We start from the raw sequence: 136902 nt of genomic DNA, 5'->3' as shown, positions 1-136902 counted from the left end.
CTTTTCTTCTTCATCCTGTTTTTCTTCTTTTTCTCTTTCTCCTCTTCTCCATTTTGTATCTATGTTCACAAACAAAACTGCTTTATGATTTTCCTTTCTCTCAAAAGCCTGTTTTTTGCACCAAGGTTACATTAATTTGACGAAACACGTTGAGAAACTTTTCCTGTTTTCTGATCTCTAGAATAATTTTCATATGATAAAAACTGTTTTGAAGGTTTCATAGCTATCTGGACCTGGTGACTTTTTTGGTGGTTAAAGTTTTGTTTTCTTGGCCGCCGCAGTGGCTCACGCCTATAATCCCCGCACTTTGGGAGGCTGAGGCAGGCGGGTCAAAAGGTCAGGAGATCGAGACCATCCTGGCTAACACGGTGAAACCCCGTCTGTACTAAAAATACAAAAAATTAGTGGGCATGCTGGCACATGCCTGTAGTCCTAGCTACTTGGGAGGCTGAGGCAGGAGAATCACTTGAACCCCAGAGGCGGAGGTTGCAGTTAGCTGAGATTGTGCCACTGCAGTCCAGCTTGGGCAACAGAGCAAGACTCTGCCAAAAAAAAAAAAAAAAAAAAGCAAACAAACAAAAAAAACAGGAGTGCGTGGTTCAATGCCTGTAATTCCAGCACTTTAGGAGGCTGAGGCAGGCGGATCACGAGGTCAGGAGATCAAGATCATCCTGGTTAATACGGTGAAACCCCATCTCTACTAAAAAATACAAAAAATTAGCTGGGTGTGGTGGTGGGCCCCTGTAGTCCCAGCTATTTGGGAGGCTGAGGCAGGAGAATGGCATGAACTCGGGAGGCGGAGCTTGCAGTGAGCCGAGATCACACATATTTGCTTTCCTTCTCTCTCTCTCTCTCTCTCTCTCTCTCTCTCTCTCTCTCTCTCTCTCTCCCCTTACTTCTTTTGTTTTTTTTTTTTTTTGAGACAGTGTCTCCCTCTGTTGTCCGAGCTGGGGTGCAGTAGTGCGAACATGGCTCATTGCAGCCTCGACCTCCTAGGCTCAAGTGATCCTCCCACCCCAGCTTCCTACGTAGCTGAGACTACAGATGTGTGCCACACAGGCTAATTTTATTTTATTTTATTTTATTTTTTGTAGAGATGAGGTTTTGCCATGTTTCCCAAGCTGGTTTCAAACTCCTGGGCTCAAGTGATTCTCTTGCCTCAACCTCCCAATGTGCTGGCATTACAGGTGTGAGCCACTGAGCCCAGCTGGTCATATAGTTTTCTAGAAAATTATTCATCTTAGCTGGGTGTGGTGGCCATGCCTGTAGTCCCAGTCCCAACTATTTGGGAGGCTGAGGTGGGAGGATCACTTAAGGCTAAGAGTTTGAGTCCAGCCTGGACAACATAGTGAGACCCTGTCTCTAAAAAAACAAAAACAAAAACAAAAAAAAACAGAAAAGAAAATTATTCATCTTATCAAACTTTGCAATGTAAATATCCACTACATCTGGGATTATATTTCCATTAAATTACTCATTTTGTGTGTGCGCCCTCTCTCACCTTTTTCTGCTTAAGCAGTTTAGTCAGAGGCTTATTAATATTAGTAGTCTCTCTAAATATATATTTTCTGGACTATTGTTCCTTTGTTTTCTGTTTCATTAATTTTTGAAATTATCTTTGTTATGTTCTTTCTTAATTTTGGGGGTACTTCTATTCCTTCCTTCCCTTCCTTCCCTTCCTTCCCTTCCTTCCCTTCCTCCCTCCCTCCCTCCCTTCCTCCCTCCCTTCCTCCCTCCCTTCCTCCCTCTCCTTCCTCCCTCTCCTTCCTTCCCCCTTCCTTCCCCCTTCCCTTCCCTTCCCTCCCCTCCCCTCCCCTCCCCTCCCCTCCCCTTCCCTCCCCTTCCCTTCCCTTCCCTTCCCTTCCCTTCCCTTCCCTTCCCTTCCCTTCTTTCCTTTCCTTTCCCCAGCTGATTGGGCTGAATCTTTTTCTCATTTCTTGACATGTTTGTTCAACTCACTGATTTTTAAACTTTTGTAATATGCATATATTTTTCCTTCTATAAATATTTGCTATTTTAAAAACCTGAGGCTGGGCGTGGTGGCTCATGCCTGTAATCCCAGCACTTCGGGAGGCCAAGGCTGGCGGATCACTTGAGGTTGGCAGTTCAAGACCAGCCTGGCTAACACGGAGAAATCCCGTCTCTACAAAAAATACAAAATTAGTTGAGTGTGGTGGCGCATGCCTGTAATCCCAGCTACTTGGGAGGCTGAGGGAGGAGAATCGCTTGAACCTGGGAGGTGGAGGTTACGGTGAGCCAAGATCATGCCATTGTACTCGAGCCTGGGCAACAAGAGAGAAACTCAGTCTCAAAAAAAAAAAAAAAATCTGAATGGCTATTTATCATAAACAACTTTTATGAAATTATTATTATTAATATTTAACTAAAGAGACTGTGTCTCAGTGGCTCACGCCTGTAATCCCAGCACTTTGGGAGGCTGAGGTGGGTGGATCACAAGGTCAGGAGTTCGAGACCAGCCTGACCAACATGGTGAAACCCTGTGTATACCAAAATACAAAAATTAGGTGTGGTGGTACACGCCTGTAATGCCAGCTACTCAGGAGGCTGAGGCAGGAGAATCTCTTGAACCAAGGAGGCAGAGGTTGCAGTGAGCCGAGATTGCACCATTGCACTCCCACCTGGGCAACAGAGCAAGACTCCGTCTCAAAGCAGAAAAAAAAAAAAAAAAAGAGGGTCTCGAGGGTCTCACTCTGTAGCCCAGGCTGGAGTGCAGTGGTGCAATCACTCCTGAGTGTTAGCTATGCTCGCAGTTTCATAGACATAGTTTTCACTCTTCGTCAGTGAAAAATATTTTATTCTTTTTTTTTTTTTTTTTTTTTTTTTGAGACGGAGTCTCATTCTGTCGCCCAGGCTGGAGAGCAGTGGCGTGATCTTGGCTCACTGCAAGCTCCGCCTTCCGGGTTCATGCCATTCTCCTGCCTCAGCCTCCCAAGTAGCCGGGACTACAGGCGCCCACCACCACGCCTGGCTAATTTTTTTATTTTTAGTATAGACGGTGTTTCACCGTATGGTCTCAATCTTCTGACCTCATGATCTGCCCGTCCTGGCCTCCCAAAGTGCTGGGATTACAGGCGTGAGCCACCACGCCTGGCCTATTCTATTTTTTTGAGACAGAGTCTTGCTCTGTTGCCCAGCTTGGAGTGCAGCAGCATGATATCCCCTTACTGCAACCTCCGCCTCCAGGGTTCAAGCAATTCTCCTGTCTCAGCCTCCCTAGTAGCTGGGATTACAGGCACCTGCCACCACACCCAGCTAATTTTTGTATTTTTAGTAGAGACGAGGTTTCAGCATGTTGGCCAGGCTGGTCTTGAAATTCTGATCACCCACCTCGGCTTCCTAAAGTGCTGGGATTATAGGCTTGACTTACCGCACCCGGTGTCTTTAATAATTTTTTTTGCCTGCTTAATATATAGTTTCTGAGAGATGTGAGTCTTCCTCTAATATTGTACGTTACTTTTCTGTCGCTGCTGCACAAACTTTATTTTCATTTTTATTGTTATTATTATTTTGTGAGATAGAGTCTTACTCTGTCGCCCAGACTAGAGTGCAGTGGCGTGATTTCGGCCCACTGCAACTTCCGCCTCCCAGGTTCAAGCGATTCTCCTCCTGAGTAGCTGGGATTACAGGTGCACGCCATCATGCCTGGCTAATTTTTGTATTTTTAATAATATTTATATTTTAGTATATTTAGTAATTTTGTATTTTCACCATGTTGGTCAGGCTGATCTCGAACTCCTGACCTCATGATCCACCCTCCTCGGCCTCCTAAAGTGTTGGGATTACAGGTGGTAGCCATTGTGCCCGGCCTAAACTTCTTCTTCTTTTTTTTTTCTTTTTAAGCATCCTTGTGCAGAGACTCCAAGGGCAAACAAGAGTAGTGCCAACCAGCCTGGCAGAGCTAAGGCAGGCCTCAACTGTGGCCCCTGGAGGGAAGAGGTGACTAGTCACTAGCCTTCCTTCATTCTCTCACCCAGAGAGAAATGGGGAAGGAAGAGAAATGGAGTAAAGGAATGAGGTATGCTGATGGGGAGGGATGGGAAGGGAAAACATGGAGACTGATGGGGAGGCAGAAAGCGAGGCAAAGAGAGATGGAGGAAGAGAGAGAGAGAGAGAGAGAGAGAAACGGAGAGGCAGACCAGACACGGCAACTCACACCTGTAATCCCAGCACTTTGGGAGGCTGAGGCAGGTGGATCACTTGAGGCCAGGAGTTCAAGACCAGCCTGGCCAACATGGCGAAACCCTATCTCTACTAAAAATACAAAAATTAGCCAGCTGTGGTGGCATATGCCTGTAATCCCAGCTACTTGGGAGACTGAGGCACGAGAATCACTTGAACCTGGGAGGTGGAGGTTACAGTGAGCTGAGAGCACAAAAAAAAAGAGAGAGAGAGACAGAATGTCTCATGTGGAAGGTGCTCGCTGAATATTTGTTGAGTGAGTGAATAAGCAGATGTGTGTGTGCGTGTGACAGAGACAGAGGGGTTGGGGTGTGTAGAGATGTGGCATGCGAGTGGACATGGGGGAAGAAACAAGTAATGTGAATAACATGGTGAGACAGAAAGAGTTGTGGATAGAGATGTGGGAAATGTGAGAGATAAGGAGAGAGATACTGAAAAGAGCGATTAAGAGAGATGAAGATAGGGTGTCTGGCCCATGGAAGGCACTCATGAAGAGCGATGCTGAATAGATGAATGAACCTCAGTGCCCAGCAGTGGTGGCATGAACGGGATGCTGTGCAGAAACCACACTATCCATTACAGAAGCAACTGTGCTTGTTTCCCCTTGAGTTGATGAGGGATTTAACGAGCAGTGGAATGAAGAGCAGGGGAAAGACACTTGTGATCTTTCAGAAGCAGAATGGACAGGGCCTGGAGATCTTTTGGATGGGGGAACTGAGGGAGAAGGCAGAATAGGATGAATCCCAGGTGTTTGCCTTAAGTGACTGGAGCTTTGTGTTTCCATTCACTGGGACAGGGATGACAGGAGGCTGACCCAGTCTGAGTGGACACTGATGACTTTGAAATGCCCGTGGAGTATTCAGGGTAAGCCGCCTAGAGAGCAATTAGATAGTGTGGACTTAGGTTTCCAGAAAGACACCTGAGGGGGAGATGTAGATTGGGGACTTGACAGAGAATAAGCAGTAGTAACAACTGTGGCTATGACAGGATGGCCTAGGATAGCCATGGTAGATGCACAAAATTTATTGAATGAAAGTGGGAAGCCAGGCACTTGCCTGTAATCCCAGCTATGTGAAAGCCTGGAGTCAGGAGTTTGGGACTAGCCTGGGCAACATAGTGAGCTCTCATCTCAAAAATATATATAATACAAAATATATAATAACACTTTTTAAAAAGAAAGGGTGCCGGGGGCAGTGACTCATGCCTGTAATCCCAGCACTTTGGGAGGCTGAGGCAGGCAGATCACTTGAGGTCAGGAGTTCGAGACTAGCCTGATAGACATGGCAAAACCCCATTTCTACTAAAAATACAAAAGTAGCCGGGTGTGGTAGCATGTGCCTGTAATCCCAGCTACTTGGGGGGCTAAGGCAGAAGAATCGCTTGAACTCGGGAGGCGGAGGTTGCAATGAGCCGAGATCATGCCATTGCACTCCAGCCTGGGCAACAAGAGCAAAATTCCGTCTCAAAAAGAAAAAAAAAAAAAAGTGGGAGAAACAACCCAAAAATCTTCCAACAGGACAGTGGTATAAAAGCACACGTTTAGGGTACAGGAGTCTGGGGGACTCAGGTTGGATGGTTTTTATGTCCTTGGGAAAGAGGAGGTGAGATTTCAAAGTGAAACAGCTTCCATGGTGATAGGATCTGAGATGTAGGTCATGGAGAGTCAAGGTGATGATTGGAGTGGACAAGGTGAAATAACTGTGAAGTTGCACACTTAGGATATTGAAAAGGCATTTGCGAGATGGGTAGAAGAAGGTTCATAGCGGATTGAGTCATAATAACAAAAACAAAAAATAGAAACAACCCAATTGTACATCATCAGGTGAATGGATCAACAAGCTGTGGTACGTCATATAAAGGATTAGCACTCAGCAAAAAAAGGAATGAAACACTGATACATACAACAGTGTGGGCGAATCTCACAGACATTAAGCAGAATGCAAGGAGCCAGATACAAGAGTATGTACTCCATTAATATGATGTTCAAGAACAGATAGAGGCCGAGCGCAGTGGCTCATGCCTGTAATCCCAACTCTTAGAGAGTTCAAGGCAGGAGGATCACTTGAGCCCAGGAGTTAGAATCCAGTCTGGGCAGCATAGAATGACCTCGTCTCTACACCTTTTTTTTTTTTTTCCCCCAAGATGGAGTCTTGCTCTGTCGCCTAGGCTGGAGTGCAATGACGCGATCTTGGCTCACTGTGACCTCTGCCTCCCAGGTTCAAGCGATTCTCCTGCCTCAGCCTCCCGAGTAACTGAGACAATAGGCACGTGCCACCATGCCTGGCTAATTTTTTTTTTCTTTTTTTTTTTTTTAGTAGAGACAGGGTTTCACTAAGTTAGTCAGGATGGTCTTGAGCTCCTGACCTTATGATCCCCCTGCCTCAGCCTCTCAAAGTGCTAGGATTACAGATGTGAGCCACTGCACCCGGCCTACAAAAAAAGTTTTAAAAAATTAGCTGGGTGCGGTGGCATATGCCTGTAGTCCTAGCTACTTAGGAGACTGAGGTGGGAGGATGGCTTGAGCCCAGGAGGTCAAGGCAGCAGTGAGCTATAATTGCACTACTGCACTCCAACCTGGGCAACAGAGCAAGACTCTGTCTCAAGAAAAAAGTGTACAGAGGTAAAAATCAATGGTTGCATCTAGGAGGGGAAAGGGATTTACAAAAAGGGGCTTGGCGGAATTTTCCAGGATAATGGGAATTATCTATAGCTCAATTGCAGTGTGGTTGCATGGCTGTACATATTGGCCAAAGATCATCAAACTGTACATTAAGATCTGTGCATTTTACTGTATGAAATTATATCTCAATGTTTAAAAATGTCATTTATGGCCGGGCACTGTGGCTCACGCCTGTAATCCCAGCACTTTGGGAGGCCGAGGCAGGCAGATCACAAGGTCAGGAGATCAAGACCATCCTGGCTAACATGGTGAAACCCCGTCTCTACTAAAAAATACAAAAAAATTTAGCTGGGCATGGTGGCAGGCGCCTGTAGTCTCAGCTACTCGGGAGGCTGAGGCAGGAGAATGGTGTGAACCCGGGAGGTGGAGCTTGCAGGGAGCTGAGATCTCGCCACTGCACTCCAGCCTGGGTGACAGAGCGAGACTCCGTCTCGGGAAAAAAAAAAAGTTAATGTGGACATTAAGTCCATTAAGGAGTTGGCAAAGGTTGAAATAGAGAGGGGGGCTGGGCGTGATGGCTCACGCCTATAATCCCAGCACTTTGGGAGGCCGAGGTGGGCGGATCACAAGGTCTGGAGTTCGAGACCAGCCTGGCCAAAATGGTGAAACCTCGTCTCTACTAATATACAAAAATTAGCCTGGCATGGTGGTAGGCACCTGTAATCCCAGCTACTCTGGAGGCTGGGGCAGGAGAATCGCTTGAACCTGGGAGGCAGAGGTTGCAGTGAGCCAAGATCACACCATTGCACTCCAGCAACAAGAGCAAAACTCCGTCTCAAAAAAATAAAAAAAAAAAAGAAAGAACAAATAGAGAAGAGGCTGGAGAGTCAGGGATGGGCTCTTGATGAATGTGAGGGCGAGTGGACAACAACACCAAGGAGAGATTGAAGGTCGTGGGGTCAGATGCTGTGAGCCTCAGAGGAGAAGCTGTTCTCAGAAGCTGAAAGTATCATCACCTGGGAGTATTCATTAATTGAAAACTATCGATAAGACTTGGCCAGAGAAGTCACCCAATCTTACCCCTGCCAACACGTAGAGGAGGAACCCTGGTGGGGGTGGGGGTGAGGGTGGGGGAAGGATGAGATCACCTGTGCTGGATTGTGGAATTTTGTGTTTTCACTTATTTTCATGGTCTGAGTTGGGAGTTTATTGGCCTCAACCAGCCAGCCTACAGCTTGTTGTTAAAGAAGTCAGACCAGAGACTGGGCACAGTGGCTCACACCTGTAATCCTAGCACTTTGGGAGGCTGAAGCAGGCGGATCACTCGAGGTCAGGAGTTTGAAACCAGCCTGGCCAACATGGTGAAACTCTGTCTCTACTAAAAATACAAAAGAGTTAACCAGGCGTGATAGCAGGCGCCTGTAGTCCCAGCTACTCGGGAGGCTGAGGCAGGAGAATCGCTTGAACCTGGGAGGCAGAGGTTGCAGTGAGCAGAGATCACGCCACTGCACTCCAGCCTAGGTGACAGAGTGAGACTCTCTCTCAAAAGAACAAAAAAACAAACAAACAAACAAAAGAGACCAGTGCACATCCACTTCAACACTGTTTTATTTGTTGCCTTTCCTCTTGAGTGCCTAGAAATAGTTTCTTTAGAAAAGTTCCATCCTTGGCCAGGTGCAGTGGCTCATGCCTGTAATCCCAGCACTTTGGGAGGCCAATGTGGGTGGATCACGAGGTCAGGAGTTCAAGACCAGCCTGGCCAAGATGGTGAAACCCCATCTCTACTAAAAATACAAAAATTATCTGGGCATGGTAGTGGGCACCTGTAATCCCAGCTACTCAGGAGGCTGAGGCAGGAGAATCTCTTGAACCCGAGAGGCGGAGGTTGCAGTGAGCTGAGATCATACCACCGCACTCCAGCCTGGGCAACAGAACAAGACTCCGTCTCAAAAAAAAAGAAAAAAAAAAGTTCCATCCTTGTGCCCACTGTGCTGATTAGCGCAGTTCCTGTCTTGCAGGTTAGCCTTCCCTAGAGGTTCTCAGAGTTTCTGAAAGGGGCCCCTTGAATGCACACACACACCAGGATTTATTCTAGATGGACTGAAAACAAACAAACAAACAAAACCACGTACTGTCTTTGGAATCCGGAACATTTTTAGCTATGACAAATGTTTAAAAGCCTTAGATGTAGAAAAGAGCTGGGAGAGCAGGATGCCCTTGAGTCCAGGTGTAGCAATGGCACTGTCACCCTTGCACAGGACTAGGGAAGCACTGGAGAAGAACCACACATTGAACACCTAGGGTAATGGAGTTTGAAAGTTTACAGGTGGTACCCCCAGTTTACAGTAGTGGCACCAGGACTCCAACCTGGGCTGGATTTGTCTTCTAAGCCACATTGCCCTGGGACATGGAGTAGAACCATGTGATTGAGTGTACACTGTGGAAGAGTGGAGTTTGTTTTTCCGAGACGGAGTTTTGCTCATTGCCCAGGCTGGAGTGCAGTGGCACAGTGTTGGCTCACTGCAACCTCCACCTCCTGGGTTCAAGTGATTCTTGTGCCTCAGCCACCCGAGTAGCTGGGATTACAGGCACGCACCACCATGTCTGGCTAAGTTTTGCATTTTTAGTAGAGATGGGGATTCACCATGCTGGCCAGACTGGTCTTGAACTGCTGACCTCAGGTGATCTGCCCACCTCGGCCACTCAAAGTGCTGGGAAAACAGGTGTGGGCCACTGCTCCCGGCCAAAAGAATGGAGTTTTATCCTCAGGCCAGTTACCTATTCCACGTCCCCACTGGTGGTGACCTCTTCTCCCTCCCCAAACCGTGGGCTTCTCACAGCTGAGATAGTAGAGACAATTTTTCCCATATTGATGCTTTGTGGTGTGAATGGGGTGTTGACAGAAGGAGGCAAGCAAGGTAGGGGATCCGGCAGAAGCTGGAATCAAGGCCCGGTTGAGAAAAGCCACCATTGGTAGCTCGGGCCTCCCATGCTCTGTGACCACCAGGGGGCAGCCCTGGCCTTGCCATGATGCCTCCGTCCCACATCCTCTAGTTAGATATCCCTGGGGCGGTGGCCACATCACTGCTGGAGAAGGCTGAGTTGGTCCTTCCCAGGTTGTGTGGCATGTGTGGTTGTTCCGGTAGCTTAGGGAGGTCAAATAATTTGTTCAAGATTAGACTGGGCACAGTGGCTCACACCGGTAATCCCAGCACTTTGGGAGGCCGAAGTGGGAGGACTGCTTTAGGCCAAGAGTTTTAGATCAGCCTGGGCAACACAGTGAGACCCTGTCTGTACAAAAAATAAAAGTAAGTGAGCCAAACGTGATGATGTGTGTCTGTAGTCCCAGATACTCTGGAGGCTGACGTGGGAGGATCACTTGAGTTCAGGAGTTCAAAGTTCAAGGCTACAGGGAGCTATGATCACACCACTGCACTCCAGACTGGTTGACAGAGTAAGACCCTGTCTCAAAAAAAAAAAAAAAAAAAAAAAAAAAGATTGTATAACGTAATTGTGGGGATTGCAGGGGAACTGGCATTTGAACCCAGGCTCATTCCAAACCAGCATTCTTAACCATGAGATGACTGCTTCTCCAAAAGAAAGCTCTGAATTACTTCAGTGATGGGTGGGAACTGGACAATCTACAAAAGGACTGTGACACAGAGCTAGAAACACAGACACAAAGAGAAAAAACATGTATTAGGTCGGGCACGGTGGCTCACACCTGTAATCCCAGCACTTTGGGAGGCCAAGGGGGGTGGATCACTTAAGGCCAGGTGTTTGAGACCAGTCTGGCCAACATGGCAAAACTCCATCAGTACTAAAAACACAAAAGTTAGCTGAGTGTGGTGGCACACGCCTGTGAACCCAGATATTCGGGAGGCTGAGGCATGTGAATTGCTTGAGCCTGGGAGGCGGGGGTTGCAATGAGCCAAGATTGTGCCACTGCACTCCAGCCTGGGCGACTGAACGAGACTCTGTCTCGCAACAACAGCAGCAGCAACAACAACATGTATTAACATAAAATGAGCCAGAGTGGGCGTGGTGGCTCACGCCTGTAATTCCAGCACTTTGGGAGGCCAAGGCGGGCGGATCATGAGGTCAGGAGTCCAAGACTAGCCTGGCCAACACGGTGAAACTCAGTCTCTACTAAAAATACAAAAATTAGCTGGGTGTGGTGGCGCACGTCTGTAATCCTAGCTACTCGGGAGGCTGAGGCAGGAGAATCGTTTCAACCCGGGAGGCGGAGGTTACAGTGAGCTGAGATTGTGCCATTGCACTCCAGCCTGGGCAACAAGAGCAAGACTCCATCTCAAAATAAATAAATAAATAAATAAAATAAATAAAAGGAGCCAGACCAGGAGTTCGAGACCCGGACAACATAGCAGGATGCTGTCTTTCAAAAATAAATAAAAGTAAAAAGTCAGGTGTGATGGTACATACCAGTATTCCAAGCTACTTGGGAGGCCGAGGCAGGAGGATTGCTTGAGTCCAGAAGGTCGAGGCTGCTGTGAGCAATGATCACACCACTGTATTGCTGCTTGAGTGACAGAGTGAGACCCCTTGTCTCTGAAAAATATAATAGTAAAAGGAGCCAGAAGGGGGCATGTGGTAAGGGGTGGGCACGTGGCGTATCACATGTCATCCTTCCCTTCTGTGTGCTGTATTATCTCCTATAGCTGTGTGATACACATACAAGAGTGTCTGGCATACTCTTGTACTAATCCCTGTGGAGGTATTACCTTGTTTTATTGTGTTCCACAGATGTGCATTTTTTTTTTTTTTTTTGAGACGGAATCTCCCTCTGTTGCCCAGGCTGGAGTGTAGTGGCCGGATCTCGGCTCACTGCAAGCTCCACCTCCTGGGTTTATGCCATTTTTCTGCCTCAACCTCCCGAGTAGCTGGGACTACAGGTGCCCGCCACCTCGCCCGGCTAGTTTTTTGTATTTTTTAGTAGAGACGGAGTTTCACCGTGTTAGCCAGGATGGTCTCGATCTCCTGACCTCGTGATCCGCCCATCTCGGCCTCCCAAAGTGCTGGGATTACAGGCTTGAGCCACCGCACCCAGCCACATTTTTCTATATATTGAAGTTTGTGACAACCCTGTGTTGAGCAAGTCTACAGGTGCCACTTTTCCAATAGCCTGTGGTCACTTTGTGTCTCTGTGGCACATTTTGGTAATTCTTGCAGTATTTCAAACTTTTCATGATTATTTTATCTGTTATGATCTGTGATTAGTGATTTTTTTTTTTTTTTTTTTTTTTTTTTTTGAGACAGAGTCTCACTCTGTCATTAAGGCTGGAGTGCAGTGGCAAGATCATAGCTCACTGCAGCCTCGAACTCCTGGGTTCAAGTGATCCTCCTGCTTCAGCCTCCCAAGTAGCTAAGACTACTGGAACACACCAGCACACCTGTCTTATTTTATTTATTTATTTATTTATTTATTTTGAGATGGAGTTTCGCTCTTGTTGCCCAGGCTGGAGTGCAATGGCGTGATCTCGGCTCACTGCAACCTCCGCCTCCCAGGTTCAAGCGATTCTCCTGCCTCACCCCCCTGAGTAGCTGGGATTACAGGCATGGGCCACCACGCCCAGCTAATTTTGTATTTTTAGTAGAGAGACAGCATTTCTCCATGTTGGTCAGGCTGGTCTCAAACTCCCAACCTCAGGTGATCCACCCGCCTAGGCCTCCCAAAGTACTAGAATTATAGGAGTGAGCCACCACACCTGGCCTATTTATTTATTTATTGAGGCAGAGTTTTGTTCTTGTTGCCTAGGCTGGAGTATAATGGCACAATCCCAGCTCACCACAACCTCCGCCTCCCAGTGACTCTCCTGCCTCAGCCTCCCAAGTAGCTGGGATTACAGGCGTGCACCACCATGCCCGGCTAATTTTGTATTTTTAGTAGAGATGGGATTTCTCCATGTTGGTCAGGTTGGTCTCGAACTACCAACCTCAGGTGATCCACCCGCCTCGGCCTCCCAAAGTGCTGGGATTACAGGAGTGAGCCACTGTGCCTGGACTTTTTTTTTTTTTTCCTTTTTTGTAGAGCTGAGGTTGGACAAGTGCAGTGGTTCATGCCTGTAATCCCAGTACTTTGAGAGGTTGAGTGGGCAAATCACTTGAGCCCATGAGTTTGAGACCAGCTTGGACAACATGGTGAGACCCTGTCTCTACGAAAAATACAAAAATTATCTAGGCATGGTGGTGTGTGGCAGCTACTCAGGAGGCTGAGGTGGGAAGATGGTTTGAGCCCAGGAGGTTGAGGCTGCAGTGAGCCATGATTGTGCCACTGCACTCTAGCCTAGCCAACAGAGTGAGACCTTGTCTCAGAGAGAGAGAGAGAGAGAGAGAGAGAGAGAGAGAGAGACAGGGTCTTGCTCTGTTGCCCAGACTGGAGTGCCATGGAGCCATGGCTTTCACAAGCAAAATCATAGCATACTGCAGCCTTGAACTTCTATCCTCAAGTGATCCTCCTACCTCAGCCTTCTGAGTAGCAGAGACATAGGCACATACCACTGCACTCAGCAAGAATTAGCTAAATTTACTCTGCCATGCTCTATAAATGGAACAATAAAGCCTAGATGGCTGGACGGGGTGGCTCAGGCCTATAATCCCAGCACTTTGGGAGGCTGAGGCGGGTGGATCACCTGAGGTCAGGAGTTCAAGATCAGCCTGGCCAAGATGGTGAAACCCTGTCTCTACTATAAAATACAAAAATTAGCTGGGCCTGGTGGCAGGTACCTGTAATCCCAGATACTGGGAGGCTGAGGCAGAAGAATCACTTGAACCCAGGTGGCAGAGGTTGCAGTGAGCTGAGTTGCCACCACTGCACTCCAGCCTGGGTGACAGAGCAAGACTCCATCTCAAAAAAAAAAAAAAAAAAAAAAAAAGTCTAGATGATAGTACATCTGTTACAACGTGGTTTACTGACTTAAAAATTTTTCTTTTTTTTTTGTTTGTTTTTGAGACACGGTCTCAATCTGTTGCCCAGGCTGTAGTACAGCAGCATGATCTCAACTCATCGCAACCTCTGCCTTCCAGGGTCAAGTGATCCTCCTACCTCAGCCTCCTGAGTAGTTGGGACCACAGACATAAGCCACTATGCTCAGCTAATTTTTGCATTTTTTTGTAGAGATAGGGTTTGGTCATGTTGTCCAGGCTGATCTCTAACTTTTTTTTTTTTTTTGAGACGGAATCTTTCTCTGTCACCCAGGCTGGAGTTCAGTGGCACAATCTCAGCTAACTGCAACCTCTGCCTTGTGGGTTCAAGTGATTCTCCTGCCTCAGCCTCCCTAGTAGCTGGGACTACAGGCAGGTACCACCACGCCCAACTAATTTTTTGTATTTTTAGTAGAGATGGGGTTTCACCGTGTTTGCCAGGATGGTCTCAATTTCCTGAACTCGTGATTGGCCGGCCTCAGCCTCCCAAAGTGCTGGGATTACAGGCATGAGCCACTGTGCCTGGCCTGGCCTCCAACACTTTAGCTCAAGTGATCTGTCCACCTGGGCTTCCCAAAGTACTGGGATTACAGGTGTGACCCACCATACCTAGTCACATTTTTTTTTCTTTTAAATTCCGTTTACTACTCTTCCCAATTTAAACTGTATTTTATTTAGAGACAAGTTCTCACTCCGTTGCTCAGGCTGGAATGCAGTGGCAAAATCATAGCTCACTGCATCCTTGTAACTCCTGGGCTCAAGGAATCCTCCTGCCTCAACTTCCTGAGTAACTGGTACTGTAGGCGTGTGCCACCATGTCCAGCTAATTTTTAATTTTTTTGTAGAGACAGAGTCTTGCCATGTTGCCCAGGCTGGTCTCAAACCCTGACCTCAAGCCATCCTCTCACCTTGGCCTCCCAAAGTGCTGGGATTACAAATGTGAGCCACTGTGCCCAGCTGGTTTACTGAGTATTTTAAGGCTACTAGGTCTACTGCTCTGAAATACAATATTTCTTTAAAATGATTACTGCTCATTGAAAATGTACACAGTTAACAAAGAGCTCTGATGGAGATGTCCAAAGAGATGAACGTTGTTTTCTTCTTTTTTTTTGAGACGGAGTTTCGCTCTTGTTGCCCAGGCTGGAGTGCAATGGTGCAATCTCGGCTTACCACAACTTCCGCCTCCTGGGTTCAAGTGATTCTCCTGCCTCAGCCTCCCGAGTAGCTGGGACTACAGGCACGCCCCACCACACCCAGCTAATTTTGTATTTTTAGTAGAGACGGGATTTCGCCATGTTGGCCTGGCTGGTCTCGAACTCCTGACCTCAGGTTATCCATCCACTTCAGCCTCCCAAAGTGCTGGGATTACAGGCATGAGCCACTGCACCTGGCTGAACATTGTTTTCATGCCTGCTATCATAACATCCATCCTGTAGTCCATGGTTTAAGGAGTAATTTTGACTTCCAAATCTCGTTGTTTAAGAAATACGTTTTGCCAGGCATGGTGGCTCATGAACTTTGGGAGGCCTAGGTGGGTGGATTGTTTGAGCCCAGGAGTCGGATACTGGCCTGGGCAACACAAGGAGACCCCATCTCTACAAAAACTACAAAAATTAGCCTGGTGTGGTGGTGTGCGCCTGTAGTCCCAGCTACTCAAGAGACTGAAGTGGGAGGATTGATTGAGTCGAGGAGGTCGAGGCTACAGTGAGCTGTAATGGCGCCACTGAACCCAGCCGGGATGAGACACAGCCAGACCCTGTCTCAAAAAACTAAAACAGGAATGCCAGCACTTTGGGAGGACGAGGTTGGCGGATCACTTGAGACAGGAGTTTGAGACCAGCCTGGCCAACATGGTAAAACCCCTTCTCTACAAAAAATACAAAATTTAGCCGGGCTTGGTGGTGTGCGCCTGTAATCCCAGCTACTGGGGAGGCTGAGGCCAGAGAATTGCTTGAACCCGGGAGGTGGAAGTTGCAGTGAGCCGAGATTGTGCCACTGCATTCCAGCCTGGGTGACAGAGTGAGACTCCATCTCAAAAAAAAAACCAAAAAAAAAACCCCAACCAAACACACACACACACACACCCAGGGTGATTGCTATGCAAATTAAATATAGCTTCACCAATCAGCTTGCTTCTCCTAATCCCTCATAGAAATCTTGGAGCAGCCCTGGGGTGCAGTGAGGCCAGATTCCAGGAAGGGAATGGATGGGATGGGTCTGGGTACCGGTGAGCAGTGGGGAGGGGAAGTAGGTTAGCTTCTGGGCCAGGGAGGGCTCCTGGAGGCTTGTTCTGGGTAAAAGCTGGTCTTCTTGAACCTCAGAAGTTAGGGGAACCCACATCCTGGTCTCACCCGCCCAACCGCCCACTCACCCTTGGGTTAGCAGCCATCTAAGCCCCACCCTCCCCCTCACATGCTTAGCTAGTCTGCCACAAGCTGGCCCCTTGGCCTCCTAGAGACCCAGACATCTCCATCAGCAGCATCCATCCTCTCTCCTCAGGGAGGCATGCATTTGATGCTCGAGGTCCCTGGCAGTTGTGATCCTTAGCAAGTGATATCTGAGTCCCGTGTGTCATAGGAAGCTCCCCATCCCCATCTGGTGACCAAAGGCCTGGCTACAAGTAGTGAGTCCTCCCTCCTCCACCCAGACCTCACTGCTCAGATCCCCTTCGCCAACTGGGACATCTTCCGACATGGCCTGGATGCTGTTGCTCATCTTGATCATGGTCTATCCAGGTGACAAGGCGTGTGCTCAGGACCCCAAGGAGTGTGGGTGGGAGGAGGGAGATCCAGGAGGCTGGACTAGATGCTATAGGGAACAGGCTTGGTGGGGGCTGAAACACCCGGCTCTGAGGGAGGAGTGGGACCGCTCCAAAGGTGACACTCAGTGGACTCCCCCAATTCACAGTCTCTCTGTGTCATTCACTGTGAAGCTTTTTAGCTAGGGTCTAGACATATAATTAGGAGTTTGAGAGATCCAAGGAAATCTGTGATAAATTTCTTGGTGAAACTGTTTTTGGTTTTGTTTTGTTTTGTTTTTTGAGACTGAGTCTCGCTCTGTCGCCAGGCTAGAGTGCAGTTGTGCGATCTTGGCTCACTGCAACCTCTGCCTCCCGTGTTCAGGCGAATTGCCTCAACCTCCCCGAGTAGCTGGGACTACACGCATGCACCACCACACCCGGCTAATTTTTTTTTTTTTTTGAGACAGAGTCTTGCTCTGTCACTTTGACTGAAGTGCAGTGGCACAATCTTGGCTCAGTGCAACCTTCACCTCCTAGGTTCAAGCAATTCTCCTGCCTCAGCCTCCCGGGTAGCTGGGATTACAGGCGTGCACCACCACACCCAGCTAATTTTTGTATTTTTAGTAGAGACAGGATTTTACCATGTTGGCTGGGTTGGTCTCAAACTCCTGACCTCGGGTGATCTGCCCACCTTGGCCTCCTAAAGTGTGGGGATTACAGGCCTGAGCCACTGCTCCCAGCCATTTTTGTATTTTTAGTAGAGATGGGGTTTTGCTATGTTGACCAGTCTGGTCTCAAACTCCTGATCGCAAGTGATCTGCCTGCCTTGGTCTCCCAAATTACTGGAATTACAGGCATGAGCCACTGCGCCCGCCCAGTGGTGAAACTTTTTTTTTGTTTGAGACAGTTTCATTCTATTGTCCAGGCTAGAGTGCAGGGGCAGTATCTCAACTCACTGTAGCCTCCACCTCCCGGGTACAAGTTCTCCTCTCTCAGCCTCCCAAGTAGGTGGGATTACAGGTGCATGCCATTGCCACCGGCTAACTTTCGTATTTTTAGTAGAGATGAGGTTTCACCATGTTGGCCAGGCTGGTCTCGAACTCCTGACCTCAGGTGATCCACTTGCCTTGGCCTCCCAAAGTGTTGGGATTACAGGCGTGAGCCGCTGCTCCAGGCTGAAACTGTTTTTAATGAACTGAGAGACCTTAATTATCAAGCATATTATTAACTAAATGCAGGAGTTCTCAAAATGTGGATTTCTGGGAACCTAGAACAAATTCTTAGGCCCCACTCCAGACCTACTGAATAAAAAACTCTGGGGTGGCCCCAGGAATCTGTTTTAGCAGATGCTCCGGGTAATTTCCATACACACTGAAGTTTAAGAACCACTGAAACAGAATGACTTATAAATTTCCCTCAGTAGATAATTTAATCAGGGATTTTAATATTTGGTTTAATACATCAACATGGATGGGTTAAATAGGAGTCTCAACCAATTAAGGCCATGTCTTCACCTGGAGATTTAATCAGTTAATGTTGTTTAACGAAAAACAAAGAGTGTCCAGGTGCACTTTGGGAGGCTGAGGCAGATGGATCACTTGAGATCAGGAGTTTGAGACCAGCCTGGTCCGAGGCGGGTGGATCACTTGAGGTCAGGAGTTTGAGACGAGGTAGTGAAACCCCGTTTCTACTAAAAATACAAAAATTAGTCAGGCATGGTGGTGGGCGCCTGTAGTCCCAGCTACTTGGGAGGCTGAGGCACCAGGATCGCTTGAACGCAGGGGGCGGAGTTTGCAGTGAGCCAAGATCGTACCACTGCACTCCAGCCTGGGCAACAGAGCAAGACTTCCTCTCAAAAAAAAAAAGAAAAGAAAAGAAAAAAGAAAAAGAGAAAGAGGAAGGATGGCTTACTGCACAATGCCATTTGTACTAAAATAATACCTGGAATAATATAATGAGTGATATTCGTTAACTAGGCAGCCGCATTCATTAATGAGCTTAATTTCACCATGATGGTTTACATTTCAGCCAGACAAGTTACTACTGAACTGGCTGGAGAATGATGGCAGAGGGTGAGAGTGAGAGTTGGTATAGGAAGAATTTGAAAAATGATTTTTATTTTTTATTTTTTGAGACGGAGTCTTGCTTTGTTGCCTAGGCTGAAGTGCAATGGCGCAATCTCGGCTCACTGCAACCTCTGCCTCCCAGGTTCAAGCAATTCTCCTGCCTCAGCCTCCCGAGTAGCTGGCATTACAGGTGCGCACCACCATGCCTGGCTAATTTTTGTATTTTTTTAGTAGAGATGGGGTTTCACCATGTTGGCCAGGATGGTCTCGAACTCCGGACCTAGTGATCCACCCACCTCAGCCTCCCAAAGTGCTGGGATTACAGGCATGAGCCACCACACTCAGCCGAAAAATGATTTAAAAAGCAATGTTAAGAAATCAGATTGGTTAAGAGGAAAGGGTTCAATGAGGTGCCCAAAGTATCTATTCCATGCACCCTATGCCCAGAGACAGCTGGGATGTTCTACTCCAAGCTCTGTTGTCTTTTCTCTTTGGAGTAACTGGGGAGGTGTTTTCTCTGGGTCTTCCTTCTGCCTCCAGGATCCTGTGCTCCCTGGGTGTCCCAGCCCCCTGAGATTCGTACCCTGGAAGGATCCTCTGCCTTCCTGCCCTGCTCCTTCAATGCCAGCCAAGGGAGACTGGCCATTGGCTCCGTCACATGGTTCCGAGATGAGGTGGCTCCAGGGAAGGAGGTGAGGAATGGAACCCCAGAGTTCAGGGGCCGCCTGGCCCCACTTTCTTCTTCCCGTTTCCTCCGTGACCACCAGGCTGAGCTGCATATCTGGGACGTGCGAGGCCATGACGCCGGCATCTACGTGTGCAGGGTGGAGGTGCTGGGCCTGGGTGTCGGGACAGGGAATGGGACTCGGCTGGTGGTGGAGAAAGGTGAGATGCTGGGAGGTGGTGTCTCCTCCTGGCTGGAGACCCCAAGAGGCAATGTCCTTGGGAGTCAGGGATGCTCCTCTGAGGCCCCTACCCTCCCTGAGCCTGTGTGCACTTCTTCCCCAACCCCCTTCTCCATTGCCCCATGCAGAACATCCTCAGCTAGGGGCTGGTACAGTCCTCCTCCTTCGGGCTGGATTCTATGCTGTCAGCTTTCTCTCTGTGGCCGTGGGCAGCACCCTCTATTACCAGGGAAAATGTGAGTAATGGAGCCAGGGGCAATAGTGGATGGGATGGGAGGGGCAGTAAGAGAGTGGGAGGAGGGAGGCCAGAGACGAGGAAGAGGAGAGCCTTGGGACCGCGACACTGAGCGGCTCCTGTCCTCTCTCTGACCAGGTCACTGTCACATGGGAACACACTGCCACTCCTGAGATGGCCCCTGAGGAGTGATTCCAGAGCCCAGAGGTCCCTAGTCCTCTTCAAAAGACCCCAATAAATCACTGTCTGCCCCACCACTAACTCCTCCTTATGAGTCTCAAGTGTTTTCTTCTCCATTCTCCAGATGCCAAATCTACTCTCTCCGGATTCCCCCCAGCTCTGAACTCTCCCTTCCACCAGGTCTGACCTGGAAAGGTCCAAGAAGGCAGTTTCCGGCTGTGGTCCCAGGGCCCCTCCCACCACCATGTGGGAGCTCAGCACACCTGCTTCCCCCAGTCCCAGGAGGCTGAGCCTGATTGTCTTGAGAAATGGGAAGGATCAGATATGACTCCTCCTTGGCAACTGCCCTTTCCTGCCAGGCCCACACATACCCTCCTCTGGCTGTCAGGGGAGCTTGGGTCCATGAACACTCTCTCTCACCCAGTAAATTACTACTTGACCCCAGAGTGGGTGGAGGGGTGGGCCACGTGTTTTTTTAATTTTAATTTTAAAAAAATAAATTCCTATTCAAAGGTCAAAAAGCCACATAAGTTTTGATGATGATCATTTTGAATGGAGGCTCGAGATGGATTGAGAGGACTGAGACACAGAAGTGGGGGGACCATGGTCTTTACCACAGGGGGACCCTGTCCTCTCGCCTGGGTTGAGGAAGGTGTCTGGGGTGCTCAGGTGGGTTTGTTCTCAGCAATGCAGGCATAGTCAGCTCTGGGATCCTCCTTGGTGCCTCTCTTGTCTCTGTCCCTGAGGTCAGGTCCTTCACTGCTGGACACTGGCAGCCTCTGCAGAGATGCATAGTGGATCTCCTGCTCTGAGGACCCTTGGACCTGGGGCCAGGACAGAAAGTGCTGATGGGAGGCGATGCCTTCAGACCCTTCCCTGTGAGTTCTTCTCCCACCTCCAGCCTTTCTTACTTCCCTCTCTTCTCTCTGTCTTCTCTCTCTCTCTCTCCCCCACCCGCCCCCGCCATCTTTGGAGACAGAGTTCCACTATGTTGTCTAGGATGGTCTTCAACCCCTGAGCTCAAGCTAGCTTCCTGCCTCAGCCTCACAATAGCTGGAATGACAGGTGTGAGCCACTGTGCCTGGTTCTGGAGCCTCTCTCTCTCTTTCTCTCTCTCTCTCTCTTTCCCTCTCTCTCTCTTTTTTTTATCTCTCTCTCTTTCATTGTTCTTTCTCTTTGTGTCTCTCTCACTCTCATTTTCTCCCTATCTCTCACTCCTATCCTCCCTCTCACTTTTTCTTTTGGTTTCTGTCTCATTTTCTCTTTCTCTCGCCTTGATTGTCTCTGCCTCTCTCATGCTCCTACTTTCTCTCTCCTTGTCTCCCACTCCCAACCCTCCTCTCAGCACTCAGCCATGCTTCTCCCCACTCACCCACTCAGGATCTCTCTTACCCTCCCCACTCCCTGTCCCCGGACTCACCCAGCTCCTCTCCAGCCTCTTCACTGGAAGAAAAAAAGAAGCTCAGCACAGCCCACCCTTTGTGCTTCTCCCGGGTCCTCCCCAGCTCCCCACCCCAGCAGGCGTGGACTCCCTTGTTGGCTTCCCAGTGGCTCCAGGGCCAGGCAGTGTTCTGGGAAAGCAGCGGGAAAGGGTGTGGGTGGGGCCACAGGTGGCACTGCTGCGGGTGGGAGGGAGGGAGTGCAGTGCTCACCTCTTCGATGCAGCCGACACAGGCAGGCGGACAGAAGGACCACAGCCAGAAGCAGGAGCCCGCCCAGCCCCAGGCCCCCGTAGATGTATATACATATATCTACAGGGAAGAGGGCTCAAGGTTAGAAAGCCCATTCCATTTCCAGCGCACCCCAGCCTCCTGGTTGGTTGTGGCTTTCTCAGATTTCCTCTCCAACAGTTTCAGAGGCAGAAAAATATACCCTCAGAGCTTCCTCATCCCAAACCTTAATACCTCACCTCCTACCAGGGTACATGCCCTACCTTGCCCCATAGCTGAGATGGCTCACCCCTCAGAGGCTTCTCACCAAAATCCCTGCTGTTTCTGGGCCTCCCGTGAGGTCCCTTTCCCTCCTGCACCAGCTGCCCCAGAGGCCTCTCCACCTAGTCATGAGCTACATACGTCACTGTCCTCCATCACTTCCTAAGCTCCCAGGACCCTCCCTATCCAGATGTGAGAGGCCCTTTACTTACTCATTTTATTTTCACTGCAAACACACATTAGGTCAGGGATCAGGGACTGGCCTGGAGGTCAGGAACTCTCGTCCTTGCTCTTTTAGGTGAAATGATCAGGGGCTAGTGATGCGCCCCAAGTTCCTCATCTGTGAAGTGAGGGGCCTCTGTTATCATCGTTCCCAGGCTGGGGAGCCTCACTTATGTGCCAACCCTGAGCTGGGCACTTTCCATTCCTCACTGCTAATCCCCAGAACATAGGGTATCATGGTCCCCATTGCCCAAGTAAAGACCCAAGATTCCAGCCTGGACTTTACTAGGTCATCCATCCCAGAAGGGTGGAGCTGGGGTTTAAGGCCAGCTCTGTCCAGCTCCAGAGCCCAGCCCTCCCCTCTGCCCTGGGCTGACCAGGTGGTTTGGAGGGGACTTTCCAGCCCTGGATGGCTCTAGGTGCTGGTAAGGGGCTCATGGAAGGGAAGGATCCTGGGCCTGGATGGGTGAGGGCACTGGCGGGAAGTAGGGAGGGTGATGTCAGCACACCCAGCAGGTGGGCTGCTCCCTGAGCCCCAGAGCAGTGCGGGAGTGTGGGGGCCCCTTTGGCTGGTGTGGAGAGCTGCTTCCCACAGGCAGATGCTGCTGGGGCTGAAGTGGGGCATGGAGGAGTATCTGGGGCCCCATAACTTCCCCTCAGGCACTTCCTCCTCTCCAACCACTGCTTCCTGTTTGAGGGCAAAGAGGGGGCCGCTGTCTTCACCCCAGAGCCAGGTATACTGACTAGGGTCTGGAAACTAGGACCCTTCTGGGTTAGGAGGAATTCTTGGGGGTGGGGAGCAGAAGCCCAGATGGAGGCCATAAGGGCCGTGGGCACAGAAAGGAATTGTCTTTAATTTTTTTGGGGAGCAGAGACTCAAAGGATTCCTCGACGGCCCAGGGAAACTCAAACCCATACTCTCCCTCCCCTCATCTTAGCTTCACCCCACTTTGGGGTGTGACCATCCTTCCACTAAGGTCCCTGCCCATTCCCAGCTTACCCAGAGCTTGTGGCCTGCAGGATGGACAGACTTCAAACTGGCCAGTGCTGTCTGGCTGGAGAGAAGTGTTGCCACCTCAGACATTCCTGCACCTCTTCTGGCTTTAACTTCTCCTCCAGCCTGGGTTCCTCCCCAGCATTGTTAGGAAAGGAAGCTGGGCTTGAGGGTCAGGGTTACAACATCTTTCTTTTTTTTTTTTTTTTTTTTTTTGAGACTTAGTCTCGCTCTGTTGCCCAGGCTGGAGTGCAGTGGCCGGATCTCGGCTCACTGCAAGCTCCGCCTCCCGGGTTTACGCCATTCTCCTGCCTCAGCCTCCGGAGTAGCTGGGACTACAGGCACCCGTCACCTCGCCAGGCTAGTTTTTTTGTATTTTTTAGTAGAGACGGGGTTTCACCGTGTTAGCCAGGATGGTCTCGATCTCCTGACCTCATGATCCACCCATCTTGGCCTCCCAAAGCACTGGGATTACAGGCTTGAGCCACTGCGCCCGGCCACAACATCTTTCTTAACAAACTCCAGGGTCTGTAGCTAGGGCTGTAATCTGCCTCAGTTCCAATCATTTCACTGATCCTGCCACTAGTCAGTGAACACCCACCTCCTTCATGTGTCTTCCTTGATTAATTTTTTCTCTATTACCTTGTTACACTTCATTTGTTGAGACCTCTTGATCTTGGTGTATGTCTGTGGACACACATATGCCACTCCAGTTCAGACCGGGAGCTCTAGCACATTTGGTGTTCTGGTGACCCACTTGGTGTTCTGCAGCTCTATGCAACAGGCTGCTTGGCTGTCTGATTAACAAACACGAGAATTAAAGGCAGCCATACTAGATCTACATGAGCCCTGTGGATAGATCAAGGACAGAAAGTTGCTGACAAGTTGGTGGCAGGAAAGGAGGTGTGGCAATCCAGGTAGACTTTCTGTAGGACGCAGTATTCTGGCATTGAACACAGAACTAAGTAAAGGCAGCAGCCTGAGGCCCTCTGGAGAGACCTGGGTGAAGGCTTCTTAGTGGCACTGTGATGGAGAAGGAGATGGGTGCTGGAAGATTGCACACCCACTCCTTGAGGAGGGTGAAGATGGGGGAGCTCATTTAAGGCAAGGGGTGAGGAGGAGATTTGGTGCCTGGGTGGGTCCATATTCATTTGTGTTTCCCCTTTCAAATTCAAGAACCTTCTACTTCCTCCCCGACCCTTCTCCATGTTCCCTATGCTGAATAATATTCAGGTTTTTGTTTTTTTTTTTTAACATTTTATTATTAAAAAGTACAAACAAAAAGTTAAATGAGACGAATTGTATGGTGAACATATTCTTACCACCTAGATGCTACTATTAACATTTTGTTTGTTTGTTTGTTTGTTTTTCAGATGGGGTCTCTATCACCCAGCCTGAAGTGCAGTGGTGAAATCATAGCTCACTGCAGCCTTGAATTCCTGGGCTCAGAGATCCTCCCATCTGAGCCTCCTGCGTAGCCAGGACTACAGACACCAGCTACCACATGAGGCTTTGTAGAGATGGGATCTTACTGTGTTGCCCAGGCTGGTCTTGAACTCCTGGTCTCAAGTAATCTTTCCACCTTAGCCTCCCAAAGTGCTGGCATTACAGGAGTGGACACCGCACCTGGCTCTATTCACATTTTCTGTTTACTTTGTCACATATGTATCCCTCCATCTCACTTCTAAATATCTTTTAAAATTGCAAATATCAGTAAATTTTACATCTAAACCCTTCAGAAGCTTAACATTGACATTGACAGGAGTTCAGTATTTATTTCCCCATTTCTTTTCTGGCCTGAGGAAGGCAAATTTTACATACAAATCACAAGTCAGTACTTTTTTTTTTTTTTTTTTAGAGACGGAGTCTTGCTCTGTCGCCCAGGCTGGAGTGCAGTGTTGTGATCTTGGCTCACTGCAATCTCTGCCTTCCAGGTACAAGCGATTCTCCTGCCTCAGTCTCCCAAGTAGCTGGGACTACAGGTTTGTGCCACCATGCCCAGCTAATTTTTGTATTTTTAATGGAGACAGGGTTTCACCACGTTGGCCAGGCTGGTCTCGAACTCTTGACCTCAAGTGATCCACCTGCCTTGACTCCCTAAAGTGCTGGCATTATAGGCGTGAGCCACCTCACCTGGTCTAGTACTGGTTTTTGTTTGTTTGTTTGTTTTTTAAGACAGAGTCTTGTTCTTGTCACCCAGGCTGGAGTGCAATGGCATGATTTTGGCTCACTGCAACCTCTGCCTCCTGGGTTCAAGCGACTCTCCTGCCTCAGCCTCCCAAGTAGCTGGAATTAAAGGCACCTGCCACCATGCCCAGCTAATTTTTATATTTTTAGTAGAGATGGGGTTTCACTATGTTGGCCAGGCTGATCTAAATCGAAATCCTGACCTCAGGTGATCCATCTTCCTCGGCCTTCCCAAGTGCTGGTATTACAGGCATGAGCCACTGCGCCCGGCCGCAGTACTCGGTTTTTAAACTGCCTTTTCATCAAGGCTCTTGAGTCAGATGCCTGGGTTCAAATCCTGGTTCTGCCACTGGCTCTGTGAGCTCCATAAGTTTCTTAACCTCTCTGTGCCTCAGTTTCCTCTTAGGGTTTTCGTCAGGATTATAATTATTGTCTGGGTATGACGGCTCACGCTTGTAATCCCAGCACTTTAGGAGGCCAACACGGGCAGATCATGCGAGTCCAGGAGTTTGAGCCCAACCTGGGCAATATGGCAAAAATCCATCTATACAAAAAGTACAAAAATTAGCTGGGCATGGTGGCATGTGCCTATAGTCCCAGCTATTCAGGAGGCTGAGGTGGGTGAATCCATAGAGCCTGGGAGGTCAAGGCTGCAGTGAGCCATGATCCTGCCATTGCACTCCAGTCTGGATGACATAGCGAGACCCTGCCTCAAACAAACAAACAAACAAATAAACAAACAAATTATTAAAGTGTGTAAATCAGTGGCATACACATGCTAAGTGAATTTTGTGGGTCAGCTATATTATTAGTAGTAGTATTATGGAAACACATAGAGATGTTACCAAGAAGGGGAGATAATTGGAGCCACTTCCAGCTTCCTTGGACCTGGTCTTTCTTCCTTTGACTCTTTTTTTTTTTTTTTTTTTCCAGACAGAATCTCAAACTGTCGCCCAGGCTGGAATGCAATGGTGCGATCTTGGCTCACCGCAACCTCTGCCTCCTGGGTTTAAGTGATTCTCCTGCCTCAGCCTCCTGTGTAGCTGGAATTACAGGTGCGTGCCACCACACCCAGCTAATTTTTTGTATCTTTAGTGGAGACGGGGTTTTACCATGTTGGCCAGGCTGGCCTCGAACTCCTGACCTCAAGTGATCCACCTGCCTCAGCCTCCCAAAGTGCTGGGATTACAGGTGTGAGCCACCGCCCCGGCTCCTCCCTTAACTCTTAACCACTCATGCTGCCTACGTCTACCATTCATGTGGTCCTTACTGCTTTGTTTTGGTTATTCCTGCATTTATTTGTCCTTTTATTCATTTATATATAAACATTTAGTAAGCACCTACTAATGGATAGGGCTCATTGTCGACTTCGAAGCTCTCTGAGGGTGGGAGTATGCCTCGTTCATCTGTCTTTACTCTTTGTAGCAAGGGAGGTAAAGCTCCATTTCCATCCCTCCTCAGTGAGTCAGTAGTCAGTGGTGAGGCTAAGGCTTACCTCTCCCTTTCTCACTCAGCACAGGGGGCTGGAGGTGAGCAAGGGAATGGGAGGATGTCAGCCCAGTATGGGAATCAGTTCTTCTCAAGGACCCAGACATCCATCCCTCAAGACTCCAGTCCTTGTCCTACTCCAGCCCTTGACCTCAGAGACGGGATCAGCTCTTCCTTCAGCACCTACCTTGAGGGTTTAGAAGAATGCAAACCACACTGGAAACCCAGAGATCTGTGTTCTCATTTCAGCTCTGCTGACTGGCTTCCTGCAAGTTACCTTTCCTCCCTGAGCCTCAGTTTCCCTCTCTGCTGAGCCAGAAGCTGTCTAAGGACCCCTTTGGTTCCACCCTGAGAGTCTGTCTCCCTACCCCAACTTCTTCCCCAGTTCAGAGAACCCAGGCATCCAGCTGCCCCACCCCAGCTCTGGGTAAACAGGAAGCTGGGTGAGGGGAGCAGGGGTGTGTGGAAAGTCCCAGCCAGGTGTGTAGGTCTACAGAGAGGGGGTGGCCCCGTCCCTGAGGTATGAAAGCCCCCTGCTCTGGCTCTGGTTCAGTCTCAATGGGGGCACTGCGGCTGGAGGGCAGGGGTGGGAGGCTCCAGGGGAGGGGCTCCCTCCTGCTAGCTGTGGCAGGAGCCACTTCTCTGGTGACCCTGTTGCTGGCGGTGCCTATCACTGTCCTGGCTGTGCTGGCCTTAGTGCCCCAGGATCAGGGAGGACTGGTGAGTGGCTGCAACAGGCCCTGGTGGAGAGCTGTATCTTGCAGATGCTTGGCTCCCTCTGGTTGTGCCTGTGGTCTTTTGCCCCCTCTGGCTCAGCTGGCTCGGCTGTCCCTGGTGGGGATGTCCTGTCTCTTTGCTGACTCTGTGTCCATGTTCCTGTCCAGGAGGCAGAGGTTGCAGTGAGCCACTGCAGTTAGCCCCTGCGGGAACCTACCGGGCTGGGGGAGGGGGGATGGTGCTGTCTCTGGGATGAGTGCCAGTTGGGGGAGAGGGAACATGGATGTGGGGTGCAGAGCACTGTTCCTGCGATGTTCCTGTGATGTTGTGCTTGTGTCCTGACACAGCCCCTTGTGTCTCCTCTCCTCTTTCCGAGGCACATCTGTTTCTCTGCCCAAGTACCTATGCCTTGCTTGCTCTCCCTTCTAGGGAGGTGTGTGTGGGGGATGGTGCTGGTGGGAGAAACCCCAGGCAGCTTGGGTCCACTTTCAGAGGGGTAGGGGTGAGATGAGCTGTATCTGAACTCTGGGCACTGTGACCCACCCAACCAGGTAACGGACACCGCTGACCCCGGGGCACAGGCCCAGCAAGGACTGGGTAAGAGCAGACTGTCTCTCCTTCCCCGCTTCAGCCCCTCAGGGGCTCCCAGCTCCCAGCTGCGTTCCCAGATACCTCTTCCTCTAGGAATCCAGGCTCCCCATCCCTGCGGCCTGTCCTCTCAAGGGTAGCCTGCATGGGTGGCTGCCCTGGCCCCAATCGTGGACTCTTTGCCCCTTCCAGGGTTTCAGAAGCTGCCGGAGGAGGAGCCAGAAGCAGATCTCAGCCCCGGGCTCCCAGCTGCCCACCTCATAGGTAAGGACCTCAAAGACCTGAATAAGAGTGTAAATAATCCGAAGGTTCCAATTCTGCTCGCCCAGAGTCCTTCGGCTCCATGATTCCAGGGCTCGGTTTCCCATCCGCTTCACCACCTTTCGCCGCTCATGCCCACCCTTCCGCTCGTCCCCGCAGTGTAGTTTCTTCTTCCCTCCGGTGCAAGCAAAAGCCGGCCTGGGGGTCCCCACTACAGCGCTCTGCACCCCACATCCAAGTTCCCTCGGCCCCCAACTCGCACTCATCCCAGAGACAGCAGCATCCCCTCTCCCCCTGCCCGGTCGGTTCCCGCAGGGGCTAAAAGCCGCCCCCCTCCCAGAAGTCCCAAGCCTTTAGGATCGCATTCCCAAGAGCGTGTGGGCCCGTGTCTCCGCAGGCGCTCCGCTGAAGGGGCAGGGGCTAGGCTGGGAGGCGACGAAGGAACAGGCGTTTCTGACGAGCGGGACGCAGTTCTCGGACGCCGAAGGGCTGGCGCTCCCGCAGGACGGCCTCTATTACCTCTACTGTCTCGTCGGCTACCGGGGCCGGGCGCCCCCTGGCGGCGCGGAACCCCGGGGCCGCTCGGTCACGCTGCGCAGCTCACTGTACCGGGCGGGGGGCGCCTACGGGCCGGACGCTCCGGAGCTGCTGCTCGAGGGCGCTGAGACCGTGACTCCCGTGCTGGACCCGGCCGGGAGGCAAGGGTACGGGCCTCTCTGGTACACAAGCGTGGGTTTCGGCGGCCTGGTGCAGCTCCGGAGGGGTGAGAGGGTGTACGTCAACATCAGTCACCCCGATATGGTGGACTTCGCGAGAGGGAAGACCTTCTTTGGGGCCGTGATGGTGGGGTGAGGGAATATGAGTGCGTGGTGCGAGTGTGTAAATATTGGGGGCCCGGACGCCCAGGACCCCATGGCAGTGGGAAAAATGTAGGAGACTGTTTGGAAATTGATTTTGAGCCTGATGAAAATAAAGAATGGAAAGCTTCAGTGCTGCCGATAAAGATGCCGAGTTCGACACACGTCTTAATTCAGGGTGGGTGCACGGGTGTGGGTTAAATATTCTCAGTACTCTTCTGGTTGCTTGAAACAATTCATCACAACACAACGTATGGCCTTTGCTCCTACGGATGATGGTGGGCCTGTCCCACCCTCTCCCTGCCTCTGAATGGCCAGGCCCCATCATTAGTCCAGTTGGAGGGTGGGAGGAAGGGGGACTCCTCCAACTCCGAAGCTTCTCCAGGCATCCTGATTTTCAGGGCCACGTGGTCCCAACCAGACTCTGCACCACACTCTTTTCTCTTGGGTTCGCCCCAACAGTGAGAGGGGTCGTTACACAGCACAGCAAGCACCACTCAGAAAGGTCCAGCAGCAGAGTAAGCCCCTATCACGACAGACGAATGAAGCGTGGAGGGGCCCCGCACTTCTCCCCCTAGGGCTGTCTGAAGGCCTCTCTGTTTCCTACCTCACAGTCCACTCTTCTCCTCCAAGGAGCTTAATTCAAGGCTTATAGGGTCTGAAGGGAGGAGGCTGAAGGAGAAAGAAGGGGAGAGTGTTAGAGAGAGATGGGGACGGCCGGAAGGAGCCTGTGGTGCCTGAAAACACCAGGAAGTTCTGGGGAGGAGGAAAAACCAATGCCCCACTTATAGTGTCCCATTTAGGGTGAGGCGGAAAATCCTCACCGTTTTTTCACACTTTATGTCCCCCTTCCCAAAAGTGAGTAAGTGTGGGTGCTTCTGGGATGAGTAACAGTAGTCCCCCCTTCCTTCATGACTGACTTTCAGCCACAGGCTGGAGGAGGCAGAGGGTGACCCAAGGCCCTATCTAGGTCACCCCAGTGGGTCACCCCGCCCCCTTAGCCTACCACAGGGTTTTCTCCTGCCTGGCACCCCAGGGCTGGAGGTAAAGCCTAATTTCTGAGCTCAGTGGGGGCTCCCAGTCTTGGGGGGCTCAATTTCTGTCTCCATATTTGTTTTTGGAATTGTTTTTTGAGACAGGGTCTTGTTCTGTTACCCAGATGGGGGTACAGTGGCATGATCGTAGCTTACTGTAACCTCAAACTCCTGGGCTCGAGTGATCCTCTTGCCTCAGCCTGCTGAGTAGCTAGAACTACAGGCATGCACCACTACACCTAATTTTTAATTTTTTTTGTAGAAACAAAGTCTTGCTATGTTGCATAGGCTGGTCTTAAACTAGTGGGCTCAAGTGATCCTCCCACCTCAACCTCCCAAAGTGTTGGGATAACAGGCATGAGCCACTGCACCCCACCCTTATTTGTCTTTGACTCTCTCCAGAAGAGCCTTCATCGGGGGAAGGGGTGCTTTTCTCCTTCCAGATCACCCACCTCTCACCTCTCCCCTCCTTCACCACAAAGACCGGTGGGACCAAGCCGGCATGTGATGTCCTTCACCCACATCTTATTCCTATATTTCATTCTTTTTTAAAAAATAGAGACAGGATCTCACTATATTGCCCAGATTACTCTCGAACTCCTGAGTTCCATCTATCTTCTCACCTTGGCCTCGAAAAGTGGTGGGATTACAGGTGCATGCCACCACGCCCAGCGGTTCAGTCCCTTGTTCTTTATTGTCCTCAGTCTCTTCAATTTCACCCACTGAGAGAATGGAATAGGATAGAACAGCTGGAAACTGGTTGAAGGAAGTAAGCCAGAATTCATTGAGTGCCCACTGTGCCAAGGGCTGAGTGAGGTCCTCTGATGGAGGTCAGGCCTTCTCTCACATGCCCTATGTGTGGTGGACATTCCTGTCTCCATTGGATAGATAGGTTAAGTGGCTGGTTCAAGTTACAGAGTTAGGACAGGGTGATTTGAAGCCTAGACACCTGAATCTCTGGAAGTCCCTTGGCTGTGTGATTCAGGTACCTGAGAATGTGACTCCTCCCCAGCTCTCTCCGGACGGCTGGCCAGCTGCAACAGCCGGAAATCTCACCTAAGCTGCAGGATTTTCCCAGCAAGGATTGGAATTCCCAGAGTTGGAAATTCCCATGCCCTCAGGGAGAGGTAATTAGGTTCAGGCTCTTGTTTCCTGGGGGATGGGGAATATTCTGTTGGGCTTTGTTTATGTCAGGTCTCCAGGACCCTAGGAGTCGAAGGATGGGACTGGGTCTGAAGGATCTTAAAGCCTGTGGAGAGAGACTTAGGGAGCTTCTTCCCACCCACAAGAAGAAGCAGATGCAGAATTAATTCCAAGAAGGAGACCATGTTTCTTTTCTAAGCAAACTTTATTTCTCGCCACTGAATAGTAGGGCGATTACAGACACAACTCCCCTGGGGAGCAGAGGCTCAGCAATGAGTGACAGTCAGTCACCAAATCTGCATTGTTCGGACAACTTAGTCAGATAAATATTTAAAAAAACATAATCAAAAGAAGGCACAGAGGCCAGGAGGCTATGTGGGAACAGCCTATTGTTCAGCTCCGTTTTCACAGAAAACATGTCTGAGCCAAGGCAGCTCCCACATTGGGTCCCCTGGGATCCCCCGACCTCCCAAATAAATACATTCATCGGTAAATAAATAAATAATAAATAAATAATAAATAATCACAAGTGCAAACATAAATAGAGGGGGCTGGCTTCATGGGGAGGGCCAGGCTCCATGTCTCAAGAAAGTCTGGAAATATCTGGAGAGAGGAAGGCCCGAGGTCCACTTGTGTCAACTTCTAGGTGAGGTCTTCTCAAGTCTTGCAGCGTTCCGGCCAGAACCAAAGGCTCCCTGGTCTCCAGATTCCAGATGTCACAGACTGAGTTCAGGGATCGAAGCTGTAGGCCCCAGTGAGTGCTGGAGGCCCCAGTTTGAATTCTCAGTGGTTGCCAGCACTTCACTGTGCAGGCCACACATTCCTGAACCCCAGGCTTCGAAATGGTGGTGGCGTTGCTTAAAGTTCTAAGCTTGGGGTCTGACCCTAAGTCCCCAATTCTCTTTTTGAGCCAGAAGAGGATGAGGGTGTCTGAAGGAGGGGATAATAAAGGGATTGGGGCGGGGGAGGGGTTTGGGAAGGATGGATGTTCGTCCTCCTCACAGGGCAATGATCCCAAAGTAGACCTGCCCAGACTCGGCAAAGTCGAGATAGTCGGGCAGATTGATCTCAGCGCTGAGTCGATCACCCTTCTCCAGCTGAAAGACCCCTCCTAGGTAGATGGGCTCATACCAGGGCTTGGCCTCAGCCCCCTCTGGAGTCTCCCTCTGACAGGGGCTCTTGATGGCAGAGAGGAGGTTGACCTTGGTCTGGTAGGAGACGGCGATGCGGCTGATGGTGTGGGTGAGGAGCACATGGTTGGAGGGGCAGCCTTGGCCCTTGAAGAGGACCTGGGAGTAGATGAGGTACAGGCCCTCTGATGGCACCACCAGCTGGTTATCTGTCAGCTCTACGCCATTGGCCAGGAGGGCATTGGCCCGGCGGTTCAGCCACTGGAGCTGCCCCTCAGCTTGAGGGTTTGCTGGAGGGAGGGAGAGAGAGAGAGGGGAGTCAGTGTGGCCATGTCGGTTCACTCTCCACATCCTGGCCCTCGAGCTCTGCCCACCCCACATCCGGTTCCTGTTCCCTCTGTCTGTCATCCCACATCCCACCTGGCCATGACGTTCTGAGTATCCCCCTAAGGGCTGTGCAGTTCCTCCACCCTTCCCTTGAGCTCAGCCAGTCCTTCTCACACTGTCTCCAAGGTCTGCCTACCCTCAGCCGGGCTTCAACCCCCAAATCCTAGCCCTCCAAGTTCCAAGACACATCATCAGAGCTCTTACCTACAACATGGGCTACAGGCTTGTCACTTGGGGTTCGAGAAGATGATCCTGAAGAGGAGAGAGAAAAGAAAAAGGTGAGACCCTTAAACTTCCTAGAAAATACCCCCCATCCCCTTACTTTCACCCCATCCGCCCTCCCCCAAGACCAAAACTTTAAATTTCCCCCACTGCTTTCGTACCAGTACTAACCCTACACCCCAACCCAAACCCAGAATTAGGAAAAAGGTTTGGAGACACTTACTGACTGCCTGGGCCAGAGGGCTGAATAGAGAGGGGTCCTTGGGGAACTGTTGGGGAGAAGGAGAATGGTTAACATCAAGGGAATCACCCTTAAAGGAGGAACAGCTGGCTGCCTGTCTGGCCTGCGCTCTTAGCCCTGAGTTGTCCGGTTTTCTCTCTCCATTCATCTGTGTATTCACCCTCCATGCATTCAACAACTCTTTCACTGAGTGTCTTCTGTGTGCCAGACACCCTATCTTCATCTCTCCTTATCTCCCTCATCTCTCCTTATCTCCCTCATCTCTCTCCTTAGCTGCCATATTTCCCACTCTCTGTCTCACCATCTTTATTCATATCACTTGTTTCTTCCCCCATCTCTCTGCTCACACCCCACATCTGTCTCCATATCTTATTTACATATCTGATTGTTCATTCATTCATTCATTCACTCCATACACACTTAGTGAGCACCTTCCATGTGCCAGACATCCTGCCTCTCCATCCTTCTCTCTGTCTCTTCCCCATCTCTTGCCACATCTCTTTCTGCATCCTCGTCTTTCTCCACGTTGCTTTTCTCTCCATCCCTCCCTGTGAGCACACATCTTTCGCCCATCCCATCTCTCTCCCTCTCTTGGGTGGGAGAGTGGATGAAGGCTGGCGAGGCACTCACCTCTTCCCTCTGGGGGCCGATCACTCCAAAGTGCAGCAGACAGAAGAGCGTGGTGGCGCCTGCCACGAGCAGGAAGGAGAAGAGGCTGAGGAACCAGCACCGCCTGGAGCCCTGGGGCCCCGCTGTCTTCCTGGGGAGCGCCTCCTCGGCCAGCTCCACGTCCCGGATCATGCTTTCCGTGCTCATGGTGTCCTTTCCAGGGAAGATAGGGTGGAGCCCTGGGTCAGTATGTGAGAGGGAGAGAACCCGCTTGGCAGCTTGTCTGGGGATGTGGCGTCTGAGGGCTTTTTTTCAGTTGGGGTCTGGAGTTGCTTCTCTCCCTCTTAGCTGGTCCTCTGCTGTCCTTGCTGAGGGAGCGTCTGCTGGCTGGGTGTGCAAACAACTGCGTTTATATGTCCCTGGGGCGAGAGGGCGGGGAAAGAATCATTCAACCAGCGGAAAACTTCCTTGGTGGAGAAACCCATGAGCTCATCTGGAGGAAGCGGTAGTGGGCCCTGCACCTTCTCTCTTGGTTTCTTCTCCATCGCGGGGGCGGGGATTTGGAAAGTTGGGGACACCCAAGCATCAAGGATACTCCTCACTCTCCCCACCATCCCTGCTCCGATTCCGAGGGGGGTCTTCTGGGCCACTGACTGATTTGTGTGTGGGACTCTGGAGGTTGAATCCCGTGCTCCTGCCCCTCAAAGTCTATTGCCTCCATTTCTTCTGGGGACCAGGTCTGTGGTCTGTTTCCCTCTGATTTTCAGACAGGATGCAGGAAAAAGATAGAACTAGAACTGGGAGGGGCTTCAGAAAGCTGAGTCCTTGAGGTAGAGAAAATGGGGTTGGAGGGAGAAAAGCTGTGTTGAGTCCTGAGGCCTGTGTTTGGGTTCCTTGGGGGAGAAGGAGCTGGGGGCTTGGGGGCAGGCTCAGGGCCTCAGGGAAGGCTGGGTGGGGGTAGCAGGGACAAGCCTGGGACAGCCCCGGGGAGTGAAATCACCACCGGGAATTCACAGACCCCACTGGGGCAGGCCTTCTTCTTTCACTCTGACCCGGGGACTCACAATGCTGGTTTCAGTCTTGGCTTCCAAGGAACTCTGGGGTCCCTGATTTTTTTCATGAAACTCTCACTTCTCAGGGCCCTAATGTGTGGCCATATCTTCTTAAACGTCCCCTGTATTCCATACCTAGAGGTCCTGGAGGCTCTTTCACTCCCTAGGGCCCTCTACATGGCCCTGTCTTGGCGGGGGGGTCCCCATACTCAACCCCCATAGCCCTGGACTTTCTCCTACCCTTTGCTGTGGTCACATCTCCCCAGAGGTCTCCTGTAACCCATTCCTCAGAGCCACTACTTGTGGCCATATCTCCCAGGAGCTCCCTGACCCCCGCCCCTTCAGACCCTGACTTTTCCTTTGTCTTCTCAGCTTCTCCTTTGCTTCCCCTGCAGCAGTCTGGCGGCCTCACCTGGTGAGTCCATCACATGTCCCTGAAGCTCTCTGAGCCCTTTATCCTTTTGTTCTCCCCACAGCTCTTGCTCCCTTTGAGCCCTCTATCCCTCCCTCCTTTCCTTAGATAGACTGGGAAATTCTCACTCCCAGACAGACACACACAAGCAGACAGCATCTCAGAGAAAAGAGGTTTATTGAGCTTCATCCAGGGTGCAGATGCCTCCGTGTGGGACTCTGGTCAGCAGCTGGCTTTCAGAGCCTTTCACTGCCTTCTGGGGCCCTGTGATCCCTCACGCCTACTTCTTTCTCTCTCGGTCAGCCTTGTGCCCATGCCCTCTCACTCTTCATCTCTTGGGCCTGTCTCTGTCTCTCCTTGGATGTTCTTCTATTATTCCCCTCTCTCCATCCTCCATAAATAAATAATTTAATTTTTTTGCCTTCATAAATAGTCCCCTCCCTGCCTCCAGCCATCCCCCAAGCTCCTCCATGTGCCTGCTCTTCCTCCGTGTGTGGATCTAGGCCCCACCTAGCTGGTGGGACAGACCAACAGCTTTGGGCTGGAGATTCCTAGGCAGGCTTGAAATCCTCAGCCAGACAGACATCCAGGATGGTTCAGGGAGGTGTGGTCCCCTGGGATGCCTAGAATTCCTTCTTTGAAAGCTCCAGTGACTTGATCAGGGAAGACTTGAGCTGTTGGAATGGCCAAAGAAGAGGTGGTGGTGACCCCTGAAATGGTCAGAATGGAGGCAGAATGGGGAGAAGGTCTTGAAATCAATTATTTTTTCTTTCTGGAGTTTTCCAAGTTCTACAGAGCGAAGGCTCCAAAGAAGACAGTACTAGGGCTGAGGACTAGGTGGGGGATGCCATCTGTGTGGGTGGATAGCTGGTCTCCCTGGGTGAGCTGGAACGCAGCCCCATGGTACATCGAGTGCAGCCAGGGTTCCTGCAGCCCTGGATACACCATCTTCTGGGAGCTGAGAAGAGGCACATGGAAGGGGTACTGGGAGGAGAAGAGCTGGACCTCATGGGCCAGGTAGAGTGGGGTGGGGGTGGCCTTAGGAGAGTAGGCTTTCCCAGAGAAGACCACCTGGGAGTAGACGAAGTAGATGCCACTGGTGGGGACCAGGAGAGAATTGTTGCTCAAGGAGAAACCATCCTGGAGGAAGGCACGGTCCGTGTTCGCTCTCCAGAGCAGTGAGTTCTGCTTGCTGGGGTCTCCTAGGAAGAGCCATAGAGGATGGGGATGGGAGATCAGGGGTCTGAATCAGAGGTCTCGATCCCTGAGGAAGCAGGCACTGAACAGCTGAGTTCCTGGGGGCTGGCAGGGGGAGGCATAGGAGTGCCTGCCTCTGTTTTTTAGCGTGGGGGAAGTTGGCGGAGAGGAGTGGATGCTTGGGTTCCTGAGGCAGGGGTAGGAGAAGAGCTGGGGGGGACATGTCTGGGAGGTCAGGTGGATGTTTACCAATGAGGTGAGCAGCAGGTTTGAGGGTGCTGTGGGCAAGATGCATCTTGGGGTGCTGACGGGCAGTCTGGGCAGCTGAAGGTGTGAGGCCAACACCAGGGAGCCCCTAGGGGAGAACAGAGTTGAGGGGGTCTCTAGGGCTCAAGGTTTGGCTGAGCCACCCCAGCAGCCCCCATTCTCCTGCTGCCTCACCTGGGCCCCAGGCAGCAGGACCAGCAGCAGCCCCAGAAGGAGGAGGTGTGGGGGGGTGCCACGCACCCTTGAGAGGAAGAGACGTTCAGGTGGTGTCATGGGGAGAACCTGCAGAGAAAGAGAGAGAGAGACAGTAAGCGGGGCGGGGCACGCTGCGGAAGACAGACCTCCTGCCCTGGGAGACAGCACCCCCCCACCCCTGAGAGAGAGATCGACAGAGAAGGGGACAAGATGCAGTCAGAGAAACCCCAAGGTGAGCAGAGGGAGGCAGAGACAGACGGGAAGGGAACAGAGAGGGATCATGGCAGAAACAGAGAATGTGTGGCAGAGACAATGAGACTGACAGATGGAGAGTCAGAGACAGAGAAGGAAACCAAAACCAAACCCACCAAGGCTCAGGCCCAGGCAGGCCAGGGATCCAGGCAGCAGGTGCAGGAGGGACCGAGGCCCAGGCAGAGGGCAGGACACTGTGGGGTGGTAGTCCAAAGCACGAAGCACGGGCAGCCCAAGGAGATGGGGCAGGAGAGCCTCACCTGCTGTGCGGAGCCCCTGGGCCCGGACGCTCAGGTCCCTTTATAGAGGAAGCGGCAGCGGCAGCGTGGCAGGCGGCGGGCGGGTTCTAGGTCGGGGCTGGGGCCCGGGGAAGCCCCCAGGGCTTAGAAGATGCTGCTGTTTCAGTCAAAGGCAGGAAAGGCTGAGGCCTAGGAGAGAACCACAGGCTGGGGGTTCAGGCGACTGAGTTCTGGGAAAGGGAGTTGGGTCAGGGGAATCGTGGGCTGGGAGGGCCAGGGAGTGGGGTCAGGCCTAGAGTTCCAGAGAAGGGACAGTCAATTCGGAGAGGAGGAGGTTGGGCAGCTGGGGTGTGGGCTGGAGGCCCGGTTCCCTGAAGAGCAGTCATATATATAACATCTCTGCACCCTTGGCTGAGTACAGGCTTCTCTCTTTGCCCATTTCCTTCTCTTGTACCCCTGCCCTTGTCCCAAACAACTCAAGTCATACTTGTTCCAGTATACAGACTTTCCAGCCCATCTGGAAGGTTTCACATCAAGAAGGTTCATTATATATCCTCTTCATCGGGGACATTCTAGCGTTTGCCTCTCGTGCAGGTGAAAATATTAATGGAGCCCCCTTCCACTCTTGAAAATGTCCTAGTTTGGAAGATATATTTTTTGGTCCCCTTACTCAGAGATGATGCTGGACACTCAAGTATGATGATGTCTTATATCACTCCTGAAGGATGCCCTCCATCTCTTCCTGACCTCAGGTGGCTTCCACAGATCAGATTTATATAACCACAAATAAATACACACTCCAGGATCAATGTGGCAGACACCTTCCAATATTCTCTACAAGGGAAGTTTCAGAATTCCACATGGGTGAGGCTTAAGGGTGGTGACTTAGGGTGGGGTGGGGACAGCTAAGGGACTTGTCCTGAAGCTGCATTTGCAGAGCCAATACATTATTTTAAAATTGTTCCAGGCCTGGTGCAGTGGCTCACGCCTGTAATCCCAGCACTTTGGGAGTCTGAGGCAGGTGGATTAGTTGAGGTCAGGAGTTCGAGACCAGCTGGCCAACATGGTGAAACCCCATCTCTAAAAAAAATACAAAAATCAGCCAGGCGTGGTGGTGCGCATCTGTAGTCCCAGCTACTCGGGAGGCTGAGGCTGGAGAACCATTTGAACCCAGCAGATGGAGGCTGCAGTGAGTCAAGATCACACCATTGCACTCCAGCCTGGGGGACAGAGCAAGACTGTCTCAAAAAAAAAAAAAAGTTCCAAAAATGTTTTCCTTTTTATTGATATGTAACTTAGGTATGAGGTGGACACCTCTTAAGTGTACGACTGATGAATTTTTCCATCTATATGTAGCCACCACCCAGTTCCACGTATTTTCAGGTTCCCAGCAGGTTCCCTCATGCCCCTTCCCTGCTGATACCCTCCAAAGATAACCAACCACTCTCTCTCCTTTGTCACCATAGATTAGTTCCTCCTGCTTTGGGGCATCATATAAATGAAATCACACAGAATGTACTCATTTCTGTTTGGCCTCTTTCAGTCAGCATTATGTTTGTGAGATTCATCCACGTGGTTGTATGTATCAGTAATATTTTTTTTTTAAATTGCGATGTGGGCAATAACTAGGTGTGTCCCTTGATCTGAAATAGCAGAGTTTGGACTTTGAGAGAGAAGTGCTTCTGGGGGCCGGGCGCGGTGGCTCAAGCCTGTAATCCCAGCACTTTGGGAGGCCGAGACGGGCGGATCACGAGGTCAGGAGATCGAGACTATCCTGGTTAACCGGGTGAAACCCTGTCTCTACTAAAAAATATAAAAAACTAGCCGGGCAAGGTGGCGGGCGCCTGTAGTCCCAGCTACTTGGGAGGCTGAGGCAGGAGAATGGCGTAAACCCAGGAGGCGGAGCTTGCAGTGAGCTGAGATCCGGCCACTGCACTCCAGCCTGGGTGACAGAGCGAGACTCCATCTCAAAAAAAAAAAAAAATTGTGATGTGATATTCTGTTGTATCAATATACTCTAATATATTCTGTTGATGGGCATTTGGTTTGTTTCTAGTTTTTGTCGAACACGAAAAATGTTGATACAAACATTCTCATACATGAGCCCATTTTCAGTTAGCTTACAAGTTACAAGGTTTAAAAAAAAAGCAAAGTTTCTAAAGATGACTTTATTCACTTTTCCTAAGTTTGAGATAATACCAACTGGTCACTTCAAATATTATTACTGCTACTGATGTGATTTTACTTGGAGAGTGTTAGAGGGGTTGGAGCTGGGGCTGGTGGTGACCCGGGGTCAAGCCCACTGTTCCATGGGGGCAGACCACTTCTCTCCCCAGGCACAAGGTCCCTGAGGGGTCTTGGTGTAACATGGAGGGACATGTAATTAACATTCTGGGTGTGTATGAGTTATTTCTCCTGTTCTCCTTCTCTACTTGAGGCCATGTACCTTTGCCTTTTATGCTTTACTAGTCTTAGCCATTATTTCTGTAGGGGCAGAAAGGGGTGATCCCTTCCTGACCCATCATAAGGGTTATGGCCAATACTCCTATAACAAAAGACAGATTAACAAGAGAAAAGCATAATACATTTATTTAATCAAAGTTTTAGAGGACATGGGAGTCTTCAGAAATGAGGACCGAAGGACCCAGGGAAATCTATTTTTATGCTTAGATTTGATGAAGAATGAACAGCTGTGCAGAAATGTAATTGAACAAAAGGAGTATAATCTAATGGTAATAGACTGGAATTGGGGGGATCCCAGTAAGGCCTGGCCATATTCTTCTTGATCTCTCTGTACAGCATTCCTTCCTCCCAGGGATAGGGCAGAACCTCTTCTGGAATGAAAGTCTTATAACCTACTATCAGATGAGGTAGGTCAGAAAATTTCTTTTCCTTTTTTTTTTTTTTGAGACAGGTTCTTACTCTGTTGCCCAGGCTGAAGTGCAGTGGCACAATCTCCACTCACTGCAACCTCTGCCTCCCGGGTTCAAGCAATTCTCCTGCCTCAGCCTCCCTAGTAGCTGGGATTACAGGCACTCCATCAAGCCCGTCTAATTTATTTTTGTATTTTTAGTAGAGATGGTGGGTGGGGGGGGTCTCACCATGTTGGCCAGGTTCGTCTCGAACTCCTGACCTCAGGTGATCCGCCTGCCTTGACCTCCCAAAGTGCTGGGATTATGGGCATAAGCCACTGTGCCCAACCTTCTTTTCATTCTTTTAACCTTATCTCTTGCGTCAGTGTTGGTTTCCCTCTTAGCCCCTGTTCCTTTCTTTTTCTCCGTGTTGCCCTTTCTTTCAGGGTCCTTTTTGCTTCCTGTTGTCTCTTTCTGCTTCTCTAATGGTATGAGCTGATAGACTGAGACCCCAACTGAGCTATATTAAAATATAAAATGGTATTGTAAGACTGGGTGCAGTGGCACACGCCTGTCATCCCAGCACTTTGGGAGGCCGAGGAGAGTGTGAGAGTGGATCACGAGGTCAAGAGACAGAGACAATCCTGGCCAACATGGTGAAACTCCATCACTGCTAAAAATACAAAAAATTAGCCGAGCGTGGTGGCACGTGCCTGTAGTCCTAGCTACTAGGGAGGCTGAGGCAGGAGAACTGCCTGAACCTGGGAAGCAGAGATTGTAGTGAACCAAGATCGCACCACTGCACTCCAGCGTGGGCAACAAAGTGAGACTCCATTTCAAACAAACAAACAAACAAACAAACAAACCAAAAAACAAAAAACCAAAATGGTATTGCAATTAATAGTGAGACACAGAGAGAAATTTAAATTAAAGAGGAAGAAATTTAAATTAAAGGCAAGAAGGAGTGATGGGGAGACGAGAGACAGAGAGGAAGGAAGGGCAAGACTGGGCTGAGGCTGTGTCACGTGCATGTGAGATATGCTGAAGGATGCTCCTTGAGATGAGCCAATCTTGGTTTCAATCTCAGTTTCGGAGGTTGTATGAAATTTGGTTTCTTTCTTGGGCAGGCCAGCAGTTGGTTTGGGACTTTCCCTGGGTGGGAGAGCTGATGACTGGAGTCTTGTGCCCCAAACTCAGGGAAATACAGTCTTTATAGTGGTCTTTGTGGAGAAACTAGTGAAATCTCTGAAGCCTCCAAATGAGACTGAAATGACATTAGCTTCAAACTTGAACTTAGCCTCAAAACCTAAATTGGGATTTAATACCAACATCAACCCTAACCCAAATTTAACCTCAACCCAAATCACAACTCAGACTCAACCCCAACTGTAACCCTAACCTCAAATCTAAACACATTCCAATTAATAACCCCCTAAATAAAACTCCTCTACCCCAACCCAACCCTGTTTCTAGGGCTAATCTTGAAACCAGTTTACCACCACTCCTAACACTAAACTTAAATCTGACTCTAAATGTAAATCCAATCTGAGCCACAACCTAAAGTTGAACTTTATCCTGCTTTATGAATTATTCATCCATTCCTCCATTTAGTGAGTATCTGAGTGCCTACCACATGCTGGGCATTGTTCTAAGGCAGGAGGGACACAGAGGCAAAGGGATCAGAGAAGGCACCTGCGGAGCTTGTATTCCAGTAAGGCCAGATGGAAAAGAAAGAAACTGAAGAAGAAATTGGTACGTAGTGCTATGAGAAAATAAGACAGGCTGGTGTCGTTAGAGTGGCAGGGAGCTACTTTTAAACACAGCAGTCAGCAAAATCCGCTTTGAGTGATTGGGTGGCACTAGAGCTGAGACCCAAATGACAAAAAATAGTGACCAGGTAAAAGTTTGGGAGCAAAGCATTCCAGGTAAAGGGAGCAGCTACTGCAAATGCTGGAAGGCGGAACTAAGCTGGGGGTGTTGGAGACAAACAGGCGGCCAGTGTGGCTGGAGCAGACAGAGGCTGGGAGAGGGGTGGGAGATGAGGTCAGAGAGGAGGGCAGGGGCCAGGTCATGCAAGGCCATGCGAGGAGGATAAAGCCTCTAGATTTCATCCAGCCACAGGAAGCCTTTAAAGGTTGTCAGTGTGTGTGTTGCAGGGGAGAGAGATAGAGGAGAGAGAGGTGAACACAGGTGATTGGATTTTTTTTTTTTTTCTTTTTTGACATGGTGTCTTGCTCTATGGCCTAGGCTGGAGTGCAGTGGCACCATAATAGCCCACTGCAACCTATCATGGGCTCAAGTCATCCTTTCACCTCAGTTTCCCAAGTATCTAGGACTATAGGTGTGTGCCACTGTGCCTGGCTGATTTTAAAAAATATTTTAAAATTTTTGTAGAGACAGGGTCTCACTATGCTGTTTAGACTGGTCTCGAACTCCTGGTTTCCAAGTGATCTGCCCATCTCAGCTTCCCAAAGTGTTTGTTGTTGTTGTTGTTGTTTGTTTGTTTGAGAGGGGGTTTCCCTCTTTTTGCCCAGGTTGGAGTGCAATGGCTGATCTCAGCTCACTGCAACCTCTGCCTCCTAGGTTCAAGTGATTCTCCTGCTTCAGCCTCCCAAGCAGCTGGGATTACAGGTGCACACCACCATGCCTGGCTAATTTTTTGTATTTAGTAGAGATGGGCTTTCACCATGTTAGTCAGGCTGGTCTCGAACTCCTGACCTCAGGTAATCCGCCTGCCTCAGCCTCTCAAAGTGTTGGGATTACAATTGTGAGCCACTATGCTGGGCCAGTCTCCCAAAGTTTTGAGATTACAGGCATGAGTCACCACACCGGCCCTGAAATTTTTTTCTTTCTTTTTTTTGGAAATGGAGTCTCACTCTGTTGCCCAGGCTGGAGTACCACGGTGCAATCTCAGCTCACCGCAACATCCACTGCCTAGGTTCAAACGATTCTCCTGTCTCAGCCTCCTGAGTAGCTGGGATTATAGGTGCATGCCACCATGCCTGGCTAATTTTTGTACTTTTAGTAGAGAAAGTACACCATCTTGGCCAGGCTGGTTCAAACTCCCGACCTCATGTGATCCACCTGCCTCGGCCTCCCAAAGTGCTGGGATTACAGACATGTGCCACTGCACCCAGCCTGTTTTTTTTTTTTTTGGAGATGGAGTCTCACTTTTTTTTGTCCAGGTTGGAGTACAGTAGCACCATCATAGGTCACTGCAGCCTTGAACTCTTGGCCTCAGGCAATCTTTGTACCTTAGCCTCCCAAAGTGTTGGGATTACAGGCATGAGCCACTGAGCCTGGCCTGGACTATTTTTTTTTTTTTTTTTTTTTTTTTTTTGAGACGGAGTCTTGCTCGGTTGCCCAGGCTGGAGTGCTATGGCGTGATCTTGGCTCAGTGCAACTTCCACCTCCCAGGTTCAAGTGATTCTCCTGCCTTGGCCCCCTGAGTAGCTGGGATTACAGGCATGCACCACCATGCCTAGCTAATTTTGGTATTTTTAGTAGAGATGGGGTTTCATCATGTTGGGCAGGCTGGTCTCGAACTCCTGACCTTGTGATCCACCCGCCTCAGCCTCCCAAAGTGCTGGGATTATAGGCATAGCCAACATGCCCGCCCTGGACTTGTTTTTAAAAGATCGCTGTGGCTCCTGTGATTAGGCTGGCTGTTAGGAGACAGGTGGCAGTGGCATTAATGGTGAAGAGAAAATAGTGGCAGCCATGGAGATGGAGAGAAGTAGACAAATTTGGGATATATTATACATTCCAAGGGTAGAATCGACATGACTAGATGATGGATTGATGGGTGGGAGATGTAGATACTGGGAAAGAAGCAGGATTCTGATGGATGGAAAAACTAAAAACTTCTATTTTGGGTATGGTAAGTGTAAGTCTATTAGACACGCAAGTAGAGATGTCACTTGGCAGATAAACATCTGGATTTCAGGGCAAAGTCCAAGCTAGATAAAGAAACCTGGGCATGGTCAGCATGAAGATGGTGTTTAAAGCCATGGAACTTCTCTTGGGCATCCCTATAAGACCCCTTTGAGGCACTTGTTTCCCCTCACAATGGATGCAGTACATCTTCCATTCTGAATTCCAGAAGCAACAACCTCCTGCTCCCAGAAGCTAAACTCTCCAGACTTAGTCTTCTGAATTCCCACTGGGATTTCACCTCCCTGGATTCAATTCCCGACTCCACAAGGACCCTTCTACCAATCCACTTCACAATATATGGTGGAACTCCTCACAGTTTCAAATCTTGTCTTCTATGTTTGAAAGCGTTTTCCTCTGGGCATTTTGAAACCTGGCTTTCCCCTAATGATGCTAGTCCTCTCTGTGGTGAAGGTTGCCCTTTCTTCGACCTCCATCACTAGAGGAATGAAGGTAGAGAGGGGTTATTATTTTCTCTCCCCCGGACCATTGGCAACCTCCTCCTCCTCTCCCAAAGCATGTGCCTTTTGCATTGGCCATGCTCTTCCTGTCTTCACAGCACAATCTTATCCATCAAAATCTTGGTTATGCTTTTAACAACTTGTATAACTAGCTTAGTCTTTCTCCACATCTTATCCCTACCACCATCCTTGTTTGTTTGCTTTTTGAGACAAGGTGTTCCTCTGTCACCCAGGCTGGAGTTCAGTGGCATGCTCTTGGCTCACTGCAGCCTTGACCTCCTGGGCTCAAGTGATCCTCCCACGTCAGCCTCCTGAGTAGCTAGGACTACAGGCGCACGCCACCATGCCCGGCCTGGCCTTTTTTTTTTTTTTTTTTTTTTTTTTTTTTGCAGAGACAGGGTTTTGCTATGTTGCCTAGGCTGGTCTTTTAACTCCTGAGCTCAAGCGATCCACCTCCCTTGGCCTCCCAAAGTGCTGGGATTACAGGCATGACCCACCACACCCGGCCTCCTACCATCATCTTTAAAAGTCACAAAGATCGGCTGGGCACAGTGGCTCACACTTGTAATTCCAGCATTTTGGGAGGCCGAGGCAAGCAGATCATGAGGTCAGGAGATCGAGACCCTCCTGACTAACAAGGTGAAACCCTGTCTCTACTAAAAATACAAAAACAAAATTAGCTGGGCGTGGTGGCAGGCGCCTGTAGTCCCAGCTACTTGGGAGGCTGAGGTGAGAATGGCATGAACCCGGGAGGCGGAGCTTGCAGTAAGCCAAGATCGCACCACTGCACTGGGTGACAGAGCGAGACTCCGTCTCAGAGGAAAAAAAAAATAAAAATAAAAAAAGAAGCCACACAGATCAGATGAGTCTTACAATCTGGCCTCTCAATTCTCCAAGTTTCTCAAATCTACTGGTTTTACAGTCTCTTCCCTCCTCCATTTTAGCCACCCAGGAGTAAGGTTGTACCTTAAACCCCAGCATCACTTGGAAGAATTATGCCTTCAAGATCTTGATCTCTGAATTACCCTTCTCATCACAACCACTCACTTTTCACATCTCCCAGTCTCTGCCTCCCCTTGTATCAGTTCTTTATTCTTACCAAGACTTCCGGCTGCTTCTGCTTTCCTGGTTTTGCTTGTCGATTTAACATATACTGCATGATCAACAATTTCAACTCCACTTTGTCTGCATTTTAGAATCTCTTACCGCTAGGCACCGAAGCTCATGCCTGTAATCCCAGCACTTTGGGAGGCCAAGGCAGGTGGATCACCTGAGGTCAGGAGTTCGAGACCAGCCTGGCCAATGTGGTGAAACCCCATCTCTACTAAAAATACAAAAATTAGCTCGGTGTGGTGGTGGGCAACTGTAATCCCAGCTACTCAGGAGGCTGAGGGAGGAAAATCGCTTGAACCTGGGAGATGGAGGTTGCAGTGAACCAAGGGTGAGCCATTGCACTCCAGCCTGGGCAACAAGAGTGAAACTCCGTCTCAAAAATTGACTTGGGTAAACTAAGTGGTCTCATTCTTGGGGCTTTGTCTTAGGCTGCCAAGCACTGCAGTAGACAGCTGAGTCACCATGAGGCCTATAACTAATCCTGGCCAGCTAATCTGACAGTCATCAGTGTTTCTGGACACAACTTTTACTCATTCTTTGTTGACTCCCCATTATACTCCTGTGCGTGATGTTCTAAATCTCCATGCCTCTGATGCCCTTCACTCTCATCTATTAACATTTCCTTGAGCTTAAGGCCATCCAGTGTGGATCTCACTTCCCTCTTTTCCCTTCATTTTGTTATTTATATTTAATCTTTCCTTACATATTGACTCACAGTACTTTTTCTTATTTCCAAGGCTGATCCTTTTATCTGTACTCTATTCCACTTCCTCTATCTTTACTACATTCTCTCCCCACTTTTTACTTAGGTTTTCACTCTTTCTCTTGTTTGTTTTTGGGATAGTCTTGCTCTGTTTCCCAAGCTGGAGTGCAGAGGCATGATCTTGGCTCACTGCAACCTCTACCTCCTGAGTTCAAGTGATTCTCCTGCCTCAGCCTCCTGAGTAGCTGGAGTTACAGGCGTGTGCCACCACGCGCAGCTAATTTTTGTATTTTTAGTAGAGACAGCATTTCACCATGTCGGCTAGGTTGGTCTTGAACTCCTGATATCTATGGTCCGCCCACCTCGGCCTCCCAAAGTGCTGGGATTACAAGTGTGAACCACCACACCTGGATTTTTTTTTTTTTTTTTTTTTTTTTTTTGAGACTGAGTCTCACTCTGTCACGCAGGCTGGAGTGCAGTGGTGTGATCGCAGCTCACTGCAACCTCTGCCTCCTGGGTTCAAGTGATTCTTCCACCTCAGCGAATAGCTGGGACCACAGGCATGTACCACCACGTCTGGCTAATTTTTGTATCTTTTGTAGAGACGGGGTTTTGCCATGTTGGCCAGGCTAGTCTTGAACCCCTGGCCTCAAGTGATCCGCCCACCTTGGCCTCCCACAGTGCTGGGATTACAGGTGTGAGTCACTGCACCTGGCCTATCTTTGTCTCTTTAAGCATCTTCATTTTACATTCGATTTTATTTCTTGAAAATAAACAACAAAAAAGATCCTTCCTTGAACTCTTTCTCCCTCAAATGTCCAGTCCATCATCTCACCTTCCCTTTTCGTGTGATGTCTCAAAAGACTAGCCCCTTAACGAACCACTTTTTCAGGAACTGGTAAAATTTCCCTCATCTGTGGGTAGAACTAAGAGATGATTCTCAGTTATTCTGTGTTCACCATTCTGACTTCGTGCCCACCACCTCCTTTTCCTCACCTCCCACTCATTCCTCAACCTATGTAAAGTGATTTCTGCCCCTCTATTAAATGGAAACGGTTTTCTCAAAATTTGTAATCGTCTAGTTCCCAAACCCAACAATCTTTTCAACCCTCATTTACTAGACCTCTTTGAAGCCTCAGACATGGCTGCCCTGTCTCTGCTTGGCATCCCCCGCCCCCACGCCCTACTTTTCTGACTGCTCCCAACCTCTCCTTTATTGGTTCTCTTCCTTCGATCATGCTCAGGGCTCTTCTGGTCACTCTGCCCCTTCCCTTGAAGATCCTGTCCACTAAAGGCTCAGCCTCTACTAGGAAGGGAATGATGCCCAAATCTATTCCTCCAGACCCAACTTCTCTTGGGCTCCAGACCTGCTTTCTGGAAATCTCCACCTGAGAGTCATGCTGGTACCTCAAATCTTCTTTGAGCACTTTATTACCCTAAGCAGGCATACCTATACATTATAACTATAATGTATAGTTATTTGTATATTGTCTCATTAGACTGCAAGTTCTATGAAGGAAGTGACTTTATTATTTATACCTATTGTCAAGCAGTGCCTTGCTCCTAACAGGTGCTTAAAAGTTTTTTTTTTTTTTTTTTTTGGATAGAGTCTTGCTCTGTCACCCCGACTGGAGAACAGAGGTGTGATCTCAGTTCACTGCAACCTCGCTTCCCGGGTTCAAGAGATTCTTGTGCCTCAGCCACCTGAGTAGCTGGGATTACAGGCACCCACCACCAGGCCCAGCTAATTTTTATATTTTTAGTAGAGACAGGGTTTCACCATGTTGGCCAGGCTGGTCTTGAACTCCTCACCTTAAGTGATCCTCCTGAAGTGCTCCCACCTTTGCCTCCCAAAGTGCTGGGATTACAGGAGCGAGGTGCCTGACCACCACCACCCACCTTTTGGACAGACATTGAGAGGATTTGTGGTGTTAGGAAAAGGGCTGCTTAACACACAGTACGTATTCATTCACAAGATGATGACCGTTTTCTTACTTGTCTGTACTCCTGCAGCACTCTCCTGTTCTCCCTCTTTCTCATCACCTGGACCACTGCCCACAGGATGAAGTCCAATCTCTGACCTTGACTTTCTGTGGTCCTTTCTTCATCACACGTTCCCTCACACCTGTGCTTCTTTTACCTCAGGATGCTCCTTTCCCGGAACATACTGCATTTTCTGACTTGTCAGGCTCTGCTCAAGACATGTTATTTGCCTATGGAAACTTTCCATCCACCTCCACCTAGCAAACCCGTTCATTAGAGCAAGTTCAATGCTGTCTCCTCAGAGGCTCCCTGGAGGCTTTCAGATGGACTTCATCTCCCCCCTTTCTGTAAACATCTTAAACTTTACTCATCATGCCTTGAATCAGTTAATTAGGTATGGGTCTGCCTCCCCACTAGATTGTAAGCTTGAAGCAGGGTTTAAATTGATCTTTGGGCTACATAATGCTCAGCTGACCTACACGGAACAGAGTTCCTCCCAGTTCCTTTTCCTAACTTAACCCAAACCTGTCCCAATCTGAGTCCTCAAAGTGACCCTCTCCAATCCCATTATTCTTTTCTAGGCCTATTCCTCCAATTGAATCCCAGTGCATCCTCCACTGAGACTCAACTCCTGGTGCCAGCTCGAGAGAGCAGAGATACACTTCCACCTACCCACTGTTTCACGGCAGGCACTGAGCCACCCCTTGGGAATCCCGGGCCCCCCGCCCCTGCCCCCACCATGCTGGACAGGATGCCTGCTGCCTGCCCCAAGGGGTCAGAGGAAGCCAGGGCCTCTAGGGCTCAGTATTTTTATCAGCCTAGGAAACAAGAGACACAGAAGCGGAAACCATGTGGTCAGAGAAAGTGAACAGCCCTTATCTCAGGGGAACCCCCACCAAGGCTGGGGGCCAGACACCAGGTAGGGTCGTTGAAAAGACTGTGATCCGGTGGGCCCAGGTTTCAGGGCTTATTTTGCTTTGGTTTTATGTAACTCATGCAGAAGGGGAAATGATGTGCTTAAAAACCAGTAAGAAATCTCCTGGGTGGAGGAGCAAATTTGGTCACCAGTTTTCTGCAATTTACCTCTCAACCCCCAGCTTAGGGACCATAACCCCAACTCCCCCCAAGGCCAAACCTGGGCTCTTTGCATGCCACTTCCGAAAAGCTCCAGCCTGTGAGAGGAACCGGACGCCAGGGTCACACACAGCTTGAAGTCTCTTCTCTGAATCACAGCAGCTTCCTCTCACAGGATCTTTCTCACCAGCCCTTCCCCCTTCCTGCGCCCTGAACATCTGCCTGGTCCTTCAGAGGCCTTGGGTCTCTTCCGAACTTCAGGCTCTCTGTCTTCTTCAAGGATCTCATGCTCACCCATGTTCCCATGTTCCCAGAGGTTTGCCCTCCCTGTACTCTACTGACTTCCACTTCCACTCCTGGGATTCTCCTGTAGAGACCTGGGCTCATAAACCTGAAAAATAAGTTTCTGATGGATAAGATGCTCTGGTGTAACTATGCAGACAGTGCACTCACCAGCACATGCCTGTACTCTCCTTGCGGCCCTGTCCTTTCTTTTTGCCGAGTTCCCAGTTGTGTCCTGGGCGATGGTAGTGGGGTCTGGTCTGTCATTTCCTATCTTAGTTTCCAGGGAGCCCCCCTCTCTCCTCCGTGGGAATCCCAGACTCTCCCTCTACCCCTCAGGACTTCAACTACTGATTCTTGGAAAAGGAAATGTTTATAGGGAAGGCCATGCCTGGGCTGCCCAGAGATGAACTCAGGTTTAGGATGGGGCAGAAGCTGAATGGCAGAGATGAAGATTGGGGCCCTGGAGGAAGAGAGATACAACTGACAAGCTAGAGGGCAGAGACGGATGGAGCCAGCGGCATGGCTGGCCTTGGGTGTGGAGCTCCAGTTGCCCAAGAACAGACAACCCAGGTTACATAATTTTGCTCTTTCCACCTCCTTCCTCTGCTCCTAATTTTAGCAACTGAAATTCCACTCCCCCACAGGGCTCTTCCTCCAGCCATTCTGCTTTTATTCCCCATCCTCCCCCAGCCTCCTCATGGCCCCCCAGCCCCGGCTGCCCCCAACTCGCTCATTCAGTGACTCAGCAAAGGGAAAGCCCTGTGTTGGGGGAAGGGGGTGTTAAGTGGGGAGGAGGATGTGGTTCAGCTTGGGGAGCCAGGGAGGGGAGGGAAACTGGTTTTGTTCCCCTTTTTGCCTCTGTTCGCATCTATTTCTCCAGCCACAGACTGCAGGGTGGACAAGACTCCGGTGTAGGGAGCGCAGTGAGACTGCATGGCAAACTGGGCCTTCTTAGGGCTGAACTGTGGGGGCATGCAGAGGCTTCTTGCCTCCAGCTGAGAGCCCGCGTTAGCGTGTGTGTGTGTTGCAGGTGTGTGGGAGCTGTGGGTTTCAGCAGGCGGGGCGGGAAAGGAGATGTCATGGGTGATGAAAACCACAGCAATGGAAAAAGACAGAGGAGACACTGGGAGTGAGATGTGGAACCAGGTCTTATTAGGAAACGGCAGAGTCAAAGAGCAGTGGTGGCGGCCCGCACTCCCCACCCCCACTTGTTACAAGTTTCGCTCCCACCCATATCCTCTGCTGAGCAGCACCTGGCTCTTCCTTGTGGTCCCCATCCTTTCCCTTACCCTTCCTTCTGCCTCATCCTGAGGCTGCAGCCCCGAAGTTTCTTGCTTCTTCCCTAGGGTCACTTGAGGGCCTCTGCATGGCGATTCAGGGCCTGAGAAAGGGCTGTCACCGCTCCCATCACACGGCCCAGCTCCCAGGTCTCAATCTGGCTTCGGAATCGCTGCAGGAAGCGGTCAGGGTGCCAGCGGACCTGCTGGACCCTCAAGTACCTCCTCAGAGCCCCCTGTTCCTCCAAAGGGGGGCCCCTGGCCACCAAGGCTGCAGCCATGGCCTCTGGGTCCCCTCCCCCAGGGCAGGGCCAGGGCACATCACCAAATCGCCAGAGGCTGCCCCTCCCCGCTCCTCTGGGGTGCTCTGCCCTGGGCCCAGCCCTGGCTGGCTTGGGTTCTCGGTCCCCTAGAGCCTCCTGCGCCCTCCTGGCTCGGCTCTCACGCAGTTCTTCCTCCTTGACCCGGGCTCGCTCTCTGAAGAGCCGCTGCTCCTCCTCCTGCTGTCGCCAGCTCTGACTGGAGCCCTCAGCCCGTGGGGGTCGACAGGATCCCTCTGCTTCTCGCTGCTGCTGCTGGCACTTCTGGGCATGTTCCCGGGCCAGGCGATCTGACCAGGCTGAGAAGGACTCAGGTTCCTGGGTCTCATGGGAGGTATCACCTGTTTGGGAGGGTGGGATGGGGGTAGTTGGAGAGAGGCTGTGAGAAGGTGATGGACCGCAAGAGGCAGGGAAACACAGAGAAGGAGGCAGAGGAGCCTAGTGTGATGCATTCATGCAGATGGAAAGCGGCCAGCAGGGAAGGGCAGCTGTGGATAGCAGTGGACTTCTCACCTTCAAACCTCCCCATGACTTCCTGCCACTCGTCCTCCAGCTCACCCTGGAGCTTCTGCCTCCATTCCTGCTCCTTGGAGGCATCTTCTTCTTCCTCCTCTTCAGCAGAATCCCAGGGGGGTCCCCAGCCCAAAATTTGGCCAGGGGTTTCCCCATCCTTATTCTTTATTCCCATGGCAGAGGGACAGCGGCTTAGCAGCGGGAGGAAGAAATCGGTGTAGGCTGTTGGTGGGAGAGCAGGGAGCAGAAGTTAGCTGGGACTCCCACTCCTCGGCAGAGCTGCCATCTTGAATCCTGCTGGTCACTCACTCCCTTGGTCTTAAAGCAATGGAAGGGTGGCCCACATGTATGCCTCCTGGGTATTAGGAAATAACCATCACTGATAAATACAGACTGATAGTTTACCACATGCATGATAAGTGTAGTAGTTTAAAATATTCTTGGCTGGGCATGGTGGCTCACGCCAGTAATCCCAGCACTTTGGGAGGCTGAGGTGGGCAGATCACGAGGTCAGGATATCAAGACTATCCTGGCTAACACAGTGAATCCCATCTCTACTAAAAAATACAAAAAATTAGCCAGGTGTGGTGGTGGGCACCTGTAGTCCCAGCTACTCGGGAGGCTGAGGCAGGAGAATGGCGTGAATCTGGGAGGTGGAGCTTGCAGTGAGCTGAGATCACACCACTGCACTCCAGCCTGGGGGACAGAGCGAGACTCTGTCTCAAAAAAAAAAAAAAAAAAAAATTCTCACTTGTGTCTCCACAAACTATTTCAGTGTCCCAGAAGTTCTACCATGCCAACTGACATTTTCTGACCTGCCCCCAGCCACCAAGGCAGTGCCAAAATTCTTTGACTATGCATTCCACTTTTCACTTAAAAATACTGTCACTATATAAATCCCTTATTTTCTCATCTGAAACCATATATATGAGACTGGGAAAATATCTGAACGCCCTACTCTGGGCCATTAATAATTCACAAATATGTAATACTTATCTTTTATTATCACTTATCAATAAACTGAGTAAAATAAATGTTTTCAGGGGAATTTCTCTCAGTCAGCCTTACCAGGGGATGATGGGAGAGGGGTGGGGAGGTGAACCGGCAACAAGTATGAGCCACAGAATGTGGCCGCAGCAGAGCAAGTTCTTTCCAAATGACTGCTGACCTAGGGCGGGGAAAAGGAGTGGAGTGTGACAGAGGGTCTCACCCACGGGCTGAGAGAAAACAGGAGCGGAACCGACGTTCCTGAACTCCCCTTTCCTTCAGTCCCAACCTTGTTGCATCTGGCCCAAGGTTAGCTGAGTGCCATGCTACTTCCTTCACTGCCAACCCAGGCACCCTGGCCAGGCCCACCTACTGTGGCCGCCAACCAACTCTTTCACCTGGGGGATAGAAGAAGGGGAGGGAGGCAGCCATCCTTCCTGTGGACCTACTTTCTTTCCCCGGGGTAAGAGGAAATGGACTAGCAGTCCTTAAATCTTTATTCGGTAGTGCTGGAAAGTACTGTTTACCTGGCAGAAAGCTGGAATAGGGGAAGGCAAGGCCAGGAAGGCAAGAAGACAGAACGGCCCAGCTGTGGCTGGTCAAGGCCCACCATCCCTACCCAAATCACATCAGGGTGAGGGGAGAGTGGGGGCACTTCTCCCTAGTGCTGCTGTGACCTGTCACAGACCCTCTCAACTTATCCCACCCAGGGAGTACCTGGTTCTGTCTTTCATTCGCATGTTCCCCACCTGAGCTCACTGCAGGTGTGAGTGTAGTGGGTGCTCAGGCTTGCATGGGAGGTTTACATTCATAGGTTTCAAGGAGTAGGACCTCCAACTATAAAAACATAATATTAAACAGCCACTACAACTGAGGCATGTGTTTGAAAACAGCTGGCTACAAAACCGTAGAGAGGATCAGATCTGGCTGGGCACGGTGGCTCACACCTGTAATCCCAGCACTTTGGGAGGCTGAGGGAGGTGGATCACAAGGTCAGGAGTTCAAGATCAGCCTGGCCAAGATGGTGAAACCCCATCTTTACTTAAAAAAAAAATATATATATATATATACACACACACACACACACACACAGATATATATATATATATTAGCCACGCGTGGTGGCCAGTGCCTGTAATCCCAGCTACTGGGAAGGCTGAGGCAGAGAATTGCTTGAACCTGGGAGGCGGAGGTTGCAGTGAGCTGAGATTGTGCCACTGCACTCCAGCCTGGGCGACAGGGTGAGACTCTGTCTCAAAAAAAAATAAAAAATACAAAATAAAAAATAAAATAAATAAATTAATTAATTTAATTAAATTAAAAAAAAAAAAAAAAGAAGCAGAGAGGATCAGATCCTAACTGTCTAAAACAAGAGACCAAATCCTATGGTTGGGGGAAAAAAAAGGCTGGGTGTGGTGGCTCATGGCCTGTAATGCCAGCACTTTGGAGGCCGAGGCGGGTGGATCACCTGAGGTCAGGAATTCCAGACCAGCCTGGCCAACATGGTGAAACCCCGTCTCTACTAAAAATACAAAAATTAACCAGGCGTGGTAGCATGTGCCTGTAATCCCAGCTACTTGGGAGGCTGAGTCAGGAGAATCACTTGAACCTGGAAGGCAGAGGTTGCAGTGAGCTGAGATTGTGCCATTGCACTCCAACCTGGGCAATAGAGGGAGATTCCGTCTCAAAAAAAAAAAAAAGAAAAAAAAGAAAAAAAATAGACTGGCAAAAAATATGTAAAAATTCTAGCCTATGGGTGGTGGGGCTGTAGGTGGCTTATCCCCCATTTTTATTTGACATTTTAATGTGAAAGGGATATAATTAAGTTGAAATTTTCTTTTTAAAGAAGGAAGAACAAATTCGATGACTATTAACAGCGTACTGTGATCCCTTCCAGTCCTGTCTTGGTGTACATAAAAGCATACATATGACACATATGTAACCATACTACAAATATTGCTTGGCAACTTGCTTCTTTAACATCTCATTTATATTTTTTCCACAGGAATATATACAGTCTACCTCATACTTTTTGATGACTGTATAGTGTTTCACTTTGTGTACAAAACAAATCTCCTTACCCCAATATCGATAGACTTTGTTTCCAAAAATGTTCAGCCTCATGAGTATCTTTGTTGACTCGTTACAGTCTTTCTGGGGCCGGGGTAGATTTTCATAAGTGGAATTTCTGAGTCAAAGACATGTGCAATTTTGCCAAACTGCTCTCAATAAGTTTGTGCCAGGATACAAGGGTGCCTGTGTCTTCCTTTACCAAAATTGAGTATCATCAACCCTTTTAATTTTGCCAGTTGGATAGATTAAAAAAAATTTTATTAATGATGTTCGTTTCTTTTTCATGTCTTTTGGCTATCTGTATTTTTTTTGTGAATGAATTGCTCATATTCTTTATCTACTTTTTCTTTGGAAATTACACATATTGATATGAGGGTTCTGTACACTGTATGTGTTATACATATTGCAAACATTTTCTTCTATCTGTCTTTAAAAAAACTTTTTATTGCCCGGGCGCGGTGGCTCAAGCCTGTAATCCCAGCACTTTGGGAGGCCGAGACAGGCGGATCACGAGGTCAGGAGATCGAGACCATCCTGGCTAACACGGTGAAACTCCGTCTCAACTAAAAATACAAAAACCTAGCCGGGCGAGGTGGCGGGCGCCTGTAGTCCCAGCTACTCCGGAGGCTGAGGCAGGAGAATGGCGTAAACCCGGGAGGCGGAGCTTGCAGTGAGCTGAGATCCGGCCACTGCACTCCAGCCCGGGCTACAGAGCAAGACTCCGTCTCAAAAAAAAAAAAAAAAAAAAAAAAAATTTTTATTTTTGAGACAAGGTCTCGCCCTGTTGCCCAGGCTGCAGTGCAGTGGCATGATCTTGCTCACTGCAAACTCTGCCCCACCTGGGCTCAAGCGATCCTCCCACCTCAGCCTCCTGAGTAACTGGGACTACAGGACTACAGCCACGTACCACCACGCCTGGCTAATTTTGTATTTTTTGTAGAGACCAGGTCTCACTGTGTTGTCCAGGCTGGCCTTGAACTTCTTGCTCAAGTGATCTGCCTAGATCTGGCTCAAGTGACCTGCACCCAGCCTAAAATTTTCATGTAGTTAAATCTGCATCAATATATTATTTTCTGACTTTTTATTTCATTTCACTCTTAGGAAGGCTCTATTTTAAGATTATAAAACATTCTCTGCATTTTCTTCTACTACTTTAAATGTACACTTATTTTTATTTTTAGAAATTAAAAAACTCGGCCGGGCACAGTGGCTCACGCCTGTAATCCCAGTACTTTGGGAGCCCGAGGTGGGTGGATCATGAGGTCAGGAGTTCAAGACCAGTCTGGCCAAGATGGTGAAACCCCATCTCTACTAAAAATACAAAAATTAGCCTCACGTGGTGGCAGATGCCTGTAATCCCAGCTACTCGGGAGGCTGAGGCAGGAGAATCACTTGAACCCAGGAGGTGGAGGTTGTAGCAAGCTGAGACTGTGCCATTGTGCTCCAGCCTGGGTGACATAGCAAGACTCTGTCTTGGGGGAAAAAAAAAAATAGTTCACCTTTCTCCAGTATTAAAAATGCCCCCTTTAGGCCGGGCGCGGTGGCTCACGCCTGTAATCCCAGCACTTTGGGAGCCCGAGGTGGGCGGATCATGAGGTCAGGAGTTCGAGACTAGCCTGGCCAATATAGTGAAACCCTGTTTCTACTAAAAACACAAAAAATTAGCCGGGTGTGGTGGCAGGCGCCTGTAATCCCAGCTACTCGGGAGGCTGAGGCAGGAGAATGGCTTGAATCCAGGAGGTGGAGGTTGCAGTGAGCCGAGATCACACTACTGCACTCCAGTCTGGGCAACAGAATGAGACTCCATCCCCCCACACCGCCCCCCCAAAAAAAGAAATGCCCCCTTTATAGCGATTTACCAGATCAACCGCTCCCAATGCTCTTTAATAAGCTGGAGTTTCATACTAAGAAAAATAAACATAAAAAACATTTTGGCCAGGCGCGGTCGCTCACACCTGTAATCCCAACACTTTGGGAGGCTGAGGTGGGTGGATCACAAGATCAAGAGATCAAGACCATCCTGGCTAACACGGTGAAATCCCGTGTCTACTAAAAATACAAAAATTAGCTGGGTGTGGTGGCAGGTCCCAGCTACTTGGGAGGCTGAGGCAGGAGAATCTCTTGAACCTGGGAGGAAGAGGTTGCAGTGAGCCGAGATTGTGCCACTGCACTCGTCTGGGCAACAGAGCGAGACTCTTTTTCAAACAAAACAAAACAAAAAACAAAAACAAAAACTAAAAACCTTCTGTGGGATGAGAATGGTGGCTCACGCCTATAATCCCAACATTTTGGTAAGCTGAGGTGGGCAGATCGCTGGAGGTCAGGAGTTCGAGACCCGCCTGGCCAACATGTTGAAACCCCATCTTGGCCAGGCGTGGTGGCTCATGCCTGTAATCCCAGCACTTTGGGAGGCTGAGGCAGGTGGATCACGAGGTCAGGAGATCGAGACCATCCTGGCTAACACGGTGAAACCCCGTCTCTACTAAAAATACAAAAAATTAGCTGGGCGTGGTGGCGGGCGCCTGTAGTCCCAGCTACTTAGGAGGCTGAGGCAGGAGAATGGCGTGAACCTGGGAGGCAGAGCTTGCAGTGAGCTGATATCGCACCGCCACTGCACTCCAGCCTGGGCAACAGAGCGAGACTTTGTCTCGAGAAAAAAAAAAGAAACCCCTTCTCTACTAAAAATACAAAAATTGGGTCAGGCATGGTGGCTCACACCTGTAATTCCAGCACTTTGGGAGGCCAAGGCAGGTGGATCAAGGAGTTCGAGACCAGTCTGGCCAACATGTTGAAATCTCGTCTCTATTAAAAATACAAAAATTAGCCAGGCGTGGTGGCAGGCTCCTGTAGTCCTGGTTACTCAGGAGGCTGAGGAAGGAGAATCACTTGAACCCGGGAGGTGGAGGCTGCAGTGAGTCAAGATACTGCCACTACACTCCAGCCTGGGGGACAGAGGGAGACTCCATCTCAAAAATAAATAAATAAAAATAAAAAAATTAATAAATAAAAACAAAAAAATTAGCTGGGCATGGTGGTGTGTGCCTGTAATCTCAGCTACTTGGGAGGCTGAGGCAGGAGAATTGCTTGAACCCAGGAAGCAGAGGCTGTAGTGAGCCGAGATCGTGCCACTGCACTCCAGCCTGGGTGACAGAGCAAGACTCTGTCTCAAAAAAAAAAGGAAGCTGGAAGCCGAATGAGATGGGTCTTTCAACCAAGGAGTTAGAAGGCCATCTGGTGGCAGGGCTGGCAGGGGACCAGGAGTAAATAAGGCCAGAGAGGACACCAGGGTTTGGGAGTGAAGGCACTGAGCTTGGGTCCCCCTCTGGAAGACAATGACCTGAGAGATGTGAGATTTCAGACAAGTTCCCGAACCTTCTGGGCCCTGCTTTCCTCATCTGTAAATGGGATATCAGTCTTACCAGCTTCTTAAAATTCAATACAATAGAGTTGGGCATGGTGGCTCATGCCTCTAGTCCCGGCACTTTGGGAAGCTGAGGTGGGCAGACTGCTTGAACTCAGGAGTTGGAGAACAGCCTGAATAACATAGCAAAACAGTCTCTACCAAAAATACAAAAAATTAGCTGGGGATGGTGGTGTGTGCTTGTAGTTCTAGCTACTAGGGAGGCTGAGGTGGGAGGACTGCTTGAGCCCACGAGGTAGAGGCTGCAGTGAGCCAAGATTGCACCACTGCACTCCAGCCTGGGAGACAGAATGAGACCCTGCCTCAAAACGAACAAACAAACAATAAAGGAAATCCCTACCATACTATCAGGGGCATTTTGGCTGAGCGTGGTGGCTCACGCCTGTAATCCCAGCACTTTGGGAGGCTGAGGCTGGCAGGTCACCTGAGGTTGGGAGTTTGAGACCAGACTGACCAACATAGAGAAACACTATCTCTACTAAAAATACAAAATTAGCTGGGCGTGATGGCACATGCCTGTAATCCCAGCTACTCGGGAGGCTGAGGCAGGAGAATCTCTTGAACCCAGGAAGCAGAGGTTGTGGTGGGCTGATATTACGCCATTGCACTCTAGCCTGGGCAACAAGAATGAAACTCCGTCTCAAAACAAAACAAAACAAAACTCCCATTTTTGTGAGGCAAATTGGGCTCACAGAGGTAAGTTGCATGTCCCTGTCGATGGCAGAGCTGGGGTCTGGATGCAGGTCTGCCTCGGGATAATCTGCTCTTTTGCCTTCCAGGGTCCTGCCTCTTACAATATGAGCTGTCAAGTTAGATGCCTACACTTGGTAAATCTACTCTGTTTTAAGTAAAAACAACAAGAAGAAACAAATCTGAATATGCTAGCCTATCTCAGGTATGTTAAAGGACATTTTAAAATAGGGGGGGTTTTGACCATTTGGGGGAGGTTTTGTGGGAGGGGCCTTCTGTCTATACTTGAGCTGGGGGATGTTAGGGTTGTTCATCGGATCTAGAGGTTTTCCTCTAATGTTCTTACTCCAGAAGGAAATCTCTAGATGGGGAAAGAAGGTTTCACCTTTTATTCTAGTAAGCAGGGCTCTACCTATAAAGAGCTGCTTCCACCACTATTTTTTTCCTTTTTTTTTTGAGACAGAGTCTCACTGTCACCCAGGCTGGAATGCAGTCGTGTGATCTCGGCTCACCACAACTCTGCCTCCCGGGTTCAAGTAATTCTCCTGCCTCAGCCTCCCAAGTAGCTGAGACTACAGATGTGCACCACCATGCCTGGCTAATTTTTGTATTTTTAGTACAGACAGGTGTTTCACTACGTTGGCCAGGCTGGTCTCGAACTCCTGACCTCGTGATCTGCTTTCCTCGACCTCCCAAAGTGCTGGGATTACATGCATGAGCCACTGCGCCCAGCCTCCACCACTATTACAATATCACCAGGTTCCCCATGTGAATCCTTCAAGTGCCAAAAGTTTTGCAGAATTCAAATGATTTTGGGACTTGATAGGGCTGACCTAAAAGTATACTCACTGTATATTAGGTAGCCCAGGAGGGCCTGGGTAGCCCCAAGAACCAAACACATGAGTGTTTCTGCAGGGAAATGTATGAATATTGACATCAGTAGGATAAAAATAAATCATAGATAAGTCTTTAGTTCAGATTAGTTTTCTGTCACCAAATGAATTTTGGTGGCAGCCTGATGAAAAATGTTCGGTTCTCAGAGTGTTTTTGAGTTTAGAATTGTGGGTAAGGGAGTATGGACCTGCTGATAACAAAAATAGGAACAAGGCTAGGCGTGGTGGCTCAAGCCTGTAATCCCAGCACTTTGAGAGGCTGAGGTTGGTGGATTACCTGAGGTCAGGCATTCGAGACCAGCCTGTCCAATGTGGCGAAAACCCATCTCTACTAAAAATATAAAAATTAGCCGGACGTGGTGGCACACGCCTGTAATCCCAGCTACTCGGGAGGTTGAGGCATGAGAATCACTTGAATCAGGGAGGAAGAGACTGCAGTGAGCCAGGATCGCACCATTGCATTCTAGCCTGGGCAAGACAGAAACTCCATAAAAAACAAACAAACAAACAAACAAAAAAACCAGGAACAACAATCGCCAGCATCTACCAAGTGCTTATTGTGTGTGCCAGGTACTCTAATTATGTACTATGTCAATTGCTTCTCCAAACATATAAAGCACAACATGGGTACTTTGAACATGGGCACAATCAAGGTACAATGCTATAATGTCTAACACAGGACAATGTAGCTGTTAAAAGCATGGACACTCTATCTAGTCCATCTGGGTTATAATCTCTGCTCTACCAGTGAATAACTGTAACTTTGGCAAATGACTTATCTATGCCCTGTTTCCTTAGCTGGGAAATGGGGTATAATATCAGTACTCACCTCCTAAGATTGTTGTGAGGATTAAATGTGTTACTTTATGAGAAATGCCTGGCACATAGCAAAGGTTGTTATTATTTTAATATTTACACATCGGCAAACTAAGCCTCAAGTAACCTGTCCAAGAATAGGTAGCTATGAAGTGTGGAGCTGGGATTTGGAGCTGGGGTTTGAATCCAGGCAGTCTAACTCCAGAACCTACCTTCTATGCTACTTTTTGGCTACAAGCAAACAATCCATCAAGAAACAAAGTAGGGGCTGGGCATGGTGGCTCCTGCTTGTAAACCCAGCACTTTGGGAGGCCCAGGCGGGCAGATCACAAGGTCAGGAGATCAGGACCATCCCGGCTAACACGGTGAAACCCCGTCTCTACTAAAAATACAAAAAATTAGCTGGGTGTGGCGGCGGGCGCCTGTAGTCCCAGCTACTTGGGAGGCTGAGGCAGGAGAATGGCGTAAACCTGGGAGGCGGAGCTTGCAGTGCGCCGAGACTGCGCCACTGCACTCCAGCCTGGGTGACAGGGCGAGACTCCGTCTCAAAAAAAAAAAAAAAAAAAAAAAAAAAGAAAAGAAACAAAGTAGCTACTAATCTAAACAGATGTGAAATTTGAAGACCAGTTGCTGTTTGGGGAATGTTGGGTTCTTCAGACAATGGTAGCTCAGGAATGTAAAGGCACAAATGACAGCCATATGCCAACTTGGTTAAATCCTTCCCTAGGTCCTGATGACAAAATAAGTAGCTTAATTCTCAACTATTGGTTGGCTTTCGTTTCAGGTCTGGTCAGCTGCTTATGACCTTGTTCCCCACTGAGCAGACTCACCATCTGGGCCTTGGCGGGCAGCAGCATGCAGTGCCGTATCCCCATGGCGGTCCTGGTGGGCAGGGTCAGCCCCGAGCCGAAGCAGCAGGCACAGGGCTGGGGCATCGTGGCGGGCACAGGCCCGGTGCAGTGGTGGGGGCTGCCCAGCATCTACATCGAGGCCTGGGTGTCGCTGGAGGAGGGCCTGGGCCCGGACCAGCCGTCCTGCAGACAAGTAACGACGGAAGCGACGTTCTCGGCGTTGGCGTCGGGAAGTGGAGGCCATGGAACTCTTGGGCTGAGGAAGGAAAAAAGGCAGCAGTCAGGACTTCAGCCTTGGCTGGTCCTTCTCTCTCCATCTCTGACATCCCCTGTTGTTTCTCCCTTTGGTTCCGTTTTTTTCTAATATCTTCAACAAGAGATAAGGCCTATCCTAACCCTTATCCTTTATCAGATGACAGATTTGAATAAAAAAATTTTTTTTGAGGGGGGTGATGGATCAGAGATTTAATTTTTTTAATGTAAAATTCGAGAAAAGGGTAAATAATTGGTTTAAGGCTCAGGAGCCCAGGTAAATTTTTAATTTTTAACAAAGAACTTTTTAAAAACCCAACAGGGCCGGATGGGGAAAATTTTTATCAGCAGAAATCTGAGTTTTAAAAAGTCACAGATAATCTCCAATAATGATCTAGAAATTGAATATCATGTACCCGGCAGACAGATGTGGAGGCTTCTTCCTCTGGAACCTGGGGGGAGGGGTTACTCATCAGACCTGCCCCCGCCCCCCCAAGTACCCCCAGAGCTGTAGGCCCAAGGCCTGTGTTTAAGAAGCTCGGAGACGGGAGGCGGGAAGGGCGGAGACACTCCAGGCTGGAGGAAATGGCGCAAGCAGACTCGCAGGTGGAGGGCGGAAGTGAACTGTGAGGGGCGTTACCGGATGTCGTTCCGCCCCGACAGGGTGGTTCTTGACCACATCTCCCGGGGGAAACTAGGGAACTTGAGTTAAGGGTCCGTCTGAAACCAGAAGACTGGACTAGAGGCGAGGAAAAGGAGGGGAGGGGAGGGGAGGGGAGGGGAGAGAGAAAAGAGAGTTATTTGGAGGTTTTTTCCCGCCTCCTCTAACTTGGCAGAGAGAGGAGATGGTTCAGTGATGGACGAAAAGATGAGAAGAGAGAGAAAACGGGAGATAAAGATAGGATGAAAATCACATTAAACATGGAAAACAAAAACAAAAACCACAGTGGGCCAATTACAGGGACAGATCAAAAAAGAGAAAAAATACACACAAAAGACAGAAGACTATCGTAGGATAGGGCAAGTGAGATGCAGAAATTTGTACTTGAGAAATATGTAGAAAAAAATGGAGATGTTAACAACGGGAGGCAGGGGAGGGGGCAGGGTGGTGGAGAGCGAGAGAAAGGGAGAGAGTTAGTTTAGAATTAAGCCCAGAATGCTCTTTTCCCAGCACAGGTTGCATGATGACATCCTTACCTTTTCACCCCATTCACAACCCTTTATGCTTCCTCTGATACCACCAATCAAGTTCTCCTTCTCCCACCAATCAAGTTCTCCTTCTCCCACCCCAGTACTCCCCCGTCTCCGCCCCTGCCTCATCCCTAGACCTTTCCGACTGGGATGACTAATCTGTTATAAACCCACAGCTTTGGGCCTGGTCTCTGCTGCTCCCAGGCGGCCCCTTTGGGTACTGCCTGAGCAAGAAGTGCTAGAGAGCAGGACCAGTCATCAATAGGAGGATGAGATTGGGGGAAACACCCGGTGCAGTAGGCTGAGTGAGAAGGGGAGCACTAAGACCCAGGGGTAGTGGAGGACTGTAGCAACGAGCTGGAGGAGGAGAAGTGAGCGGTGGGGGGTGGGAGCCATCTGGTACCTTCACAGCATTCAAAACAGCATTGGCCATAACAACAGAAATGGCCAGTCAGTCCCAGGGTATCCAGCAGCTTCTGCAAGCTGAGAAGCGGGCAGCTGAGAAGGTGGCAGATGCCAGAAAGAGTGAGTCTCCTCTTTCCTCCCTTAGGAGTCTGGAAAGAAAATTGGGGGTGGGGGACGCAAACATTTTGGGAAAACCCAAGGCTGGTGGGAAGACAGCTAGGGTCTGGAGGCTGGTTAGGAGGGAAGAAATGGATGGATATTAGAATCTGGCCCCTGGTTGGCTGAGAGAAGGCTGTATAACTTTCTGGAAGGGACTGACCCCTGCTATTACATGTGTGTGTGTGTGTGGGCCCACCCCACCCACTGTCCTTTCTTCTGCCTCCAGGGAAGGCCCGGCGACTGAAGCAGGCAAAGGAGGAGGCACAGATGGAGGTGGAGCAATACCGCAGAGAGCGAGAGCAGGAATTCCAGAGCAAGCAGCAGGCGGTGAGTTGAGGCAGAGTTGGTATGAGACCCCAGTGCAAGCTGGTGGGTACATCTTGTGAGGTGTGTAAGGGTGACTCAACAAGAAAATATGGTGGCAGAGGGCTGAGGCTGAGGGGACCCTGGCAGGGACCACAACATTGGTGAAACTTTGTGATGATATGTAAGAGAGTCTGGGATTTTTGAAGGCCACATAGAGCTTATGGGTGGAATGTCACAGTCTGTGTAAAGTATAACATCTATGTGGAGTATGATTAACATTTGTGGTGGAGGGTAGAGTTTTATGGTCATGGACAGTGAAGTGGTGGGGATATTACAGTCTGTTTTAGGATGAAGTTGCATGTTAGGTCTAAGGGGAAAGGGTTGATCTCTTTGGTGTTGGGATATTTCTGTGGGATGGGGGTGGTTTCTGAGAGGGCCTTTCTTCTAGGCTTTGTTTCAGGATCTTTCCCCTCATATGCCTGGACCCTTGTCTCTCTGTTTCTGCTTTTCCCTTTCTCTCTTCCACCCCTCTCCCTACCCCCCAGGCCATGGGTTCCCAGGGGAACCTGTCCGCTGAGGTGGAGCAGGCTACAAGGCGCCAGGTGCAGGGCATGCAGAGCTCCCAGCAGAGAAACCGAGAGCGTGTCCTGGCCCAGCTTCTTGGCATGGTCTGCGACGTCAGGCCCCAAGTCCACCCCAACTACCGGATTTCTGCCTAGGGCCTGACTCCTTCTGCCAGTTCCCTCCCTCAAAGAAATCCTCCAATCAAAATCACCTCCCACCATAATCCCTGTCTTCTTTCCATCCCCTAAAAATCCTGGGAGGCAGGATCCAATAATTTTCTTGTGACACTTATAAATATCCTGCTCACATCTGAATCTCCTTGTTGTTCTTTAACCCTCACTGGGACTTTGTAAACTCCCAAGTCATTCTCACCTAAACCCTCTGTGAAATTTGTAATATGGGGAAGTAGGAATGTGGAAAACATCCTGACTTCAGCGTCTCGCAGATGTGGGTCCCTCTCTTGACCCTGTTGCTTGCTGGCTGTGGAACCAGGACAAGCTACTTAACTTGGTAGCCTCGATGTCCTCCTCTGTGAAACTGGGATGATAATAATGCCTACCTTGTGAGGGTTGCTTCAATGATTTGGAATCATTCTGTAAAGTCTAGCACAGTTCCTCCCATGTAGTAGCAGTGATTCAATAATTAGCAACCCTATGATACTATTACCACCACCTGCTCACCGGCCAAAACCTACACTGCTGTTTCCTCACTTCCATCAGTGGCTCTCTAATTCCACTTGTTCATTCTGTGACCCTAGTTACTTTCTGAATAATTGGTTCTTCTCTTTTCCCAGAGACCTTCTGATCTCCAAAAAGAGGAGATGACTACATTTAGCCCCTCGCTTACAATTCCAGGTAGATAACTGCATTTTGTAGGCTCTCTCTGTTTTTCTTATGCTGATCTTTCTCTTTATTGGATTTTCCTCCTTTCCTATTTCCCCAGAGACTTATCAGATGCTCATTGTTTTCCAAGATCTAAAATGATACTGTGTTCCCTCATATGCATGCCTTTCCTTTCTACATCCTTGACACCTTACTTTCCCATTGTAACAATAAAAAAAGTATCAATAAAATAACTATTGGCAAATAAATTGGTGAGTTGAAGCAGCCTCCTTTTGCCTCATCATTTCTCATTTTCAGCCACTTTTTTTTGAGATGGAGTTTTGCTCTTGTTGCCCAGGCTGGAATACAATGGCGCGATCTCGGCTCACTGCAACCTCTGCCCCCGGGTTCAAGCGATTCTCCTGTCTCAGCCTCCCAAGCAGCTGGAATTATGGGTGTGTATAGCATAGCACCCATAATTGCATAGCAAAAAATAGCCACCCATAGCACCCATAATCATCATGTTAAAAACGATCTCCGTCCCCCTCTGTCACCCTCTGCACCCCCGACTGCAGGACACAAGGTGGGGGCACAGCACGGCTGACAGATGGTGACGCTTGGCTGCGGTGCTGACAGACCAGCCGGGACCTCGTGTGGGAGGACCAATTACCACCGCATCCCCTCAGGGAAGAGCCTCTCAGCTGCATGTGGGGGCTCATGATAAATGAATTGGAAGGAAAAGATTGTACTCTGAAGGCCATATAGCCACACGTGGCTATTTTTTGTATTTTTAGTAGAGATGGGGTTTCACCATGTTGGTCAGGCTGGTCTCAAACTCCTGACCTCAAGTGACCCACCTGCCTCGGCCTCCCAAAGTGCTGGGATTAGGGGTGTGAGCCACTGCGCCCGGCCTTCAGTCACTTTCTTGTTTTTTGTTTACATATTCCCTAAACAGCCCAAATGGCTATCCTCTGAAACATGTTGGGGAAACAAGAACAAGTAGTACTTTATTATTTCTCTAAAGGGAGAAACATGGTTCCTCATTTGGGAATCTGAGGACTATAGATGGCAACTATAGAGAAAAGCTGGAATGTAGGAGCAAGTGCTCTTTGCCCCTTTACCTTGCATTTTCTTCATAGCACTTACTGCTACTGGTTTTTTGAGACAAGGTCCCACTGTGTTGCCCAGGCTGGAGTTCCAGCTCATTGCAGCCTTGACCTCCTGGACTCAAATGATCCTCCCACTTCAGCCTCCTGAGTAGCTGGGATTATGGGCGAGTGCCACTATGCCTAGCTAATTTTAAAATTTTCTGTAGAGATTCACTGTTGCCCAGGCTGGTCTGAAACTCCTGGGCCCCAGCAATCCTTCGGCCTCGGCTTCCTCAAGGGTTAGGTTACAGGCCTGAGCCACTGGACCCCGAACACTTATCGATACTTGACATTATATTTGTCTTTATGTGTTTTCTTCCCTGTAATGTAAACACTGTGAGAAAAGGGCTGTTGACTGCTGTGTCCCCAGAACCTAGGACAGCATGTGGCACAAGGGAGGCAGTTGATACTTTTGCATAAATTGAATGATACGTGGGAAAATACCTTCTATGACACTATTCTTTAATTAGTTACTTCATTTTGTCACTGAAGACAAGCTTGGTTCACCAAGAATTTGAACCAATAAGGTAACCTGTAGTGTATTTACTAACCAGATTCTTTGAGCAGGGAGGCAGAATACAATAGAGAATTAGAGATGTTTGCATCCTGGCTGTAACTTCACCAGCTGTACTGCTTGGGATATGTTGCTTTGCTTCTGTCAATAAGATGACAAGAACGGTACTTACTCCTTAGTATAAAAAGATTAAGTGTGCTAACAGGGAGAGGGTCAAACGTTTGTTGTTTTATTACACAGCAGGACATCAAGTCTTACTTTTGTAGCTCCCCATCTCAAAGACAGGGATGGCAAATGTTTCATTCAGGAAAAAAATCCAGGTTGAACAATGGGGCTGTTGGGGTGGGGCCAAGAACATTCTGCTCAAATTAACAGTATTAATGGGCCGGGTGAGGTGGCTCACGCCTGTAATCCCAGCACTTTGGGAGGCCAAGGCGGGTGGATCACCTGAAGTCATACATGGGTGAAAACCCGTCTCTACTAAAAAACCAAAAATTTGCTGGGCGTGGTAGCGGGCGCCTGTAATCCTAGCTACTTGGGAGGCTGAGGCAGGAGAACCGCTTGAACCCAGGAAGCAGAGGTTGCAGTGAGCCGAGACCACGCCATTGCACTCCAGCCTGGGCGACAGAGCGAAACTCTGTCTCAAAACAAAAACAAAAACAGTATTAATGGAATGTAGTATAACCCTCAAGCCCTACTATTGACACTTGGGGCCGAATCCAGACCCCGTCTTCCGGCTCGGATTCAGAACACCTTCCTGACTCCCTGGCCCTAGGGCCGCAGCTACCTCGGACAGCATCCTTTTGGGAAAATACCGCCCACTAGCCCCACGACTGGGAAAGAGTCGGGCAACGCCCCTCCCCTCAGCTAGGGCCTGCCGTTTCCTAGTGCTTGCCCAGCCGCCCTCAGGTCACCTTCACTACCGGGCCAAGGACCCCGTGGGAACTCGCAGCCCTCGCCACACCGGTTCCTCGCACATCCATGGAGTGCCTAGAGAGAAGACCTGCATGGCAAAAACCTAAACGAAGAGATGAGAGGCATGGAGAGGAGTACGACAACAGAAGAAAGATAACAGTGGGAGGAGACGTTAGTTTCCTTTATACCTTTTGTTACTGGCGGTAGCAGGGAAGTTAGAAACGGTTTTAAAACAAATTTCAGACAGGCATTTTCCAAAGGCAAGCCTGGAGCGCACGGATCTGTACAACCGCGGAAGGCCCCGTTTCCGGTCCCTTGCGCCTGCGCTCTTGCAGCCAAGAAGGCGGGAGGCTGGAGTAGAGAGAAGCCTGCAACCGGAAGTGAAGGCAGATTTCCCTCCTTCGTCGCTGTTGCTGCCGCCATACGCCCTCTGCCTGCTTAGGTAAGCTTTGGCGTTCACTACAATCCGTTGCCATCTGCGCTTCTTCGCACCCATCCCGTCACATGGGTTCCTGATACCCTTTTCACAGGCGATCGTCTGGTCTCTGGGGCCTAGTTGGTTCCCTATTTCCGTAGCTTGCATCCCTTTCGAGAGCAAAAAGCTCTTGGGGGAAGGAAGGGAAGCTAAGTGGGGGCCCAATCCAAGATGGTGTCCTCGGCGCCATTGTGTTCGTTTTGCTCCCTTCTTCCAGTGGGTTTTTTTCATATTGGAGGCCTCAGCATCAATGAGAGGCGGCGCTAGGCGTCCCTTGGTCTTGGTATTTGCGGAGGGCGGGGCTCTTATCACCTTACTTGTCCTTTCTTGAGCCCTTTCTTGGCCCACGGTGGAACTGGGAGGAGGAGCCGGTTTCTGGGCCCAGTTGGATTTTTCTCACCTTGACTCGCCCGTTAATTTGGAGTGCCTTCCAAGTGTTTACTATTGGTGTCATTGTATGTTTCTCCAAAAGGAGTCTCACCTTCGTAGCGCAACAGTGTTGTCAGACCACTTGGTAAAGATCCTGTTAAAGCCTGGGCGGGGATTGCCTTTCTCTGTCAACTATTAACTTTGTTATTGTAGGGTGGAAACATGGATTTTTTTTTTTTTGGTGGCCGAGCCATTTGTTTTGCACCGCCCCTCCCCCCCATGCTAATTACACAAGGCTGGCTTAAACAACGGAAGGGAGGATACTGAGAAGTGGGAGGCTGAGAGCTATGGGAGGTGGACAGCGGCCATATGATGTTTTCTTTTCGAAAGATGAGCGCTTTGCGCAGTGATGACCCTCATCTATCACCCTTGACTGATGGCTGCTGAGTTAGGCATCCATAACGGTGGGATTATAATAGGGAAAGCGCAGTCTTCCTTTGAGGACTTTCCAGGACTCTGCTTGTCATCTCCATTTTCCACTTTACTAAGTTATTAATCATATTTTACCTTTTATTATCTATTATATTTCCTCACTGTTATTTTCAGATCAAGAATTTATAAGTTGGTCTTCCCCTTCCAACTTTTCTGGTTTCCGCTACTGTGATTGCTAATCTTGTTGGGAACCTGTGTCCTAACCACTTTCGCTGGTGCTGCTTTTTCTGTTCTGTTGTATTTGCTTTTCGTTTTTATGTTGTGTATCTGTTTTTCTTTCCATGTAAAAGTTTCCTAGTTTAGGGAAAGTGGGAACTGGGAATGGAAAAGAGGTGAAGGCTCTGCTCGTGACTAAGTCTTGCTTTTTTTTTTTCCCCCTCCCCAGCTCTTCTGTTAGAAATAGTATCTTTATTTTCCTTTGCTGTTCCTCAATCCCCTACTCTTCACCCCTTGTTTTCACCTGTTTTGCGAGAACCCATCCAGATCCCCCTTCCCGTCTTCCCCTGCCGGCCCAGTTATGGCAGAGAACGATGTGGACAATGAGCTCTTGGACTATGAAGATGATGAGGTGGAGACAGCAGCTGGGGGAGATGGGGCTGAGGCCCCTGCCAAGAAGGATGTCAAGGGCTCCTATGTCTCCATCCACAGCTCTGGCTTTCGTGACTTCCTGCTCAAGCCAGAGTTGCTCCGGGCCATTGTCGACTGTGGCTTTGAGCATCCGTCAGAAGGTAAATTTTCTCTTGGGCATGTAGTGCTCATTGGGCTCTTTAAGGGTACAATAAAAAGATGTGTTTGTTGTTGCTCAGGTGGTAAAAGTTTATACTTAAGACTAGATCAGGATCAGGTGCAGGGGCTCACGCCTGTAATCCCAGCTCTTTGGGAGGGCAAGGCAGGAGGGGTGGTCACTTGAGCTCGAGTGCAAGAGAAGCCTGGGCAAGATAGGGAGACTCCTGTCTCTACAAAACGAAGCAGGTGAAGGTTGAGGCTTCAGTGAGCCGTGATTGCACTACTGTACACCAGCCGGGGAGACAGTGAGGGGAAAAAAAATCAGGAGATAAGTATCAAAAACGATTTTGGATAGAGGAGGATTATACAGACTTGTTCTTTCTTTCATGATAGCACCAAAGTGCTAATTATCCAAAGGTAGCTTCCAGGTCTGCCATTCATTCTTGTGACTGACTTTTCTTGTCTGCTTATTTTTAATTTTGTCATTTGACTTGTAATTTTAAATTTCCAGAAAGGTCCTGGTTGGACCTGTAGTCTCCCTCTGTTGGGCCAGGCCAACTGTGGCCTCTGGAAACCTCTATGACTGGTTTAGAGATGACTGGCTTCTGGGTCAGGTACCAAGTCCTTCATTTTGTCCCGGGTTGTTGTTATGTGACCCGAAGTATGGCAACCTAAGTAGGAGAAATGGTCTTTAGCAGGTATTCAGATGTCATGAATTGTTACAGATTAAGAAAAATAAGGACAGAGCCAGGAGCATTGAAGGTGAGCGGTTGGTAGATGCAAGGGGGCTGTTAGTAGGACTGGGAAGGCCTAGATCTGGAGGAGGCTAAAGCTGGGATGAATTAGGAGAGTCTGATTTTGAGGTGAATATAATTGAGCAGAGAGAGGTAAAAAGGGTCTGGAAGTTGGCAAGAACCAGGTAAATACTAGACTTTGAGAATTGAGTGGTAAGAAATGGGCTTGGCATGATGAAAAAGGTAGAGTTATCTGGAGACTGAAATCTAATTTATCTTTCCCCCCCTACTTTTAGTCCAGCATGAGTGCATCCCTCAGGCCATTCTGGGAATGGATGTCCTGTGCCAGGCCAAGTCAGGCATGGGAAAGACAGCAGTGTTTGTGTTGGCCACACTGCAACAGCTGGAGCCAGTTACTGGGCAGGTATATTTGGGGAGAGTGCTGGGGAAGGGGTTTTGGTTAGGACTATAAGGGAAGGGTGTTTTTGTCCTAGCTACATGATGACCTCGGTTACCCTTGACAACCTGACAGCTGTGGGGAATGTTCTATCCAAGCATGGGGTTCGTGATTTAGATCACAGAATTGAAGTCATTTATTATCGGCCCAGGTGTGTTTTTGTCAGTCATTTCCCTAGAGGGAACAATGAAGGGCTACACTCATGGTATGTCTCGGTCTGCTTCCTGCCTAAGGTGTCTGTGCTGGTGATGTGTCACACTCGGGAGTTGGCTTTTCAGATCAGCAAGGAATATGAGCGCTTCTCTAAATACATGCCCAATGTCAAGGTAAGCCGAGGTAAAGAGACCTCAGAGTGAGGGTGTGGCAAGTTGGAGGGATAAGAAACTTGTAGGCCAGTAGTCTCTTTAATTTTGGAGAAGTTTTAGTTTGCCATGGTTTAACAGTGTTAAGATCCTATGTAACAGGAGGATTCGTAATTGGGCTATGGATGATGCTTAACCAAGACCACCCTTTTCTTACTACTTTATACTGACTTTGAATCCTATCAGTTTGATAATTTTGGGGTGTGTGGCAGAGAAAGCCAGAAACTTTAAAACAGCTTCAGGGGTGTGTGAATATTGAGGATTCTGGCCAAGTGCGCAGCGGCTTACACCTGTAATCTCAGCACTTTGGGAGGCCAAGGCATGTGGATCATTTGAGGTCAGGAGTTCGAGACCAGTGTGGCCAATGCGATGAAACCCTGTCTCTACTAAAAATGCAAAAATTAGCCAGGCATGGTGGCACACACCTGTAGTCCTACCTACTTGGGAGGCTGAGGCAGGAGAATCTCTTGAACCCAGGAAGCAGAGGTTGTAGTGAGCTGAGATTGTGCCACTACACTCCAGCCTGGGTGACAGAGTGAGACTCACATCTCAAAAACAAAAATCTGATTGAAGTTAAGCATTTTTGGCAATTATCCTTCATAGGTGGTGCTGTATCTCCTGTTATGCCACAAATCGGGTTGACTTATGTTAGTTATTTTTATTTTTATTTATTTGTTTTGAGATGGAGTCTTGCTGCGTCCCCTGGGCTGTGAGTGTAGTGGTGCGATCTCAGCTCACTGCAGCCTGCACCTCCCAGGTTCAAGCGATTCTCCTGCTTCAACCCGCTGAGTGGCTGGGACTACAGTGTGCCATCATACCCGGCTAATTTTTTTTTTTTTTTTTTGGTAGTGACAGGGTTTCGCCATGTTGGCCAGGCTGGTCTTGAACTCCTGACCTCAAGTGATCCACCCACCTCGGCCTCCCAAAGTGCTGGGATTACAGGTGTGAGCCACTGCGCCTGGCCTCGTTAGTGATTTTAGGTTTATCATAGGATTAGCATTGTGACAGTCTGATTCCATGGTCATTCTCTTCCCCCCTTAAAACTGGAGTTTCTGGTGTTATTTGACACTGTACCAAGGCCCAGATCCCTAACCAACTATTCACCTAATGGTTTTAACATGAAGTGATAATATTTCACCCAAAGCAGTAATTTCATGGGGTTTGTATGAAGGAGTTTGAGATTCTGGGTTTATTTAGGAAAACTTAATGTTCCATGTGTTTTTTTGTGGTACTTTACACTCATCTGGTAATTTCTTGCCGTCCTTTATTTATTTATTTTTTGTTTTTTGAGATGGAGTCTCGCTCTGTCATCAAGCCTGGAGTACAGTGGCTCAATCTCGCCTCACTGCAATCTCCACTTCCTGCATTCAAGCGATTCTCCTTCCTCAGCCTCCTGGCTAAGTTTTGTAGTTTTTGTATTTTAGTAGTAAATTTGTAAATATTGTATTTTAGAAGAGATGGGGTTTCACCATGTTGGCCAGGCTGGTCTTGAACGCCTGGCTTCAAGTGATCCACCTGCCTCGACTTCCCAAACTGCTGGGATTACAGGCGTGAACCACCGGGCCTGGCTTTATTTTATTTATTTATTTATTTAGAGACGGAGTATCCCTCTTGTTGCCCAGGCTGGAGTACAATGGTGAGATCTTGGTTCACCGCAACCTCTGCCTCCCGAGTAGCTGGAGTTACAGGCATGCGCCACCACACCTGACTCCTTTATTTTTTAAATGAAGCTTGGCCTCATAAATGAAGGAAGACCGTTAGATTAAGTCAGAAGAATTGAATTATTGTCCTGACTGCTCCGACTAGCTATGTAACTTTAGGCAGTCACCCTCAGTGTTTGGTGGGGGGACATAAAATTTCTAAATTAGGTGACCTCTAAAGTTCGTTTTAGTTTTGAAACATACTAAAAATTGGTTTAGCTCAAACAGTGGGAACTCTGGGGGGATTGGACTCTTTCCTTCCTCTTTTTTGAGACTCTTTGCTCCTGGCTCTCGGCAGGTTGCTGTTTTTTTTGGTGGTCTGTCTATCAAGAAGGATGAAGAGGTGCTGAAGAAGAACTGCCCGCATATCGTCGTGGGGACTCCAGGCCGTATCCTAGCCCTGGCTCGAAATAAGAGCCTCAACCTCAAACACATTAAACACTTTATTTTGGATGAATGTGATAAGATGCTTGAACAGCTCGGTGAGTGGCAGTGCTGGGACTTGGCTAATGCTGGGGAGTTGTTCTTTGGAGCCAAATGATGTTTATTTGAAACAGGAGCGCCTCAGTGCAAGGACGACTCTTATCTATCACCCATGACTGATGGCTCTGGGTTCCCTGGTTGGTCTTTATTATGCTTTTAAGCACAGTAAAGGATATCATCTATCATCTTTCTATGATTTTTGTTTTTAATCTTTGAGAATAGGGGACTTCGGTAATTTCAGGCCTAAGTCATCACCACCACCACCGTTTTCATTATAGATTCTTATACTGAGAGTCATAGGGGAGATTCTAAACTGAAAGAGAAGACAGTACCCTTCTGGCATCTCCAGCACAGCATTTACAGTCAGAATTTATAGCTGAATAAGTTTCTAGACTCAGGTCTGGGATTAATGTAGAGAGTGTAGCAGTTCGTGTGGTGTGGTATTCTAGTGTGCCAAGTGGGGTTAATGGAAGTTTTTTCTGTAAGAATTGAATCTTGGTGAATGAGTGTGGGGTTGGACATAGGCCCCATAAGTCATTACAGATGGTCTTCGGCAGTTCAGTATGGTGAGTTATAAAGGTGGGCTCCAGGTAGCAATGTCATATTTGCCTGACTTGATAGAAAAGTGATCCAGAGAGTCATAGATGAACTCTGCTACCTGGAATGTAATATATGGTTGATACTTGTAGTCTCCTGAGGGCTGGCTGGGGCTTGGACAGGAAAGGATTAGGAGAAGGCCCTGTAAAGCATGTTTCGAAGGCCTTGAGAGCGTCTGCACTGGGCTTTGTCCCCGTTTTATAGTTGGGAACTTTGGGGTTTTATCTTATTTCTTGCTTGGTTAAAACGAACAGCTGGAATCTGATCCCAATTCTTGATTCCAAGTCCATTGCTCTTTCCATTGTGTTACTACTATTTCCAGCAATCTTCACCTCACTGGAAAGTCTACCTCTAATCTTTGTTTATCATACTTGCTTATTTTCTCCTACAATTTTTTTCCTTGTTCTTGTAGACATGCGTCGGGATGTCCAGGAAATTTTTCGCATGACCCCCCACGAGAAGCAGGTCATGATGTTCAGTGCTACCTTGAGCAAAGAGATCCGTCCAGTCTGCCGCAAGTTCATGCAAGATGTAAATACCCTTCTACCTTCTCTCCCTCCACTCCCCGCCCGCTGCCTCCTCCCCTTCCTCGCCCTCTTCCTCAGACTCCCTTGTCATTCAAGTGCCAAGGCGGCGGCTTGTGCCCAACTGGGAGTAATGACTCCTTGAAGAGACATACAGAAGCAGAGACAGCTAGTGTTAGGGTCTGCGCGGGTGCCAGGGAAACTCCGGAAGACTTGGTCGGGTTAATGTGAGAGCGGGTAGTGTTCGACTTTTTCAAAAATCACAACATTTTTGAACCTCTTCTCCCTTTGGGGGAGGGCAGAATTTTTCTGCCCTACCACCCACCCATCGTCTCTTACGTGCCCCCTACAGCCACGCACTGTCAAGGTGGCGTCGAGCATACAGCTGGAGCCTTCTGCTCACCAAAACTCCTACTTTCCGGTGGCAGGAGAGCAAGAGAGGGACAGACAGATGGCAGGGCATGTCCAAAAGAAGAGCATCAGCACAAATGAATCCTCCCCTTCCCCACCTCCAGGGGTGGGGGCCTTTGGCACCTCAATCCCCGATACCCTACTCCTTCCCACCCACATCTCCTTGCACCCATCTGGAACCTCGGTTGATGTGAGCCGGCAACAGAGAAGCACCGTGGCGCGGCGAGGGAATGCGGACGGCACCCAGCGGTGGATGGCGGCAGCGGAGGCCGCGGGGAAACCTGACCAGGAAGCTGAGGACCAAACCAGCCTCTTTTTCCGTTCCCGGTTTTTTTCCTGAACCCAACGCGTGCCGTGCCCCGTTTCCCCCCATATGTGTTGGGGAGGGGTGTCCTCAATGGGGTGGTAGATTTTTTATTTTTCCTTAAAAAATTTTTTTGTTTTTTTTAATACTCAGAGGAGAGGGACATAGGAAAGGTAAAGTGGATGTAATCGGGTGGGTGTTAGGGTTTGGGGCTAGGTGGGGCCAATTACATAAGCAGTGGAGTGTGTTCTCCCTGCAGTGTTCCTTCCCGTGGGATGATAACTCTTTAGCTTTATTTGGGGCTAGAATGAGATTTGAAGAAGGCCATGGAACTTCTCTTTAGAAAGCCTGCCTTGGCTGGGCCTGGTGGCTCACCTCTAATCCCAGTGCTTTGGGAGGCCAAGATGGGAGGATTGCTTGAGCCCAGGAATTTGAGACTAGCCTGGGCAGTGTAGTGAGACTTTGTCTCTACCAGGAAAACCAGGCGTGGTGGCGCATGCCTGTAGTCCCAGCTACTTGGGAGGCTAAGGCAGGAGGGTTTGCTTGAGCTTGGGACACGGAGGTGACAGTAAGCTGTAATTGTGCCACTGTACTCCAGCCTGGGTGATAGAGTAAGACCCTGTATCAAAACCTGCCTTTTGGGATTGGGCTTCTGTTTTTTCCCATGACATACCCATCCTTTCCTATTTTGTCCTCTGGGTCTTCATATTAACTATCTCCCCCCAGAGTAGTACAAAAGTGTTAGGAAAGTTGGGCTTTGGAGTTGTGGTAATTTCTGTCTTTGTTACTTTCCTCCCCTTCAGGGGGTTTTTAAATTTTAAAGATGAATGCAGTGAGGTATGATGGTGTGTGCCTGTAGTCCCAGCTATTCGGGAGACTGAAGCAGGAGGATCACTTGAGCCCAGGAATTTTGAGGCTATATGTGCTATGATTGTGCCAGTGAATAGCCACTGCACTCCAGCCTGGGCAACGTGGTGAGATCCTGTCCCTTAAAAGCATATCTGCCTGCTCTGAATTTGGTTTTTTAATACCACTTACCGATACCTTCCCTGTAAACCTGTAGATGGTTTAATTCTTAGTGAAGAGACCAGTCTCATCTAAAATTATCCTGTTGTGGTCTGATGGCAAGTTACTTATCTTGAGTAATTTTTGTTTCTCCTTAAGTGGCATTTTGACTGTCCATTGCAGTGTTCTGATCTTAAAATTGACATCCACTTTCCAAATGTATATGAGATTCTCTTAGTTGAAGTAGGAGAATCAAATGGAGCAGTTGTCCTGCCCCCACCCCATGTTCTTACAAGCAACTGTGATGGAGTTATTCTGACCTTGAGTCACTGCCTCCCATCATTTCCCAGATGTTTGGGCCTTGCTCTCCCTTTGAGAATCATCTTCCATATTTTTTCTTCTCCCACCTCTATTTGAGGTAGTGGCATCTGTGCCATTGGGTGGTTTCACTGCTCCTTTACTTCATTTGCAGTTTCTTTCCCATGATAGTTTTTAGTTGGGCAGTCTTAAAACCCCTCTGATAGGAAGGAAATTAGATGTAATGTGAGAGAGACCACAGTAAAATATGGGTAGTTTTGGGGGTGGGGTGGGGTTTTCAATCTTCTCTTTCCTCCCCATCCCCCCATGGGGTGTATTGGAGATCAGCTTCCTCCACCCCCCCAGGTTTAACCCCCCCACTCTGCCCTCCTCCCGTTCCCCACCCCTTCCTCCCCCCCAGCCAATGGAGATCTTCGTGGATGATGAGACGAAGTTGACGCTGCATGGGTTGCAGCAGTACTACGTGAAACTGAAGGACAACGAGAAGAACCGGAAACTCTTTGACCTTCTGGATGTCCTTGAGTTCAACCAGGTCAGTTACACGTCCAGTAGGGGGATGAGCGTTGGAGCACTCCAGCTGTAGCAGAAACCTGGATATTAAGTACACTTTTATTGAGGAAATCACATGTGTGATGTAGGAGAGAATTATGAGGGTATAAACATGAGGGGCTGAGCATGAGTAAGGTGGAAGCTGCTTTTCTATTCTGTGGTTGGCATGGATATGTATGTCCTCAATAACGTCAAGGAAAATAAACTTCAAAAGTTAAGATCCTTGGCCAGGTACGGTGAGTTATGTGTGTAATCCCAGCACTTTGGGAAACTGAGGCAGGTGGATCACTTGAGCCTAGGACTTTGAGACCAGTCTGGGCAACATGGCGAAACTTCATCACTACCAAAGAAGAAAAAGTTAGCCAGGTGTGGTGGTGTATGCCTGTAGTCCCAGATACTCTGGTGGCTGAGGTGGGAGGATAGCTTGAGCCCAGGAGATTGAGGCTGCAGTGAACTATGATTGCACTGCTGTGCTCCAGCTTGGGCAGTGGAGTGAGACCTTGTCTCCAAAAGTCCTTGAAAGGTTTTAGGAAGTTGTTAAAGGCTTGAAATGATTTTGGGGGGCATGTTAGGGTTCTTAAATGTTTAATTCCTCTAATAACTGCTTATTCAAGAGAAGCATTTGTGACTGGATGCAGGGCAGTGGCTCATGCCCATAAATCCCAGTACTTTGGGAGGCTGAGGCAGGAACATCGCTTGAGCCCAGGACTTCAAGACCAGCATGGGTAACAGAGAGATGCCCATCTCTACAAATAGTTAAAAAAAAAAAAAAAGTAGTTGGGTGTGGTGGTGTGCACCTGTGGTCCCAGCTACTTGGGATGCTGAGGTGGAAGGATCTCTTGAGCCCAGGAGGTGTAGGCTGCAGTGACCCACGATTGCACCACTGCACTCCAGTCTGGGGGACAGTGAGACCCCATGTCAAAAAAAGTGTTTCATTAATATACTTGTGAGTGGCCTATTTGCACTTCAAACTACTTTCTAGAATTAGGATAGCTCCCTTAGGTTTAATGTTTTGGTGAGCAGGAATATCAGTTACCCCTCCAGATCTTAATTCTAGTTTTTTATCACTTTTTCATGAGGTGATCTCATCCTTGTCTCCTACCATGTCTGGCAGTTTTGGTTTCTGAACTTTGTGCTGCCTCAGAGGCCAGCCTCCCTAGGGAAAAATCAGTGCTAAAATAAAGTTGTATTTCCTCTTCTGCTCTAAATATATAATGGGGGAATAAGAGAGATGAAGAGGAATTCCTGAGAACGTAATTACTAGAAACTCCTCTCTCCCATGTAATGTCTCACACACACTATGGACTGCTATTCCCCCAATTCGCGACCCCCCCACCTCCCACCCCACCCCACAACAGGTGGTGATCTTTGTGAAGTCTGTGCAGCGGTGCATTGCCTTGGCCCAGCTACTGGTGGAGCAGAACTTTCCAGCCATTGCCATCCACCGTGGGATGCCCCAGGAGGAGAGGTGAGTTGAAGATGGGAAAGATATTTTCTGTCTTTGGGAGAAAAAGACAGTTGAGAGAAGGGCATCTCAACATTTTTAAAATTTCCTTTCTCACAAAGGCTTTCTCGGTATCAGCAGTTTAAAGATTTTCAACGACGAATTCTTGTGGCTACCAACCTATTTGGCCGAGGCATGGACATCGAGCGGGTGAACATTGCTTTTAATTATGACATGCCTGAGGATTCTGACACCTACCTACATCGGGTAAACCCCACAGGCTGAAGAAATCCCACTCTCCCATTCCCTTCTTCTCTATTTGTACATCTTCATCCCTGCCTCTGGATCTCTTTCCTCTTTGATCTTCCAGTGCTACCCTCTGTCTCCTTCCAGGTGGCCAGAGCAGGCCGGTTTGGCACCAAGGGCTTGGCTATCACATTTGTGTCCGATGAGAATGATGCCAAGATCCTCAATGATGTGCAGGATCGCTTTGAGGTCAATATTAGTGAGCTGCCTGATGAGATAGACATCTCCTCCTACAGTGAGTACTGATCTCATGAAACCCTTTAGGTCCTCCCTGTTCCTTAGTGTGTTTGTCCTAAATCCCATCACTTAGATCATTGGCACCTGATGCATAATGGACACTTGGCTGGTTCATGCCCCCTGGTCTTTGATGCTGTGTTGGGATGCTTTGCTCACCCTTATGTGGGGTCTCTGTCTTCTCTCATCGTGTTACATCCCTTCCCTCACCCCCACATCTGTCCTCTGAACCCACACAGTACACCAGCATCTGCATGTGTGCTGTGTGTTCTTGCCTTGCTTTCCCCTTTTCATGCCTTATTCTGACCATGCTATGTTTTCTCCTTAGTTGAACAGACACGGTAGAAGACTCGCCCATTCTGGAATGTGACCGTCTGTCCTTCAGGAGAGGACACCAGGGTGGGGGTGAAGGAGACACTACTGCCCCCACCCCTGACAGCCCCCACCCCATGGCTTCCATCTTTTGCATCACCACCACTCCTGAACCCCCATTTCTGATTTGTCAGAATTTTTTTTAACAAAACTAAAAATGAAACACATGTGTCTGTGGTATCTATAAGTGCTTCGTCCCTTTATTGTATTTGGGGTGAGGTATTTTAGGGCATGGTCCAGGGTAAATTGCTGTAAGGCCTGGGTGCCCTGCCTGCTGTGAGATTAAAGGGGAATGGGACTAAGACTGCAGAGCCCTGGCTCCCCCACTACCTGCCAATTGCCCGCAATTTGTGGGGGTCTCTTCCACTTTCTCTGGTCTGGGAGAGGCTGGGGTGTCTGATCCCGAGGCTGCTGGTGGGTGGCACATGGATTTTCAGTGCCAGAGGGTGCTGTGGGCACTAGGGGAAGCTTAGGCGCCTCCTCCCAGGCTCTCTCGGTGCCGCCTCATCTGTTCCTTCAGCTTTTGGATCTTGAGCACCAGGGCTTGGGCCTCCCAAGCTCCCTCCTGTCCTTCCAGGAGGGCCTGGTATAGCTCCAGCTGCTGTTCCAGCAACTCTTCAGCTTGGGCCAGCTCAGCCGTGCGGTGGATCCCGGGGCCCTGGTGAGGGAATTAGGGGAGGGAGCATCAGCCAGGGCAGGGGGCCGAGGCCCTGGGAAACTGTTGCAGGCTCTGGGCTGGAAGTGAGAAATTCCACCTTCCCTATCTGGTTTTGACCCGGTCCTTTAAGGACACCTGTATTGAGAAGCCCAGGTAGCTGCCTGTCTTGGGCATAGGCCTTTGGAGGGGGGTGCAGATAGAGTTCCCTGGCCCAGGGGCCATAACTGGCTTCCTTGAACAAGGATATGGGGTCACTGGAAAGAGGATCAGCAGCTCCTCCCCACTAAGAAATAATTAACTGTTACGTGAGGGGGAATAGATCCTGTTCAAGGACTTTGTGGACTGTGCTGCTGTGGGTCGGGGTGGGGGAAGGGAGCCCTGCGGTCTGGGCTGGGGGAGGGGAGGAGAGGAGCTGGTAGCTGAATTTAGGAAAAGAGCTGCAGGGGTAGGCATAGTGTGGGGTGGTGCAGGGTGGGATTGAGGGGTTTTTTTCCACACCCCAGTACAAATTCTCACACCCTCTTTTTACTACCTGTGGTGCCACTTACCCTGGGAGTGGATGTCATCTTCCCATTGCCTCTGGAGCTGGTCTGCTCTTCCATGCTTGCCTTGGGGTTTTGGGAGCAGCACCCACGGGAGCCCTGGGGTGCCAGGGACCAAGAGGGCAGAAGGAGGCGAAGGAAATGGCACCGAGAGAGCCAGGGCAGAGGGGGGATCATGGCGGATGACCTGGCAGGGAGCTGTGTGAGCTGCCCAACAGCCACCAGGAACTGGTTCCCTCCAGGCCTTGGCCTCACTTCAGTGCCTGGCCCTGCCCAGGCCCCGGCCCCCAGCCCTGCCCTTGCCTCTGTCCCGCTCTGCCCCCACCTCTCTCCCAGCCTGGCCCCAGACAGAGTCCAGGAACAACAACTGTTCCTGATGTGAAAAATGTTCCTGCCAGTTTAGGCAGAACTTGCTTTAGAGCACTGGCGCCCAGCCTACCACAGGTCTGTGATTTGTTTTGTTTTGTTTTTTTATCTAGTGTTTATTAGGTATGAATTTTACAAACATTACTTACATTAGTGGTAGCTGTGGAGCTGGAGAGTATTACACCTTTTCCAAGCTGCATGGCGAGAACCACCAGTAGTGTGGTAGAACTTACAGCCCTTTCCAAGGCTATGGCTCTCTTGGCCTGCAGATACCAGCCCACGCATCTCCCTGTGCTTGTTGTGGACCACTGGGTGTCAGGTTTCCTTCTGATAGTGGTATGGAGTGCATCAACTAGGATAAACTCAAAAACTTTGTATGTGGAATTTTTAACCAGCCCAGTGAGAATTCAGGACTCAGAGCCCCACAGTGGCATCTAGCTTGCTCTTCTGAGCTAACTAGCTGGTTAACACCATGATAGGCTTGCTGTTAAGTTGCATTCTTTAAAACTGGATTTTGGGCCACCACGGCGCTTCTATATAACGTAACCTTGCTTGGCTGTAGCCCAGTAGCGTGTTTTATTGGGCTGGGTGGGGCCGGGAGGGGATCCCTGTGGAGAGCAGAGAGCTGGTGGTACTGCCAGCAACAGACCCTCAGAAGACAGCTCATGACATCAGACTGCTTCTTCATAGCTCCTGGATGTACTTGTATGCACCATCTTGGTTTACCCAGTGGCTGCTGCCAGACAGAAAGGAAAGGCTACCACAGGTCTTGCGTCTTTTTTTTTTTTTCTTTTGAGACAGTCTCACTCTGTCGCCCAGGCTGGAGTGCAGTGGCACAATCTGGACTCACTGCAAGCTCCGCCTCTCTGGTTCACGCCATTCTCCTGCCTCAGCCTCCCGAGCAGCTGGGACTACAGGTGCCCAGCACCATGCCTGGCTAATTTTTTGTATTTTTAGTGGAGATGGAGTTTCACCGTGTTAGCCAGGATGGTCTCCATCTCCTGACCTCGTGATCCACCCATCTCGGCCTCCCAAAGTGCTGGGATTACAGGCGTGAGCCACTGCACCCGGCATGTCTTTCTCTTTTCTTAACACTGTCTTTTCTCACTTTACTCTGCAAGGTAGGAATTACATCACTGGTTTGCACCTGAGGAAATTGGCTCAGATGGTTTCATTCAGCACTCACTGGGGAAGTGTCTGTTGGGGGCAGCTCTAGGCTGGATGTGCTCGAGGGTCCACAGCTGGTTGGTGGTAGGGCCTGGAGGGTTCATGTCCAGGTCCACCTGACTTGAAAGCTCATCCTGACCTTGCTTAAGTGCTGATTCCCCTTTGCAGATGTACCTTTTTTATTATGCTTCCCTTTATTGCTCTTTGCAGACGCTGTTTTTTATTTAGGGATTGGAGGCTTGTGGCAACCCTGTGTCAAGCACATCAAGCAGGTCTGTTGATGCTATTTTTCCAACAGCAGACAGACATCATGTTTCCGTGTCACACTGTGGAATTCTCAAAATGTTTCAAGCTTTTTCATTATTATACCTGTTACAGTGACCTCTAACTATTGTGATTGTTTTGGGACACCATGAGCAATGCTCATATAAGACAGCAAACTTAATGGAAAAATGTGTGTGTTGTGACTGCTTCACCAACTGGCCATTCTCCCGACTCTACTTTCTGGGCCTCCCTATTCCCTGAGGCACAATAATATTGAAAGGAATAATCCATGTGGCAAAAGGCAAACGTCATTGTCTTATTTTAAGAAGTTGTCAAAGCAGCCTTCAGCAACCATGCCCCTGATCCATGGAGGCAAGACCCTCCCCCAGCAAAAATATCAGGATTAGCTGAAGCCTCAGATGATGGTTAGCATTTGTTTAACAATAAAATATTTTAAAATTAAAGTATATGGCCAGGCACTGTGGCTCACACTTGTAATCCCAGCACTTTGGGAGGCTGAGGCGGGTGGATAACTTGAGGTCAGGAGTTCAAGATTGGCCTGGCCAACATGGTGAAACCTCATCTGTACTAAAAATACAAAAATTAGCTGGGCATGGTGATGGGCACCTGTAGTCCCAGCTACTTGGACGGCTCAGCAGGAAATGGCTTAAACCCAGGGGGCGGAGGTTGCAGTGAGCCAAGATCGTGCCACTGCACTCTAGCTTGGGTGACAGAGTGAGACTCCATTAAGTATACACAGTTTTTTGGACACAATGCTACTGTACACTTAACAGACTACAATATAGTACAAACATAACTTTTATGCACAATAGGAAACTAAAAAGTTTGTGTGACTCACTTTGTTGCCATGGTCTGGAGACAAATCTGCAGTATCTCCAAGGTATGCCTGTGATTTCCCCTTCCCTCTTCTTGCTGGCCCAGAATGACCTTGTTTCTTGCCCCTGTCTAGCCCTGCATGCTGTAGGGGTTTGCCTTCTCTGGTAGGTCTGGGCACTTTGTATCCCTTGTAACTTTGGCTCCTGGGATATGACACTGGTACAGGCCTCAAGTTCTGTTGGACTAGTGAGCCTCCCCCCATACCTCCTGAACTAGAACCAAAGTCCTGTGCACACACCGTGCATGTGTGAGTCTGTGTAGAGATGTCAGCTTCCTGCAGGGTGTTCTGAAGGGGTGTCCTGTTGTTACTGGAGGGCATAGCCACAGGCCCAGAAGCAGGGGTGGCTCAGAGGGGAGTGGCTGGTCCCAATTTTGATCATCTAGGAACAGGAAGGTCCTTAGAAAACCATGCCCCAGGCCAGGCGCGGTGGCTCAAGCTTGTAATCCCAGCACTTTGGGAGGCCGAGACGGGTGGATCACCAGGTCAGGAGATCGAGACCATCCTGGCTAACACGGTGAAACCCCGTCTCTACTAAAAAAATACAAAAAACTAGCCGGGCGAGGTGGCGGGCGCCTGTAGTCCCAGCTACTCCGGAGGCTGAGGCAGGAGAATGGCATGAACCCAGGAGGCGGAGCTTGCAGTGAGCCGAGATCCGGCCACTGCACTCTAGCCTGGGCAACAGAGTGAGACTCCGTCTCAAAAAAAAAAAAAAAAAAAAAAAAAAAAGAAAACCATGCCCCAGAAGGCAGGATTGCTGGAGAGTGGACAGCTACTAGCCAGCTTACTATCTGGATATCACTCTGCACTGGGAGGGAAGATGGCCTCTGCCGTGGTGTAGGAGTCCAGGAACCAGGCTGGGAGGCCTTCCCAGCAGTCAGCGCTTCTCACAGTTGCAGGCCAAAGCACCTTTAGATGAGGCCAAAGACTTTACATTCCTCATTAGCTGACTTTTTCCCACTTAAGTGGGAAAAGAACCCAGAACCTTTGTGAAAGTTTTAGGGGAGAAGGACTTTCCCTCTTGTATCTTAGTGATAAGGTTATGCATGATTTATACTTTAATTGCAATGTGCACACATCTAAAGTCTTAATTATTAGAATATAAGAGCCCCAAACTACTGTTGTTACAGATAAGTGAAACTATGCAGTATATGGTTAAACAATCCACAACCAATTAACATTGAAAATTGGCCGGGCGCGGTTGGCTCACGCCTGTAATCCTAGCACTTTGGGAGGCCAAGGCAGGTGGATCACTTAAGGTCAGGAGTTCAAGACTAGCCTGGCAAACATGGTGAAACCCCGTCTCTAGTAAAAATACAAAAAATTAGCTAAGCATGATGGTAGCTGCCTGTAATCCCAGCTACTCAGGAGGCTGAGGCTGGAGAATTGCTTGAACCTGGGAGGTTGCAGTGAGCTGAGATCGTGCAATTGCACTCCAGCCTGGGTGACAGAGCAAGACTCTATCTCAAAAAAAAAAACAAAAAAAAAAGGGAAAAAAAAGAAAATTAACTACATTTTGGGGGGGTGGACAGAGCGATGCTCCGTCACCCAGGCTGGAGTGCAATGTCACAATCTCTGCTTACTGTAACCTCCACCTGCCGAGTTCAAGCAACTCTCATGCCTCAGCCTCCCAAGAAGCTGGGATTACAGGCATGTGCCACTATGTGGAGCTAATTTTTATATTTTTAGTACAGACTGGATTTCACCATGTTGGCCAGGCTGGTCTTGAACTCCTGGCCTAAAGTGATCCGCCTGCCTCAGCCTCCCAAAGTGCTGGGATTACAGGCATGAACCACTGCACCTGGCCGTATATCTGTTAATTTAAAAGATTAGCAGCCATTTAGAAAAAAACAACAAATGAGACTTTTGCAAGACAATCTAAATGATACACTAATAACGATCCTTTGGGAAAATGACATTTCAATCATGTGAGTTTCTGCTTTAGGTTATGAACCCCAAAATGGACTAAATGGACTAACCCTCAATAATTTATAGTAGGTAGTTTGTGTGTGTGTGTGTGTGTGTGTGTGTGTGTGTGTGTGTGTGTTTTAACAGTAGGTAGTTCTAAGCCATAAATAAAATAGAATCTGAATTTTGGTTTTGTTCTTTTGTGGGAACTTAATTGAGAAAGCACTGGCCTTTGGGTCAGTTCAAATATAGTGGATGAGGCCAGGCTTAGTGGCTCACGCCTGTAATCTCAGCACTTTGGGAGGCCGAGGCGGGGGATCACGAGGTTGAGAGATTGAGACCATCCTGGCCAACATGGTGAAACCCCGTCTCTACTAAAAATACAAAAATTAGCTGGGCATGGTGGTGCATGCCTGTAGTCCCAGCTACTTGGGAGGCTGAGGCAGGAGAATCACTTGAACCCGGGAGCCAGAGGTTGCAGTGAGCTGAAATCAGGCCACTGCACTCCAACCTGGTGACAGAGTGAGACTCCGTCTCAAAAAAAAAACAACAAAAAACAGCTGGGCGTGGTGGCTCACGCCTGTAATCCCAGCACTTTGGGAGGCCGAGGCGGGCGGATCATGAGGTCAGGAGATTGAAACCATCCTGGCTAATAAGGTGAAACCCTGTCTGTACTAAAAATACAAAAAATTAGTTAGGCGTGGCGGGCGCCTGTAGTCCCAGTTACTCGGGAGGCTGAGGCAGAAGAGTGGCGTGAACCCGGGAGGCGGAGCTTGCAGTGAGCCGAGATCCTGCCACTGCACTCCAGCCTGGGCGACAGAGACTCCATCTCAAATAAAAAAAAAAAAAAAAGAAAAAAGAAAAAAGAAAAAAAAGTAGAGTAAAAGTAAATAATCAGTACTAAGTTCTTCCTCTTGATGGAAGAATACAATGGAGTGCCATAAAGTATTCAAGAAGAAAATCAAGTCTGCCTATAAGCAAATATCTGCAGCCAAGTACCAATTTATAGAAAGTACAGATAAAACAGGTCCATATTAAACTATGCCTTGGGATGGAGACAGCAAAATGCAAACTATGGAAAACTCAACCAGGACAATATAAATTTCAAGGAGGAGCATAGAGAGAAAAAGAGAACAGGCCAGGCTGCGGTTGCTCACGCCTGTAATCCCAGCCCTTTGGGAGGCCGAGGCAGGCAGATCATGAGGTCAGGAGATTGAGACCATCCTGGCTAACACGGTGAAACCCCGTTTCTACTAAAAATACAAAAAAATTAGCTGGGCATGGTGGTACGCGCCTGTAGTCCCAGATTCTCGGGAGGCTGAGGCAGGCGAATTGCTTGAATCCAGGAGGCGGAGGTTGCAGTGAGCGGAGATCGCGCCACTGCACTCCAGCCTGGGTGACAGATTGAAACTCCGTCTTAAAAAAAAAAAAAAAGAAAAAAAAGAGAACAAAATTTATATATCCCAAGGTAAAACTAAACTACAATTTCAGATGATGAAAATATAAAATAGAACAAAGAAGTGATGATCATAAAGGTCAGGCTGTGGTTTTATGCAGAGGAGGGAAGCCTTTATCACTGAGTTGGGGCAGATGATGGGGTTTCTGGGCTGGTTGACAAACTTCTGTATCTCTGGTGGTTGAAGGGTGTTTATCTTTTATTATTATTATTAAAGGGAACATTTTCAGACAGTTTTTCTTTTTGGGTAACTTTTATTTTATGACAAAAAGCTAATGAAGAATAAAATAATTTATAGGTCATGATTACTGTTTTGCACAAAGCCTACTCTCCACGCCCCTCTGCAGACACTGAGTTCCCAAAACAAGTGGCAGCCCCAGGACCCCCTGGTAGGGCCACCTCACTTCCGGGTGTGTTCATGTCACTGAAGGCAGTGTCCCAGGTCTATTCCTTGATGCCTGGAAGAATCTGATAGGACACAGTTGAGGGGAAGCCTTCTCTGTCACCTGCAGGTTCTTGGCTGTCACTGTAGAGGGAGCGGGTCCTCACCTCTCCCACAGGCCGGATCACAGCCAGAACCTCCTCTCCGCATGGGGAGTGAGGCTTGGTCCTTTCCCTGAACACAGTGACAAAGATCTCTGTGTCATCACAAGAAGGCTCCAGCTCTTCAGAGCAGATGTTCCCCCACACGGTCAGCCCCTGAATGAATGTTGGTGACAGATGTCCCACCTCCATCCCTTCCCAGTCCTTTCTGTTCTGCTATGAATCTGTCAGTCATTGGAACTAGCAGGGAAAGGGAAAGAGGAGGGGAGATTGCTTTGATGCTGGCTCAGGGCATTGAGACAGGCCTCTTCTTCTCTCTGAACCTCACACTTCATCCGCTCCCAGATGCATGAAATAAAACACAGACCAGAAATGTCTATTTAAAGAGTAAACATCTATGGTATAAAATTATGCACATATAATATTAGACACAGAGTAATGCATAACAGTGTGACGGGGCGAGGGGACCTCAAGGTGACAAGAAAGCTGGTCCGGAGTCATCACCAAGATACTCACAAAGCTTACCTATGATAACCTAATTACTACACATGTAATAAATTAAAATATATTAAAACGTAAGAAAATAGGACAGGCACGGTGGCTCATGCTTGTAATCCCAGCACTTTGGGAGGCTGAAGCAGGTGCATCACCTGAGGTCAGAAGTTTGAGACTAGGCTGGCCAATTTGGCGAAACCCCGTCTCTACAAAAAATACAAAAATTAGCTGAGTGTGGTGGTGCCTGTCTGTAATCCCAGCTATTTGGGAGGCTGAGGTATGAGAACTGCTTGAATCTGGGAGGCAAAGGTTGCAGTGAGCTGAGATCAAGTCAGTGAACTGCAGTCTGGGTGACAGAGTGAGACTCCGTCTCAAAAAAAAAAAAAAACCAAAAAAACAAAACACACACACACACACCAGAAATAATGATACCGATTAATATGGCACTGTTAAGGGCCCCACAACCCTGTACTGGACTGAACGAAGGATGAACGTGGGAATAAAGATAAAAGAGTATATTTGGAACAAGGGGTCGGGGGCTCCTTGCTTCTCGTGAACAAGGGCTCTCTGATCTTCCATAGCCCTTCGTATTTATTGGTATAGGAGATAGCGAGAAGAGGGGTGGAAGAAGTCAGCTGCTGGGTCCAGAGTAGGCTTGCAAGACTGCATTCCTCCAACAATAGGCTCTAGATGACCCAGTAGATAACCTCAATGAGCACCATGGAGTGATTGTCCTCAGCAAACCTTCTGTCCGCAGGAGGCAGGAGCAGTCCTGAGTTTGCCCACATCCTGCATTCATGATAAGCGGTTTGCTGTTTGATCATATAGCCTCCAAAGGAATGTTGAGTTGGTCATGATCTCTTTGCTGCTCTCTATATGGCAGAGATGCAAACACCTCATATCCACTAACACTTTGCAGCATCCAACAACAATAAATAAGTGCTGATATTTTCTCTGTTTCATAGGTCAGGAAACAGAGGGAAAGTGCTGGTGAGATCCAGGCAGGGAGTTGAATCCCGGCCGCCTGTCTGTAGAGTCTAGGCACCCTCAGTGGAGCCAGTGGACCCAGGAGCTGACATCAGAGGCTGAAATCCGAGCTGTGTGGCATCCCTGTGGTCTCCCGTCCCAACCGGGTGTTGATCCAGGGTCTGCAGGCTCACGAGCTCTGGAGAAAAGAGGGAAACGGGTAAATGCTCCACTGGGTGCAGTGTTCTGTTTATTCCCTGAGGACTTTTCTCTCTTCTCCAAAACCAGATTCACCCTTTCTCTGAGGGAAGATGAGGCCCCCACTTTTTTCTTCCTCCCTCCCTGCTTTTCCCAGCTCCTGCCAGTTCCCCCCCATCACTCCATCAACATCAGCCCCTGCCCTTGCCCACCACCCATCGTACACGGAGTGAAAGGGCCACAAGACTAAAGGACAAGACCCAAGAGGGAACCCAGCACCTTCCCCTCCTCTCAGACCTGACCAGTCCTGTTACAGCGAGAGGCCTCCCCAAAGAGAGGCCCTGACCCTCGCTCTCAGTCCCCAGGCCCTGCTCTCCTGCAGAGGCACCTGCACACCAGCGCAGGCTCTGCCCATTGTGGGCTCTGCCCTCTATCTGCAGCTCAGTGCTCCTCCCCTCCCAGCCCTGAGCAGACAGCTCCTAACTGGGAACCCCATCAGGAAGGCTGGGGGGCCCAGCAGGCCCAGCATGGAAAGATGTGGCTGCCAGAGGATCTGCACCTGACGTGACCCTGGGAACCCCACCTTGCTCGAGAAGGCCTGGCCTCTCCTGACCCTCAGCACCCACCGAGGCCTGTGACCTGCTCTTGAGTCATCACTGCTCCTGCCTGGGCCACTTACCCCTGGAAACGCAGCTCCACCCTAGGGCTGCTGCTTGGTGAGGCTGCGAGGCCTTCCTGCTCTGTCCCTAGCAGGGATTCCACCTAGGCCACTGCCCTTGCAACCTACAAGGCATTTTCTCCATGTGGAGTAGCGGAGTCCCCTTAGCCTGAGGCTGCCTCTGCCCACCCTCTGCACCTGGGAACTGCCACTGCCACGGCCACCATCTCCCACAGATTCTCCTGGAGAGGGGGCTCCAAATTTGAGTTCCTGTTTTATTTAATATGCTTTACAACAGCAGTATTAGAGGAAATCCTATTAAGATTATAGAGCTGAAATTATGAACATTTTTATTGGACATCAACATTGAAAGCAGGAATTTTGAGCAACTGGCACGTGAATTTCATACCCTTTTCCTGGCCAAAAGCCCAGTGACCTACGAGGAAACCATTCCTGCCCACAGGGAAGCAGAACCGACAATTCCTCTACGGGAGACACCACAGGTGAGAGCAGGAGCGACCACAGACCTGCACTGCCCCTGCTGTGGGTGCCTCCTGGATGGGGCCCTCTTGCTGTAGGGCAGGGCATGAATCTTCCCATCTGCTCAGGCCTGAGGGGCCAACTGATAGTACAATTAGGTTCAAGGATGAGAAACCAGCGCCCCTACTGCCAGACACACAGAAGTGGGGAAATGACAGAGACTCAGGTCTCCTGGACACCCCAGCCTCTCATTGTCCCCTGCATGGCCTGTTTTTGCAGAAACACAAAACTTCCTGCTGTCTCTTTTCATCTCCCATCAAACAACCTGACTGGGGGGGAAAAGATTCTGACCGTCCCTTACTCCAAATTTACCAGGCAGTGACTACCTTAAGAAAGCGAAATTGGCTCAGGGAGGGCAAGGTGAGGCCACAGAGCACAGAACAAAGCCCCCAAAAGATGGCGCCTGGGGACTGTGTCCCTCAGGGACTGGAGAACAAAACACTCGGAGGTGGGATGAAAACAGGGACCACAGCTGCCCTGATGAGGGGCTGGGCCCCACTCCTCAAATGGTCCAGGAACATCTGCTTATCTACTCATCCATGTCATCTGCAAGGAAACTCTAGGAGGCCAGGTGGTGGGAACCTGGAAAGTGCCTCCTGGAGGAGGCACACAGGGGAGGCACTGACTCTCCTTGGATTCTTCTCCAGTTTCTGGCCCTCCCCAGATCACAGCTGCCTTTACTATTTGCTCCCTCTGAGGCCATGATCATCCATCAGCATGGGATTCCCAACTCACCCCACCTGGACGCACCCTCGTGAGCCTGAGAGACAGAGAGGCCGGGACGGGGACAGAGCAGGCGCTGCAGCCCTCCCTGCTGCCCACTCCACCTGCAGCAGGAGGAGGCCACAGCTGGACGTTCGAGGGCCTTTCCCCAGTCCTGGCTTGGGAAGGACTTATGGGTGTAGATGGGAATGTGGCTCCCATTCCCCTCCCAAATACCCCAACTTCCACCCCCTATTCCAGCCTTGTCACCTACATCCTATCAGGAGCAATGAGGGGACCCTGCTGCCCAGAGAGGAGCCTTGTCATCTCCAGAAACTGCCTCCTTTTCTCACCTGGATCCTCTGCCGCTGATGTTTTCTTCTTCTTGCAACAATGGACACAGATAATAATAAATGCCGTAACAACAACAGCAACAGCAACAGCAACAAGAACATATAGAAGGGTTCGCCTTTCACTCTGAAGCACCGGCGGCTTCCCTGAAAAAAGGGACTTGTTATACACTGGGCAGAGAACTACAGCCGTCCCTGTTGTCCCTACCCTGGCCTGACCCTCTCCAGGGTCACCCCAGGCTCACCAGAGGGCACAGGGTGAGTGCTGTGATTCCCGCTGTGTTCCATGTAGCAGGCGAACCTCCGCTCCTCGCCTTGGCGAATCCTGGTGGCCACCCAGGTCTGGTAGGTTCCATTCCAATCAGGCAGGACATCCCCCCACTGCTGGGCGTCGTGGCTCAAAGATACTCCATCCCGACGCCAGGTCAGTGTGATATTCCCGGGATAGAAGCCGGAAGCCCTGCATGTCACGGTGATGTTGCCCTCTGAGGCCTCGCCGTGGGTGACGTTCACCATGGGGGGCACTGGAGAAGAAAGGGCAGAGCCAGTGAAGCCCTGCTCCCCACAAAGGGAGATGCGAGGAACAGGTCTGCTCCTCTCCACTGTTCCCACTCTGGCTGAATCCCTCACAGATCCCGGACCTTCTGTAAGTCTGTCCTCAACCTGTGGCCAAATTACTCCAGGCTAGCAGGAGGATGGGCCTTGGGACTGTGGCCTCAGGCTCTGGGATCCCCACATTGATGCTGAGGAGAGGGATGTCAAGGTGGACTCCTGGGTCGTGGGGCCAGGAGGGAACTCTCCAGGATGGGCAGGCTGGGAGGCAGAGGGGGCAGCCCTGGCCCTGAGGGCTTCCTCTCCTGCCTAACTCTCACCCCAGGCTGAGGCTTCTGTCGCAGGGCCCGCCGCTTTCCCAGATTACAACACTGGATGGTTCAGTCCCTGACCCACTGTCTTTATCCAGTGTCTCTAACGATAGAGGAAAATCAGGACACAATATGCCAACAGGAAATGCTTGCATCCATAGCACAGGAAGGGTTTCCCTGGACAGAGTTGGGAGGTGGAGGCAACTCTAGCAGAATTGGAGGGAGAGGAGAGCCCCTGGCCAGGATTGGTACCTGTTCTCCTGACGGCCACCCCGGATTCTAGATATCGCCGTAGTTTCTTCAGGCAGTCTGCCCGCATAGCGCGATAGTGTGTCTTAGTCTTCATGGTATCTTCCTCCCAGAAATTCATAGCCAAGGTCTGAGCTCTGGAGGACTGGGCCACTGTCCATTTCTGAGTCTCCAGGTTTAGGGAGAGGAAGCGCTCGCCATCGTAGTAGAAATGCCAGAAGCACCCGGTGCTGTTGTCTTCATAGATCTCACAGATCTTAATCTTCTGGAGGGAATGCAAACCTGCCCCCACCCAGCAGTGACTTCTCCATTCCCGAAACCGTCACCTTTCCACTCAGGTGAGGAACTCAGCCCAGCAGGGACACCTCCCTGGCCCTCCTCCATGCCTCCCTGTGTGGGCTGAGTGCCGGCTCACCACCCTGCTGAGCTCCCCTGACCTACTCCTCACCCCCACCCCCAGCCAGAACCAGCAGGAAGAGACGGCTCCTGCTCTCTGCCTCAAACACTCCTGGAGAAGGCCTCCCATTACTCTTGCCCCTGCCCGCACTCACCTCCTTTCTGGCCCTCAATATGAGTCAGGGTCCTCCTGAGGTCCTGCGCATTCTCTGTCAAGTCCTCGGTCTCTTGGTCTCCCAGGACTGCTTCTGCCCACTGTCCCTGGGGCCTTGCCCTGCGCATCTCCCTGTCATAGCGCACGAAGAGCTGACCATCTAGATGTCCCTCAGCGAGAAACTCTGACTGCACAGATCCATCCCGGGACAGCACCGTGACGTTGTAACGAAGACTGTGGAGCTCTGGGGAAGAGGAAATCACAGATGAAACTTCTTCCTGGAAGTAATTTCACATCGATGTTTAACACACAGCTCTGCTGTCCCAAGCTTCCTGAGGAGGCAGGAAATGCACACGGGCAAAGGGACAAGAACGAGGATTTCAGATACAAGGAAAACTGTGAGGGTGGGAGGACAGAGGAGGGGACTGACGAACAGAAGAAGGGGGAATGGAGATGGCAAACTTGTAGGCCAGGTGCCAGGACTGGGTGGCCACAAGCCCCCTAAGGGAATAGGGGCCATGGGGTGAGGCTGCCCTGAAGGGGCAAGGGAAGGCAGTAGTGGAAGGAAGGTCTTGCCAGAGGGGATGGTGGGAATGGGAAGGGACTCAGGCTCAGGGCGACCCATGTCCAGTGTGGCTGTGGTGCACAGGTGAGGGTGAGATGGAGGCAAGGGGAGCTGCCTCGAGAAAAGACTCATCATGGGCATGGCGGGGACAAGGGAGGGGGTGGTCATGAGGCACAAGAGGTAGGAAGGTTGTAGCCCCAGGGAAGCTTATAGTGGGGTCAGTATCCCAGAGGGGAGCAATGGTGTGGGCTTGGGTCCAAAGTGGAGGAGTGGCATGACAAGGCCCCAGGACAGCAATTGGACCAGCTAGTGTCCACTGGGGTGAGCAGGTGACAGGTCTCAAAGAGTCAGTCCATCTTTTCAGCAAATAGTGTTGGGGGCACTGGATGTTCAAATAAAATAAAATTGGACCCTTAATTTGTACTATATACAAAAATTAACTCAAAATGAATCAAAGACCTAAACTCTATACTCAAGAACTAAAACTTAAAAATATCTTAGAAAAAAACATTGGGGATAATTTTCATGACACGCGATTTGACAGTGCTTTCATGGATATGACGCCAAGGCACAGATAGAATAGAAAGAACTGACAAACTGGACTCATGAAAAATCAAAACATCTGTGCATCAAAGGGCACAATCAGAGTGAAAAAGCAATCAACCTCTGAAATGAAATAAATATTGCAAGTCATATATCTGATAAGATATTAGCTTCCAGAAGGCCAGGCGTGGTGGCTCACGCCTGTAATCCCAGCACTTTGGGAGGCCGAGGCAGGCGGATCACGAGGTCAGGAGATCAAGACCATACTGGCTAACATGGTGAAATTCCGTCTCTACTAAGAAAAAAAAAAAATACAAAAAAAGTAGCCGGGCATGGTGGTGGGCACCTGTAGTCTCAGCTACTTCGGAGGCCGAGGCAGGAGAATGGCGTGAACCGAGGAGGCGGAGTTTGCAGTGAGTTGAGATGGTGCCACTGCACTCCAGCCTGGGTGACAGAGGGAGACTCTGTCTCAGAAAAAAAAAAAAAAATTAGCCGGGCATGGTGGCAGGAGCCTGTAGTCCCAGCTACTAGGGAGGCTGAGGCAGGAGAATGGCATGAACCTGGAAGGCAGAGCTTGTAGTGAGCAGAGATCGTGCCACACCACTGCACTCCAGCCTGGGTGACAGAGCAAGACTCTGTCTCAAAAAAAAAAAAAAAAAAAAAACACCAAGAAATTAGTTTTCAGAATATACAGAATATTAAAAAGTCTGATAAAAACAACAAAACAGTCAACCCACTCAAAAATGGGCAAAGTAGCCATGAGAAGCTATGTGGGGGAGAAAAATGGGCAAAATACTTGAATGGCCAATTCTTCAAAGAAAATATACAAATGATCAATAAACACACAAAAAGATGCTCAATATCAGTAGTCACTAGGAAAATGCAAATCAAAACCACAATGAGATAATGAGATACTACCTCAAACCAATCAGGATGGCTATTATCTCTCACACACACACACACACACACACACACACACACAAATAGCAAGTTTGGCAAGAAGGTAGAGAAACTGAAGCCCCTGTATGCTGCTTTTGGAAATATAAAATGGCACACCTGCAATGGAAAACACTATGGTGATGCCTCTCAATATTAAAACATGAAATACTGTATGATCCAACAATTCTATTTCTGGATATATACCCAAAAGAAATACCCAAAAGAAATAAATATAAACCCAAGAGAAATGAAATATTTGCCAATATCCAAAAGGCAGAAATAATCCAAGTGTCCACTGTCTGAGGAATGGATAACCAAGACGTGGTACATACATATCATGAGTATTATTCATCATTAAAAGGAATGAAATTCTGACCCATACTACAACCTGGATGAACCTCAAAATATTATAAGTGAAATAAGCCAGAAACAAAAAGACAAACATTACATGATTCTACTTAAATGAGGTACCTAGAGTGTCAAATTCACAGAAACAAAAAGTAGAATGCTGGTTACCAGGGGCCAGAGGTAGCGAGGAATGCGGAGTTACCGATTAATGGGTACAGAGTTTTGGGTTGCACAAAAATGTGAATGTAGCTAATGCCACCGAGTATACACTTAAAAGTGGTTAAAACAGTAAAATTTATGTAATGTATACTTTACCACAATTAAACATTTAAAGAACAAGAAATACCAGTCCTATTCAAATTGTTCTGAAAAATAGAGGAGGAAGGAATACTTCCAAACTCATTTTACAAAGCCAGGAATATCCTGATACCAAAACCAGGCAAAGACACATCAAAAAAAGAAAACTACAGGCCTATATCCCTGGTGAACACTGAGGCAAATATTGTCAATGAAATACTAGCAAACCAAATTCAACAATATATTAACAAGATCATTCTTCATGATCAAGTGGAATGTATTCCAAGTATGCATCTACAAATTAATCAATGTAGTACATCATATCAACAGAATAAAGGACAAAAGCCATATCACCATTTCAACTGATACTGAAAAAGCATGATAAATTTAACATCCCTTCATGATAAAAACTCTAAAAATACTGAGTATACAATGAAAAGACCTCAATATAATAACAGTCATATATGACAAACTCATAGCTAGTAACATACTGAATGGGGGAAAACTGAGAGCCTTTTCTCTAAGATCTGGAACAAGACAAGGATGACTACTTTCACTACAGTTATTCAACACAATACTGCAAGTCCTAGCTAGAGCAATCAGACAGAAGGAAATAAAGGGCATCAAAATTGGAAAAGAAGAAGTCAGATTATCCTTGTTTGTACATCATGTGGTCTGATATTTGGAAAAACCTAAAGACTCCACCAAAAACCTAATAGAACTGAAGAACAAATTCAGTAAAGTTGCAGGATACAACATCAACATGAAGAATCAGTAGCATTTCTATGTGCTAACAGCAAATAATCTGAAAAAGAAATCAAGAAACTAATCCCATTTAGCTACAAATAAAATAAAATACCTAGGAATAAACTGTGGGGAAAAGAAAGAGATTAGCCTGTTACTGTGTCTATATAGAAAGAAGTAGACATAAGAGACTCCATTTTGTTCTGTATTTGAGATGCTGTTAATCTGTGATCCTACCCGCAACCTTATCCTTGCAAGAGACATGTGCTGTGGTGACTCAAGGTTTAATGGATTTGGGGCTGTGCAGGATGTGTCTTTGTTAAACAAATGCCTGAAGGCAGCTTGCTGGTTAAAAGTCATCACCATTCTCTTAATTTCAACTACCCAGGGACACGGTACACGGCCAAAGGTCGCAGGGACCTCTGCCTAGGAAAGCTAGGTATTGTCCAAGGTTTCTCCCCATGTGATAGGCTGAAACAATGCTGCTAAAAGGTTTATGGAGATGTTTGCATATGCATCTCAAGGCACAGCATTTTCCTTTAAACTTATTCACGTCACAGAGATTTTTGTTCTTATGTCTTACTGCTGATTTCCTCCCTACAATGATCCTATTGTCCTGCCACTCCCTTATCTTTAAGATGGTAAAGATAATTATAAATAAATACTAAGGGAACTCAGAGACGGGTGTCGGTGTGGGTCCTCTGTAAGCTGAGCGCGGTCCCTTGGGCCCCGCTTTTCTTTCTCTATACTTTGTCTCTGTGTCTTATTTCTGGTGTGGAGGGGCAGGCCACCCCTTCAATAAACTTAACTGAAGAAGTGAAAGATCTCTCCAATAAAAACCATAAAACACTGATGCGGAGCCGGGTGCAGTGGCTCAAGCCTGTAATCCCAGCACTTTGGGAGGCCGAGATGGGCGGATCACGAAGTCAGGAGATCGAGACCATCCTGGCTAACACGGTGAAACCCCGTCTCTACTAAAAAAAAAAAATACAAAAAACTAGCCGGGCGCGGTGGCGGGTGCCTGTAGTCCCAGGTACTTGGGAGGCTGAGGCAGGAGAATGGCGTGAACCCGGGAGATGGAGCTTGCAGTGAGCTGAGATCCGGCCACTGCACTCCAGCCTGGGCAACAGAGCGAGACTCTGTCTCAGAAAAAACAAACAAACAAACAAAACAAAACAAAACACTGATGCAAAAAACTGAAGAGGACACAATAAAATGGAAAAGGCATTCCATGTTCATGGACTGGAAGAATCAATTTTTTTTTTTTTTTTTTTCTGAGACGGAGTTTTGCTCCCGTTGCCTGGACTGGAGTGCAATGGCGCGATCTCAACTCACCGAGACCTCTGCCTCCTGGGTTCAAGCGGTTCTCCTGCCTCAGCTTTCCTGAGTAGCTGGGATTACAGGCATATGCTACCACGCTCGGCTAATTTTGTATGTTTAGTAGAGGCGGGTTTTCTCCATGTTGATCAGGCTGGTCTTGAACTCTCGACCTCAAGTGATCTACCCGCCTCGGCCCCCCAAAGTGCTGGGATTACAAGCGTGAGCCACTGCGCCCAGCCAGAAGAATCAATTTTGTTAAAATATCCATCCTACCCAAAGCAATCTATAAATTCAATGCAATTCCTATCAAAACACCAATGACATTCTTCACAGAAATAGAAAAACAATTCTAAAATGTATATGGAATCACAAAAAACCCAGAATAGATAAAGCTACCCTGAGCAAAAAGAACAAAACTAGAGGAATCACATTATTTGACTTCAAATTATACTACAGAGCTACAGTAATCAAAACAGCATGGTAGTGGCATAAAAACAGACACACAGACCAATGAAACAGAATAGAGAACCCAGAAACAAATCCATACATCTACAGTGAACTCATTTCTAACAAAGTTACCCATAACACATACTGGGCAAAGGAGAGTCTCTTCAATAAATGGTTCTGGGGAAACTGGATATCCACATGCAGAAGAATGAAACTGGACCCTATCTCTCACCATATACAAAAATCAAATCAAAAAGGATTAAAGACGTAAATCTATGACCTCAAACTATGAAACTATAGTATCTAATAATCCAATTTAAAAATAAGCAAAAGATCTGAATAATCATTTCTCAAAAGAAGACATACAAATGGCAAACAGGTATATGAAAAAGTCCTCAACATCATGTGTCATCAGATGAAGGCAAATCAAATCATCCCACCCTTATCCAGAAGACAGGCAATAAGGAATGCTGGCGAGGATGTAGCAAAAGGGAACCCTTGTACACTGTTGGTGGGAATGTAAACTAGTACGACCACTATGGGAAACAATGTGGAGGTTCTTCCAAAAACTAAAAATATAATAGAACTGTCATATGCTCCACACTCCCACTGTTAGGCATATACCCAAAAGAAAGGAAATCGGTGTATTAAACAGTTGCCTACATTTCCATGTTTATTGCAGCACTATTCAAAACAGCCAAGATCTGCAAGCAACCTAAGTGTCCATCAACAGACGAATGAAGAAAGAAAATGTGGTGTACGTGTGTACGTGGAGTACTATTCAACCATAGTGTCATTTGCAAAGAACTGGAGGTCATTATGTGAAGTGAAATAAGCCAGGCCCAGACAGACAAACTTTGCATGTTCTCACTTATTTGTGAGAGCCAAAAATTAAAACAGTTGATCTCATGGGGAGAGGCAATAGAATGATGATTACCAGAGGCTTAGAAGGGTAGTGGGGAGTGGGGGAGTGGGATGGTTAATGGGTACAAAAATATAGTTAGAATGAATAAGATCTAGTAGATAGCACAGCAGGGTGGGTACAGTCAACAATAATTTATTGTACATTTAAAAATAACTGAAAGAGCATAATGGGTTTGTAGCACAAAGAAAGGATAAATGCTTGTTGTGATAGATACTGCATTTACCCTGATGTGATTATTACATATTGTAGGCCTGTGTTAAAATATCCCAGGTACCCCATAAATAAATACATATATATCTACTACATACCCAAACAAAAGTTAAAAATTAAAAACAAAGTAGCCGGGCGCGGTGGCTCAAGCCTGTAATCCCAGCACTTTGGGAGGCCGAGACGGGCGGATCACGAGGTCAGGAGATCGAGACCATCCTGGCTAACGCGGTGAAACCCCGTCTCTACTAAAAAATACAAAAAACTAGCCGGGCGAGGTGGCAGGCGCCTGTAGTCCCAGCTACTAGGGAGGCTGAGGCAGGAGAATAGCGTAAACCCGGGAGGCGGAGCTTGCAGTGAGCTGAGATCCGGCCACTGCACTCCAGCCCGGGCGACAGAGTAAGACTCCGTCTCAAAAAAAAAAAATAAATAAATAAAATAAAATAAAAACAAAGTAAGGGGTGGGAGTGCTGGCCAGACAGAGAAAACCAAGGTAAAGGGAGAGATTCTCAGCCTGAGGAAGGGCCTGCCAAAAGGAGTAGTGCTGGAGGGGGAACAGTGGCACCCCAAGAGCAGGCAAAACAGATTTTAGATATGTGGTGTAGGGAGTGAGAGCCCACTGGGGTCAAGGAACCAAAAGAAAAGAATGGGCCGGGCGCGGTGGCTCAAGCCTGTAATCCCAGCACTTAGGGAGGCCGAGACGGGTGGATCACAAGGTCAGGAGATCGAGACCATCCTGGCTAACACGGTGAGACCCCGTCTCTACTAAAAATACAAAAAACTAGCCGGGCGAGGTGGCGGGCGCCTGTAGTCCCAGCTACTCCGGAGGCTGAGGCAGGAGAATGGCGTGAACCCGGGAGGCGGAGCTTGCAGTGAGCTGAGATCCGGCCACTGCACTCCAGCCCGGGCTACAGAGCAAGACTCCGTCTCAAAAAAAAAAAAAAAAAAAAAAAAAAAAAAAAAAAAAAAAAGAAAAGAATGAAGGTCAAGGAGCAGTTGGCCCAACAGCCTGTTTTAGGTCTGGGTTGGGGAGGGGAGATGGGCAGAGCAAGAACTTGAGGGCGGCATGACCATGGGGCAGGAGTGACTGTGGGAGAACTTGAGGTAGGGTGAGGATAGGAGGGGAGGGTGGGACTTGGGAAAGATGAGAACTTGCTGAGGACCCAAGGCAGCTGGGCAAGAAGTGGGAGCAGTGCAAGGTCCCAAGGTGGAGAGGGGCGGAGGGACCCGGGAGGGATGGTTCAGCACCTGTGGGCTGGAGGGTGGGGTCCTCAAGAGGGTGAGGCTGAGGATGAAGAAGTGGGGAAAGGGGCCACCGTGAGGCAGAGTCCAGAGCAGGCACCTGCACTAGAGAGGAGGGGGCATTTGCACTGCCCTGTGCCCTGCCTAAGGCCCAACTGCCATTAGCACCAGCGCACCCCTTGGGTGGTCTGGAGGGGAGTGGGATGGAGGGAAGACCCCCAGAAAAAAGGCAGCACCAGAAAGTTAGGGTCAGGGACAGTTGGGAGTAGGAGGCATAGGGGCAGCACTGGGTGAAGGCTGCTTGTAGGAAAGGCCCATAAAGGAGGCAGGAGGGACCTTCGGTGGCGGGGGCAGGGGATGAGGGCAGAGGACACCCCAGAAATGGATCAGAGAACAGCACACAGGAAGGGGTAGCAGGGAGCTGGGAAGGCAACAGCACCCAGCGGGCCTTGAGATGGGCAGGGAGGAGGTAGGAGGGAATCTGGTGTCCTTAGATCATTGGTCATTAGTAGGAGTGGGATGCGAGAGAGGAGAGGACTCCCGGAAGCCGGAGTCAAGGGGAAAATGAGCTGGGGATGAGAGAAGTCGCAGGAAGAATCCTCTGTCCGGAGCCTGCAGACTCCAAACCCCCACAGTACCCACAACAGCAGGAAGCACCAGCTCCGGGTCCCAAGAAAGGAGGGCTCCAAATCCAGGAGCTGCGGCCCAGGAGCTGAGAACACGTCGGCTCCGGGAAAGGACAGGACTTCAGGGACCTGAGAGCCGCCCCGAGCACCGGGGGTTGTGGCTGCCTCAGTGGCCGAGCTGGAAGAGCCCTCGAATGCCAGTCACAGGAGCAGCCCCGGAGGCAGAACCCATGGGTCTTCTGAACCCATGGGCCTCAGAAGGACTGGTTTGTCCGAAAAGTGAGAGGAAGCGGAGGAGAGGCGAGGAGAGCAAGCGCAGGAGGAGATCAGAATATGCAGGTGATGCGGGATCCCGAGGACTGAAAAGAGACGGGAAAGCAGGCTGAAGTGTGGCGGCAACGGCCGCGTCCGGCTCCCCGCACCACCGACAGCGCCCTGAGCCCCGCCCTGACAGCACAGCGCTCGCCGCGACCCACCTGACCCCCCGAAACGCCCCGCTGCTCCCGCTCCGCCGAGGACCGCCAGGAACGCCACTCACCAGCAGCGGCTCCCGGACGTGCAAAAGGGAATATGCTGGCCAGAAACAGCAAGACCCGGCCCAGTCCCATGGCCCGGACGTCCCTACCCTCTCAGCAGCTCAAGCGGGGTCCAACTGAGCTAAGCCCGGGGGAATGCGCGGCGGAAACTTAATCACCTGGCCCGGCCCCGACCGCTCATCCAATGAAACTGGGGCCCGGAACTTAGGACCAATCAGGAGCGGAGAGGGCGGGGCCACGCTCGGAAGAGAAAATTCCAGTGGGCTGGAGACTTGGGGAGATTTAGAAGGCGGGACTTGGCGCCCAGAAAAGGGGAGCATGCGGGAGCGCAGCTTAAAGCAGGGACGAGCTTCGAGTAGCTGAGAGTACAGCTCCAACTTCATGAGCACGGCCAGGGCCCTGCCCGCCCTCCCGGCATCGCGACCACCCATCCCCACACCCCCACCCCTAGGAGCGCGGGCCTCACCAAGCCCCATTCGCCGGCCGCCCCATCAGACCGGCTCTCACTGGCTTGTTCCTTCCGGGACAGACAACGCGTGGCTATTCTCCCAACACACTCCCTTAACCGCGCACAGTGTCACTGGCCAGATTTGCAGACCTGTTTCCAGATCTCAGCCACCTCTGCCTCTCAGAAGTACCTGCCCCAGTAGAACAGCTCAGACCACAAACTCTCTTAGACGTTTCAGCTTTATAATCTCCTTCTCCTCCCTTTGACTCAAAGCCAGGCCCCCCCTTTCACCCCTTTATATCCTTTAAGTGTCTGAGGTCTCCCAGGGCCGCCTCTCTATTCAGTCCCTGGGTGATCACAGGGCCAACGAGGAGGCTCCCCATGGTTCACTACACCAAGCTCTCTCCAGACTCCTTTTTCCAGCCTGTTTTAGGACATCTGTACCTCTGGGACCATAGTCCCCTCCAATGTGGCAGATCTACAAGGACTCTCTACACATCTCCCACCACATCATCCTCTCTTCCTCCTCAGTTTCTCTTAAGAACATCACCATCCTTGGTCCTTTCTGATTTCCTCTTTCCCCTTCATCTCTGGGAATCAAAGTCAGCTCCTCCAACCCTATTCAATCCCACAGCCACAATGTTAGTCTGAGCTTTCCCCTCCCTTCAGCCTAGATTACTGCACAGGCTTCCTAAACACTGTGCCTGCCTCAGTTACAACCAGAGTGCTCCAAGCTACCCACAGCGCCCCATCTGCTGAATGTCACACATGATGGATGCTTCTACTCTATCATGGAAACCACAGCTGCCACAACCTGCTGTCTGGCACCACCCCCATTTCTCTGGTGACATCTCCCCAGGGTTGCAGTAAAAGTGGGCTCTGGGATCTCCTCACCCTATCCCACCAGAATGCCACTTCTCAAGCTGTTTCCCTCTTCCACGTTACTGTCACCTCTGACTTAGAACCCATCAGATCACACCATAGCCTTAAAATCTTCCCAATTAGGCTGGTCTGAGTGCAGTGGTGTTTACAACTAATTGATCACAACTAGTTACAGATGTCTTTGTTTCTTCTTCACTCCCAGTGTTTCACTTGACTAGCCTTTAAAAGAAAAAGAAAAGAAAAAAGAAAAAAAGGAAAAAAATCTTCCAGGGTAGATAGTGGTGACAGTGGCACAACCTTGTGATTATGCTAAAAGACACTGAGCTGTACACTTTAAAAGGATAGATTGTGTGGCATATGAATTCTCAATTCTCAGTAATAAGAATGCTGTCCGGAAAGCCTCTTTCTACTAAGAGAATTGCCTTGTCTCCAAAGTGCATCTCTTAGTCGCTGGGACATCTAGGCAGTGGTCTTCAAACCTAGCCACTGCGTAGAACCACCTGGAGAGTTTTTAATATCCATGTTCCCAGGCCACAGCCACAACCTAGGTTGTTAAATCAGTAAACCTAGGTTGGACCTAAATCTTAGTATCTTTTAAAGTTCCCTAGGTGTTTCCAATGTATAGTCATTTTAGAACTACAGATTTAGCCCGTGGTTTGAACCTTCAACCAGATTTAGCCCGTGGTTTGATTTAGTACTCACTGTGCCCTGCCTTGAATCTTTTTTTATTTATTTTATTTTTTTATTCCAACTGTCACCCAGTTGGAAAGCAGGGGCATGATTATAGCTCACTGCAGCCTTGAATGCCTGGGCTCAAGCAATCCTCCCACCACAGCCTCTTGAGTAGCTGGGACTACAGGCGAGTGCCACCACACCCAGCTGTCATCTACCATCTTCTACCCTGTGAACCCTCCAAGATCAGGAAATGTGCCCATTTCTTCTTTGTCAGCCTCACAAACTTTTTTTTTTTTTTTTAAGTTAAACTATACCTGTCATTACTAACTATTCCCCCATGATCCCTAGCCTATACTTTTCTGTGGATTAAAATGTAGCATATTTGAGAATTTTAACAATTTCTTAGTTTTCCCATTCACATTCACTGATAATTTATTTTGATCCTCATAATTTAGTGAGCACAGCAGGGACTGGAGTCCTTTCCCCACCTCAGAGAGATTTTTTTCACTGCTAAAGATCGTAAGTCTAGTGAGAGACAGAGAGGGAGATGGACCCAGCCCTTCCCTCCACAGTGTCTACCCTCCCTCCAGGACTTCCTCCCTGTGCCAGCTCCAGCAAAGCATCTCATTCAGCTCACCGCCAAAAAAGACTTAATAGTTCAATAATAATAATAAATATGCAAGGTTTGTTCTAAGGCATTTAGAAGTGGTTTCAGGGAGACATGAAGCCAGTCCTCTCCAGGGCTATGGGAGGCCAAGATGGTCTCAAGCTCCAGGGGAGTTGCTTCTTAGTGCCCAGGCCTGGGCGTCCCTCCCCCACCAAGCCTCCCAGGTCTTCTGTCCAAAGCCCTCCCCCTCCACCCCACTACCAGCCCCGTCTGCTCTGCCCCATCAACTACGTTTTCTCCCTCAGCACTTGCCTTATATCCCATGCACTCAGGAGCACAGAGGCGATTTCCTTCTTGCAGACTTTAGGCGCCACTGCAGGGTCCGGAAAAGAAAGAGAAACGGCCCAGCGCGGTCGCTCACATAACCCAGGGCGGGGCTGCGCTCCGGCCCCGAAAGCTTTTTTTTTTTTTTTTTTTTTCCGACAGAGTTTTCCTCCCTGTTGCCCAGGCTGGAGTGCAATGGCGCGATCTCGGCTCACCGCAACCTCCGTCTCCTAGGTTTAAGCGAGTCTCCTGCCTCAACCTCCCTACTAGCTGGGATTACAGGCATTCACCACCATTCCCGGCTAATTTTGTATTTTTAGTAGAGACGGGGTTTCCCCATGTTGGTCAGGCTGGTCTCGAGCTCCGGACCTCAGGTGATCCGCCGGCCTCGACCTCCCAGAGTGCTGGGATTACAGGCGAGAGCCACAGCGCCCGGCCTTGCCCGCAAGCGTTTTGAATTCTGCGGCCCGGAGTTCACTGCGAGGAATGGGATCACCCGTCACCCCGCCCTGGTCTACGGAAAATGAAACGTGTTTACTGATATAGAAACGGAATAACGGCGCTGTGGGCTGGGGAGGGCGGATCTGCCTTTAGGCTTCTGGTCTCCAGCTGCGGGTCACTCACACCAGCCGCTGGGAAATGCAGACCCGCGGGGCAGGAATTCCGAGTCCGGGCTGGAGCGCGATCTGGAATCTGACTCGCTTGAAACAGCACTGCGGTGGATTCGGGGCCGGGTGAGTAGGGAAATGCGCCTCAGTCCCTCCCACGGGCCGCCCACGGATTCCAGGATCCGAAAACGCTTCCTGCTGCTCCGCCACCCCTGGAAGGCAGCGCCCGCCTCTGGGCGGTTTTGATGGAAACTGGCTCCACCGCCCGCAGGAAAACCCACAACTAAGGGGCCAGGAAAAAGCCTCTCAGGGTCCCGCCACTTCGGCGAGGATCCTAATTTACGCCCCGAGTGTGGCCTCCATCAAAGACTGGAGTGACCTTCACTGAAATGATACTGGGGGCCCAGGTCGCTGCGGCTCTCAGAATGCGGTGACAGCGCCGCCTCGCGTCCCTTCCCTGACCTGCCCCCGGCGGACGCGGACACGTTTGTTGGCCTGGAGGCTGGAATACACCGGGGATCAAATGCAGAGAATGCAGAAAAGAGGGAAGGATAGGGGGAGGCGTTGAGGAAAGGAGGGAAGAGATAGGAAGAAAAGGGGAGAGAAAAAGTCAAGGAGAGATTTATTTATTTATTTATTTTTGAGACGGAGTCTCGCTCTGTCGCCCAGGCTGAAGTGTAGTTGCGGGATCTCACCGCAAGCTCCGCCTCCCGGGTTCACGAGCAGCTGGGACTACAGGCGCCCGCCACCACGCCCGACTAATTTTTTGTGTTTTAGTAGAGACGGGGTTTCACTGTGTTAGCCAGAATGGTCTCGATCTCCTGACCTCGTGATCTGCCCACCTCGGCCTCCCAAAGTGCTGGGATTACAGGCGTGAGCCACCGCGCCCGGCCGGAGAGATAAAATTTAAAAGACGCAGTTTCATTATTTCTTTTTTTTGCTCTTTATCTAGTTTTACTTATGAACATTTTTACAATAGCTTTCTCTCTCTGTGAATCTGTAAACATACTGCTATTATTGTTATTTCAGGGCCTGTGGAGGTAAGTTGCAGAGAGCATGACCCTCTACCTCCAGATGTGTCAGGGTGTGTCTCCTGGGCACAAAAATAAGGTTTTTGTTTTGTTTTGTTTCACATAAGCAAAGTACAAGCCTCAAAGAGGATAATATTTTTAAATCATCTTATTGGGGCATATTTTGCATGCAATAAACTGCATCTATTTAAAATGTTCAACTTGATGAATTTTAGCTGTTGCACACACCCACATCTCCATTACCACAGTGAAGATAAAGAAGATTTCAGTCGTCTCCCAAAGAACAGCTACATGATAAAATTCTATGCTGTCATTAAAAAGAGTAAGAGTAATTTTAAGTATTGCTATGAAAAGATATGCCAAGCATACTTTTAACCTTTTTTAAAACGTTAAGGAGGCTGGGCACAGTGGCTCATGCCTGTAATTCCAGCACTTTGGGAGGCTATGGCGGGCAGAAAACCTGAGGTCGGAAGTTCAAGATCAGCCTGGCCCACATGGTGAACCCCTGTCTCTACTGAAAATACAAACACTAGCCAGGCGTGGTGGCAGGTGCCTGTAGTTCCAGCTGTTTGGGAGGCTGAGGCAGGAGACTCACTTGAATCTGGGAGGCAGAGGTTAGAGTGAGCTGAGATCATGCCACTGCACTCCAGCCTGGGCGAAAATGCCACTAATACCACTTACATAATATTAATATATATTTTAAGTAGGGGAAAACCTGGAAGATTCCTCACGAAAGTTTTGACAGTGACTGCAGAGACTGGGATAACTTTGTGACTTTCATTTCCTCTTAGATGTTGTACTGGGGTCTGACCGGCAGACCCAGGCTGCACGATGGATGAATAACGTACTCAAGACACCGATATTCAGTGAAAGAGTGCGCCAGGGGGCCGGGCCACTCACAGAAAGGGTTGTGGCAGCTGCATACCTTCACTAGCTGACCCTGTGGGCCTTTATTTAGCACAGATTTAATGACAAAGGCTTTGAGTCAACGTATCTGTGGGTAATTAATCTGGTCGCCATCCCCCTGGAGAGAGCAGTACTACAAATGATCAAAGGTTGTAGGGCCACATGAGTAAACATGCTCTTTAGATAAACTCCCTTACATGTCTTTGTACCTACTCAAAGCTATTAACTCAAGGTAAGAGGATTAGGCTGCTTTCAGCCATAACTCTATCCTGAGGCTTTTGCAAAACTTTCTGCCTTCCAAGAAGGTTTGTATCTATTACCTATAGCTTTATCTTTATAATTATTCCCACCACCTGACCAATCCCCTACGATGTTGAAATTTTATCTTTTAGTATAAACTTGGATTTGGGTGGATTGCAGTGGTTCATGACTGTAATCCCAGTTCTTTGGGAATCAGAGGCAGAGGGATTGCTTAAGCCCAGGAGTTCCAGGCTGCAGAGAGCTCTGATTGTGCCATTGCACTCCAGCCTGGGTGACAGGAGGAGACCCTGCCCCCAAAACAGAAAAATAAATAAAAATTTAAAATAATAAAAATTATAAACTTGGATTTATGTGGAGGTTAAGGAAGAGAATATTTCAGTTTGAAAATATGAAGCTAAGCCCCACAACAAAATAGTTACAGAGTTTTAAAAACCAAAATGTTCATTAAAACCCACCACCAGAAACTCTCGTTCAAGAGGATCCTTCCTATTTTCATGGCATTGAATCTTTCTTAAAGTGCCTTTGAAAGAGATGTTTTCAGTGGAATAAAGGGATATGTAACAATATTTACAAAAGGGGTTGGCTGTAGTAAAAAGGAAAACGCAAATGAGTGTGGACACAGGGGACCCCGTTCCATTTATTCTCAAAGCACGTTTGAAAACTGCGTAGCCATAGCATTCTTGGGTGGAGACAAAGTCGAGGCAGATCTTGTTCCTGGAGTATTGATTTGATTTTGGAACCGGTCAAAGGCTTTCAGAAATCAGGCTGACTTTCAGATCTAAAGTCTCAAGAATGTTCGTTCTAGCAGTGAGCCTGTGGCACGAATCTAGCCCATCTGGGCGATGCTCGCTCTGCTTCCATCTAGTGGCAGTGGTTGGAAGGACAGGGCACAGTGATACTCCACTGGTAGGTCTGAAGCCAAGGTGAAACCGCCTTTGCAAAATTATAACTAAGGAAATGATGACAGTGAAAGATATCAAACCTAACTGACCCCATCTTGCTTCTAACCGCTAAACTGCCCTTGTTCATTTCTAGGCCTAGGCTGAACTAGCCTTGGGAAGGAATTTAGTTTATGGTTTAAAAGGAAACTGTTCTTGTAAAACGAAGAAAGGCCACCGGCCATTAAGTTAGGATGAGAGGGGCTGGAATTCTGAATATTACCAGCCATTATTCCAGAGGTCATAAGATTTCCAACTTATCCTGTTACTCTTGAAGGTAACATCACTATTGTGAACCTCAGAGCAGCCTTTTGAGATGTCTTTTCAGGTTTTTGCATTTCTAACAACTGGAGGGCCCGATCTGGACCTGCCAACCAGTCCTGTGGCCCCCACTCAGGAACTGACTCAGCCTGAGAGAATAGCCTCCACTCACTATGATTTCATACCGGAGCCAACCAATCAGCTCTCCCGATTCACTGGCCCCTCCATCCACCAAATTATCCTTAAAAGCTGATCAGAGTTTTCAGGGAGACCGATTTGAGTAATAAAACTCTGGTCTCCCGCACAGAGGGCTCTGCATGAATTACTTTCTCTATTGCAATTCTCCTGTCTTGGTAAATCGGTTTTGTCTAGGTAGCGGGCAAGATGAACCCACTGGATAGTTACCAAGGGAGTCCAGGCCAGTGTGCAGGATGTACTTTGCTGTAGTGGGGTCCTGGTAGCAGAGGAAAGGCGAGGACACTCAGGGAATAAAGGGCAGAGGAAGAAGGAGCACAAGGGAGGACCCAAAGCCTCCAGATCTCTCCTTCCTTCCCTCCCTGTTAGGGTTGGAGACCAGCACTGTCCCAGGAGGGGCGGCCAGTGTGGTGCAGAAAACACCCTGGTTGCAAAGGGGTGTCACGCACCCCCCACAAGGGTCCTGGCTGTCAGCTGCTACTCGTGAGTTCAAACTAGGAGACTGACGCGTGTCCTCTGCAAAGTAGACTCCTTATCTCCCACTCCAGCTGGTTCCCCAAATCCATCCTGATAACGCACAAAAACCAAGAGCCAAATTCTGCGTGTGACTTTTCTGACAGCTGGAAGGTCCTCCCCCTCCCTATTCCTCACATGCTCCCTTCTTGCCCTGCCCCCTACACTTTGTCTCCACTTCCTCATCCTTTTCCCTCTCTGGACCCCGCTCCTGAGTATCTCCCGCCTTCTTCAGAGGACTTCTCCTCATGAAGTATAGACTCCTCCACCTCCAGGAAAAAGAGACAACGGCCATTGAGAGGGACCTGAGAAATGCCTGTGACCCCGCCCTGAGGTCACCCTCTCCCTCAGCGCTGACTCTAGCTGTGTGTGTGTATGTATTTTGCTTTGTTTTGTTTTGTTTGTTTTTGAGACAGGGTCTCTCTCTAATGGTCAAGCTAGAGCAGTGTCCCGATCACAGCCCCTTGCAGGCTCCAACTCCTGGACTCAGGTAATCCTCCCGCCTCAGCTTCTCGAGTAGCTGGGACTACAGACTGGAGCCACTACTATGTGTGTGTGTGTGTGTGTGTGTGTGTGTGTGTGCGCGCATATATATCTATTTTTTCTTTTTTTTCTTTTTTTTTTTTTTGTAGAAACTGGGTCTTGCTTTGTTATCCAGGCTGGTCTTGAATTTCTGGCTTCAAACAATTCTCATGCCTCAGCCTCCCAAAGTGCTGAGATTATAGGCATAAACCACAATGCCTGGCTCCTGTGTGTGTACATACAAAGTCAAAGTGCTAAACCTGGTGCCCAGGAAACATCCCCACCTTGGCATTGCTTGCAAGAGTCGGTATTTTGTGCACCTGTGGTTTTATTTCAGGAGCTGGGACAATTATATTCATCAGAACAGCACAGTGTCAAGGCCCTCACCCCTAGAAAGCTTACGGGACACTGTTTTATGGAGGAGAGTGAGATTGGAGGAGCCCTTGACTCCAAGTCTCCTGATCCTTCTTACACAAAGAGATGCTGAAAAAAAGTACAGGACATTCCATTTCCTCCTGGAACCAGACAGGGAAGCCAGAGTCAGCGTGGATGTCAAATTCCAGCAAGGAAACACCAGTATAGCAAAATCTTCACGTCACATTTTAAAGCTCACACAATGGCTCAAAGAGAACCAACATAAAAAAACCGAATTCCTATCTCAGGTGAGATCACCGAAGTTGCCTGTGAGGTTTCGTGGAACTGCAGGTAGAGAGGGCATCTTTATTGAGAGCTGCAGCCCAGTTGCTCCTGCATCTTGGGGCCCCTTGCAAGGACCCACTCCCTTCAAGAGCGCATCGTGAGGCCTTTTCCGGGGAGAAATGTAGACTCTCCTTGGACTCCTGAGGTTTTTAGACTTACTTGCTGACTCTGTGGACTTTGACTTCATCATTAAACATCTTATAATGATGTAATTTCCTTTGACTGTAAGTGTAGAACAGGATGCTGTTCCTGAATCAGGAAACAAGGGACTAGTGACCTGCACTGTCGCCCCGCTCCGTGGTGCTCAGATGCAGTGAAATCATGAGGCAACAAACCTATGGCTAGGTAAACAGAGAACTCCATTTCAGCAAATGTTTCAGATGTTCCTTCTTGCCTAGTAATGTTCTAGCTTTACCCCAGCCTTAATCTTTTAAAATGTATATTTTCCTTGGTGTTGATTTTAAAATAATTCGTATGTATTTATTACACTGGGTTTGTTGCAGTAAGCCACCTCGAAGGTTGCTGTAGAATTAAAGTAAGCAAATAAATGTGTGGTTCTCCATGGAGTTATTAACTCTAAAAAAAAAAAAAAAGTCCAAATGTCCATTCCCAACTCAGCTTCAAGGAAAGTCCCCTCTAGAGTTCACAGGGTAGAAATTCCTCTTGATGGCAGCTTCAGAAGGTAAGAAAGGAACTCTTCCTTCACAATGCCTGACCCATCTTTGGGTTTTAGGCATTGGCCGACTGATAAAGGCAACACTGAGAGTACGAAGCATGTATAGTGTCTCACATGTGTCCGTATGAAGAGACCACCAAACAGGCTTTGTGTGAGCAACAAGGCTGTTTATTTCACCTGGGTGCAGGCGGGCTGAGTTCGAAAAAGGAGTCAGCAAAGGGTGGTGGATTATCATTAGTTCTTATAGGTTTTGGGATAGACGGTGGAGTTAAGAGCAATGTTTTGGAGGCAGGGGGTGGATCTCACAAAGTACATTCTCAAGGGTGGGGAGAATTATAAAGAACCTTCTTAAGGGTGGGGGAGATTATAAAGTACACTGATCAGTTAGGGTGGGGCAGAAACAAATCACAATGGTGGAATGTCATCAGTTAAGGCTATTTTCACTTCTGTGGATCTTCAGTTGCTTCAGGCCATCTGGATGTATACGTGCAGGTCACGGGGGATATGATGGCTTAGCTTGGGCTCAGAGGCCTGACATATAGATGACCGATTGTCATGTAATATGAATCTCACCACACCTGAGAGAGTGGGATAGATTCTCTCATTTTCATAGTTTGGGCATCTGAGTCCCTGAGAGCCTGAATGCCTGACATGGATTCTCCAAGAATGTTGGCCTTGAGACTCTAAAGGGCCCCAGGTCTCTTGTGAAGCCCCCTGTGCATGCACCACACCCGCAGAGGCCCCACACCCGCAGAGGCTCCACAACAGCGGGAAGAGCACCCAGGGTCAGAGCCCAGGCGAGTTCACACTCAGGGACCATCCACATCCAGGGCGTGCAGAGGAGGGGCCAAGGTGAGAGCCCAACCCCTGCCTAGGCTGTGGTGACAGGTGGGCTGCATGGGGGTCCCAGTGCTCCTGGAGCTATCATTCTTTACCTCCTGAAGACCCCGGACCTGCACATACCAAAACTCTGCATTTCTGGTGGAGCGGTCTTCTCTTTTGAGATGTAAACACTACTTCTCGGGCCGGGCGCGGTGGCTCAAGCCTGTAATCCCAGCACTTTGGGAGGCCGTGACGGGCGGATCACAAGGTCAGGAGATGGAGACCATCCTAACATGGGCTAACATGGTGAAACCCCGTCTCCACTAAAAAATACAAAAAACTAGCCGGGCGAGGTGGCGGGCGCCTGTAGTCCCAGCTACTCGGGAGGCTGAGGCAGGAGAATGGCGTAAATCCAGGAGGCAGAGCTTGCAGTGAGCTGAGATCGCACCACTGCACTCCAGCCTGGGCAACAGAGCGAGACTCCGTCTCAAAAAAAAAAAAAAAAAAAAAAATTAGAAACACTACTTCTCGAATCTTAAAGCCAGCCATTGCCACTCCTAAGGGATAAGCCTCTAACTCCACTGAAATTAGCCTCAGAATTTCAGCTGAGGATTTGGAGCCACAGGCAGGAAGTCTGTGGGGTTTGTGCCTGGCTGATCTGGAAGGTGGTCCTGAAAGGTAGTGTGTGACTAAGTGGGCTCTGTGGGGCACGGATGTCCCTGAAGAGAGGAGGATGAGACAGATGGGAAGGTTCAAAAGTGAACTTTAGTGGGCCCTGTGCCCAGCACCAGGATTTGGAAAATCTTCTCCCAGCCACTTTTGGCCTGTGGGTTTTCATTCTGCTTTCCTGTCTGCCAGGCCATTGCAGGCAATCCCTTCATTTGGCAAACATTTATCAAATACCTACTGCGTGCCGGGCATTGTTTTAAGAGGAGCTGGGACTGAGGTAAGAGGAAATAAACCCTCCTTGCCTTCAAGGTGTGCCCAGTCTTGCTCAGGCAGAGATCAGTAAGGAAATTGTAACACAAATTGAGAGAGGAAAAAGGAAGAAACTGGTCAGGTGGGCAGTTATGGTGGGTCCTCAGTTGAATTATTTCAAACAAAAGAACAGCCTGCAGGCACAGAAAAGGGAACTTGCACAGGGGGACTTTCCTAAGACATGCCCACAGCTACACAAATAAGAAAGGCTACACAGGAAACTTGCCCAGACATGCCCGCAATGGAAAATTCTGTTCCCCGATACATGGGCAGTAAGGGAAACAAAGCAATGTAGAGTCAAGCTAAGGGTCCACTTGGACACTAGGAGGATGGGGTGGAGCTACCATAAATTCGTGCCTTATTCAAATGAGACACCCAGCCCTCATCAGCCTTTGCATTCAACTGTAAAAATGGCAACCCTCTTCCAAGCCCCCTCTCTGCAGGGGAGAGCTTTCTTTTATGCTTATTAAACTTTTGCTCCAACCTCACTCTTTGTATCCACGCTCCTTAATTCTCTTGGTGGTGAGACAAAGAACTCCAGGTAACACCTCACAAGGAGACACTGAGAGGCTGCTACATTGTGGTGCATTGGCAAGACTAACAAACTGGCTAGTGAGACATGCACACTTGCTTGGTAGACATATATGTAGATCTTCAGCTCTGACTAATGAAGGAATACCAAAAATCTCATAAAAGAAAAGAATATTATTTGAACTTTGTTTTGTGGTGTAAGTGGGAGCACCACAGACACCCAGGATAGGAGAGCTTTGCTCCGAATCCAGGAAGTGAACATCTTCCTCTGGGCCAGGCCAAGAATGAGAATAAGCTGATGAAGGAGCCTGGTGCTTCCTGGCAGAAAGGTTGTCTAACATCTGACTATCCAGAAGTCACAGTTATTCAATATTGAGACTTGAAACAAAGAGTGAGAGACAGAGAGAGAGAGAGAGAGAGAAAGAGAGAGAGAGAGATCTGATTTGAAAAGCAGAATTCTGCTGGGGGCTTGTTAAAATGGAGAGTTTCTGATACAGTAAGTCCAGGCCAGGCCCTGAAGATTGCATATCTAAGTTCCCAGGTGATGCCAATGCTGCTTCCCCCAGGACCACACTTTGCGAACCACCACCCTAAGGCAATCCGTGTTGATTTCTAGTATCAGAAGAGGGCTGGGAGTGGGCTGGGAGGCAGAAGTGTAGGATCAATGAGACCATACCTGACCCATCCTGGACAGCTCCCCAACCCAAGCTTGCAGCATTTGATTTCCTTGGAGTCCTGGGAATATCAGACACCCAAGAAGGGACCAAATGTGGAGTCACAGAGTGATCCAAAGGCTCGGCTTCATACAGCACCTGGGACTCCCACCACTCCACAACTGGTCCCCATACTCCCAGTGACACTGACGCCCCACTCCTCACCACACTGACCTCCAGACCTTCCTTGACTGACCTTAGCTGGTTGGGCCTGGGATGTGACCCTAGGAGCTCTGAGTGTACCTTCTGATTCAAAGATAGGGTGACCTCGTATGACAAGTACTCAGAAGGGCCTTTAATAGGACCTTGAACATTTGGCAAATGGCTTCAGTCGTGTGTCCTTGAGAATTCCAGTGTTTTCTAGATATCACATCCATGAGCCCATATAAACACTAGAGGGCGTTGTGAACATACCGAAGCCGTAATTGTTGCCCTGGATCCTCTAGAATCCCTTTCCCACTTAGACCAAGATTTGAACAAAATTTCCTTCACCAAACAAATTGCATTTAATTAATCATGCTGTTATTTTACGTTGTGTTGGAAAAAAGACAGATGTAAGGAAAAATAATGCAATTAAAAAGAAAACAACATACTGAGTTAAAATGGTAGTAAACCTCCTTGTTAAAGGAATAATATAATATTTAGAAAATTTTTAAAATTTATTTTAATAAAAGTAAAAAAATTCTATTGGTTTTTAAAAGGTTTTGCATTGTGAATTTTCTTGGGTTTGTTTGGTCTCCCTAGGAATTATCTTTTATTTCTTGATATAGTTCAAAATTCAAAATTTTAAATGTTCAAAAGGTAAAATGTCTCTCTCTTAACCCTGTCTCATCCCCAACAGGCAACCAGGGATATCAACTTCTTGTTTATTCTTCCAAATATATTTTATGCATATGCAAGCAAATATAAATGTGTACATATATATCTTTGTCCCTTTTCACACAAATTTTAGCAGACTCTATATGTTATTCTACACCTTACTTTATTTCTTCTTAATAATGTATTGTAGAGACCGTCCCATGAGGGAATATCAAGAGTTTCCTATGTCTTTTTTCTTTTGTGTTAAATGTTTGTAGACTCCACCGTGTAGATATGCAGTGATTGTTTGGGTTTTCTTAGGAAGGTAGGGAGGCCTCCTTATGTTACCCAGAGTGCAGTAGAGTGGCTATTCACAGGTGAGTGCTACTGTGCCCAGCTTGCAATGCTTTTTTAACCAGTCCCCTAGTGACAGACATCTGGATTATTTTTTCTTTTATTTTTCATTTTCTTTCTTTCTTCTTTCCTTTTTGCTTTTACAAACAGGGTTGCAACATCTAATTCTGAATACAGTCATTTTTCAGGAATGCAGGTGTAGTTTTGGACACATTTCTAGAAGTAGGACTGCTGGGTGTATGCGTTTTTAACTTAGACAGAAATCGCCATACTGCCTTTCCTGAAAACATTTCCAGTTTGCAGGCCCACCTGCAATGTATCAGGGTACCTGTTTTGGTACCATTATCTTTCTGATTATAGAAATATGTAGAGATATATATTTGGGAGCCATCTGTGTCTAGACGATATTTAAAATCCTGGGAGTGGAGGACACTAGAGTGGTTGGGAGGCAGCAAACCCCAGAGTGCTCCAGCATCTACAACAAAAGGAGCCAATGAACTGACTGAGGATGAGCAGTCAGTGGGGAGGAAGAGAACTTGACCTGTAAAAGATCAAATCAGATTTTAGAGGGGGAGTTGATACAACCTCTCCAGAGAACAATTTGACATCCTATAACATCATGTGGTAAAAGCACAGTCATCCTGTTCCTCCATCCATAGCTTGGGGAACTCACACAGGGGACCAGAGAGAGATGACCCAGGCTGTTCATTGTGGCAGTGTCTGTACCAGAAACAAGCTAAAGGTCTGTGGACAGGAGAAGAGATCAATTGTGGGATATTCCTCCCATGAACACTATCCAGCACTGAAAACAAATGAACTGTTTCTGTGGGTGTGGATTCACCTCATAGACCATGTTAAATGAAAAAGCAAGCCACAGAATGATACATTCAACAAAAAACAATTTCTACAAAGTCAAAAATCATGTCAAACAAAGGGATTTTAAAAACTTTGTAACATTGTAAAGGCATTCACCAAATTCAAGACATTGCTCACTTCTCACTGGCAGTCCTTACTTTACTCAGTACAGTATCAACTGAAACACATACATAACAGAACTGTGGAAAATCAGGGCTATCTACATATATTTCTATTATTTTCTATGTATACTACATATAGCCAATAATATTAAAATGTTACAAATGGACAAACCTGGGTAGTGGCTTCACAAAGATTTCTTTTAATTCTCCATTCTTCTAGCTAGAGCTACTTCATAATAACTAGCAGCAACATGGATGGAACTGGAGGTCAGTATGTTAAGTGAAATGGACCAGGCAAAGGAGGACAAATACCACATGTTCTCACTCACATGTAAGAACTGAAAAAAAGCTGATTTTATGGAGGTAGAGTAGAATAATAGTTACCAGAGGCTGGGAAAGGTGTGTGGGGGGACCTGGGAGATAAAAGGAGGTAGTTTAGTGGGTACAAAGATACAGTTAAATAGAAGGAATAAATTGTAATATTCGATAGCACAGCAGGCTGGCTGTGGTTACAACAACGTATTGTATATTTCACAATAGCTAGAAGAGTGGATTTGAAATTCACCCAACACAAATAAATGGCACATGCTTTGAGGTGATGAATATCCTAAACATCCTGACTTGATCATTTCACATTCTACACACGCATGAAAATATTATGTGTACCCCAAAATATGTACAAATATTATGTGCCAGTAATTTTTTATTAAAAAACCAACAAGCACAATACAATAAAGGATATCTTAAGACAATACAAAAATTATTCGTGTGATAATAATTTGGCAAATGTTTCCTGTTTATTAACATCAATTTTTTTCTCCTGTAAGTATAAGGAGAATAATACCTACATAGCATCAGAAGTGGTTGCTTTCCTGAGAGATAATTATTTTCCCAGTTAAAAGTAGAGAATCAGAATCACTATAGTAAATAGCACTTTGGAGAACTACATAGCACTGGGTCTTGCTGCCCTGGGGCAGCCAGGCTCAGGGAGGGCTCACCTTCCAGGGAAAACTAAACTTTGGCTTCCTTGTTTTGGTGGTGTTCTTACTGCAAGACCAACATTTCAAAATATCAACAGAGTCCAGCCAAAGGGTTGTATTCTCTTTTATTTCTTACAAAAGGCACTGCCAAGGATGGCACAGACTGTTATGGGCTAAACTGTGTCCCTCTACACATATTTTGAGGCCTATGTTGACAAGATAGAGGGAGAAGATGGCCATGTATAAGCCAAAGAGAGAGGCCTCAGGAGCAATCAGCCCTGCAATACATTTGATCTTGGACCTGTAGCCTCCAGAACTGGGAGATGATACATTTCTATTGTTTAACTTACCCAGTCTGTGCCACTTTATTATGGAAGTCTTAGCAAATTAAAACAGAGATATCACCTTTTCTACCCTGCCCTGCATATGGAAATGAGATTATTCAAGAGTATGAATTACGTAGGATTCCAAAGCATAGAACAGATAGATTGAAAATTGACAAGGGAAAGTGATGTAGAGTTTGGGCGATGTAGGCTGGTTTCCAAACCTCTGTGGTCCCATGGTCACCACACGGAGGTGGAGATGTTCTCATTCGTTTTCATTTTCACTCAGAGCAAAACATGTGGGTCCACACTGGTATATAATCAGAAGATATACTTAACTGATTTGAGATATTGAGAGAGAAAGTCTTGCTGTACTTTTATAGAAAGATGAATGATAATTATCATCACTAAAGGGGATTTTAGGCAGGGCGTTGCTGGCATTATGTTTTCCTCCTACTTTTAAGATGCATGTTCCTAAAGAGCCCTGTCTAGGAGTAAATGCCATCACTTAAATTTTTCTCTGCCTGTCAACCCATTGATCCCCACTTCATTTCAGTAAGGTTACCGGAATGTCTGTGTTTATCCAGGGTTCACAGATGAATTTAAAAGTCCCTAGTGGTAGAGCGCTTCTCCTGAGGTCACACAGCAACCGAGTGTGGTGGAGCAATGACAGGCACATGGCAACCTTGGTCCGTACTCCAGTTCTCTAGGTGCCATGAGAATTGCAGCCTTTGGTTCATTTTCTATGTTTTTTTTTTTTTTTTCTGAATGAGTGAAGGAAAATGCATATTGAGAACAAAGTGCCAGAGACCTAAGTCTGTTCCTTAAACTTACAGGGTTGGGGCCTGGAGAGAGAGAGTCTTCCACTGATTCTCTGAATTCCAGCTCCTGTTGTCAGTCATGTAGCTGAAAGTAGGAAGAAGCTTTCTCTTCTGCACTTGGAACAACAGGATAAAGATGACAGAGAGTCCCACATCTACCATGGAAAAGACAATGGTCCCTCCCACTCCCTGAATCATGCCAAGTTTTCTAATGACACGTGTTTTCCTGCAACATGTCACTATATCTCCTTCCTTCAAGCACCAGTTTTCACAGTACAAGCACAGCAACAGCACAAAGGAATGACTACTGAGCCTGTGTTGTTACCCATGTTGGCCATGTCCTGAGTTGAGACTTTAGATGCTCTGAGTTGAGACTTTATTTTATACTTAGGTACCTATGAGTCATTGCAGAATTTTGCCTGACTCCACCATGGCCCAATTTGATCAAGGTGTATATGCTATGGGACCTCTCTAGTTCCTCATCAGAAATTACAGTGAATAACATGTCCAGCTCCTGGGGTGCCTGATGGCAATGAGTGGCAGCTCCTCTTGGGGCAACACTTTGGGGGCGACTAAGGCCTCATAGACTTTATTACTGCTGGGCTACATGGCCCAAGGCTCCTGGGCACAATGGATCAGTGGTCTTGGATTCACCTCTGACATTTAAGGACATTTGTTCTTGGGCTTTCACAAGTGGTCTCTGATTGGGATGGAAGGAAGGGACGCAGGGACACAAAATCTCTGACTGCCTAGGGACCACTGCCCCGTATCGCCCCACTCCCCGGCCCTCACTTCCACTCAGAGACTACATGGCCGTTCCACTGAATTCCTGAGGACATGGCCAACATGGGTAACAACACAGGGAAGTGCCTTAGACTGAGTTCCGTGGGAGGCTGGCTGGTGCCCTCTGGACCATGTACCTACACCTGTTGGGATTTCTTTAGAGTGAAATGCTCCAGAGGCAGTCATACCATAAGCTTGGATCCTCCAGCCATTGAGTGTGGGGGTGTTAGCCCTGGCTAAATGAGCACCAAATTCTAGAGAGACCAGGAGACCCTCTAAGTTCTGAATCCTGAGTCCTGAACCCTGGAAGTGCGCTTCCGGCCGGGGAGCAGGTGTCACTGCCTCTGATCCACAAAAGCAGCTCCACAGCTCAAGTTGCTCTTCTGGATTTCTGCCTCTCCTGGTTCCTGGCCAGGCAAGTCTTCACTGCTTTGTTAGCCCATCCATTTGCTCAACCAGATTTTTCAAATATGTGTGTTCTCCTCCTTTTCCCATTGTACTCAGTGGAAGGAATGGTCTAAATTACCTAATCAGCAATTCCTGGAAACCAAGCCACCATGTACATACAAGCTTATACGTTAATATCACATACAAGAAAGAAAATGCAGAGATACCAGTAGTGGCCACCTAAGCAGTGTAAATAGAGGTAATAAAAACAAATTGTTGGATAGTATCTATCTATGCCATGATTAAAATACATATCAATAAATTACAACTTCTAAGAAAATAATCTCTATATGTAATATATGACTGTGACTCTGAGAGACAAACCTCAGAGTATTGTCTGAAGACACTTCCCATCACCTTCACCTCCTGAGCCAGATGGTGTGAAATGAGATGCAGAGATTCGAAATGTGTGGCAAGCCTCTCTGCAAAGCAGTAGAGTAACATTCTACATGAGCAAATGAAAACAATCTCACAAATGACATTGGATGTACGGTGTGGGATGTGTGTCCTTATTATAACGGAGTTAATCCTTTAAGTAGGTAATCTTTTTACATTAATTGGATTCTTTTTTTTTTTTTTTTTTTTTTTTGAGGCGGAGTCTTGCTCTGTCGCCCAGGCTGGAGTGCAGTGGCCGGATCTCAGCTCACTGCAAGCTCCGCCTCCTGGGTTCACGCAATTCTCCTGCCTCAGCCTCCCGAGTAGCTGGGACTACAGGCGCCTGCCACCACGCCCGGCTAATTTTTTTTTTTGTATTTTTAGTAGAGATGGGGTTTCACCGTGTTAGCCAGGATGGTCTCGATCTCCTGACCTCGTGATCCACCCACCTCGGCCTCTCAAAGTGCTGGGATTACAGGCTTGAGCCACCGCGCCCGGCCGATTGGATTCTAAATGACTTATTAGCTGTCAATTAGCCAGGAATTGTTCCCTTTACTAAAAGAGAGACCCTGCCGTGAACCAGCATTTCCCAGGTGGAGGTCTCCGGCAGACATGAACTTCTAACAGGGTAAATGACCTGTTTCTTTAGTCAGGGAAAACTGACTTTCATACGTGGTCTCTGGTTGAGGGATCCCATTTTGAGTGGGGGATTTACGAAGTCACTTCTCCCTGTTCCTGTTGGGGCTGGGGATGGTGAACGGAATGAAGATACAAACTCTGAGAGGGAACCAGGCAGACAGGCAGACTGACAGGGAGGGCACTGCCTGGTCTAGTTACCATTTGCACCCAGTCAGAAGAGGTGAAGGGTGAGAGAGGAGGCTGCTGGGAACCAGAATATTGGCAGCCAGGAAGGCGGAGAAAGTGCAGACTGACAACACAGGCCACAGGCTGGAGCCCCTGGGAGGGAGCTGTGTTGTTCCGTCTGAGCCCCACGGTGCAGGAGAGGGTCCCTTTCACCAGGGAACATCAGCCTTCAGGATGATTTCTGAACTCTGCTCTCCACTGATCCTCCACCAGGACTTCAAACAGCAAGATGAGGTACCCAGGACCCTAGGAATCTGATTTTCATATCCCCTGAATTACCTTTACTAAAAATATCATCCCTATGTTTTGTTTATTTCTTATAACATATAAAACATTAAACCAAACCATTGTACAGAATTTATTAATATGTAGATGTGAGGTGTCTGGTGACAGATCCTCCAAGTTATTTATATTAGAGGAAGAAAGTGGTTCAGCCCCATTCACAGATGAGAACGACAGGGTAGCAACACTCAGGACCATGATACTGGGTGCTCCCAACCCTGAAGGGAAGCGTCTCACTGCACACAGACAGCCAGGAGAGTGATCACAGGGTCCTGCGCTATCTCCTCCTCCTCCTCTCCTGGGTCCTGGGTTTCACTTCCAAATCTCAACTGGTAGCAATATTAACTTGGTATTCAAGACCCTTGTGGCCCCTCTTCACCACAGCATCTCATCAGGTTTCTTTCCTCATACGAATTCCAGCAGGGGTGTATTCTAGAAATATCACCACGGAAAGGGTGGCAGAGGCAGCTCATCTCTAATCCCTCGAATAGAGAGGATAGAACCACAGTCCTGTGCCTCACCCATCCCATGGTCCTGCCTCAAATACAGTCTCCTCCTGCAGGCTGCTGGGTCCTCTTTATTGTCATTCTCCAGAAGGTGACAGGGTCCCAGACAGACGTGCTCACAGCCTCCTTGGGGCCTGATGCCAACAGGAGTTGAGGCCAGGGAGCAGCTTTGGGCTGTAGGGATCTTCGGATTTGAAGGTAGGGGATGGTGACGGGCTGTCCATAATGCTCTGGGTTTCAAGGCTGAGAGTGGCTGAGCTGAATCTGGTCATGACCATGTTCTCCACAGTTTGAGAGCTGCCTTGTGCAGACCAGCAAGACACAGATTGTTTTCAGTCCCCTTATATTTCTGTGGACCCTGACTTTTCTTCCCCCAGCTGCTGTCCTCCCAAGCATAGCCCCGGGAGGATGTAGGGAGAGGAACCCATTCTCCTGATGTTCCAGAACCCCTTGCATGTAATCCCAATATCCAGGCCTGGGGTCCCCTTCTTTGGATCAAACTTTCTTTTCTTGGAATGAAAGGCTTACAGGGCCTCCCTCCCAGATCGCCACTGTGACTCACTCACCCTAAATAGATGTCTTACTCTACAGTTATCTTCTGCATATTGTTTTCTGAAGATGCGATAAAATATTATAAACCATAAATAAAACGTGGAGGTTAGGTTCTCTTTTTGGATTCTAAGGATCTGCTGGGCTGGGGAGAGAAGGGCAGGTGGAGGGGCAGGTGCTGAGTGGTGTGCAGCCTCGCTCTGTGCTCAGTAAGGCTCCTGCTGTGGTCATTTCTTGTGTATTTGTCTGGATCCCTCCATGTGCTGGGATTTGTGCCTGGTCTTTAGGGGCGGGTGCTGCTCCAGGTCGGAGGCCTCACACATCTCCAGGCTGAGCATTTCTCCAAGTCCATGGAGGTCAAGGGCTGAGAATAGCCAGTCCCACTCCTGCCTTGAGTTTCACTTTATTTGGCATATTTTTATATGTTGATCTGATCCTTCTCACAAGGGCTGTATATGAGCATTATTTCATAGGAGAGCTGCTATCATCCCGCTGCAGCCATGCTCTGTCCCTGACATCAGCATCCTGTGTGCTTTGTTGTTGTTCACTATAGACCCGGGACAGTCTCTGCACGGGGGGCTTCTCAGATGACACAGACTGATGGTTCCCACCTTTGCCTTCTTTCCTGCTCCATTTCCAGAATACTTCTATTTTTTTCTTTTATTATACTAAGTCGGATTTTCAAGTTAAGGGCTGGGGACAATGACTCACTCCTGTAATCCTAGCACTTTGAAAGGCCAAGGCAGGGGGATTGCTTGAGGCCAGGAGTTGAAGACCAGCCTGGGCAACATAGCAAGACCCTGTCTCTAGGAAACAAATTGAATTAACACCATGAATAGATGTGTTATTGCCATGTCATAAATAAATTCTTGACACTTCTTCTGTGAGGCAGTCAGGGTCCTGGCAGGAAAGAGATGACAAAGAAGGAAGACACATTACAGAGGTGCTGGCAGGGCTAAGAAAGCCACAAGGGGTGTTGAAGCTCCCTGGGATGATCAGTGGCAGGAAACTGTTTCCATCTCTGAGCTTGAAAAAACAAGGAAGAGGGAGTAGTTTCCAGAACCCAGGAAAATCTGTGGCTTTCACTAGGGGCAGCCCCGCATGCCTGTGGCTGTAGGTAGAGGGCAGCAATGATTACAGAACCACAGACCTGTCCAGAGGGAGTTAAGGAAATGAAAACCCTGAGTTACTTCTCCTGCCATGCTCCCATCTCCTGCAGACGCCTGTTCTCATCCACACTCAGTATCTGCTTCTGAAGCTGGGAGACAGAATCCCTAGCTAATCATCTTCTTTCATCACTTTGTCCACTGAACTTGGGAGAAACCAACCAGCTTTATTATGTTCCCTGGTTCTCTACATATGGTCAAAGATATTAGGTTTAGAGTCACTAAACTTGCCTCTCAGGAGTGGTGAATCAGGAGTGTCAAATGCATTTATTTTGCATAACTCTCTAAACAGTTCATGCCAGGGACTATCAATGTTCTCCATACTATTAGAAGTAGAGTCCTTAGCATTTTTGGGTCTAATCATATTAAGCAACCAACTCCAGAAACCCCCAAACCAATGAAAGAACTCCATCCTTAATATTCTGTTCCTCTAGAACCACTCCTGATACCAAAATCTGTATTAGTCAGGGTTCTCTAGAGGGACAGAAATAATAGAATATATATACACATATATAGTAAGTTAGTACTTAATATATAAATTATTTTATATATATTATGTTAGTACTTAATGCTAACAGAATAATATATATTATAATGTATTATATATATAATATATATTATATATATATGCTTATTAAGTACTAACTTACATAATCACAGGGTCACATAATAGGCTGTCTGCAAGCTGAGGAGCAAGGAGAGCCAGCCTGATTCCCAAAACGGAAGAACCTGGAGTCTAATGTTTGAGGGCAGGAAGCATCCAGCATGGGAGAAAGCTGTAGGCTGGGAGGCTAAGCCAGTGTCTCTCCTTTTCTTGCTTTTCTGTTTGCTTTATATTCGCTGGCAGCTGATTAGACTGTGCTCACCAGTTTAAGAGTGGATCTGCCTTCCCTAGCCCACTGTCTCAAATGTTAATCTATTTTGGAAACACCCTCACAGACACACCCAGGATCAATACTTTGTATCCTTCTATTCAAATCAAGTTGACACTTAGTATTAGCCATGCACAAAAAACATTTGACAAAAATTTGACAAAATCCAGCATTGCTTTATGATTAAAACCTTCAACAAAGTTGGCATACAAGGAACATACCTGAAGGTAGTAAAAGCCATTTATGACAAACCTACAGCCAACATTATATTGAATGAGGGAAATTAGAAATCATTCCCCTGATAACTGAAACAAAATAAGGATACCCACTTTCACCACTTCTATTCAACATTGTACTGGAAGTTCTAGCCAGAGCAATCAGACAGGAGAAAGAAATAAAGGGCATCCAAATTGACAAAGAAAAAATCAAACTGTTGCTGTTTGCCGAAGATATCATTGTACAGCTAGAAAACCGTAAAGACTCATGTAGACCAATGAAACAGAATAGAGAACCCAGAAATAAAACCAAATACTTACAGTCAACTGATCTCTGACAAAGGAAATGAAAACATAAAGTGGGGAAATGACACCCTATTCAACAAATGCTGCTGGGATAATTGGCAACTCACATGTAGAAGAATGAAACTAGATCCTATGTCTCACTGTGTACAAAAATTAACTCAAGATGGATCAAAGACTTAAATCTAAGACCTGAAACCATAAAAATTCTAGAGGATAACACTGAACAAAACCCTTCTAGACATTGGCTTAGGCAATGACTTCATGAGCAAGAACCCAAAAGCAAATGCAACAAAAACAAAAATAAATTCATGGGACCTAATTCAGCTAAAAAGCCTCTGCATAGCAAAAGAAATAATCAGCAGAGTTAACAGACAACCCACAGAGAGGGAGAACATATTCACAAACTATGCATTTGACAAAGGACTGATGTCCAGAATCTACAAGGAACTCAAACAAATCAGCAAGAGGAAAACGAATAATCTCATCAAAAAGAAGTCTAAGTACAGGAATAGAAAATTCTCAAAAGAGGATATACAAATGGCCAGCAAACATATGAAAAAAATGCTCAGCATCCCTAATTATCAGGGAAATGTCAGTGAAAACCACAATGCAATACCACCTTACTTTTGCAATAGTGGCTATAACTGAAAAATAAAAAAACAATAGGTGTTGGTGTGGATGTGGTAAAAAAGGAAGGCTTTTACACTGCTGGCAGGAATGTAAACTAGTACAATCACTATAGAAAACAGTATGGCAGTTCCTTAGGGAACTAAAAGTAGATTCACGATTTTATCCAGCAATTCTACTACTGGGTATCTACCAGAGGAAAAGAAATCATTACATGAAAAAGACACTTGCACACACCTTTATAGCAGCACAATTCACAGTTACAAAAATATGGAACCAGTCCAAATGTCCATCAATCAATGAATGGATAATGAAAATGTGGTGTGTATCATGGAATACTATGCAGCCATAAACAAGGATGAGTTTATGTCCTTTGTAGAGACATGGATGAAGCTGGAAACCATCATTCTGAGCAAACTATTGCAAGGACAGAAAACCAAACACCACATGTTCTCACTCACAGGTGGGAATTGAACAATGAGAACACCTGGACACGGTGGGGAACATCGCACACTGGGGCCTGTCGTGGGGCAGGGGGAGGGGGAAGGGATAGCATTAGGAGATATACCTAATGTAAATGACGAGTTAATGGGTGCAGCACACCAACATGGCACATGTATACATATGTAATAAACCTGCACATTGTGCACATGTACCCTAGAACTTAAAGTATAATAAAAAAAAAAACAAAAAACCCAACAATCTATTGATAGATACATCCAATAATGTAAATGAATCTTTTAATCTTTAGGGAGTCACGCTGAGTGGAAAAAAAAAGCCAATATCAAAAGAACATGTACTGCATGATTCCGTTCATATCACTTTCTTGCAATGACAAGTTTAATAGAAGTAGAGAACATATTAGTGGTTGCCAGGGGTTAGGCATGGAAGTGGGGAGAGGTCAGTGTGATTATAAAAGGGTAACATGAGGACTCCTTGTGGTGGTGGAACTGTTCTGTGTCTTGACCATATCAATGTCAGTGTCCCTTGTGATATTATGCTGTAGTTGTAGCATGCCATTGAAGAATACCGGGTAAAGAATGTGTGACATTTCTCTTTATTATTATTATCGTTTTATTTGTAAGACACAGGGTCTTGCTGTGTTGCCCAGGTTGGTCTCGAGCTCTTGGGCTCAAGTGATCCTGCTGTCTCCACCTCCCAAAGTGCTGGGATTACAGGCGTGAGCCACCACACTTGGCCTCTTTATTATTTCTTACAGTTACATGTGGATCTATGATTACCTCAAAATAAAAAGTGTAATTAAAAAAAAAAAGAAAATGTAGTATGTACATATACACCACAGAACGCTACTCAGCCACAAAAAGAAGTGAAATAATGGCAATTGCAGCAGCCTGAATGACGTTGGAGGCCATTATTCTAAGTGAAGTAATTCAGGAATTGAAATCCAAATGTCATGTGTTCTCATTTATATGAGAGTACAAAGGCAAAAGAATGATACAATGAACGTTGGGGACTCAGAGGGTAGGGCCGTAGGATGGTGTGGGAGAAAAGACTACACACTGGGTACAGTGTACACTCCTCGGGTGATGGATGCACCAAAATCTCAGAAACCACTGCAAAAGAACTTATCCATGTAACTAAAAACCACCCCCTCCCCCCAAATCAAGTTTATCTCTAAATTAGCACGGTACATTCCTTGCTTGTCATGACCCATGGTCCTAGGATGTTTATAGCTAAGGAAGCAGTTTGGGAATACCTTCAAGGATAAACTCCTATGACAGCAAAATGTCCAGATATCCCAATATCACATAACAGTATTTGCTTTAAAACTGATTATGTAACTGATACAGGAATTAAAAAGGAAGTATTTAGGCAGATAGTGAGAGTAAAGAAGTCCTTGGTATGGTTTTCCTTTTAATGAAAAGCAGCCCCCAAATCATTTTCTTTTCTAATGAAGAGCAGCCTGTAAAATTGAGCTGTAGACATAGACAAGCAAGCTGGAAGCTTGCATGAGTGAATGCCTGCAGTCGTACCAATAGGAAAAGGCTACTTGGGACTAGGCAAGTTCAAATGGTGGCTCCATTTTTCCTTTCCAACCATGTGTAGGGTAGGGAGCAGATAACATGGTGTCAGCCAAGTGGAAAGCCTATTGGCATAAGAAGATTAGGGTGGAGTGGCCAGCTTTCCCATGCTCTATGTAAACATCACACCTGGTCCAACCAATCTGTGGGCCCTATGTAAATCAGACACCTCTTTCAGCCTGTTTCTAAAATCCAGTGCACTCTGCCATGGGCTGGAATTCCCACTTTGGTGCCCCTTCTCTCACAGGAGAGAGAGCTATTCTCCTTTCTCTTTCTTTTTTTTTGCCTATGAAACCTCTACTCCTAAACTCACTCCTTGCATGTGTCTGTGTCCTTAATTTTCTTGGCATGAGGCAATGCACCTTAGGTATCACCCCAGACAAAGGTGCTGCTTTATTTTTGTTGCTCATTTGGGATCCCAAGGTACATTCATCAGAACGGTGAGTATAGAAGCAGACCTCCACTCTGTTTTTTTTATTTTGAGGCTCTTGGCCTCCATTTTGGAATCAAATCAAACCAAATACTGGGTCCCCTTCAGCCATTTAAAAATGGTTAGTGTGGCTCCCAGCATTACAAGACTTGGGATACAGGCTTCCTGGGGAAAACATGGAGAATCCCCGATTACCCATGGGTTGCTGGGCATATTGGCCATGTTTGAACCAGTTTGGGGCTACCACGTGGTGTTATCAAAGGCTTCTAGACTGACCCCAGCCTCCGACTGCCTGATTGGGTGTTGGCAACAGGATCTCTAACTTTCCTATGATTTCCTCCTTTCTTGTCCATGATCGCCATGTCTCCTATTCTCTCTCTGTATACAATGCTGCAGGAATTTTACAGTTTAGAGAAGTAATCCTGTTAGGCATGCTCAGGAAATGCTGTAGTAACCAGGGATATAGCTCAGGGGAATGTCATTGCGATATTCTAGGAACACATCCCCCCTACCCGCCACAGTGAGCATCTCTGTCTGCCCTTGGTCTGGAGAGCACATGACATTTTGAGGTCACTCTCTGCCCTTGGTCTGGAGTGCACATGGCATTTCAAGGTCAACAGCACCAACCAGTGGAATAGAAGTCCTATCCATGAAGCACATTGTTGGTCCTTTGCCAAAAACTCTAACTTCCCAATTCTCCTCCCTTTTTGCATCCCTCTACTAGAAACTAGGTTTTATGCTGCTTCTGTAAATGGGAAATCTCTGGCTTCAACAAGGAGGGAAATGTCCTCCAAAACCAAATTTTAGTCTCAATACTGTCCCATCAGCAGGAAAACCACCATTCAGTCTCTATGTTCTTTTAAGGCACCTATTCTGCCTCCAATTAAAATGGTACCTAAATATTAAGGGGATTTAAGTCCAGAAGTTAGCGGGAACCATTCTATAAGGGTAAAGGCTTTAGCATGGCCCATAACAGCAGGATATGAAGTTCAATCTAGTATGCCCCTTCTATTAAAGGAGTCTTGCCGAAATGTAACTATTACGTAGTTTTTTCCAAGGCATTTCTTTCTGGGAGCCACGCAGACCACATAAGTCTATGAAGTCAAAGGGAAATCACAAGCAGAGGACTGGAGTCCCATGGGTAAGTGTGACTAATCCCAATCACTTAGTTTTTCTGGTTCCATGGCTGAGGGTCATGCCTTCAACCATGGACAGCACATTAAACAAGGTGCCAGGATCCAGACACCAAGGAGGGAAAACAGCAGGGGGGAAGCCCCACTCTTCCCAGCCACCCTAAGTCACACCCAAAGGAAGGAGACTAAAGGAATGCCTTTTTCTTGCTTCTCTTTCTAGATAGGTAACACAGATTCTTCAGCTTGCACACCTCTGGAGTGCATTCTGAAGCACAAGGACTCCTTTGACCATGAGAGTTTGATGAAAAAGCAGCTCATTTTCTTTTGCACAAGAGCATAGCCTTTTTACTAGGCTTTGCAAGCATTGCACAGTCAACTCAGCTCTTTTAGCAGTTGTATCAGGCAGACCTATAGAGACTGATTCCCGAAAATTAGAGAAGCAACTTCCAGGGAACCATCTGAGGATACCCCTTATTTGGGGCCCCATCAAATTCCTTTCTCATTAAAGGACCTTAGGCAAATAAAGGGAGACTTAGGCCATACCCTGGCCCTACCTGCCTCTCCCATCCACATCGTCATCTCCTCCAGTTCTACCACCCAAACTCCCAGACTTTTCTATGGTATTTTTCCTTAGTTCTTTTAATGTTTTAAAATGGTTCTTATCTCTAGAAGGTTAACTGGAAAAAGTTAACCTCCCCAAACCTTAAAATGCTTGATTTAGAATTGAGCTTGGCAGGAAGGGAACCCAGAAGCCTGACATGCTGGCAAAAGGGTAATAGATATTTTACCAGCTTGGCTTTTGGCTTCTCTCTCCCTGTGCAAACCAGTAAAAGGGATAATAAAGATCACTGTTTATACTGTCTGTAAAGTTTTAATGAAAAAGAATTTGTGAGGTTGGTCTTAAGTTGTAGCCAATCTGGTGTGCTTTTTGTCTCTTTCTGTATTGTGCTTATTTCACACACATGCCTAAACAAAAACATCTCATGGATCCCATAAATACATACACCTACTATGTACTCAAAACAATTTTTAAAAATAATTTAAAATTTTTTTTTAAAGAAAAAGGGCCAGGCATGGTGGCTCATGTCTATAATCCAAGCACTTTGCGTGGCCAAGGCAGAAGGATTGCCTGAGGCCAAGAGTTTGAGACCAGTCTGAGACAAAGTGGGCAACAAAGTGAGACCTCGTCTCTACAAAAAATGAAAAAATTAGCCAGGCACAGTGACTTGTGCCCGTAGTTCCAGCTACTTGGGAGGCTGAGGTGGGAGGATCCCTTGAGTCAGGAAAGTTGAGGCTGCAGTGAGCTGTGACCATGCGACTACACTCCGGCCTGAGCCACAGAGCAAGACCTTGTCTCAAAAAAAATTATTTAGCCACTTACCCAACATCACATAAAATTGTGACTCAAATGAATTATAGACCTAGAGTTTATACTGTAAAATTTCTGAAAGAAAATATAATGGAAAAATTTTGTAACTTTGGGCTAGGCAAAATTGTTACGCAAAATACCAAAACCATGAGTCACAAATTTTTAAAAAAATGATAAATTGGACTTATTTTAAATGTAAACTTTAGTGCTAAAAAAATACCATTAAGGCCGGGCACAGTGGCTCACACCTGTAATCCCAGCACTTTGGCAGGCCAAGGCAGTTGGATCACCTGAGGTCGGGAGTTCGAGACCAGCCTGACCAACATGGCGAAACCCTGTCTCTACTAAAACTACAAAATTAGCTGGGCATGGTGGTGCATGCCTGTAATGCCAGCTGCTCAGGAGGCTGAGGAAGGGGAATTACTTCAACCCAGGAGGTGGAGGTTGCAGTGAGCCAAGATCATGCCATTGCACTCCAGCCTGGGCAACAAGAGCAAAACTCCATCTCTATATCTATATATCCTCTCTCTCTCTCTCTCTCTCTCTCTCTCTCTCTATATATATATATATATATATGTATATATATAGATATATATATTTTTTTAAAGAAAATGAAAAGGCAAGCCACAGGGAAAATATTTGAAAATTGTATTTGTGATAAAGAACTTGTATCCAGAATATATGACAAGTTTTTGAATTCAATAAGAAGAAAGCTCAATTAAAAATTGGCAGAAGGTACAATATGTCCAACTGATATTTTACAAAAGTGCAAAAGAAATTCAATGGAGGAGGGAGAGCCTTTTGAACAAATGGTGCTAGAGCAACTGAACCACCACAGTGAAAAAAAAAAAAAAACAACCTTGGCCTAACTCTCATACCTTGTGCAAAAAATAACTCAAAGTGGATCACAAGCTTAAATGAAAAACATAATTTTAAAATGACAAACTTTGAGTCAGGCATGGTTGCATAGGCTTGTAATCCCAGCTACCTGAGAGGCTGAGGTGGGAGCATCCTTTGAGCCCAGGAATTCAACGCCAGCCTGTGCTACATTTTTTTTCAAACAAACAAACAAACAAACAAATAAATAAATATATATTACAACCCTTTTACGAAAACATTGTCATATTAGAAGAGGACAAAGAGCACTTAGATATAACCCCAAAAGTATAGTCTATAAAAGAAAAAGTTAATAAACTGGATCTTAAGAAAATTTAAAACTTTGCTCTGTGAGACACCCATGAAGAGCATAAAAAGACCAGCTACAAAATAGAAGAGATATACAAGCAACATATTCTATAAAGAATTGTAGTTAGCATATATGAAGAACTCTTAAAACTCAACAGTAAAAAATAAATCCAAATACAAAATAGGCAATGAGCAAAAGACACGACCACACATTTCACTGAAAAGGATAAACACATGGCTAATAAGCACTTAAAAATGCTCAACATCATTAGCCATTAGGGAAATACAAACTTAAACCACAGGAGATATCACTATACACCTGTGAGAATGGCTAAAATACAAAATAAAGGTAACATTAGATGTTGGCAAGGATGCAAAGAAATCTTATTGTTCATATATTGCTTGTAGGAATGAGAAATGGTACAGTCACTCTGGAAATGAGTATGGCAGTTTTTGGCAAATCTGAACATGCGACTACCATACAACAGGCAATTGTCCTCCTTGGCATTTATCCTGAACAAATATGAACTTATGTTCGCAAAAAACCTGTACACAATATTCATAACTGCTCTATTCATAGTAGCCCCACACTGAAAATAATGCAAATGTCTTTTAATGAGATCAGCTAGTTTAACACACAACTCAGTCATCCAAGTGCCCTTCTTCAAGACTACCATCCTCTTTCCATATCCAGTAAGTTTTTTTTGTACACTTTCCATTTTCTTGAAAAGAACATTAAAAAGACATATATTTGGGATCAAAATTTAACAAAAGTCATAATTTTTATTGCTCCATCAAAATATTCTTAAGCAAGAATTCAGTTTGACTCCACTGCCTTGATTTTTGTTAAGGTGCTGGATGTGTTACCTACCTTGGCATTTGCACCATCCATGGAAAGGTCAACAAAACGTAAGAGGCAGATTGCAACCTGGTCTTATTGTGAAAACAGATTTCTCTCCTGGATCCTCTGAAAGGCACCCCAAAATCTCAGTAATCTACAGCCACACTTTGAGAACTGCAAAAATTAAGTATATTTCCTAGTGGGATACAACTTCTAGGACCTTTAGATTCAGCTCTCTCTTTCTCTCTTTCCCTCATTCTTCCAACTGATAATTATATAAACGTTCAAATGTGCAAAAAAGCTGAAAGAATAGTGGAATGAAGTCCATCAGTTGTCATTGTGCCATATTTGCTTAATATCTCTTTAGATACATGGAAGCAGATTATGTGATGATGGACAATGGAAACTTAGAGGGGCTGAGGTAGATGAGAGGGAGTGTATGATGGGAGGTTGCTGGGTGGATACAGTGGTGCCTGATGGATACACTGCTCCTGTGATGGATGCACTGAGGGCCTGCCTTCACCACAGTGCAATACATCAATGTAGCAAAATTGCACTCGCGACTCATGAATATATAAAACTTTTAAAAATACAATTTTTGTTAAATAATAAATAAATAAAGGCTGAGCGTGGTGGCTCACATCTGTATTCTCAGCACTTTGGGAGGCCAGGTGGGAGGATCGCTTGGGGCCAGGACTTCTGGACCAGTCTAGGCAACATAGTGAGATGCCATCTCAAATATAATTATAACAAACAAAAAATATATATATATATCTTTTTTTTTTTTGAGATGGAGTCTCGCTCTGTCACCCAGGGTAGAGTGCAATGGTGCAATCTCGGCTCACTGCAACCTCCACCTCCTGGGTTCAAGTGATTCTCCTGCCTCAGCCTCCCGAGTAGCTGGGACTACAGGCGTCCACCATCATGTCTGGTTAGTTTTTGTATTTTTGTAGAGACGGGGTTTCACCATGTTGGCCAGGCTGGTCTCGAACTCCTGACCTCAGGTGATCCTTCCACCTCGGCCTCCCAAAGTGCTGGGATTACAGGCATGAGCCACCATGCCTGGCCATATATATGTGTCTTTATAGATTCAGTTGTATGTGTATAGTGTGTGTGTGTGTGTGTGTGTGTGTGTGTGTGTGTGTTTATGTATGAAGAGAGACAGAATGGACTAAGATGTTTGAGTGAACCATTGTAAACTAACTTGTTAGACCCATGATACTTCACCACTAAACACCTCATCGTGCATCTCCTAAGAGTAAAAACCTACATTATCACACCAAAGAAAATAAACAATAATTCTGTATTATCTAAAGCGCTTTCATATTCAAATATCTTCACTTCTTCAATCTATTCTTTGTACATTTTTTATAACTTGTTTCTGTAAAATATCCACTCATTGCCTTTGATTATGTGTCCTTCAGTTACCTATAATCTACAACAATCCACGAATCTTTTTTTCTTTTAGAACGGCATGACTTATTGCAGGCCAGATAACTTTAGAATGCTCTCCACACCTAATTTATCATATTATTTCCCCGGAGGCCTTTTACTTTGCTCTTCTGTCTGCTGTGTTTCCTAAAGACCTAGACAGATCTGGGTTAAACATCTGGCAACAATGTTTCCAGGAGGGGCTGTCACCTGCACTTTCATTACATTGGGAGGCACACAAGGCTTTTCAGGGCTCTTTCTGACACCATGATAGCCAAATGCATTCTGATTTCCCAGAGACGCGTACACCTGGGCTGGGAATGCAGCGGGTACAAGTGCGATTTTCTGGCAATAGGAGGTCCTGTCACTCTCCCCATTCCTCACGTGCTTCAGTCCCACACACCCTGAGACTCTGGTCTCCAGACCTGCAGCCATCAGGCCAGGTCCCTCCAGGCCTGAACTCCCTTTGCCTGTTTCCCAGCCCCACTCTGTTTTGTGTCTGTTTCCTCATCCCTTCCCCTGTCCAAGCCCAGCTCCTGAGTGTCTCTACTTCTCAAACCAGTGTTCTCATCCAGGGGAGATTTTCCCACCAGAGGACAGGAGCTATGTCTGGAGAAGTTTTTTGTTGTCATAACTGGAGTGAGGAGGAGGTGCTGCTGGTATCCTGTGGGGAATGGCCAGGGATGCTGCTGAACATCCCGCAGTATACAGGTGAGCCCAGTCACCCATGCAACAGAAAATTATCCAGCCCAAATACCTAGAATGCCAAGGGTGAGGAGGCCTGCAAGGACCTTCTCTTTCTTGAGTACAAACTTCCTTGAACTCCAGCAAAGGACATAGACAAAGACCATTGAGAGATGCCCTGAAAGACTTATGTGGCTCCACCCCAGTCATCCCTCCCTTCCCCAGAGCTCTATCTTTATGTCTGTAGTGCTTAGGCCCTTAGCTGGGATCCAGAAATCAATTCTCCTATGACACTGCATGGAAAAGTGATGTTATGTGCACATGTGGCTTCATTACCAGAGATCGGACTTTGATATTTATCATATCAGCCAGGGGTCCTAGACACAACTGTTCCCCCAACAGGCCACAATCCTCTGCACTAGAGAGAGGGTAGAGATTGAGGGACGCCCTCACTCAAATCTTCTACCACTGCTAATGAAGTACTAAAAAGAGGTACAAGGCAGTGTATCCCCTGCGGGGACCTGCCAGAAAAGCAGGGTCTCCACCATGTCAAATTCTATAGAAAAACATACCACTTTGGCAAAATATCCAAGCCACATTTCTAAGCCCCAGGCAGCAGCTCAAATACAAACTATATAAAAAATTCAAAGTCTTAGTCAACTAAGATCATGGAAGCTGGCTGCAAGGGTTTGTGAGACCTGTAGTTAGAGAAAAGGACAACTCCACTTAGAACTGCAGCAGAAGAAGGGCATCACGTGGTTGCCTGAATGAACCCTCTCCTTTCAGCAGGAAGTTGTGAGGTATTTTTTTGGGGAAAAAGTAGAATCTCCTTAAATTTCTGAGGTTTACACTTACTACTTATTCGTTGACTTTGTAGATGTCAACTTCACTTTGAACATCCTGCAATTCACTTTTTTACTGTAAGTGGAGAGAATCTGAACTTGTTCTGAAGCAGGAAACCAGGGACTGGTTATGTGAGCTATCACCCCACCCCGTGGCTGGCTCCCTTATGCAATAAGCATAAGAGATTGTGAGCCAACAAAATTTGTAGCAAGGATAACAGTAAACTCTCCATTTCAGTCTATGTTTCAGCTTATCTAGCAATGATCTAGTCTTGCCTCACTCTTAACATTTTAAAGTTTATAATTCTACTTGATACTGATTTTACAAGAATTCATGTATTTTCATTTCTGTTGTGTTTGTTACTGGAAGCCTCCTCAAAACAACTGTGGAGTAAAGAAAAGGAAATAAATGCATGGTGTACTAGTGCTCAAAGCATCTTGCAAATGTGTCAGCCCCACTTCCACAGATGGTGCTTCAACAAATGGTGCCGAGAAACTGGATATCCACATGCAAAAGAATGATGTTGGCCAAAATTCATAGCCTTCCCTACACCATACTCAACAATTAACTCAGAATAGATCAAACAACTAAGCTTAAGAGTCAAACCTGTAAAACCCTTAGAAGAAAACATTGAGGAAAGTCTTGTGAACATTGGATTTGGTAGTAGTTTCTTGGCTGGATGACCCAAAGCACAAGCAATTAAAGAAAAATGATAAATTAGACTTCATCAAATTTAAAAACTTTTTTGCAACAAATGACATTATTAAGAGAGTGGAAAGAAAATGCACAGAATGGGCGGGGTTATTTGCCAATTATATATTTGATGAAAAATTAATATTCAAAATACATAACAAACTACAACTCATCAATTAAAAAACCAACACCATTCAAAAATGGGTAATGGACATGAAGAGACATTCACGCCACTGTTCATCACCCACACAATGGGTAGAGTGAGGCTTTCAAATGGGAATTAGAGCACATCGTCACCACCACATCCCAAAGCCACTCCAGCTTCCTCCCTTTTTAGTGCAATGAAACCCCAATGTCTCACCATTTCCTACAAGCCCCTCAACACAGGGCCCCTCTGTCAACTCTGAGCTCA

The 136902-nt window shown here is 48.0% G+C and overlaps 10 protein-coding genes, 2 long non-coding RNA genes, 2 other non-coding genes and 1 pseudogene across 28 annotated transcripts; 8 read left to right on the top strand and 7 right to left on the bottom strand.

Annotated features, from left to right (window-relative positions):
* The first annotated feature begins 16169 nt into the window (after window positions 1-16169).
* NCR3 (natural cytotoxicity triggering receptor 3) lies at window positions 16170-20225 on the top strand. Of its 5 annotated transcripts, XM_073005868.1 has the most exons (5): window positions 16170-16497; window positions 19109-19453; window positions 19602-19709; window positions 19847-19915; window positions 20013-20104. In XM_073005868.1, exons 1-4 carry the CDS (start codon window positions 16455-16457, stop codon window positions 19879-19881), a joined length of 531 nt encoding a protein of 176 aa, XP_072861969.1. In that variant the 5' UTR covers window positions 16170-16454; the 3' UTR covers window positions 19882-19915; window positions 20013-20104. The 5 variants fall into 5 exon arrangements, with proteins under 5 accessions (XP_072861969.1, XP_037861779.1, XP_037861780.1 ...); XM_038005851.2 differs by lacking the exon at window positions 19847-19915 and having other exon boundaries at window positions 20069-20225; XM_038005852.2 differs by having other exon boundaries at window positions 19847-20104.
* Window positions 20226-20335: 110 nt separating this feature from the next.
* LST1 (leukocyte specific transcript 1) lies at window positions 20336-23202 on the bottom strand. Of its 2 annotated transcripts, XM_038005853.1 has the most exons (5): window positions 23042-23202; window positions 22032-22159; window positions 21541-21639; window positions 21309-21331; window positions 20336-20712 (listed from the first exon to the last, which is right to left on the bottom strand). In XM_038005853.1, the coding sequence occupies exons 2-5, from the start codon at window positions 22057-22059 to the stop codon at window positions 20554-20556; spliced, it is 309 nt and encodes a 102-aa protein (XP_037861781.1). In that variant the 5' UTR covers window positions 22060-22159; window positions 23042-23202; the 3' UTR covers window positions 20336-20553. The 2 variants fall into 2 exon arrangements, with proteins under 2 accessions (XP_037861781.1, XP_037861782.1); XM_038005854.2 differs by lacking the exons at window positions 22032-22159; window positions 23042-23202 and adding an exon at window positions 21822-21970.
* Window positions 23203-27165: 3963 nt separating this feature from the next.
* Window positions 27166-29279, top strand: LTB (lymphotoxin beta). Of its 2 annotated transcripts, XM_038005848.2 has the most exons (4): window positions 27185-27430; window positions 27979-28024; window positions 28208-28279; window positions 28674-29279. In XM_038005848.2, exons 1-4 carry the CDS (start codon window positions 27233-27235, stop codon window positions 29126-29128), a joined length of 771 nt encoding a protein of 256 aa, XP_037861776.2. In that variant the 5' UTR covers window positions 27185-27232; the 3' UTR covers window positions 29129-29279. The 2 variants fall into 2 exon arrangements, with proteins under 2 accessions (XP_037861777.2, XP_037861776.2); XM_038005849.2 differs by lacking the exon at window positions 27979-28024 and having other exon boundaries at window positions 27166-27430.
* A 2217-nt stretch (window positions 29280-31496) lies between these two features.
* Window positions 31497-34284, bottom strand: TNF (tumor necrosis factor). 2 transcript variants are annotated; one of them, XM_038005847.2, is made up of 4 exons: window positions 33921-34284; window positions 33273-33318; window positions 33032-33079; window positions 31497-32730 (listed from the first exon to the last, which is right to left on the bottom strand). In XM_038005847.2, exons 1-4 carry the CDS (start codon window positions 34104-34106, stop codon window positions 32309-32311), a joined length of 702 nt encoding a protein of 233 aa, XP_037861775.1. In that variant the 5' UTR covers window positions 34107-34284; the 3' UTR covers window positions 31497-32308. The 2 variants fall into 2 exon arrangements, with proteins under 2 accessions (XP_037861775.1, XP_072861967.1); XM_073005866.1 differs by lacking the exon at window positions 33921-34284 and having other exon boundaries at window positions 31999-32730; window positions 33273-33586.
* A 1669-nt stretch (window positions 34285-35953) lies between these two features.
* On the bottom strand, window positions 35954-37106 carry LTA (lymphotoxin alpha). The gene is made up of 3 exons (XM_038005846.2): window positions 37002-37106; window positions 36810-36915; window positions 35954-36565 (listed from the first exon to the last, which is right to left on the bottom strand). Exons 1-3 carry the CDS (start codon window positions 37098-37100, stop codon window positions 36153-36155), a joined length of 618 nt encoding a protein of 205 aa, XP_037861774.2. The 5' UTR covers window positions 37101-37106; the 3' UTR covers window positions 35954-36152.
* An 88-nt stretch (window positions 37107-37194) lies between these two features.
* Window positions 37195-61785, top strand: LOC140708862 (uncharacterized). The gene is made up of 3 exons (XR_012089106.1): window positions 37195-37254; window positions 59288-59403; window positions 61692-61785. It is a non-coding gene; the product is annotated as an uncharacterized lncRNA (long non-coding RNA).
* NFKBIL1 (NFKB inhibitor like 1) lies at window positions 51048-63354 on the bottom strand. Of its 6 annotated transcripts, XM_073005863.1 has the most exons (5): window positions 63208-63262; window positions 61738-62014; window positions 53096-53195; window positions 52028-52249; window positions 51048-51855 (listed from the first exon to the last, which is right to left on the bottom strand). In XM_073005863.1, the coding sequence occupies exons 2-5, from the start codon at window positions 61885-61887 to the stop codon at window positions 51266-51268; spliced, it is 1062 nt and encodes a 353-aa protein (XP_072861964.1). In that variant the 5' UTR covers window positions 61888-62014; window positions 63208-63262; the 3' UTR covers window positions 51048-51265. The 6 variants fall into 6 exon arrangements, with proteins under 6 accessions (XP_072861964.1, XP_007971322.1, XP_007971323.1 ...); XM_007973131.3 differs by lacking the exon at window positions 53096-53195 and having other exon boundaries at window positions 63208-63354; XM_007973132.3 differs by lacking the exon at window positions 53096-53195 and having other exon boundaries at window positions 52073-52249; window positions 63208-63354.
* A 71-nt stretch (window positions 63355-63425) lies between these two features.
* Window positions 63426-65725, top strand: ATP6V1G2 (ATPase H+ transporting V1 subunit G2). Its single transcript, XM_007973130.3, has 3 exons — window positions 63426-63726; window positions 63992-64092; window positions 64617-65725. Exons 1-3 carry the CDS (start codon window positions 63645-63647, stop codon window positions 64788-64790), a joined length of 357 nt encoding a protein of 118 aa, XP_007971321.1. The 5' UTR covers window positions 63426-63644; the 3' UTR covers window positions 64791-65725.
* A 2622-nt stretch (window positions 65726-68347) lies between these two features.
* Window positions 68348-80058, top strand: DDX39B (DExD-box helicase 39B). Its single transcript, XM_007973138.3, has 11 exons — window positions 68348-68475; window positions 69755-70097; window positions 71126-71253; window positions 71520-71612; window positions 73647-73830; window positions 74841-74959; window positions 77391-77522; window positions 78898-79007; window positions 79106-79250; window positions 79377-79524; window positions 79852-80058. Exons 2-11 carry the CDS (start codon window positions 69887-69889, stop codon window positions 79866-79868), a joined length of 1287 nt encoding a protein of 428 aa, XP_007971329.3. The 5' UTR covers window positions 68348-68475; window positions 69755-69886; the 3' UTR covers window positions 79869-80058.
* Window positions 69242-69319, top strand: LOC119626864 (small nucleolar RNA SNORD83). Its single transcript, XR_005243057.1, has one exon. It is a non-coding gene; the product is annotated as a small nucleolar RNA SNORD83 (small nucleolar RNA).
* Window positions 73881-73956, top strand: LOC119626865 (small nucleolar RNA SNORD83). The gene has a single exon (XR_005243058.1). It is a non-coding gene; the product is annotated as a small nucleolar RNA SNORD83 (small nucleolar RNA).
* A 12-nt stretch (window positions 80059-80070) lies between the features above and the next one.
* Window positions 80071-81341, bottom strand: MCCD1 (mitochondrial coiled-coil domain 1). The gene is made up of 2 exons (XM_007973137.3): window positions 81102-81341; window positions 80071-80553 (listed from the first exon to the last, which is right to left on the bottom strand). The coding sequence occupies exons 1-2, from the start codon at window positions 81270-81272 to the stop codon at window positions 80365-80367; spliced, it is 360 nt and encodes a 119-aa protein (XP_007971328.3). The 5' UTR covers window positions 81273-81341; the 3' UTR covers window positions 80071-80364.
* A 270-nt stretch (window positions 81342-81611) lies between these two features.
* Window positions 81612-82732, bottom strand: LOC140708909 (large ribosomal subunit protein eL15-like; annotated as a pseudogene).
* A 5337-nt stretch (window positions 82733-88069) lies between these two features.
* On the bottom strand, window positions 88070-105648 carry LOC140708860 (MHC class I polypeptide-related sequence B-like). 3 transcript variants are annotated; one of them, XM_073005861.1, is made up of 7 exons: window positions 105565-105648; window positions 104929-104989; window positions 93267-93509; window positions 92719-92997; window positions 91849-92127; window positions 91607-91750; window positions 88070-89354 (listed from the first exon to the last, which is right to left on the bottom strand). In XM_073005861.1, exons 3-7 carry the CDS (start codon window positions 93391-93393, stop codon window positions 89227-89229), a joined length of 957 nt encoding a protein of 318 aa, XP_072861962.1. In that variant the 5' UTR covers window positions 93394-93509; window positions 104929-104989; window positions 105565-105648; the 3' UTR covers window positions 88070-89226. The 3 variants fall into 3 exon arrangements, with proteins under 3 accessions (XP_072861962.1, XP_072861961.1, XP_072861963.1); XM_073005860.1 differs by lacking the exons at window positions 104929-104989; window positions 105565-105648 and adding an exon at window positions 102007-102134; XM_073005862.1 differs by lacking the exons at window positions 104929-104989; window positions 105565-105648 and adding an exon at window positions 101945-102016.
* Window positions 105131-120360, top strand: LOC140708861 (uncharacterized). Its single transcript, XR_012089105.1, has 2 exons — window positions 105131-105674; window positions 118863-120360. It is a non-coding gene; the product is annotated as an uncharacterized lncRNA (long non-coding RNA).
* Window positions 120361-136902: the final 16542 nt, after the last annotated feature.

The sequence above is a fragment of the Chlorocebus sabaeus genome, chromosome 17 (assembly GCF_047675955.1).
Source record: "Chlorocebus sabaeus isolate Y175 chromosome 17, mChlSab1.0.hap1, whole genome shotgun sequence".
NCBI classification, from domain to species: domain Eukaryota; kingdom Metazoa; phylum Chordata; class Mammalia; order Primates; family Cercopithecidae; genus Chlorocebus; species Chlorocebus sabaeus.
Note: the sequence above shows the minus strand (reverse complement) of the source record. Positions and strands in the feature narration are given on the sequence as shown.

Coding starts and splice junctions, on each gene's coding strand:
- NCR3 (XM_073005867.1), top strand. CDS start 16,455: ATGGCCTGGATGCTGTTGCTCATCTTGATCATGGTCTATCCAG. Junction 19,710..19,846: donor CCTCTATTACCAGGGAAAAT/GTGAGTAATGGA, acceptor CTCTCTGACCAG/GTCACTGTCACATGGGAACA. Junction 19,916..20,012: donor AGTGATTCCAGAGCCCAGAG/GTCCCTAGTCCT, acceptor TCCATTCTCCAG/ATGCCAAATCTACTCTCTCC.
- LST1 (XM_038005853.1), bottom strand. CDS start 22,059: ATGTGTGTTTGCAGTGAAAATAAAATGA. Junction 21,332..21,540: donor GTGTCGGCTGCATCGAAGAG/GTGAGCACTGCA, acceptor TTTTTCTTCCAG/TGAAGAGGCTGGAGAGGAGC. Junction 20,713..21,308: donor AGAGGCTGGAGAGGAGCTGG/GTGAGTCCGGGG, acceptor TCCTGGCCCCAG/GTCCAAGGGTCCTCAGAGCA.
- LTB (XM_038005848.2), top strand. CDS start 27,233: ATGAAAGCCCCCTGCTCTGGCTCTGGTTCAGTCTCAATGGGGGCACTG. Junction 27,431..27,978: donor CCCAGGATCAGGGAGGACTG/GTGAGTGGCTGC, acceptor CCACCCAACCAG/GTAACGGACACCGCTGACCC. Junction 28,025..28,207: donor ACAGGCCCAGCAAGGACTGG/GTAAGAGCAGAC, acceptor TGCCCCTTCCAG/GGTTTCAGAAGCTGCCGGAG.
- TNF (XM_073005866.1), bottom strand. CDS start 33,513: ATGAAGATAGGGTGTCTGGCACACAGAAGACACTCAGTGAAAGAGTTG. Junction 33,080..33,272: donor CCCTCTGGCCCAGGCAGTCA/GTAAGTGTCTCC, acceptor TCTCCTCTTCAG/GATCATCTTCTCGAACCCCA. Junction 32,731..33,031: donor GCCTGTAGCCCATGTTGTAG/GTAAGAGCTCTG, acceptor CCCTCCCTCCAG/CAAACCCTCAAGCTGAGGGG.
- LTA (XM_038005846.2), bottom strand. CDS start 37,100: ATGACACCACCTGAACGTCTCTTCCTCTCAAGGGTGCGTGGCACCCCC. Junction 36,916..37,001: donor TCCTGCTGCCTGGGGCCCAG/GTGAGGCAGCAG, acceptor GTTCTCCCCTAG/GGGCTCCCTGGTGTTGGCCT. Junction 36,566..36,809: donor ACCTGCTGCTCACCTCATTG/GTAAACATCCAC, acceptor GGCTCTTCCTAG/GAGACCCCAGCAAGCAGAAC.
- NFKBIL1 (XM_007973131.3), bottom strand. CDS start 63,330: ATGAGGCAGGGGCGGAGACGGGGGAGTACTGGGGTGGGAGAAGGAGAA. Junction 62,015..63,207: donor GTTGTGAATGGGGTGAAAAG/GTAAGGATGTCA, acceptor TTCCTTCCTCAG/CCCAAGAGTTCCATGGCCTC. Junction 51,856..52,027: donor AGTCATGGGGAGGTTTGAAG/GTGAGAAGTCCA, acceptor CCTCCCAAACAG/GTGATACCTCCCATGAGACC.
- ATP6V1G2 (XM_007973130.3), top strand. CDS start 63,645: ATGGCCAGTCAGTCCCAGGGTATCCAGCAGCTTCTGCAAGCTGAGAAG. Junction 63,727..63,991: donor GGTGGCAGATGCCAGAAAGA/GTGAGTCTCCTC, acceptor TTCTGCCTCCAG/GGAAGGCCCGGCGACTGAAG. Junction 64,093..64,616: donor TCCAGAGCAAGCAGCAGGCG/GTGAGTTGAGGC, acceptor CCTACCCCCCAG/GCCATGGGTTCCCAGGGGAA.
- DDX39B (XM_007973138.3), top strand. CDS start 69,887: ATGGCAGAGAACGATGTGGACAATGAGCTCTTGGACTATGAAGATGAT. Junction 71,254..71,519: donor TGGAGCCAGTTACTGGGCAG/GTATATTTGGGG, acceptor TTCCTGCCTAAG/GTGTCTGTGCTGGTGATGTG. Junction 79,008..79,105: donor GGGATGCCCCAGGAGGAGAG/GTGAGTTGAAGA, acceptor TTTCTCACAAAG/GCTTTCTCGGTATCAGCAGT.
- MCCD1 (XM_007973137.3), bottom strand. CDS start 81,272: ATGATCCCCCCTCTGCCCTGGCTCTCTCGGTGCCATTTCCTTCGCCTC. Junction 80,554..81,101: donor AGATGACATCCACTCCCAGG/GTAAGTGGCACC, acceptor TTCCCTCACCAG/GGCCCCGGGATCCACCGCAC.
- LOC140708860 (XM_073005860.1), bottom strand. CDS start 102,076: ATGGGACTGGGCCGGGTCTTGCTGTTTCTGGCCAGCATATTCCCTTTT. Junction 93,510..102,006: donor ACGTCCGGGAGCCGCTGCTG/GTGAGTGGCGTT, acceptor CCTCTTCCCCAG/AGCTCCACAGTCTTCGTTAC. Junction 92,998..93,266: donor TATTGAGGGCCAGAAAGGAG/GTGAGTGCGGGC, acceptor GGGTGGGGGCAG/GTTTGCATTCCCTCCAGAAG.